This window comes from Notamacropus eugenii, chromosome 5 (assembly GCF_028372415.1).
Source record: "Notamacropus eugenii isolate mMacEug1 chromosome 5, mMacEug1.pri_v2, whole genome shotgun sequence".
NCBI lineage: Eukaryota > Metazoa > Chordata > Mammalia > Diprotodontia > Macropodidae > Notamacropus > Notamacropus eugenii.
Window position 1 is genome coordinate 103,017,188 of NC_092876.1, and position 144,179 is coordinate 103,161,366.

The 144,179-nt window shown below is 39.0% G+C and overlaps 1 protein-coding gene across 1 annotated transcript; it reads right to left on the reverse strand.

Annotated features, from left to right (window-relative positions):
• Positions 1-2,838: 2,838 nt before the first annotated feature.
• On the reverse strand, positions 2,839-118,785 carry FOXO1 (forkhead box O1). The gene is made up of 3 exons (XM_072610442.1): positions 117,728-118,785; positions 7,185-8,530; positions 2,839-6,685 (listed from the first exon to the last, which is right to left on the reverse strand). Exons 1-2 carry the CDS (start codon positions 118,379-118,381, stop codon positions 7,199-7,201), a joined length of 1,986 nt encoding a protein of 661 aa, XP_072466543.1. The 5' UTR covers positions 118,382-118,785; the 3' UTR covers positions 2,839-6,685; positions 7,185-7,198.
• Positions 118,786-144,179: the final 25,394 nt, after the last annotated feature.

Consider the following 144,179-nt stretch of genomic DNA (forward strand, 5'->3'; position numbering starts at 1 on the left):
ATCTCACAGTTGCCAATGCTGTTTTACAATAAGATGCCTTCCTTCACAATGGCAGAGTCATGCCTTCCAAAGGTTCTTGACTTCTCCTTAAGTGTGTGGCTAACACGTATTACGTTACTTTTATGTATTATTTATAATATTGTCTCCTTAACAGAAGCTAGTCAAGCCTTACTGTTTTCAAACTAATAATAAGGTTTTCTGTTTTATGAACATATATGTAGGAACAGGGACTAGATCTGTGATTTCACTGAAGAGAATTCCTATGGAAAAAACTCCCTTTCTCAAATGCAGGATAGCAACTTCTCTCCAGCCTCAAATCTTAGAAACTAGCTTACAACAGTCTCAGGTAAAATGACTTACCAAGGGTCACATATCCTGTACGTCTCACCTAAGGCCAGCTTTGTCCTGCCTTATGCATGTGTAGTGAGAAGACAGGAAACATTGTCAGGGATGCTGTTGGAAAGGGAAATATCCCTTAAGGACATCTTACCACAGGATGACATTGGCTTGTAGCAGAAGGAAGAAGGTTGAGTTCTAACTCATTAAGCTCACTCCTACCGCAACAATTAGAAATGCCAAGTCTCTTTTTGCCTCATCTCTACCTGAGGAAGGCTTACTCTCCTCAACCCATCTGTAATACACAGATCTTTTCAGCATGGTAGAATGGATAGAACTCTGGATGTGGTGGAAGACTTGGGTTTGAATCTGACCTCAGAAATTCAACCCTGGGCAGATCCCTTAAATCCTCTGGGCTTGTTTCATCACCTCTGGACTCAAAGACTTCAGAGGTCCCCATACATCCAACTGTAAATCTATAGTTCTATGAACTTCTAGTTCACACTAGATGCTGGATGCTGACCATCCCCACCCCCTTCCTCACCTCTTCTGCTTAACCAAAAGCCTCATTACCATACAACCCTTGGTGTGTGTGTGGGGGGGGGGGGGGGGGAAGGAGATGACAGAAGACACACACACATGCTATTGTTATTCCCAAGGGACATTACCAATTGCCCTCTGGACCCACCTGGTCTTTCCATCTGCCATAAAGCTGACCTTCCTTTGTGTAGTTTCCTCTCATTAGAATGTAAGCTCCTCAAGAGTAGGAGGAACTGTCTAGTTTCTCTTTTCTATCCTTACTGCTCGGCATGGAACTTGGTACATAGTAGATGTACCTAAGTGGTTGTTTTCCATTCTGTTAAGATATACTGGTAAGCTATGTACTAGTGTGTGCATGAATACTGTACAAGCTGACCTTGTCATTACATGTCTCTCACTAACTTTGAGAGGCTCAATTCATCCCACAGCATTCTTTTTCCCAGAGAGGCATCCAGAAACCCTGAGCCAACACTTCAGCTCTGCCCCAAACTCTCCTCCATTCCACATCTGGTTTTTTTGTTTATACCCTATCAACTGCTATGTCCCAGGAACACAAACCTCTTACCTTCTTCCCAAGGCTCTCCTCCCTTAGTATCTTTTCTTATTCATCTGAATCTTGATAAGCAACTATCCTTCAAGGCGATTATACTCTACTCATATAGACATAAATCACCTAAGTGCTTTTAAAATTTTCATTCTTTTGACCTCACCTATTCAGAAAACAATGGAAATCATGCCAGGTGAGCACACACTTAAGATTACTCTTCCTTATCTGTCAACCCCAGACCTCTGCATGGAGGTGGTAGGCTCTCACCGACTTCATTCAGTGACATCCACTCCCCCACTCCCCACATCCGCCCATCCACCTTTGCATAATTGACCATTAGTATAAGTTAAACTACTAAGATCACTGCTGCAAATATCTAAACCACGTGAAAAACAATAGCCACAGCAGAGTTCAGTGCTTTCCCCTAAGGCACCCACCAATGTCCTCCTCCAGGTCTGGCTGGTCTTATGTGCCAATGAAATAAGCCTGAAGTCAAGATCCTATTTTACATCCCATCCCCAATCAGGAGGAGAAAGTGTTTGGGAGGACTCAAAGTACCTTCCAAAATTAGAAGTCTATCTCTCTGCCACTAGGTCCCCACTAGAGGAATAAGTAAATCCACCATGTCTGACAATTAGGCAAAATCAAAGGTTGTGTAGTACTATCTGAACTTCTAATGGCAATACTTAGTATTTTTTAAGAACTTCCAAGAAATTAGATTGTGTTTTTATGTATGCACATAGATAGAACTCAGCTATTTGCCTGGCACCTTAATTCATTAAGCTAATAAAAAGGTTAGAGATAATTTAATAAATGAAGATAGGGCTTTATTTTGGTTTTAAAATCCAATTAAATTATAATTGAACCACCAAAACTAACTGGTTCCTCAGGTATCTTCTGTAAAGTGCATACTTACAAATCATACTTGAACAAATCTTTAAGAAAGACTGAAATCCTCCACTGTAGGCTTCAATGCATGAGCATTTCCAATGCACAATGACCTTCTAAGGCCATTGTTCCATAGACCCTGCTGCTAAAAGGCATTTCTGACTCATGAGCACCTCGAGCCCCTGAGGACTTCTCAACCTGCCTTTAGCACATCAGTAAACTTGAACAAGTTGAGTAATTAAAGTACCAGACACAGTTTGAGACACTCATCCCAAGTCATCTCTGGAATGTGGCACTCCAAAGGTAGTTGGCTGATAGGGGGTTTTATTTGGTCTCTCCTTGGGGCTCAAATTTGGCCCCAGTAAAAATGTTTCTCAACAGAACAGCTTATGGAAATAGTCAAGGAATTTCCAAACTTGAGTGGACTGTACAATTGCGGCCATCGGAGCCCAACTGCAGTCACTACTAATTGTAAAAATCCTACTTCATCCTTCACAATAGGGGTTAAAAAAAAAAAGACACCAAACTATTTTAACACAATTTATATACATTTATGGCTTTGTACAATAATAGCAAAGATTGTTCTTGTGTCTGTAAGTACATCATCATCAGGCACTTCTCAGAAAATAGCTAAGTATGAACTTGAAGTCTGCAATGTTACTGAACCAGAGTGGTGAGACAGAGGCTGTGACCGCTGCCATGAGCCAATGAGTTTCCATGCCTACCCCTGGTGATATTGCTGGTCTGTGGAACACCCTCAAGTAGGAGGCTAGTTTTAATGCCAAGTTGTGTTCTGTTTGCATAAACCATGCTGCATTTAAACATAATGATTACCAAAATGAAAACAAAACAACAAAACACAAGGGTAACCTTATTTAAAATTAATTATAAATTAAGAAACCAAAGAGTTGAAAGGAAGAATTTCAAATAAAGGGATGATGGAGGGGAAAGGGAAGGGAGAAAGTATTGATAACATACATCCAGTGGTTTAACAAGTGCAAATTTTATACTGTTTGAAAATTGGTCCAATTTTAGATTTCCCATCCTCTTCTTAGGGATGCTCTGTTCATTACCAGTTTTGGGGTTACAACTTTTGCTTATAAACTTAAGCATTTTGTCAGTTTGCTAAAGCATAGCTTCCCAATTAATGCATTTACTACCTAAATATATTCCATACATCTATTACGGAAACAATACATCTTTATATTTAAAATATCTGAATAGTTCTATAATACAATATACTTTTAATAACAGTACAAACCAGAGAAAATAAATCAAACATGGCTGCATAGGTAAGATCATTTGCACATTTCACAAGCAATCATTTACAGTAATTGACAAAACTAAATTATTCCAGAAACTCAGTATTCTTAACTGAAAAAAAATTACTAGAGGTCACATAATGTTTGCTATCAAAACAGACACAATGCCCTTCATCGGACTTAACGGTGTCCCAGAGTTGTATGGGATTGATATCAGAAATTTGACACAAAGAGATTGTGAGAGAAAAAGAAATTCAAAAACATAGGCCCAAGAAAATAGGGGAAAAAAAAAAAAGTAAGCCTATCAGTCTACCTAGTAGTCAAAAGTTCACAAGGTAATTTTAGTTGCCTCTCTAATTAAAGGAATGGATGCAGGGATGGAGGGGGCCTCATGCTATGGTAAGGGGAAAGTATGTATTGTGGTAAAACAGTAATATGATGGTGCAAGGAATTTTAAAATTTAAGAGATACTTTGGCACCATGACTTGACAGGTTATACTTGATAGAGTAAGACTACCAATTAGGGAAGCTAAGATTTAAAATAATCAAACAGGCACAGTGCAAATATTGTAGTACTCAGGAGATGGGGAGACCACTTTTTGGAGTGGCCACCAATGGAGATAGCTATGTATGTGGTGGCTGGAAGGATTTTCCACGTCCTGAGATCATCAGCAACTCAGATGATGAATGCCACGGTGGGAGGCCTACAATAGAGCTGGCCTATAGACTGTCTGTCATCTACAGTGGCTGCATTTTTGTTAAGCATAGTTGAAAGGCTGAGAAAAGCCAAGAGAGATGTAATTAACATGCAAGACAAAGCAAGTGTGATGTGGGGTAAGTACACAGACAAATGCAAAGAAATCAGTGTTCCTAACAAGCCAAAATGAACACTGTTGTGCACCTGGTCTTTTATTTTGTTGTCTTGGAACATTCAAAGAATGACTTGAAAATACTGATTGATTAAATGGGACTTGAGCTCCAATTAACTTAGCCCGCAAGTACAGGTGACTGGAAAGTGTTAAAAGTGATGGGAATGATAAATTAAGTTAGTGAAAGCTGAAGAAATCTTCAAATTTTTGACTTGTACTAAGACTTTTTTTCCTTTAAGAGGCATGAATTGAGATTCTGAAACAACTTCTTTTAGTGTTGGTGTGGTAATTAAAACCCACCTGTATTATGAATAGCAAGTCTTCCATAATCAGCACTGTTCCATTTAAAAATCCTCACCCTCAAATTAATGTGCTTTGTGCACTAAGTGATCTGAGGAAAACAAAAGAAGGAGGGAGGAGAGGGAGGGGGGGAGAGGGAGAGAGAGGGAGGGAGAGAGAGAAAGAGAGAGAGAATGTGTGTATGTGTGTGTGTGTGTCTGTGTGCGTGTGTGTGTGTGTGTGTGTGTGTAAACAAAACTTCAAGGAAGGACAATAGTCCCAAACTTTTGGAATATAGCAAACATGATGCAGGGGGTCATGACCAAAACATGATAGACTTTTTGCTAATGCTAAACTGAACATTAACTTTTTTTGTAAACTCCAGTTTGTAAAAATAACAAGATTGCAATGTGGTACTGCAGAAAGAGTGTTGGTTCTGGAGTCAAAGATCTGGGTCAAGATTCCACCTCTAACATTCATCAGCTGTGTGACCTTGATCACATCACTTTGTTTCCCTAGGCCTTGAGTTCCTCATTCCTCAAATTAAGAAAGGAATTCCACTGGACCCTCAGGGGTCCCTTCCTACTCTAGATCTATGATTCTATGGCCTTTCAGATGAAGGTTCTGCATCCCCCCTTTCCTAGTCTAAAACATGATGAGACCTCTAGGAAATAAAGGTGACGAAGCATCATACAAGCATCTATCAAAGAATACTTAACACTTTGTGGTACTCACTGTTATTATGGAAAGAGAAGCAGATGAAGTTTCTAAAAATGTATATATAAAAGCATATTAGATCCTCCTAAACATGAAATACCAAGTGTCTATATCTATACATCACTTCTCTATACCCCAAATGGGACAGAAATGCTTAGTATTCAAGATCCTAATTATGACTTCATTTCTTTTTAGATTAGTCATGGAAATATCACCAAGTAGCATCTCAAAGTGTACAAACCAGTTAAGCATGTATAAAATTAGTACTAATCCAGTCAAAAATACAAAATGAACATTATGAATGCTGCCCAATACCTGTGATTCCATAAATTTACAAGCTGACTATGTAACAAAGTAGACTCTTAATTTGAAGAAAACATTACAGTTCAGTATCTACTCCCCCCCTGCCCCCCCAAAAAAATTATCACAAGTCTTAACAGCAATAAAAATCATTCATCTGGAAATCAGAACCATTTAAATGTTTGCACCATGTGCTTTCCACTCCACTTCCAATTAAAAAAAAAAAACAATAGAAAAGACCTGTGTGAGCTGGTATTTAATCTACTGTTTCAAAACCATTGATAAGTCAATTAACTCAGATGATTCCTAACAGGCTCTTTCGTTCTCATGCGAATTATGTGGCAATACGAATAAAGTCCGAAGCCATCCTGGAGCTGCTGAATGGAGATCTTGGGTCACTGTGAGTCATCAGTTCAGTTCAGAGGAACACAGGTAGTACAAATAAAAAAAGCGTAACTTACTTAGGACATGAGACCATCACGGCATTACAAAAAGTATAAACGGTTCCTTGGACCAAATGGATATTCTTAAAAACAAAAACATACAAACACGCACACACACACACGCACGCACGCACACATACACACAATTCTTTATCTACTGCTTATATACAAAACTCCAAAGCTCTACATGATCTGAAAAGTCTATTATGTGATTATATGGTGTAGTGAGTTTGGCACTTCATTGTAATGAATGAAATCTCCAATGGCACAGTCCTTATCTACAGCAGCACATAACCTGCAAACATTGGGCAAACATCCTGTACAGGAAAAGTATCTTTGCTGCCAAGTCTGACGAAAGGAAAAAAGGAACAGAGGTTTTTGCTTTTTGTTGCGTTGTGTTTTGTTTTTTTCTACCAAGAAAACTAAAACGAGGGTGAAGGACATCTTTGGACTGCTCTTCTCAGTTCCTGCTGTCAGACAAATCTGAAGTATTTTAAGCGTAGCCTGGGAAAATCAAAAAGAAACAATGAAAATACAGCCAAATTAGGACAGACTTTGCTTAACAGCAACAGACGTACTTTAAAAAACCCACCACCTTAAAGATGATAAAGCCAAAATTACCCAAAATGGCTCAAACATCTTTGAAACCATTCAATGGGGAAAATTCCACTTTTAAAAAAATCAGCATTTGATGTGTATCAAATGCACACATTTATTGAAGAGCTACTAAAGAGAGGCAGCCATTTAACTGTCAAAGGAAAATCTTGAAAGCAGTTAAAGGAATCCTCTTTACACTTAAGCTTGACGTGGAACACAAACAAGCTGCAAAGAGGGCAGAGAATGAGAAGGCATCGACTGGCTGCCCCTTACAGAGCAGCATCAAACATTTCCGAACCAGTGCAGAGTTACAGCAGTCACTGCCTTTCCTTTCTCCCCCTCCAGTCTTGTTTTCAGAGGGTAGGGTTTTGTTTTGGTTTTTTTTTTTAATATTTGGGAAACTTACCTGCTCACTAAGTCTTAGCCCGACACCCAGCTATGTGTAGTTGTCTTTACACTGTGCGGAAAACTTTGGTTAGGCAACACATTGTCAAAGTTAAAATCTAATGTGTCTCCGTCCATGAGGTCATTACGGATGATAGACTCCATGTCACAGTCCAAGCCTTCAATAAACATGCCATCTAAGTCACTAGGGAGCTTCTCCTGGTGGAGAATCCTTCCATAACCATTGCAACTGTTCACAGTAGGGTACGGGCCCACAGCATTCATCTGCATGGGATGAGTCAGAGGCACTTGCAATAATGGTTTCACTGGGTTCAAGCGGTTTAAGCCTGAAGTGTGAGACATGGTATTCACTGTGTGGGGCAAGGCACGCCCATTGACAGCAGATGTCTGTGGAGAATGTCCCGGGTGTGGGTGGGGATTAGGACTCATCATTTTGTTATGGGATGCTTGGTTACCATAGGCTGGCATCACTGAGTTAGGGGCCATCAACACATTCTGACTCATTACCCGACTGCTGGGCTGAGCCACACCAGTGTCTACAGGTGTCAAGATGTCATTGTGAGGAGGCGAGTCAGAAGTTAGCAATTCCTTCAGGAGACCCGCAGGACAGTTATATTGGTTCATACTTCCATAACTTGATTTATTATCTTGAAGTGTTTGCATAGGCATCTGGGGTAATGGGTTCATAGTGGATTGACCGTAAGTATATTTTTGGTAATTGGGGCTCGGTGAATTCATGCTCGTATTAGGTGGTGCAAATGAGTAGCAGGGTGTCTGTTGCATCATTGTAGCAGGAGAAGACTGAGTTGATACAGTTAATGATGTAGGTGACGGCAAAAGGTTGAGATTATCCAAGAGGTTTTCCATGTTTTCAGGATTGCTTATCTCTGATAGACTAGGCAAAGTAGAAGCCATCTTAGTGGTTGATGAAGGGTAGACCATTGAGTGTACCTCCCCATCACCAAGATCATCCTGTTCGGTCATGATGGGAGAAAGTCTCCCACTAATAGTACTAGCATTTGAGCTAGTTCGAGGGCGAAATGTACTCCAGTTATCAAAGTCATCGTTGCTGTGAGAGCCAGGACTTGCAGGCCACTTTGAAAACTGTGGTCCAGGGCTATCACCACTACCCTCCTGGCCAGACTGTAGAGATGCTTTTTTCTTTGCGGCTCGGCCTCGGCTTTTAGCAAATTTGCTGTTGTTATCCATGGAGGCAGCTCTTCTCCTAGGAGATTTCCCACTCTTTCCTCCCTCTGGATTAAGCATCCACCAGGAGCTTTTCCCAGTTCCTTCATTCTGCACTCGGATAAACTTGCTATGCAGAGACAAATTGTGACGAATCGAATTCTGCAAAATGAAACAAAACATGTTAGAAACAATGTACTTTCTCCATTTGCAAAACCTTTCGTACAACATAGAAATATAGGTATTTATATTATGTAGGTACAATTTTAAAAGACATTACAGTACAATTTCCAAGGACCCCATAACACAGGTACCTATTCTCAATTGTCAGAAATAATTATCCAGGACCAGTAATTAATTTGGCTTCTGAAAGGATTACAAACTAACAATGCAGACAAAACGGTAAGCAAGCACTATTTACCAATCTACTCTAAGCACAGAAAGATCATGGGATATTTTAATGTGGAAAAATACATGAACTGGTACAAGTGCCAGTTAATTCATTTTTTCCCTTAGTTCTACTTAAATAGAAGGCTTATAAGACCAATAATAACGCAAATAGCATGTAGATGTGAAATTCCAAAACCTGTTTTCATGCCACTCATAATTTTATTTTTGGTTTTATTTTCAGTTTTGCTGAAAAGTTATCTCTGATATCTAATTTACAACTTGAAAAAAAAGTGGATGGCTTATGTCATTGGGTATGTGGGAGGGAAATGAATAGGTGACTGGGGAAGGGTACCTTTGATAATAACAAAAGATGCCTAAAATTATATGATATATAGGGTTCATGAATGATTGTGTGTGGATTCGTATATATGATAAAGCCTTAAAAAACATCAGGAAAATACATCAATGTAAAAAAAAATTTCCACTATCAAATAATCCTGTTATCTAGGAAAAATCACTAAAGAAAGCTGTAATCCTCCTCCTCAGGAGGTCTCTAAAATTGCTACATATAACTGGAATCACCAACTACACTAACTGCCTTTTATAGCTTTAGTGAAATCTTGGATGGAAGTAAGGGGAGAAACCAGCCCACTTCTTGATTTTCCCTTTCCTATCTCTACAAGTCTATGATTTGGGAACTGGAAAGCTGAATTTCAAAAGAAAATACTGTGAGAACAAAATATATTCAAGAGAAAATGTTAGAAGACAAAATAACAGAGAACCTTATTCGATCTCAATAGATTACTGGATACGTTTTGTCTTTTGAAGGAAAGAAGGAATGGGGAGGAATACTTGACAAGGCACAGGATAGATCTAAGAGAACTCATTCACTAAGGCAACAACCCTAATGTGGTCTATATGTCTCTTTTGGGAAAGCCTAAGGTGACTTTGGCCAGAACAAGATTAAGACCAATTATGATGTCCCCAGAGTATATAGGAAGGACTTACTACAGGGATGGGGGAGGAGGAGTGTGGTCAAACCCACAACCCCTCAAGAAACAGAGGGATAGAAATATTTTCAAGCTTCGATTGTGTTTTTGCCTTTCTCTGTGGGATATATCAGGCAGCCCCAGCTAGATTCTGCTACTAACCAAGCCTCTAGACACAGAGAAGCAAAAAAAAACCCTGACATTTCACAGCACTGTGCTAGAGGTAGGAAGGAGAAAACATTGTCACAACTACCCAAATTCAAACTGTCCTAATAGCTTGGCCTGCAGCCTCCCGAGGACCCTGCTAGTTTCTGTTAGTCCGGGAGTAAAGTGGCCAAATTTGCTGACAACCAGAACAGATTGTGGGTTTACAGAAATGCATTGGGACTTCCCTTAGCCCCCTCTGTCTGAAGAGGGCTCATGGCTCAACTGACCTTGTACCTTAGCTCCCTTTCTCCTCTTTCTAGCCACAAAGAGGTTCTGGTTCAGTTTGTGGTGACTCAGGGATGCAGCCACAGTGCACACATCCTCATGTCATCAACTTGGGACAAACTTTAATTTTTCTGAAGGGAAATAATTATATTGGGGTCATCACAGAACAGGGTAATTTTAAATATTTCACTTCAAATTATGAACTGAATACTCTTTTCTCTTAATGTAGAAAAAAACAAGGAGAAAAACCATTTGCTTTCTCTCTCTCTCTCTCTCACACACACACACACACACACACACACACACACACAGAGCTTTGCTTTAACTGAACTAAACCTAAGAAATTTAAAATCTGAAATGTTCCCTAATTCACAGTATCATATCTAAATATTACGACATGGAACTATGTGAAAATGAGCTCCAGAGTAACCACATAGGGACTTTGGGTCACAGTTACAATCCTAAATATGGGTTTATTTGAAGTATGGCAATGTCAACATGCTGAGGGGTAGAGGAGGGCAGGAGAGTTGCAGTGAAGATAGATTCTGAAAATTACTGATTCTTCTTCCTCCCTTTTTAATCTCCTCCTCTTCATATTTACCAGGTTCTCATTGAAAAATGACAGAAAAAAGTGCTTTGTGGAATGGAATCAGTGCTTCAAGTCACTATTACTCTGTGATGATTTATCGAGGGTACTATGTTTTACACTGTTTACAATGTTTTACACTGACATTAACCTACTGCTTTAAAATGTGCAGAAAGCACTTCACGTGTGTAGAGACTCACTGAAGGTATCAATGCACAGTCCCTCAGCCCTCAGGACCTCCCTTCTGCTTCTATGAAAACCCAAATCTCTGCTGTCCTTTCCCATGGCATCCTGGGATTGAAAGGTATACCAACAACCCACATACCAAATTTTAAATCTTGCCTTAAAGGCAGAAGCCAGACATTCTGATGTTTGGAACACTTGGAATGTAAGTGGATTAACTATACAAATGTGGGGAACTTGCAGCCTCTAGGCCACATGTGGCCTCCTAGGTCTTTAGGTGCAGCCTTCTGACTGAATTCAAGTTTTACAGAACAAATCCTTTTATTAAAGGGACCTGTTCCATGAAGTTTGGATTCAAAGGCTGCACTTGAGGACCTAGAGAGTCACGTGTGGCCTTGAAGCCACAGGTTCCCCACCCCTGTGACCTAGAATATTATCCTGAAACACTTTAAAGATTTTGAACTTTACTGGCCCAACCACATAGCAAGATAAACTAATATGAAATGTATAAAGGAAAGCAATTTCTGTACTCCTGGTTACAATTAGTTTAATAGTAAAGAGGAAGCAAGATTTTCCTAGATAGTAGCTTCCTGGTTTCTTATGTTAAATTAGGAAGGCAGGAAAGGGAGGGTTTGCCTCTCCTCAGCACAAATGCTGAAGCAGAGCACTGAATCCCTCCCCTAACACTTCTGGGTTTTACGTGTGTGTGTGTGTGTGTATTTGTGTGCACGCACATCACCTACCAAACTATTTGTCTCTCCTATAGCACAGAGGCAACACTGAGTAGTGGTTATAGAATTGTCTACAGAGTAAGGAGATCTAGGGTTTGAGTTCAATCCTCCTCCAGACACAAACTGGTTGTATGACCCTGGGCAAATTACTTTACCTCTCAGTGCCCATAGGCAACTGTCTAAGACTATAAATTGCAGAGCAGGTACCAATGTGCACTGGTGAAAGGAATTTATTACAAGATAAAATTACAGGTCCGGTTAAGGGGGGAGGCGGGGAGAGAGAAATGCCTCATAGTAATCTCCTCAAAGCATAGGATTAAGCAATAGTTTTGAATTGAATTACAGAAACCACCTGGGTCACATCATTGTCCAAACTGCATTTTAAAAGTATTCTCAATGCTGGATGAAGAATCTTAAAAGGGTGACTATTAAAAAGGCCCCCAAAAAACTGCCCACATGTCAAGCAGCCCATACACCATTAACCTACATTTCCCCTCTCTAAAAATGCTGCCTTCAGAACATACAGCAATCCCTTAGTCATCAAAAATATTACAATCTAATATTATTGTAAGAGGACATTTGAGGTCGCTCTTTGAGTAACAGAGCTGTCTCTTAACTTTGCCAACAGTTAAAAAAAATTTTCCGAACAGGAAAAGGTTTGCAGCCCTGAGTTTGTTACATAAATTCCTGTTTTTCACACAGCCAGCAGGACATTAAAGAAGCTAGGATTTACTAACTAGGGGAGGGGGTGCGTGGAGTGTGGAAGAAGTAAATCTTGTGAAAATACGCACTGTTATGAATAACGTCGTGTCTGCAAATCTTCGCCAAACACAGACATGACATGACAAAAGTAGAGTTGCACCGGTGGGACTCCGCAGCGGCAAATCATGATTTTCAAGGTTCTGAGAGAGTCATTTTTAAAACTACCAACTAGCATCCTATTAAATGAGAAACTGGAAGGGGAAGTAGAACCTTATTCAAATCCTGAATATTCTGCACTGTCTAATTTGAAAGAAACCAAGTCAGCAAATCCCTTTCTTCATTTCACTAAAGTTCAATTCTTCCCCAACATGTGCTCATCTAAGCCAAGGTTATCGACAGCTTCACCCCACAACTATGTACAAGTTTTTCATTTCTCCCTATTGATCTTTCATGAAACCACGTGGCTTCCTTTCCAGAGGCAGTTCTTCAATTCGTCTGAAAGAAGCTTAGCTAACTCATTAACCCTACCAGAGTAAAAGTCCCCTCCCTATTCCATAGTATAAAAAGTTTTTTTGCACATTGCTCTGTTGAATCCATAGGTGATAATGACAACAACTAGCATTTTTACAATGTTTTATTTACAAAGCATTTTACATGCTATCTCATTTGACTCACAACAATCCTGGGAGGTGTTATTATCATCTCCATTTTACAAATGAGAAAATTGAGGCAGAAAGCTTATTTAAGTGATTTGCCCAGGATCACATGGTTAGTATTTCAGATGGAATTAGAACTGTGGTTTTTCTGACTCCAAATCCTGGTCTTTATCTTCTGTACTTCCTAGCTATGCAATACTATGAAAGACTGTTTTTGTAGATGATGGAGAGTAGTTATTTTGCATGTGTTTTGCATAATTTATATGCAAATGTTTCCCTGATAGAATGTAAGCTCCTTGAGGGAAGGAAATGTTTCCTTTGTGTCAGGGAGTCTCTAGTACCTAATTAGGTGCTTACTTGTTGAACTGAATTATAGAATACTTTGGATCACTGATTTTAAAAACTGCATTTTGGAAGTATCCTTGGTGCTGGATGAAGCTTCTTTAAAGCAATACAAACATTAAAACAAGTAGCCCATATGCTAACCTATAGTTCCCTGATCTCCAAGACACTCACTTTGCTGTCGCACTCCTCACCTCTGCCACCAGCACACACAGCGTGCACTCAACTCACTGACTGACTTCAGCAAGCCATTCAGAAGGAAATGACACACAACGTTCCAACTCACTTTTTCAGAAAGCACAAATGTTCAAAGTTAGCTGTTGTATGGAGTAGGGGAAGGGGTAGGCTGAGAATGATGGTCTTAGATAATACTCCCGCTATTTCTGAGAGACTCCCCAACTTTTCTTTTTATTCTCTCTCTCTCTCCCTCTCTCACACACACACACACACACACCCCTATACCTACACAAACCAACAAAAAACCTAAGGAGACTGATTTTGTGTGGCTTATGGAAATTTGTTTCATTACTTACTGTAGTCATACTTCACTGCTTTTGTTTTGTTTTTTTTAATTTTCCACAGTACTGAGCACAGGAGTGGAAAAATATCTGTTGATTGACTGTGGTCAGTGAAAATAAAGTAAGACAAGTACTCCAAGAACTAGTTTTGACTCTTTGGGTGCTATACAGAAAGAAATTACCAAGTCCCCCAAAACATATGTTTAGTTTGAAAAAATGGAAAGTGCATTGAAAAATTATAAGTGTTCTCAAATCACCACTGCCAAGTTTTGTGTTTCCACTGTAATACTATGGGTTCTGAAGGTTCTAACTGTAGCCAGTATTTAAAAAAAAAAAATGGAATGCTGGACAATGTATATCACAGTAATGGGTTAATGAGGCTAGTGATGGGCCTTCAGAGGTATAGCTATGCTCTATTTCAAGACAACCCACTGTCAAGGACACTAGAAATAAGGAGAAAATGGAGGACGTAGCACTGTATCTGAAAGCCCTTTCAATCCTAAGAATCGTACCCATATACTCCTGAATTCTCTGCCCTCAAATAATTCAAAGCACCTCCTAGCCCTGGTCCAGTCTTCTAAAGAATCCTGTAAGTACCTGGTGTTCCTAACATCAAGTGAAAGTAGTTTGCCTCAGGTCTATTCTAGGCTAGTGCTGAGGCAACATCCAGCCTAGGCCGCAGTCACTCTGATCTTTCAACTTCCAAGATTCTGATTCTGTTCTCCTGCCCAGCCCCCAGAGCTCTGAAACCTTGGCATCCCTGTGTCTTAGATCTCCTACACCTAAGCCTTCTGAATGGAATCCTCCACCCTATGGCTCTACGTTAATCAATCCCTCACCAGTCAACTGCCTGCTGCTTGTCTGCTGTACTCTGCCCAGTGACAAGTGATGTGGCCAGTGGTTCAGTGCCTCTTCCAAGAATGAGACGCTCATTGCATCCCAAACATGCTTTTGATAACAGAAAGCATGTGGAGAGAGAGGCACAAATTCCCCCTCTCTAGTGACTTAGTCAGTAAACATTAAGTGTCTACTATCTGCCAGGCATTGTGATAAGGGCAGAGGTTTCAAAAAGAGACAACACGATGCAGAGAGCATATCCCAATGACAGGTCAGAAACACCTTCATACACGATAGCTAATTGCACTTGCAAAACTCAGATTAAAATGTAATTGGGAAATGTTTAATGAATACAAATATAACACAAATAATGTTAATTTGAAGTTTTCTGAGTCAACATGTGGTCAACGGATCCACTTCTATTTGAGTTTGACACCACTGTTCTAGATAACAGATATTTATTTTCAAAAACTGACTTGACCCAGAAATTCACTTTCAAAACAATGTATATTTTTGTGTGATGATACAAAATCATTTTTTTGTATAATGGCTGTTTTTTATTGTATGTTTGTGTATTAGTATACAAACATAGGGCATGTGTTTTGGGTCACAAGAATCCTGGTTTTCCTTCATTCCATTTAATATCTGGCTATTAAAACAGTATGAAGTAAGATGGTTAGTGTGCTTTAAAAAAACCAAAACTTATTTCTGAATATCTTCAAAATGTCCCCACTAATTTAGGAATATAAAGTTCCCTCCCAAGATGATGCTTTTTTATAACTGAGTGACCATCGAGACAGCTTTAAATATTAAGGCTGGGATGGAATTTATTAATTCATTTATTTACTTAGTAGGGGTGGAGAGTAATGTTTTCTATGAGTTTACAAAAAGCTCATTTCCTGCCTTCTAACAAAGTTTTTTAATGGACTGTCTTAAGTATTCTAAACTTGTCACCAGTCATATATCATGGTATTCCAAAATGAAGATGCTTATTATAAAATATGGTGTTCTTATTTTGGGAAAAGGACACTCCAATGCCAGGTTCTGTTTGGCTATCCAATCATCAGAGGCATTAGCAGCTGCCAAAGTTTGGATTTATGATGTGTGTTACTTCCAGAAAGGCAATGTAAAGAGGCTTTGGGAACTAACCAGAGAAACATCAGATTCCTCAAGGGGCCAGCAGCCTAGAACTCCCATCAGTATTTATCAGGGTGGGGGCAATAGTACCATTGAGTCATCTACAAGTGAACTCCAAATTAGAGACTAGGACACAGAACTAAAAGAGCTTGCTGTTCTAGAAATTCTAGAAATTCTTTCAAAATGCTGGACAAACTAGATTCTTCCAATAGCATTTTATTGAATTTCTGTGAACTTTCTCAATAGATGTGATTGTTACACAGTCTCCAAGTGACCTTTACTCCCTCCTCCTGCTTCCTCTCTTTTACACAATTCCCTTCCTGCCTTTGCCTCTGTACATGAAAATGTAAGCTAGCTCAAAAAAAAAAAAGTAGGAATAATCTTTATTTAATAGGTTTTTTTTTCCCCTTAAGCTCTTAATAGAACAATGTTATACAAGGAGGGGGAAAACACATTTTGATTGCTAAGAAAAACACAGGACTTCCCTTGCAGAACAGTCCTTCTACTGGTTAGTTACACATATGCCATTTCATAGCAGAAGACATGCTAAATAATAGACCTTAAAGTCCAGTCTGCTGTTGTCATTAAACTCTAGAGCTGTATCATATCAAACCCACCAGTGTGCCTAGACAACCATATCCCTACTTCACCACATTTTACTTTTCTCAACCTTTTCCAATCACTTCTTTCCGAGGCTGTTTCCCTTTCAAAACCTTCTCCCCCAATTTATGCTGGAGAATTAAGGTGACAAAAATGGAACTCCTAACAACTGAAGATGTTAATGAAAAATGAAAATTGTGCAGCTAAAGCAAAGTCAGCAACAAGGACAAGCCCTTCTCATCCTCTCTCCCGATTCCCCCCACCCCCAGTGTATATATGAGCAATACCCTAACTGTGGAACACTAAAGACATTTTTCAGCTTTGCACCTCTAGAGATCTGCATCCACCTTTAAACAACTTGTCTCTTCAAGTCAGGCCATTCAACATATAAAAAGCCTTTAAATCTATCCCTTGCCAATCATTAATTACAAAAGAACATATGAAATTATGTTCTTTATGATCACAAAATCATGAAAAAGTAGAAAGGCAAGACAAAGCTATCTTCAGAAGTCCACAGAAAAGTGGTGCTTCATCTAGTTTACTAGATGACCAACGCAATACACATATGGGACTGGCTACATTCCCAGGAGAGGCTATGACCAAGAGATACTTATCACAATCTTCCTATTTTGAGGTCCATTCCCTTCACTTTTGTTTCTCTCACAGACAAAATCAATCTCAGTCACAAACGAATCACTAAGAGCTGTAATCTATGTAAGAGCCCCAAAACAAAATGATCCCCCTCTAAATATTTTTAATGTAAAAATTTTTTTAATTCCTAAGACAGAATGGTACACCTTCCCTGTAGAATTTTTAAAAGGTCAAAAGGGAATCTAAAATATAAAGGCAGCTTTTAAAGAGGCAATTGGGGAAAATCTGTAGAGATAACTTGCAAAGCAGGAGTTAATGTGTGGTATGAAGGAACAAATAAGAAAGAAAGATGTTCCCTCCTTGGTGTGGAAGCTAAGATAAAGAGTAAGTGGGGAAACTCACAAAGGAAAAAAAATGCCGTATGAGACTGCCTGATTTTTAGTAAAATTTCTCCCTTACGAAAAGCATAAATATTTCATAAGATCAGATCTTATTTACAAGGGGTTCAAAGAAACAAAGCCCATAAGTTCATACCCTTAGGATAAAAAGAAAAAATGTTAAAAACCACATCATGGACAGATAGAAAATTTACTTAAAGATATCAAAACGGCACAGACATTGTGTTTTTCAAGAGCAAGTCATTACAAGAGAAGCAGCAAGCTTCCTTTACTGTAGTTTAACTATGTCCCACAGGAAATTCCTATATCAGAGGAAGCTAGTTATGTGAGAGGAAGGGCAAAACCCTCGATTTTTTGACTAGGAAAACCTAAGTTTGTTCTCTATCATTCCAGGTCATGTATTCTACTGACTGTTAGAAATGGGGTACTCGCACACATAGAAAAGTTCAAATCGACAGAGCTAGAACTGAACCCAAATCTATCAGTGAATGTGCATTTATCAGGAGCCAGGCATCAATGACATATCCATTTCAAGTTGAGAAGGACAGATAAGACTGGCCCCTCAATTGTAAGAAATATGGCTCAGCTGTAGTTTCCTTAGGACATGGTCTGGATTTTGAGGGTCTTCTGCTCGTTCCCAGGAGCGCTGTATAAGCACTGTAACTGTGATCCTACCAAGTCTATAAAAGTTACTGATATGGGGCAAGACTGATCTATATACAAGAACCATGAAAAAAAATGTTTAAGCTTCACACATATTTGGGGGCAGATAGATGGCACAGTGGATAAAGTACTGGAATGGGAATCACGAAGACTCCTCTTCCTGAGTTCAAATCTGACTTCAGACAATTACTACCTGTATGACCTTGGGCAAGTCACTTAACCTTGTTTGCCTCAGTTTCCTCATCTATAAAACAAGTTGGAGAAGCAAATGGCAAACCCCTTCAGAACCTTTGCCAAGAAAACCCCAAGTGGGGTCCATGAAAGAGTCGGATGTGACTGAAAAACAATTGAGTAAGAACAAAACACATATATTCAAGTCAAATAGTAACATACAAGTTCCCTAAAAACAAGGATGATGCTCAAACCAAAGCCTTTACAAGGCTGTGCAATCCTAGCCTCATAATTCCTTCTCGTTTTTTGAGTAATGGCTTTTTAGCACATTCTACAAAGATTTATCAAGAGATATAAGAAGAGAAGCTGAATTCATTCCAGTGGTCCTTTTTTATTTTTTAAAGATTTTCTGACCTTTAGTTACTTACTTTTTATTGGTTTAGTTGTGTAAAAGCCTAAAATAGGCTGGCCAGTTTCTACCCATAAACTCCCCCAATTCAAGTCCAGATACAGACCTTGATCAGATGGTGACCCCTTCATTCACCATTGAGTATCTAATGAAAAGAAAGAGGTTCTATCTTCCAATTCCACTCTACCTCTCCATCATCCACTACCACCACCACCTCTTTGTCCTGGCTACTCATCTGTTTTATATTTATTATTAATAAATTAATATTAATAAATATTATTAATTTCTTCCTGAGATTTTAACTTGAGGGCCAGAACTTAAACTTGCACCACTTACGGTTGGTTTTCTCAGATACTACATAGGGGGGGAAGAATGAGATGAGAATATTAAAAGCAATCTGCTGCTGCATTGTTTCCAAATACTAATATTGTGGTCTATTTTATAGGCCTCACCTCTTCTGCTATGGCTTTATAAACACATACCATTACAATGCAATTAACTCTCATCTGTTTTTTAAATAGTGAAAAGAAGCAAAACCTAAAAGGACTAGTTTGCATGTTCCCTTACATAAAGAAGTAAAATATTTCCACTCAAGGCCTGGTATTAGGCACAAAATCTAGCTGAACATAGGGGTTTTGATTTTCTAATTACAAAAGGAGATTTTATTATATTTTGTCTCAGATTTGGTGATGAGCCCATTAAATTTGTTCAAGTTAGGTAAATGTTTATCCAAGTTGTGTGCACAGAATTGTTTGCAAAAGCCAATGAAGGTTTATGCACACCCAAATTTATAGGCACAAGTTCAGAGGTGAGATAAGGACACTGAAAATTCGGCCCATAAAATCAGCGGTCATCTTCACCTCCACATACGCAGCTCTAAGATTACTTTTATCCTTAACTTGTTTGTATTGCCAGAAGAATTCAGCACATTAAATACACAATCCATTTCTGTAAAATGCTTATAACAATATAAACGAGGTCTACGATGGTCAAACTAAAACAACACTAAAAAGCAGCCAAACGTTGGTGAATTATATGACCCATTTTCGTCCAGGAGCCCAGATGATGAAAACACAACTTCCTCCTCTCTGCGGGGGGTGGGGGGTGGGGGCTGCTATAGGCACAGGGTGTTCAACTTCATTTCAGAAGTTCTCAGAGTGCTTGGGTTTGCTTAGCTTCTTTTCTTTGTTATAAGGGGAGGGTTGATGGAGGGGGAAGGGGAGAGCAGGGAGCTTCGTATCAGAAAATGACTGATGAAAAACAAGAAGATATCAATAAAGATTTTAAAAATTGCTTACAGCAAATACCATTATCTGAGGTACAAAGAGTGCTACAAAGTACACATATTTTTCTACTTCTGTAGACCTGTATGATTATAACACAACTAAAAACAGTATTTAAAATGCAGCAGAATGTAGCACCTTAAATTCTACCTATCTGTAAGATAAACACTCCATGGGAAAGTACTTAGATTTTTTTGCACTATGAACATTTTCCCAACTTGGCCTGTTCAGTGTGACAAATGTAACATAAGCAATCCTTATGAGTGGTGAAAACACATGGTGTGGGACTACCCTAAAGAAAGTCACAGATAAACACCTCCCCTCTTCCTCCCTCCACACACCTTCCACTCCAGATATTAGATGCCCTATCCTAAGAAAAAGAAGCACTCTGTTAAATGGAACTTGTCACACATACTCTCTCTTTTGTTGTTATAAAGCTACTTTGCAGTGTAGCAAGAATCAACTCTGAAACTCCTACCTCCTCAGTACCCCCCCCCCCCTCAGTACCTGGCCCCCTCCCTACTTCTCTCTGACTGGAGAGCGTAGAAGGTGAATAATAGACAGCTCCTCCTAGATCCTCCATTTAAGAAGGGGTCCAGGGCAGTCCCTCATTATCTCCTACACAGGGACTTCATCATGCCTTTGGGCTGAGTACCCTCCCCTCCAACACACACCCCTTTGCAGCTTCTTTTTAAGTGTTATCTCTCCAATTACATGGCTAAACTCCTTCGATGCAGGGACTATCTTGTCTTTATTGGTACCCCCCATGCTTCGCCCAGTTCTTGGCACATAGTAGTAGCTGCTAAATAAATGTATACTGATTACTTGATTGACAGCAGAAGTAATATGGTACTGTACTGATTTTGTAAAACCAAGTTCCATCCCCATTTTAAGCAATCACATCCCAAGTGTGCCCTTATTTGCAAATGAACTCTCCACCCTCAAACCTCATGGAGCATTTTGTATGGAACCCCTTTGTACAAGCTGTCCCAAAGATCTTAGTACACTTTTCTGCTGTAAGTTTTTTTATGTCTCACATACTACAATGTTAAGTGCCATGAGAGAGAGAAACACTGAAATATATATCTCTCCAAAATCCTAGCATAATACTTTTATACATGGAAAGTACTCAATAAATACTTGAAATAAATTCGTTATCAAATTTCCACAACTGGGAAGTCTTGCTTGTATTTAACTTCATTCACTCAAACTGCAGTTGAGGACATCTCCTCTTCAGAAATATCAACAGTGGACAACTTAGATCTGGGATGATGGACATGACTTAGTGAAAAGCAGTCAGTGACAGGGCCAACTTGAATATCCTCATATACAAACATTTAACCACCTCCTTTGGAAACATATTATTATCACTTTTTGAAGGAATCTGACCTTCATTTAAAAAAAATAAATAAATGCACTAGTGAGTCAATTTTGTACCACTTTCTTACACATGGTCTCTGAAAAGTCAAAACCTTGGAAAAGTAAAACGTAAAAGTTCTGGGAGTAAGCCAGTAGTGAATGACAATCCAACTTTAATGACTCTTTAATATTAACTTTTTGGGGTATCAACTTTTTGAATTACACCTTCCAGAGTCAACTATGAATAGTAAACTTCACAATGGAATCTCATATCTCATCTCGATTGCCTCATTTAGGGAAATTACTAAAATTATGGCTCACAGCTATAGTTCCACAGTACCTTTAAGTAGCAACACCATAGGAATTCTTTTGGATGAGCATAAATTTTCCAGTATAACACAGAACGGGAAAAACATTTTACTAGAAATTAAAAGACCAGGTCTCATTCTTACCAGGAGCTGTGGAGTACTGGGCCAGTCAAATATGGAAACTAAAAGAGAGAGATTATCTGTAATAAAAGTTCTTTCTACCTCGCTGGGTTCTATAAAAATTAAATGAGATGCCAGATAGAAAAGCAATTTTTAAAAATATACACATATGATATAGATCTGAGGTGTCTCTTCCTCTAATTACCTTAAGTGTCATATGATGGGAAGCGCAAAGAGAAAGCACAGGTGGGGACCCAGGTGGGTTCTACTCATTACTTCCTCTAAGACCTTAAGGAAATTCCTTCTAAGACCTCTAGGTCTCAGTTTTCTCAGCTGTAAAATAAGAAGACGAACTACAGCACTAGTATCAAATCAAACAGAAAGGAGGGAGGACACTTATACTATCGCTCTACCTGCCTCCCTCCCTCTATCTAAAAGGGAGGCTGTATATGGACTTAGAAAACCACATATTAACATTATCTATGTTTTTTCATATTTTTATTTATTTTGTTCAGTATTTCCCAATTCCATTTTATTCTGGTTCAGACAACACGCAGGAGTACTGTCGGCATGCTGGACACCTCTGTGGTCCTCTCCTGCTCTGTTTCCAATCATCCTTCCTACTGGGTAAACATAAATGTTTAAAATAGAAAGATTCAAGGACTCACTGACAGATACTGCTGCCAATAATAGACTTGAATAGAAGACACAATCTCTTAAATCATTGGTTTCAGTGTTGCAGGTGAACTGATGCTTACTTAGTTCAGAAAGAAGCTGTGAAACTTGTATAGGCGACATTATATGTGACCCAATGAGTGGTCCTTAGAAGGCATTCACTTGATAGGAGGGAAAAAGAATAGACTGCACAGCACTGAGAGGGTGTTGAAAAAAATGAAGAGTAAGCAAATTTTGACAATTAATCTGGAATTCCATTTTGTTGTTGGCTTAGCTTTGATTTTATTGGCCTATCTCCATTAATGGCAAAAAAAGAAATCCTCCAGGGGGTCTTTAACCAAAAGGCCTGGGACTAGAAAAGCTGCATTATGACAATTTTTTAAAATTATCTTAAATTTCAATGAAATAATTGATTGAGAAAGATAATACCTAGTGTAATCATTCTATATTTCCCATAGCTGCAAATTAAGTTGGATAAGCAGTAACTTTAGGCCAAAACACAACAGAGTTCTCTCCAAAGTATTTCTGGGCTATAATAGCACATAGTGAATCATCCTCAAATGTCAAGTTTAACTTGAGAGAGAGCTAGAGAGTGTCTTCAGGGCTGTGTGTGTGTGTGTGTGTGTGTGTGTGTGTGTGTCTGTCTGTCTGTCCTTTTTGTTTAATTCCAGTAGAAAAGAAGCTCCTTGAGGACAGGGGCTCCTTTTTATTCTTAAATTTCATATCCCCAGAACCCAGCCCAGGGCAGGTGGGTGGTGCAATGGATACAGTGCTGGCCCTGGAGTCAGGAGGACTCAAGTTCAAACACAGCCTCTGATAGTTACTCACTGTGTAACCCTGGGCAGGTAACTTAACCCCAACTGCCTCCCCTCTACCACCAAAAAAAAAAAAAAAAGAAAGATGCCAAACAGTGCCTATCCCATTTTAAAAAATGCTTTTGAACAAATGAAAGAAGTACAGTAAATTAAAATTAGCAAAGTAGGATTTGAGCCTAGGTCCTCTGTCTTCAAATTCAGAGCTCCTTCTCTCTTCAAAACCCATCCTGGCAAGCAGCAGCAAAGCATTTCAGGTTAACCGAGAAAACATCTCAACATAAAGGCTAAACTGCCAAATTTCTGGAAAGAAACAGGCAGAATCTTTATTTTCTGACTGTGTTCCACCCCCCAACCCCAAAAAGTCCTTTTTCATAGCTGCCTTCTAAGCACAGAAGGAGGGCTGCTGCTGCCCCACCACAGGGCTGGCCAGGGGCTCTGCTGACACATGCGTGCCCACCACCTTCCTGGGTTCTCGGGCTTCTTTCTGTGACCCTCAGGCTGCTGTTTGGCTGAATGATACTCTGCTTGTTTTTACACTTGCAGTCTTGTCGGGCTCTTAGAAGTTGGGTTTTAAGAGGTCAAAAGGGGTAAGCCAAGGGAAAGTTTGTTTTTAAAAGAAAACAAGATCTTCCCCTCCCCCCCTTTACCCGGAGTGTGTTTTCACACATTTATCCATCAATTATTCCAATACTTGGCTGACAAACTTAGTTAAGTTTTAAAAGTTTATTTTTGTTTCTTGAAGTCATTGTCTGGGCCTGACCATAACACCTTTAAGGTTGTTTGGAACAGCTAAGAGGAAATTGAAGGAAACAGTGTTTGACAACGTGATAGTGCTTTTGTGTAAGCTGAATAAGAAGGAACAACAAGAATGAAGTACGGATCATAGATTAGAGCTGGAAAAGACCCGGAGGGACACATTCCAACGCCTTCATTTTACAAAAGGGGGAAACTGAGGCCCAGAAGAGTGCCGTGACCAAGATCACATAAGTAGTAAGTGAACCAACTACATGCCAGGCATTGTGCCAGGCTCTGGGGATACGGGCATGAAAGTGAGATTTCCCTGTCCTCAAGAATTTTACATTCTAATAGGGAATATAATGAGTACAGGGGAGAGTTAGTCAAGTCAAGGAAGGAAGTTTTGGAAGAGTCAAAGTTCAAAATATTTAAAGAGAGGTTGGTTTGGAGAAGAAAACAGAGGAAATCACCACCAGGGGATAAAATAGTACATATAAATGACTACACAGGCATAAAATTAGCATTACACAATCAGATCAGGGATGGAAAACCTAAAAAGCATGAAATCAAGATGGTGTACCAGAAAGCCTCAGCCCTTCTTGTTCTCCCTCTTCCGTCACTGGCCCATTGTCAGTGGCCCTTTACATTTCTCCTTCCCTCCTCAACAAATAGAGTCCCTAGTACATGCTGCAACCCGACAATGAAAGTCAGAGATAAAGGGGAGGGGACAATGGCATACCACTTTTGAAAGACCTTGGAAATTGTTATTTCTCTCCATTCTACATGACCCATTCAATTTTGTGTCTAGCTTCCTCTGCTTCAATCTCTGTCATCTCCTTCCTAATCCTATAAGAAAATGGCATCTGATTCTAATCACTAGGTTTAAAATGAACAGTACAAAGCCTAATAAAACCAAATAGGAAAAAAGAACTATCTACTAATATTTCAAGTATTTTTTAAAGTTGTCCCACAATTAAACACTCATTTTATGGATTATATATTACTTTCTAAAATGTTTAAATTTTCATATAAAGATCAAATTTTGAAAGAGAAAATAGATTTAATCTCCACTGATAGTGAATTACTGGCAAAGGTTTATTTAGAAGATCTTACTTCAGAGAAGGTGGAGAACTGGCCTTTTCTTTCTCAAACAAAAAAGGAAAAAAAATGCAACATTGGGATCTTGGGATCAATTCTAAGAAGTGCACTTTTGCTTACTTATCTTGAGATTTCAAGGAACAGTTATTTGTTCTCTCAGCCTGGCTGAAACAATTTATGTTATAGCATAGACAGCTCTGTAAAGGAATTTCACTCCTTCATATAGGAAATGGGTGGCTGATTAAAATGAGATGAATATGGAATCTGCCACCTGGAGCCATAACCACATAGTTCTATGAATAGCCATGAATATAGCCTGGCTGCATATTAAATAAATTGGAAAGAGAGTCAGATGGCATCACTCAAGGAATTTGCCTTGTCAATCCTGATGCCAAGTCAGAGCAGTACCCTACTTTAGTTCCAGCTTTCCAAAGTTCACAATGGGCAAGCAGTGGCGCTTTCATGATCCACAAAACACACATCTCCCGTTAACCCAGCAAAAGGAAACTTCATGCATCGTGACTGAAATACTGAGTGACAAAAAAAGGCCAGTGGCATGCTGAGAAGTCCTGTAGGAGGCAATAGGGTCACTGGGGCACCTCTGTATCTCTAGTCCCACTAAAACATCCCAAATATTCCTTTCCACTAACACATCAAAGTAGTATAGCAGTTCCTCCTTGACAGATTCTCTGCCACCAAAAAGGAAGCAGAGGAGCAGATAGCTGGGAGGGGAATAGCTTCTCCTGTATCATTAGGGTGGTCCTTTGCAGTCCTTGCAGCTGCAGAAGCTTGAGAACACAGTGGAGGAGGCAACAGTGGCAGAGTACACCGCTAAGAATCAACTGATGGTCAGAAGAGTTGTGTTGTTGCCTTATACATGGCTCCATGGGACCTTGGGAGGTGTTTCACTTTCTTCATCTTTATGTAAACTTGGTATAAAAATATCTATTCTATCTCAACTAGTTTGTTAGAAGGTTCAAATAAGAAAGCTTGAAAACCGCAAAATAATAACCACAATAATAACTAAAATTCCTATAGTATCTACCATGTCCTGGGCACTGTGCTAAGTGCTTTACAAATATACCTGATCCCCAAAACAACACAGGATGTCAGGTGGCACTATCATACAGTAGAGGAAACTGAGGCAAACAGAGGCTCAGTGACGAGACCAAGGTCACACAGCTAGTAAATGTCTAAGGCTGAATTTGAATTTGAGTCTTCCTGATTTCAAGCCCAGCACTGTGCCACCTAGCTCCCTATAAAAGCCTGTGATTTATGAGAACTCCTTATGATAAAACTTCCTGACCCTGAGCCTAATGCTTGATAGGTGCACAGTATTATAACAAGTAATATGTGTATATAATATATATATAGAATATTATATATAGCAAGTAGCATAGAACAAATAATACCTACCTTATCTGTGTAATCTCAGAGGCTAATTGGCAAGAATTATCATAAGTTTCCCATTTCAGAATAAACCTGCTCTGGAATTTCAGAATGTCCAGATTCACTAATGGATTCTACCAATGGAAATAATTTCCACTATGATTTTTATTCCACAAATTTTAGTATGAAAGCACAGAGGGTTAACTGACAAAGCTCTATATAAGTCAACAAATGTACTCAATCTAGCAATAGACAAATTCTACATATATTTTATATATGTAGACATATATAGGTATAGATGTATAATTGTATTCAATATAGAAAGAATTTCAGATCTCACAATAGTCTGTGTGAGAACAAATACACACCTACAACTCCATCACCACAACATTCAACATTAGATTCTTTCAAGGAATATAAACTGGAATTAAAGATCAGGGGGAGGGGGGGAGGGGGGAAGAAAAGGGACCAATTTAAATAAGCTACTAAACTTCAATCATCTCCCTTCCATTTTCTCCTCTTCATTCTGTTTAAGGAAGAGAAAGAGAAAAATAAAGGCAAAAGTAGAAGAGAGTATAGGGAATACCAACTAGAAAAGAAGAAAGGGCAGCAGGGGCATTAAGAGAGAAAAAACCTTTAAAACTTGCCTTTTCTCCTTAAATTTGAAGCTTACTTATAAGTAGACATGATGTAAATCCAAAATCTGAAAATTTACACATAGCCAGGTGTGTTGGCACATACCCATAATCCTGTTGCTGGGAAGCTGAGATTGGTAGGTTCAGGAAATTCAAGCAGCAAGAGGCTAAGCTAACTATATGGGTGACAGAACTGGGGTACAAATATGTTGGGGGGACTCACCAGGGTGCTTAAGAGCGGGGAAACTGGTGGGGGTCAGACTTGGTCAAAGCTTCTGTGCCAACGAGTAGAGTGCTAGAGCATGTCCAGCCTGGGTGAGATAAGGACACCTGGTCTCCTTTTAAAAAACCAATAGAAGTCCACACATACCACCATTTGGTTAGAGGGACTTCTGGTCAATGAATATAATTCAATATTTAAGGCCAACTGAGTCCTCAAAATCATAAAGGAGAAACAGAGCTCTTTGTTACCACAAATGTATCAACTCTATAGAGTAATTTCTTTTGTCTTATATGGTATATCAAAATTAAACTTCACAGCTTTTTCTCTCAAAGCCTTGAAGTTTTAAAAGCCAAATTTCCCATTATATCCCAAGATTTCAATTTCAGAAATAACACAACATAAAAGATGAAGAGTTGAGTTTGTCCTAAGGACCCTCTAACTATTCACATCTCTTACCACACCAATAAACTATACTTTCCCAGTGTTCAGCTGGAAAGCGCCCTTTCAGAGGTCTCATTAATATTTATGCAACCTTTATTATCAACAAAAATAAGTGGCATTACCATCTAAGGGTGAGAATCTGTTAACATACATGTAAGAATGTATGCCAATAAATAATAGGTAAATAAATTTACTCTCCTATGATATTTTCCAAAGAATAAAGCTATTTCAGAACAAGTTACATTTCCATGCAATTAGATAAATATGTGAGAAGGAAACAGGCAGATTATCATAAATTATATTACAAAGGAAACCATTTTTTATAATCACACAACTGACTAAAAGGTTCAGAGAATTAACATTGTACTATGCTTATGCCTTTTTTGTTTTGTTTTTCCACTAGAAAAAGTTGATTCTCTAGAGTAAAATGTTGCTTTAAAGGCTCTCATGCAACATAATGTCTCCTCTTCATATGTTAAGATCATACAAGACTATCTGGTAGACGCAATGGAGAATGATCTTCTGATTATTAATGTCAAGTGACATATTTAAAACAGGGAGACCATTCACTCCGAAAACATAGGCACCTCTCTCCCCCTGCTCCCATCTCTCTTTCCCTGCCCCCCCCCCCCTTTCCACCTTCCCTCTCTCTCTGTCTCCTGTCACACACACACAAATCCAAAGTAGTACGTTAGGGACAAAAATTGAACACTGACATTGCAGAGTCCCTTTATCCACAATATCAACCCCCCCCCCCTTCATATGGCAAATATTATAAACACTTTGAAACCCATGGATGTAATAAATTGGAGCAAATACAGGGCATCTCAAAAATCTTAATGCCATTTTAAGTTTTAATAGCTTTAAACAGCACGAAGACTTTTGGGACACATTATAGCTATGGGACACAGAGTGAATTACAAAAACATCAAATGAAATTCAGGCACTTTTCCCACCCATCTGATAGAGTTATATGAACACGTGGCTCGTATATAACACCTCAGTCCTGTTGTTTTCTGGAAGTAGTCTTAGATCTCAGAAGAGCCCTGAAGACATACTGCTTGAAATTCTAGAAGGGAAAAGAAGAGCAAAGATCATAAAAAAAAAAAAAAAAAGCGACGGTCTTTACTTGTTACTGAAACATACCTACTTCAACTTCAAAATATAATAATGAGGATACACAGATGACTATCCTCCTTATTAAAAAAAAAAGTACAAAATGTGTTTAAATTAGTAAAACAGCTGCTCCTAGATCAGTCGCCCTTTTATCATCAACATGACTTTAATTAGTACCCATCTGCTTCCTGTTTCATGCTAAAAAAAAAAAAATCTAACTTTCACCTGTTTCAGGCAAAACTACAGTAACTATACCCATAGTAAATAAAAATACTTTCTTTCACTTATTGCAGAAGTCCTCCTCTGATACCTCATGGTGCCAAGGAAGCAACTCTGGACTCTTGGGTGGTGAACCTGCAGCCTCAATGCCACATGTGACACTCTTAGGTCCTCAAGTGTGGCCCTATTCAGTCAAGGACCTGAGGACCTAGAGAGCCACATGTGGCTTCGAGGCTGCAGGATTCCCACCCAATCTAGAATATGCCATTAGCACAAACATTCTGGAAGGTTCTGCCATTTGGAAAAAATAAGCACAATCCTAGTCTGCCCTAAACTGAGTGTAGCAAGGAGCTTCACTAAAAGGCAACTCCTAAAACAAACAAAAGAAAAATGCATATGGCCCTCAATTTCTGTTTCACTTAAGCAGTGAAGCTGCCAGAATGGTGGCAAGGAGGCCAGAGAGAGCCTAGACTCACACAACCTTCATTAATTTGTGAGAGAAAGGACAAAACTCAATGCCAAATCAGAAGAAAATCAAAATAAAACAGCAAAGAGAGGCAGAGTCAGAGACAGATGCAAAGCATCCAGGATGAGGAAGGAAACAGTTCCCCTGTCCTATGCCTTTATCATAGCACACTCTAGAGCACTCTGTTCAGTTCTGGATAACCTGCTAAGAAGCCAACAAGAGTAGTAAAGGGCCTTGCTTTCACGGAAGAAACTGAAGAAGTTCAGCCTGAAGAAGAGAAGAGTCACTGGGGGGGAGGGGGTGCCACAGCTGGCTGGCGTCAGTGATCTCAAGGACTAACACATGCAATTTCACTTGTTCTGCTTAGCCCCAGAGGCCAGAAGTAGGAAAAGTGGGTGGAAGGTGGGGGAAAAAAGGCAAATTTAAGCTTTATGTAAGGAAAACCTTCCTAACAATGAGTGCTAACCAAAGGTGGAATGGGGCTTGTCACATGAAATAATCAGTTCCTGCTTACCTGAAGTCTCCAAACAATGGTGGGATGACCACCTGCTTGGCTACCTTGTACAGCAGGGGTATCAAAGTCAAATAGAAACGGATCCCTGAAGCTACATATTAACGTAGAAAACCACAAACTAACATTATGTTGTACTGTATTTTTATTTATTTTGTTAAACATTTTACAGTTACATTTTAATCCGGTTGGCACCCAAGTTTTGCAGCCTGTGAGTTTGACACCTCTGTTGTCTTTGAGTTAAAGCTTTAGCTAACCTCTGATGTCTCATCTAAGTCTATTTGGATGTATAAGAAGATATGGCCTACAATCAGAACTCCTCCAATTTGGCCTACTTAAGTTATCAAGACAGAAAAATGAATAATGGACAAAGAAACAAAAACTGACATAGACTACCAACAATTAACACACGAGTTTAAACTGATACAAAAAAATCACCACAAGGGGCAAAACGTTTGAGAAACAGGCTGCGCAGGCTAACAATCTCCTTGTCAACAGAGAGAGACAGAGAGGGAGAGAGACAGAGAGACAGAGAGAGAGAGAGACAGAGACAGAGACAGAGAGAGAGACAGAGAGAGAGAGAGAGAGAGAGAGAGAGAGAGAGAGAGAGACAGAGAGAGAGAGAGACAGAGAGAGACAGAGAGAGAGAGACAGAGAGACAGAGAGAGACAGAGAGAGACAGAGAGACAGAGAGAGACAGACAGAGAGAGAGACAGAGAGAGAGAGAGACAGAGACAGAGAGAGAGAGAGAGAGAGAGAGAGAGCATCCAAGGCAATTTAGACTATGAACTCATTTGTAAAAATCTTTTGCAAAAGAACAAGGAAAGATTCGAAGCAGCATCACTTCATAAAACTATGAGAAATGATGGATAGAAAACATTGACAGAAAGCATAGACCCAATTTTACCAGGTCATACTCTGAATATTTAAGGATGAAAACTGGAAGGATAATAAACAGATTAAAAAATGGGAAAGGTCTCCTGAGAGTTCTGTAGCAAATTTTTTTTTCTCCACCAAAGAGAATGGGAAATACCATATTTGGACTGTAACACCACAATCCCCAACGTACTCCAAGAGTTTGCTGAAACAGCACCAAGGAAAAGAAAGAAGAGCAGCTGGAACAGGGCAAGTATCTAGGAGAGGAGGGTTGTGCAGGAAGTGGCACCATTTTGAGGGCAATGAAGGACTGATTCTTAAGATCTCCGAAAGGAAAGGAAAAACTAAGACACTAGGGGGAAAAACACAGATATTACCATACATAGTAAAGGGGGAGGAATCAAGAAGAGATCTGTAATAACTCAATCATACATTTCTTTAATGTTTCTTATAAAAATCAATCAATTAGTATTTATCAAACCCCTACTATTCCCAAGTCATGGGGCATACAAAGACAAATATGAAGTCATCTCTACTCTTATGAAACAACCCATAGTAAACTTCCATTCCACTTCAGCATATATATACTTCCACAAAAGGTTTGTGATAATTTATACAGCAAACTGGATGAATTATAAGAGAATGAAACACGCAGGCTTTCACAAATAATACTGACAACGTAAAACTTATTTTTATAGTCATATGCCTGACTGAAGGGTGAAGAGAATACATCATTTCACTATGGGGTATTTCTTTTTTTACTTGAAATAAATTATTCGGTAGCATAATATACTGTTTTAAATGTGTTGGTCCAACATGATTTCTCCCCTGTATATGTTCAGATCATACAAGCTTACCTTGAAGATGCAATGAAAAGTAGCTTTGTCCTGATTATTAATGTCAAATAAAGCGTAAAATAGAAAGACATGTGCTCTTCAAATTGGTCTGCCATAATCATATACAATGTCTAGGGGAGAATACAAATTAAAAAAGAATTCCCTAAAGATTGTGAGATTCTCCAGGTGGTCAGGTTTACAGATGACACTGTGGTGACTGCACTGAATCCTAGAACAATGCAGAGTTTCCTAAATATGATGCAAAGTAACTTAAAAATGTTTGACCTCCCTATCTACATTACAAAAAACAAGTAGGTAAAGTACGTCTATTCTCCAGACTATAAGCCCTCAAACGGACACCTCGTACAGCTAATCTATTAGTAGATGTATTTTAAACAGATTTAAACTTAAAACTGACAAAATATGCCACAACTAGATAATGAACTGTGTCCAGAAGTAAGGAGAGAGAAAGAGAGAGAGACAGAGAATGGGGGTGGGGAGTGCACTAGATTGCATTTGGAAGACCACACACCGATTTCAATGACCCTCAACCTCTTTAATTCCAATTCACCTTCTTAATACCCCACGTTCTGTCAGGAATGCTATGTAATGGTGAATTATGAAATATAATAATCTCTCAAGAATCGAAATAGCAAATCACCCAAAAAGCAATGGAAAGAAGTGCGGTAGAATAGTAAATTGGCTAGAGTAAACCAAGTGAAACCAAGTGATTAATTGCATGCACAAAGTAACGTAAAAAATAATATCAAAGTGATGTGTTGTGGAAAAAAAGGTGAACCAGTCCCAAAAAGAAGGCCTCCAGAACATGAAGCATACCACCCCCTGCGGAGAATTTATGGGCCCACATGGCTAAGCGTCACACTGAACAAGAAGGTGTGAGTAGGCTGCAATCTGCACCACTGGAAAGAGTATTCAACCATGAGAGAAAGGATCCAGCAACATACATATTGAGGCACGTAAGAAATTTCTTACAAGACAGTAAAAAAAAAAAATTCATTAGATAATGCTACTTTACTCCAAATAAGGCATAATTTAAAAATGCAAGCGTGCCCACACATAACATTATTAATTGGCTTTATGTAAACATAATGTTAGGCAAAACAACATCAAAGGAGGTAGTTACATATCATAAGAACAGTATCATAAATGGCAATCGGCCAAATAATGTTATCACCAAGATTTAACAATAATGTGTTATGGTATGGTTATTATATGTTAACATTGTTTATTTATTGTGTAACATTGGGGCAAAATCACATGCGTATTTTTGAACTGCTTTCCCTGGATAACAAATGTCCTATAATAAAAATATCAGATAATCTGAATATGCATCAATTCAGTGTTATGTGCAAAGAATATAATGAACTTTCTCCACTTTCTTCCATTTTAAATCAATATTGCAACACCAGAAGGACCAGGTGCATCAGCTGATAGGATTTTTTTTTAAAAAAATGAACTGCATCAATTGATGTATCACAATTCTTTGAAGTATTAAAGTTCCAGTTCTTCTCCTTCAAGATATCTGGATTTTCTGATGCTTAATCTACTTGTTAAATATAAGAAAGAGGTAGTTCTTAAAAACAATAGGCCTACCATAAAGAGCCACTGGGAGTGCTTAACATTATTTACACATACATATAAAGGTGTAATGGATACCTAGTAAATATTCACAAAAGAATTAAAATTCAAAAAGGGATGTTTGAAAACATGATGATAAAGCTTACAGATAAAATCCAGTTAGGCTTGAAATTCATGATTTTTACTTAAGACCCACTGGGTTGTTTTCCAGAAGGAAAGAAATTGGAGCAGTATCAGAAAATGGGGAAATGTCAACTTCACTTGTCTATTTCCTAGAACTTTCCTCCCTAACTATCTCTTGCAAAATACACACACACACACACACACACACACACACACACACACAATTTCCTTTGGTGTAAGCAGAGTTAGTTTTACAACAAAATGCTAGCTATATTAGTGCTTTGTGTATTCAATACAGAAGACTACTTGAGAAAGAAGCTTAATCAAACTAGAGCGAACAATTGGTCAATTCCTTAAGACAGCATTTAAGCGCAACTAAACTAAATAGCTCTTTCCCATTTGCAGAGAACCTGTCTTTACCTGTCTTTTTTTTTCTATCACTGGTTCCATTTAGAATTTCTTTCTTTGACAAGCCATCTAATCTTGGATTTGGAGATGGACTTTTTATTTGTTTTCAAAAAGAAAAGTTAAGTGTACTTTTCATGAGATCAGAACTTTGGTAGTTGTAGACAGATGATTATGAGAAAAGTCAGGTCAACTTGACTCAGGTAATCTCAAAGGAAAGAATATAAAACCTTACCCCAAGGGAAATGAATTCAAGCAGCTGCCAGAGTTTCCAGGGCCTGAAAATAAAACCTAAACTGACAAAATATGCCAAGACTGGCACAGAAAATCATCTTAACTATTTTGTCAAATCAGGATTTAAGCGGCAAGTCCTTTCTGTTGAGATGTTTAATTTGGTGCTTGATTTTAAGATCAATGCCTGAAACCAATTTAGAACAGCTGTTTCTTGAATATTATTACTTAACACGCTCTTTCAGCAAGCTCCCCTCCTGATTTTACCTTGTGAGCCAATTTTCCATATATAGATGAACTTACTGCTCTCTCCCTACCTCAAGGCTGTTGCCATGATCATGAAGCCCACGGCAATACAATATAACACTCTATTCATAAGGAGAGACATGCCACCTTCTTTCTGGAAAGCTTACTCTCTCTAAGTAAGGTTTTGATGACCAGAGAGGGGTAGATCTCAATATACTAAGGCTGTGGGGAAGCAGAGAAGGGGCACTTATGTATTATGGACACTCGGAGAGTGTAGTGAGTGTCTGACCACCGTGGAGAAGGCATCACTGATACACTGAAGGACTTAGTAGCCTACCTGGAGGATTAGCAACTGATAAGACTAGAGAAAGGGTTTGGGTGGGGAGGTGGGATACAGAGAGATTGGCATAGAATCAGGCCTAGATTCACATTCTGCCTCTGACACAGTGCCTGGCACACAGTAAGCAATTAATAAATGCTTGTTGACTTGCTGACACCTATTCAGTTACAGGACAAATCACTTAACCTCACGGAGGCTCAGTTGCCTCATCTATAAACAGATATAATACCTATAGGACCTAACATCCCAGGATTGTCACCAGGCTCACAGGAGATAATGTATGTTAAAGCACTTTGCAAACCACAATTGTCAACTGTCATTATCTCTCATTTGTCTTTTTCAACAGAGTTCAGATAGAAATGGTTCTGAGGAAAGTTATGTAATTATCATTCTTTTATGTTGTTTTGGAAGCTGTCTGGCACAGGGGTTAAGAACTACACACTTGGTTGGATTCAGGAAGAACAAGTTCCAGTCCTGCCTTGGACACTTAATATCTGAATGGCCCTAGGCAAGACACTACCTTTTCTTAGCCTCAGTTTTCAGAGGTAAAATGGGAATAATAATGGCACCTACCTCACAGGACTGTGGTGAGGCTCAAAGAAGATAACGTGTACAGGGTTTTATAAACTTTAAAGGACTATAAAATGATGATGATAAGTTTCTGTATACTACCCCACAGGGAGATAAAATGACTTTTTTTTTTAAATCTAGTAAAAGTATTGTGATATAAGCTAATCTTATCAAAGTATCTTAAGGACAATTACAGTCATCACCATCATCATCATCATCTCATTCTCGTCTTTTCAACAGAACACAGTTAAAAAACAGTATTAGGATAAGCTGCTCCCCTGTTATTCTTTTATATTGGATATTAAATAACTAACTCTTCTAGTTTAATACAAGTATTAAAATGTCTCTAGCCTATCTTCTTCAGGCTCACTGAACATATCCTTGGTATGATGCCAGTAGCAAACAGGGCAAAGGGAATGATATGAACCTCATCCTCAGCCTATTCCCATGTGACTGATCTCTTGTGCTGGATTCTCTCAATTATGAAATCTTTTCGTTCCACACAGCTTGGAGATTATGACTATTTGGTATGTCAACATCTACTAAAAACATCCTTCTTAAGTTTTGTGGGATCAGTGTTATGTCCAGGCAATTGTGGCTGACAGTTTAGTCTGTACTAATGCTCCTGTACCAATACAGTTTGTCGGTTAAGTTCTCAAGGACATTTTGAGGTGTGTGCATGTAATATGGGGATTTGCCAACTCTCACTCCAAGGAAGATCACACACCTCTGCTCTATAATTCCAGGCACCAGGACATGTCTTGCTAAGGAGCAGATGCTAAGGCTTTGCAAGCAGCAGCGATGCACTGCTACCATTTCCTTGCATAATTTTCATTGATCACATTAAAGGTCAAGCTCCTTTATCATCATCATCATCATCATCATCATCATCATCATCATCATCATCATCATCATCATCATCACCACCACCACCACCACCACCACTTCATTCTTCTTATCCTTTTGCCAAGGGATTCAAATAGAAAAGGTTCTGGGACAAGTTCCTATTCTACTACTCGTCTTCTATATTTAATATTCCACGGACAAGAGTGCTTTTTAAAGTAATCAATAAATAGTAACTAAGCACTTACTACGTGCCAAGCATTGTGCTTATCACTGAATAAAAAGCATTCATTCTCATAGATGAATAAAAGGGTAACGTCTGTAAGCCCGTGCCATTTGGTTCACTGAAAGCATAATCGGTACAATCCCAGCGGCAGACAGGACAAAGGGGATGATGTGTGCCTCTCATCCCATTCCTACAGGATGGTTATGTCCTCTGCTGGGTCTCAATACTTTGAACAGTTTCTATTCCAAGAAGTTTTGAGAAAAATGAGCTTTGGCTGTGGTGATATTAAAAACATTGTTCTTCAACTTTTATGAATCAGTGAGTGATTGTGGTTAACAGCTCTGTCCATGATAACGATCCAATTCCAGTAGTTTATTGGTTGTGTTCTCTAGGAAATCTGCATTTGTAGTTTGGGGATTTGTCAGCTGTCAATTCACAAAAGACAGCAAGCTTCTAGGGCATCTATCACTCTAGCCAGCAGGCTGGATCTCTTGAGTGCTCAACCTTTGCAGTCTGCAGTGAGGTGCTACAGTATCTTGTTTACTTGCACGATCTACACTGAACACTGAGTTTGGGCTCTTTAAGGATAACCCTTCTGTAATTTTTGGTGTCAATGAATTACTTATCAAAAGCTCCTTATTTCCACAAACAAATCTGCCCAAATCAGCCATTTGCTTAATTAATGCTTCTCTGCTGATGCATTTGCTGGCTGACTTCACGCAGATGTCACCCATGGAGAGCTAATTCCGTGTACCTTCAATTCTTGGTTCAATGAGACCTCCAGATTTAAGCTCAGATCCTTCAGTATTATTGTTGTTGTTGACTGCTGGAAAAATGAAAGCAAAAAAAAACAAGACTCCCATTTCTTCAGCAGTAAAATGCAGATGATGCCCTTATCTCACAGGGTTCTGGTGGGAAACAAGTCAGAAAGTCATAATCAGCTCTATAAAGACAGTCCGTTTAACTGTAAAAAATCTGCTTTGCTAACAGTTATGGAAGCAGATTCGAATTCAATGCTTTTAAAGGAGAAACCTTGCCACGACACAGGGCACTGATGGGAAGGGGGAAAGCACATGTGACATTGGTCAAGTCCCAACCTCTCTAGAGAGGTCTCAGCTTCTCCATCTGTAAAATGAAGGGGCTGGGTTAGATGGTGTCTACAATTCTTTCCAGCTCTAACTCTATGATCCTTGTGAATTTTACTTCACCTGCCTTTTTGGTGGGTGCAGAAGTTAAGGGTGCACAGACACTCACACAAGGGAAGCACAGCTCAGTCAAGCGGGAGAAAAAAAGTGTTTAGAATGTGTTTGCTGCCAGAGCAGTGAAGGAGACACATTGAACAATCTTCTACTGGAAACACTGCTTAAGTGTTTTTAAACTGAAGATTATACTACCACTTAAGATATATTTTTCCCTGCTATTTTGCCCAGCATATTACAAAACTGTATCCAGGACTGAAATAGCAGATTGCCTCAAGAGCAAATGACAATATTTGTACCAGAAATGTTGGCAACCAGCTGCACAGATGGATTTCTGCACAGCAATCTTCAAACTGGGGCTCTGAGAATAACTCCACCCACAGTTCCAAAGCCGAACTGTTGAAGCCAAAGTCAAAAGAGCACATTATTACATATTTTTATTTCACACCTCCTCCCAACTGAACACGTACCTGTCTGACCTCTGTAAGCGAAGGCAGAGCAAAGAGTAAAGAAAGAAAGAGAAAAGGGCTGGGGATGGGAATCCCTGAAAATACATAAATAGCTGATAAATGTATACCTAATTTGTAAGCATCCATGGCAATAGGAAGCAGGTAAAATACAAATTACTTTGGCCATCTAAGCTATCAGCAAGGACCAAAATAGACTGATGCAGATATCAGCCCTTCCCATACACCTTTGAGATGAAGATGCAAGTAGGAAATAATACCACCCAAAGCAAAGAGAAGGCTGCACAAAAGGAGAGAAGAGAGGAAGTAGCCTACACCTGTTGCTTAGTCAACACTCAGTCATTAAAGTGACCTTCTTTTCAAGCAGGGTTGAGAGTAAGAATCACCTTCCATTTACTCTGTATCTTGTACAGACTAATGTATATACATATTGTCTCTCCCATGAGACTTTAAGGTCAACAACTGTCCTGACCTATGTCTTACCACTAGACTCCAACGATTTGGAAGGACAGAGTGAGGATGATAACCTTCCACAGTCTTGCCTCATTTAAATCCAATTCACTGGCAAGACATCACCCTCCTGATGTCCTTGGTCCTCTCTGAGAATGAAAGACAAACAAGATTACTGAGGACAGGAAACGTTTTCAATTTTTCTTTTAACATGGTGCCTGGCATACAGTAAGAGCTTAATAAGTGCTTGTTAACTGATAGTTGATTGTTCCCGTAACACAATACTCTGGACAAAACCTGACTTACAATCCCTTTCCAATATTTTCTTCAAATTTTGAGGAAAATGTCCATGAACAGAAAAACTGCATTCACTCATGCAGCCCTTGAGTTTACCCACCAAAATTCCTATTCCTCTGTAATGTCAACCAAAGTAGGCTGGAAAAGCAGATAGAAAAGAGAAGTCTTTCACTAAAAGAGACAGTGGTTGAGAAAGGTGTCTAATTAGATCACTTCTGAGATTCCTAAGGCTTATGGGTGTTCTGTGTATGTTTTTGATGACAAGAAGAATGAGGCAAGGAGAAGAGAAAGGAATAAGCATTTATACAATGCCTATATATCAGGCACTGAGCAAAGTGCCCTATCCTATTACACACAAAGGAACTTCCAACATAGTTTTCTGTTTATTCTTAACACTCATTGCATCCTGGACATCGCTCATCCCAATTCAACTCAACACACATTTATTACTAAGCACCTACTTCAAAGCCCAAAAGGTGCTGAGAACATGAAAACAGAACCTCCCTGAAGGAGCTCAGAGTGTTTGCAATAGAAGCAAAGACAATGGGAATATAAATCCATATCATCCTTTCTCAAATAAGTAACACAAAATAAAACAAATTCTCAATACATTCTTAATCTTTTCTAGGAAACCCATACCAAAAAATTAAAGCATAGTCTAACTTTTTAGGAATAGCTGTCATTTTAAAATTTGAATTCATTAGAAACACAAAACTTGAAATTCAGGATTTGAAACGGATCTTGAAAAACTGAAGCTACCACAAAACCACTTTCCCTCCCTCACTACTCCACCCTCCCCCCCCAAAAAAATTCTGAAATATTTCAATAACAAACACAAAAACTAAAGTATCATTGTGATGAAATGCTGTCTTTGGTCGTGGCATCACTTTGAAGGAACGGAACGCTCTTCCAGCTTGGTTAATTAAACGCTAACAAGAAAAATGAAAAAAAATGCTGTTTGCTAAACGCATCAGTGTGGACTAAAAGGAAGCCTTTCAAGGTCTGTATTATTTCAAAACAAACTGCAAAGTCATCACCATAGCTGTCTTTCTGGAAGTGAAGAAATCAGCCCATGTGCTTCTGTATGTCAACAGGGAAACAGTCTTTCAGGAATCTCATTGTTCATTTCTTGCTGTGGGAGGTGACAGCTGCCCTAGAACGGCATGAGTTGAGGCATGAAAAGTCGTCAGATTTCTGGGGTTTGGTCACTAGAGCAGGATTGGACAAGACCAGGAGCAGCAGCTGTTTAAGAGATGCTAATAAATAGCAACATACAGAATCAAATGCGATTAACTCAAAACTGGGAGAAGGTTGGAGCCACAACTGTACAGGGTAAACCAGGGATTTTCATGAGACTTTTTTTTTCTTAAAGGTTAGATACAGACACACACAGAGATATAAACTGGACTGCTTCTAATTTTCTTATTCAAAAGTAATTTTTAAACAGCTAATTTTCATTTTCTGAAAGAGGACATGTGATATATTAGGAAGACTACTGTACCAGGAGTCATGAGGTCTGGTTCCAGTCTCTACGTCTAACACTTATTAGCTGTAGGACCTTGGGCAAATGATTTAACCACCTTCTTGACTTCAGTTTCCTCATCTCTGGAGGCAATTTGACTAATGATCTCTCAGGTAACATATACCTGTCAAAATTAATATTCTATAAACAAAGGCCAGAAACCAAGTACTTGCTGAAGAGAGAAGAAATTATATCTAGCATACCCTATATATACCTTTGTTCCCAGATATTTACTCTAACTAAAAAAGTAAATGTTAGATCTCCTATATCTGAGAAGAAATAAGGCACAGTGAACAGAGTGCTGGACTTGATGTCAGAAAAACCTGGATTAAAATCCTTCCTCACCAGCATACCTGCTGAGTGACAATAGGCAAGTCACTAAATCTTTTAGTGCCTCAGTGAGAAGGAAGGGGGGGAAAGCATTTATTAAATACTTCTGTACTAGAAACTGTGCTAAATGTTTTACAAACATCTTGCTTGATCCTCACAACAGCGCTGTGAGGTAGCTGCTAGTGTCATCTCTGCTTTATACTTGAGGATACTGAGGCAGAAAGAGGTTAAGTGACTTGCCCAAGATCACACAGCTACTAAGGGAGACAGCATTCAAACTCAAGTCTTCCTGACCCTAATCCCAGTTCTCTAACCACAGTAGCACTAGCTGCTCATTGGGATATTATCACCTACTTCAAAGGACAGAGTACAATGAAGACAGACAGATAGACAGACAGATACCTCCACCTTTAAATCTATAATTCTGTGATCTTACCTGAAGAACCAATTTCAAAGATTACTTTTTTCATGCCCTAGGGAAGACCTTTCTGTTCCTTACAATGCTGCCAGCCTCACACTGAAGTTCACTCCTACAGAGTTTTAGAGCCCAGAGCTTGAACCACAGACGTTAGCTACTACCAATCTACTTTAGCCCCCTCTGTGTCCCATTCCCTCCCATCCTTACCTCCACTGTACAGGTAAGTAAATAGGTTCCTTCTATATCCCTTTTTTTCTTTTGAAGGGACAGTTGGGACTGTGAATTCACTTTTCTAACAAGCTAATAATAATACTGTAGCTAATATTTATATATCATTTACTCTTTTTTTAAGGAAGGGCAGCTAGGTGGATAGAACATCCCATGACTTCAGACACTTACTAGCTGTGTGACCCTGGGCAAGTCAGTTAAATCTGTTTGCCTCAGTTCCTCCTCTATAAAATGAGCTATCGAAGGAACTGGCAAACCCCTCCAGTATCTTTGCTAAGAAGATCCCATTACATAGAGGAGGAAACTGAGAAGAGGTTTCTTCACTTGCCTCAGGTCACTGAGGGCAGGATTTGAATTCAGGTCCTCCTGACTCCAAATCTGATTGTCTAAGCACCGCACCACTTAGCTACCTCCCCTACTTGCACTTCTTAATGAAATTCTTGGCAGGTTTTGGAGGGAAACTTTTAATAAGTACTCTGACAGAATTTTCATTCTATTAAGAGTCACAATTAGCTGATTGTGCACTGCCCATTAGGCAAGGATGCCTGGATGACATGTTTAACATTAAGTGGCCCCAGATTTTTCCCCCAATAATTTTCAATATTTTCTGCCCTGAAATGGTATTCAAGGAAACCTGTAATTCCAAATATACTTCAAAGACCCATGATTTCACTGGCACCCTTCCACCCACACCAATCCAGGCACAAAAAAAAAATAGTCACCTTTCTAATTGATGGTCTTTAAAAAGAGGGATCTCTTAGATGAGTAATTTACTGTTTTAAATAGTGAATAATGAGGCCTTTATTGACACCCTCCTCCCTCTATTAAGACTCTGGCCCTCCAGAAGGTTTTTTTGTATAACTCTGTATAAATTCATGTATTTTTCTCCATGAAGCAAAATGAAAGAAAGAATCATTCTTTCATTTTTTTTTTTCCTGGATCAACAGAATAATGACTTGCACACAGTAGGCACTTAATAAGTATCTGCTGAATCTGAATTGAATAATACAAATAAATATAGTACAGCACTTCCAGTGCCTTCAAAATAAAAGGCTCCTCCCTAAACCCATATAACTATATTATGTACAAAAAAGAAAGACCTAAGTGTGATATCTGCTTTCTAAGCAAGAACTGACTGTGCCACCAACAAGAAAAAATAGCTGAGGAGTTAAGGTGACAATCAATAAGCTGGTGACAAACTACAGTATGCAGAAGCAGCAGCCACTTTTGGTGAGAGCTTCGGAAAAACTAGCTTACACAGCCTATTGTTGTTTGGTTATTTTCAGTCATATCTGACTCTTCATGACCCCATTTGGGGTTTTCTTGACAAAGATACTTCAGTGGTTTGCTATTTCCTCCTCCAGCTCATTTTACAGGTGAGGAGACTGAGGTAAACACAGTGAAGTGACTTGCCAGGGTCACACAGCTAGTACATATCTGAGGCTGGATTTGAACTCAGGTCTTAGGCCTGGTGCTCTATGCCACCCACCTGCCCCTTTACACAGCTAGATAATGATAACTAGCATTTATATAGTGCTTTCAAGTTTGCAAAATGTGTGCCATCTCATTTGATATTCACAACAACCCTATGAAGTGCTATATTCTCCCTATTTTATAGATTATGAAACTGAGGCAAAAGTTAAGAAGAAACCTACTGAGGCTGACACAACTAGTAAGTGTCTGGGGCTCAGGGGGGGCTGGAGATTTGAACTCGAGTCTTCCTGATTCCAGGGTCCAGCACTCACCCATTGTGCTACTGAGCAAAAGGCAATATATGGAGCTCATAAGGGAAATAAGGGTGAAATCTGGAGCCTTAAAGAATATTTCTCTCTGTGTCCCACTCTACTCAGAAACAGAATGCAGAATGAAGGCCAGGGGAAGGGAGAAGGGAGGGAAGAATGATTTGGAAAACAACCCAATCCTTGATGATATCTGCATAAAAAATGTTACCTTTACAGTGCTGTGCTTTTAATAATACTAAGCAACTGAGATTCACCAGAACAACCACCTGGCTACATTGCTATTTTACAAATGGAGAAAACAATATACCCAGGAAGCCTTGTATTCTAGGAGATAGGGAAGGGGAAAAGGGAGAAAAGGAAATAAGCATTTATATAGCACCTACTATATGCCAGGAACTAGGTTAAGTACCTTACAAACTTTATCTCATCTGATCCTCACAATCAATCCTGAGGTAGATGGTCTAAGATGCAATCTCTCTCCCTCTCTCTCTCTCTCTCTCTGTCTCTGTCTCTCTGTTTCTCTCTCTGTCTCTGTCTCTCTGTCTCTCTCTCTGTCTCTGTCTCTCTGTTTCTCTCTCTGTCTCTCTGTCTCTCTCTGTCTCTGTCTCTCTGTCTCTCTCTCTGCCTCTCTCTCTGTCTCTCTGTCTCTCTCTCTGTCTCTCTCTCTCTCTCTCTCTCTCTCCCTGTCTCTCTCTCCCTGTCTCTCTCTCTCTCTCTCTCTCTCTCTCTCTCTCCCTGTCTCTCTCTCTCTCTCTCTCTCTCTCTCTCTCTCTCTCTCTCCCTGTCTCTCTCTCTCTCTCTCTCTCTCTCTCTCTCCCTGTCTCTCTCTCTCTCTCTCTCTCTCTCTCTCTCTCTCTCTCTCTCTCTCTCTCTCTCTCTCCCCCCCCCATCCCCCACCCCAACCTGGAGAAGACCCTGTACAAAGAAAAGGAGATACCATTCAAATGGCTTACATCTTTAAGCAATGAAAAAATGTGAAGCCTATACATATATATACACACCCTTCTAAAGCAGTACCAACTACCTCCTTGATAGTTGTTTAACAGTCTCAACGTCCACCATAAAAGATCAAAATTGCTGACTCAATCCAATTGGCAAGGCCTGACCAACACTAGAAATACTAAAATAATTTTTTCTGCCTCCACATCCATCAAGTAGACACAATGTTAATGGTCTTCACAGTTCTTCCTTACTGCCATTTAACACAATGAAATCAAGTTTTTGTAAAGGGTAATTTTTTTAAATTGATTTTTGTTAGTCTATTAATCTCCAAATTTTTAGCCTCCCCCTCTTCATTCCCACCGTAGACTCCTTATTCCAATCATATGTGAAAAAGCTCTCATCTGCCCCAATTTTCCCATAAATTGCCACAGACTAGCCTGCACACAGAGTGCCATATTCTAAAGAAAGCTATGCTTCTACATAGCCCGGCAGTGTGTTGTATATAGGTATGATGCCAACTTTCCCCATGTATATATAGGGGAGAGTAGAGGGCGGGGGGGGGGGGGGGTCCCTACATCTCATACCCACCTCCTCAAAACAGGTTTGAAGAGTCACAGATCAGAACAATTACTGTGGATGGCCATATTCATTTTAGTGTGCTCTGAGATTCTCTGAATTAGGTATGAAAGAATGACATCCCACAAGAATGACTCATAGTCAACCCATCAGAAAGACTTTTGGCCTATGAACTTTGAGAAAGTAAAACCAGTTATGCCACTAAATTCCACAAAAGTTTCTGATATCCAAAATAAGAAGGATATGGTTAGGTACTGTGAGCTTCTCCAGGAGAAAAGTATTAGACAGTATGAACACAAGGTCTTTACAAGTCCATTCCAAAGAACAGGTTTAAGGACCAGAATTTAAAGGGTTCCTTATGTCCAGGTACAGTTTATTGCCAGGCTGTCTCCCAGACCAAAATTTTCATTTTTTTCCCTCTTTAGATGAAGGGTGCCGCTCCTAGGAAGAGCTTTATCCAGAACCTGAGCAAGTCTCTTCTGCTGATTCAGGGTAAAAAGTAAACAGCAGAGGGCCATGGAAGGCTCCCTCCAAACACAAGCCACTATCTAAGAGGCTCTGTTCATAGGCGTGAAAAAGCTCCTCTCTCTCCCAGCCCACAGAGACTTCCTCAGCTGAAAGGGCCTTTTCAAAGACATTAGGTGTGTTAGAAAATCTTCATTAAGTAATTTAATCATCTAAGCGTCTAGTACTTCAGTCCTCAAACAGAAAGGAACGTAGGGAGATGCCTGCCTGCTGAGGAGGAACATGCTTCCCAGTAGTTCATAGCTGTGAGACCATTGGGCCTGGCTTGCAGCTCTGGGGCCTCCCTTTGTTTTCTTATAATATGGATTTATTCCCCAACCCCATCCCCTTCCATTTACACTGCATATACCTTATAGTGGCTACCTGTCTGCATGGTGTGTCCCCTGGAATGGAGGTTCCTTGAGGATGGGGATGTGGTTTCTTGGTATCCCAAGCCCTTAACACAGGGCCTGGTACATAGTAAATGATTAATAAAGCCTTGTTAACTGACTAGGTGGCAAGTCAGTTGATGGTAAAAAGACAAGTCAACCCTTAACCAGGGAAAAAGCATTAGATAGACAGACAAATAGATATATCTAGCTATATACGCACACATACATAATGGATAATATAATGTAATAATGATATATGTAAAACAGTGCATGGGTATATATGTACACACACATGTGTATATATTAAAATATCTAGTGCATGAATACATATATAATATGTGTGTATGTGGCTCAAAGGGGAACAATGAACTAAAATAAAACAAATAACAATAATAATCTCCAGTTCCAAAGAAAGGAGGTTAGGGATGGAGATGGAACCTATAATTTTAGTGATACAAGCAGTTCAAAGAAAAAGAATCTCCTCCTGTCAATCCAGGTCAAGGCCTTCTCTGCAATTTACAATCTTAAGAAAGTTGTCTAGAACCTCAAGTGGTGAGATTACTTGTTCGGGGTCACACAAGCCCGTAAGGGTCAGCTGAAAAATCTGAACCTGCCTCTCTCTAAAATGAAGGGAGGGAGGAAAGGAGGGTGAGAGAAGACAAATAGACCCCCTAGCAAACCATTTTGCCTTCACCTCACCCCGAGTGTAAAAATCATCTGTATCACCAGTGCTTACAAAGAAGAGATGATACTGAGTGGAATTCTTGTGTGATTTTTATTTCCATACTAAGGAGCCATGATTTTTGTGGGTGTGAATATTGCCTTAAACAATGCAGGTAGTAAACCCTCTTTCACCTTGAAAGGAAATCTTCTTAAGTTGCTGTGTAGCCTAAAGATGTCCACCTGAGTGATAAAACTCCCCAGCTCAGTTGGGTTGGCACTTAGGTGACACAGGGACCACCTCAGTCCCACACTTGGAAGTCTGTCCTACTTGGCTGGGCCTGCTAAAGCTTTTAAGTCAGAGCAATAAAGCATCCAAGGAGGGCATCCGGAATGAGCAGATTAAATCTGGAAGTTTCTCCCAAGGTGGATAAGCTTCAAACACACACAGCAATGGAGAGTGTGTGTGTGTGTGTGTGTGTGTGTGTGTCTGTGTCTGTGTCTGTGTCTGTGTGTGTCTGTCTGTCTGTCTGCCTGCTTGCCCTACAAGGACCAGACTAGCTCATTTCAGAGGAGGCTCATCTAGAAGGACAACATTCTGTTGACCACAAATAATATGTGAAAATGCCTATTAAATTAAGGTATGGAGAAGTTGCCTACAAGAATAAAAGCACAGAGGAATGGAGTAGACTCACAATGTATAATTAGAAAAATGGCCTTATAGAGAGCAAGACAAGAGAACCTCATTTCATCAGATTAAGTGGTTTTATTGCCTTGTGAGACTTTACAAAGTCTTGGAAAGAAATCTGTGTGTGTAATTTGCAAATTCACATAATTCATTTTGGTATTGGCATGGTATTTTAAATTGTACAACACTTCTTTTAAAACATTTTTTTCAAGAAAGTGTCAACTAAGCAGTTAATCTAGCATTTATAGATAATACAGCAGTCTTAATATTCTATATTCTATATGCAAATCATCTTCTAAAATTTCTAACATCCTTAAAAGTTCAAGAAAGAGGTTTGTTAGAAGAATGTTTATGAATGCTCAATAATCAAGAATTAGAATCTATTCCTTTACACAAAATATGTTTATCAGTTTTCATCTTAAATTGACTGATAGAAACACACACATGTGCACACACAAATACATACACATTCATATATACATATATATATGTATACATATATCTTCAAAAGACCAAAAAGTCCTTAACTAGTATGTTGCTTATTTTTTCTACAGGAATTTATTTTGAGAACAATTACAAGTTGGCTGGGACTCTGTCTATATCATCATTAGCAACAATCAAATTTCTTGAAAAAGGACCCCAAACCTTAAGTGCCACCCAAACAAATCAATAAATCAACACAATTACCTACTACATGCCAGGAACTATGTTAGCTGACATAATGAAGTATAAAAACATCATTCCTGGCTTCGAGGACCTGAGTGTTTTGGAGACTAGTCTATACAGGGAGAAATAAGACATACACATTAAAGTTTATATCATAAAAGATGTATTCAAAAGGGGAGCTAAAGAGATGCTACATAGCATTGCATTATTTTTCAACATCAAGTGAACTTTATAGACAATAACTGCCATAGAATTTGGGAAGAGGAAAAAGTCTAGGTGGTTGGGGAGGAATTTAAAAGTACTATGGTATCAAGAGTTGCTTCTTGAAGGACGGGTAAAATTTGGCTAGAACAAAATGAGTAAAATAAATGAGTAAAATAAAATGTGGAGACATGGAAATTTGCAAAGAAAGAAAGGATGAGATTCAGTGACTAATTACATATGGGAGCCCAAGAGAAAATGAGGAACCAGAGGTAACTATAAGGTTTCAGGACTTAGCATCCACAGAAAAAGGGAAATCAAGAGAGAGGAAGAGAAATTCAGCTTTAGACACATTTTAAGTTTAAAGTGAACAGGGCATCCAAAAAAGATACCCAGCAACTATGACACTGGGGAAGTAAAGGTCAGAACTGCAAATATAGTTTGGGGAGACATCTACATAGATAAAACAGCAGAAGCCATGAGATTAGGTGAAATTAGATGAGATCTCCATGGAAGAAAAAATTAGGAAAGAAAATCAGAGAACCAATTGGGCTGAAACATGGGAGTCAAGAAAAGGAAGAAGAAATCATAAAAGAGACAAAGAAGGAAGGGGCAGAGAGGCAGGAGGAAAACCACTATGGTATAAAGATAGAAACAATCCTTATTGGACATGGCCTGTAAACAGCTGATCGTTTTGGTCCAATAATTGCAAATGCTGATTCAGATTGTCCCAGGAAATGTAGGGCACTCCAGAAGTGCCATTAACTCTTTCCAGCTCCTTCAAGGTACCACTTAAGAAATTATTGCTTCAGTACACTAAACTTTGTAAATGAATGTTTGGGTACACTAAATAGTACCCTAGCATCCTCTAAGAATTAATGCTGCTACCAAACTATGTAATTTATTCCCAGCAAATAGCTTATAAAATGGGAGAATCTAACTATTTGCATATCACAAATACAGATTTAAAGGAAAAGCACTGGATTAGGAGTTAGAACTCCTACATTGGAAGCCCAGCTTTACAATTTATTATCATTATGACTCTGAGCTAGTCACTTGAGTTTTTCAGGTATCAATTTTCTACACCCCAAAATGACTCTCGCTCTAAAGGCTGTATCTCCTTCATTTATTCAAAATTCTGCTCCATCTCCTGTCAGAAGCTTCCCTACATCTTGCGATGGCAATGGTCCTTCCACTATTACATCTACCAGTGTGATGATGATGATAACGCAGCAGACAATAAGAGCTGAAGCCTATAAACCTCTGATATAGTAACATATCTGAATAGTGTTGATATGTGCACAAGCATTTTGAGCTATGTACAAGATGTATAATAATATATCAGACAGTTTCAGGTTATTATTGTTGTTATTGGATGGCTTTATCATCTGGTGGCCAACAGTGGTGATGAGCTTCTCCATCTTTTGCTGGGTTGGTTTCCTGATAGGTGGACCTATAGTCAAAGCCCTTCCAAGATGGTCCAATTTGCTCAGACTTATTCTCTGCTAGCATACATAGCCTTCAACAATGTACTTCCATGCCTTGATAAATAACAACAAATAATATCTAGATCACCCTTTAAAGTTAGGATCATCAAGTTCAGAAGACCAGGGACAGTGATTAACTAATTTTTCCTATAAAGCATATAGTAACTTTGGGGGTATTTAACAAAATTTAAAATAAAAATTTCATGTTTCTACAATGCCTCTAAATTGTGGGCAAATGCAACAAAATGGATCTAACGTTAGTTGTTTTGATTATAACATCGATAACAGTTTTTATGTTATCATGACTGGCACGGTATATTTGAGTGCTAGACCTGGAGTCAGGAAACACTGAGTTCAAATCCAGGCTCAGACACTTACTAGATGTATCACAGTAGGAAAGGCATTTGGCCTCTTTTTGCCTCAGTTTCTTCATCTGTAAAATGGAGATGAAATAGCACCTACCTCCCAGAATTACTGTAAAGATTAAAATGAGATATTTTTAAAATACTATATAAATGTTACCTACTATTATCATTATGGTTATTAATAAGTTGATATAAATTTCCCTGACAAAAATGAACACTTACTCTTATTTGTCCAAATACAAATCTGAACATGTCAATATGTCTCTTTCAGTATGGTACAATGGAAAGGGGAATGGATTTGTAGTGAGTAAGATGGAGATTCAGGTGACAACTTGGAACACACACATTTACTACTTCTGAGACTTGATACACATCAGTTAACATCTCAGAACCTTGATTTCCTCATCTACAAAACAGAGAGGTCCGTCTATTCAGACTCAAAGGTCCCTTCCAGTTCTGTCTCAGACTGTCAGTATGGACCAAAGCAAGCACAGCACAGCTGGATTTGAGCATTTAATTCTATCCTCATGGACAAGATGAAAAGGGAGTAGGCCAGATGATCATCCAGTTAGCTGGCAATGAGAAGTGGTTCAATGTGTGGTGATGTCAACCATGAAGGAGCTCTCTGGTGTTGGACCCATGCTGTCCAGTGCTGGTGTCTGGTAAGAACCCACAGAAGGAAGACCTGTAAAACCTGTAGGCAACAGATGGGAGAGCTCACCATCATGGTGGACAGCAGAGCCTGCATCCAAAAGGATCTTTACAGGCTAGAATTAAGGAATAAAATGAATTAAAACTAAGACTAGGATTAAAACTAGGTTGACTTCTTTTTAAAAGGCAGATTGCTAGAGCCCTATACTTGGGGTCCAAAAAACCAACTATCCAAGTATAGAATTGGGGAGGCATGGCTAGAGTCCATATGAAAAAAAAAATCTAGGTTTTAGTGGACCAGAAGTTTAATATGAATCAATAGTATCATGAGGCACCTGAAAGACCTACTGCAGTCTTAGACTACATTAACAGACATAATATACTGGGGGAGCTGAGAGTCACATTGTACGCCATCTGTTCAGCTCTGAATGCCACATTTTCAGGACACTGACAAACTGAGGCATGTGACACTTAGTAGCTGTGTGGCCTTGAGGGAGCTGTTTACCCTCTCTGGGCTACCCTCATCAGCAAAATGAGGGTGATGGACTAGAGGGCCTCATGATGCTACAGTGTGTGTACTAGAATCCAAGACACTTGTCTTCAAATCTTTGAAGGGCTGCCATGGAGAAAGAGGATAGCACATATTCTCAGCTCCAGAGACAGAACCAGGAGCACTAGGCAGAAGTTGCCGGAAGATGCAAAACCTCCCTCTCACAATGAGAGCTATCCAAACGTGGACTGGACTGCCTTGGATGATAAAAATAATGATGATAATGATTAATAATAGTAACAGCTAGCATTTATATAGTGTTTGATAGAGCTCTGGCCCTGGGGTCTAGGGCACCTAAGCTCCAATCTGATCTCAGACACTAGCTATGTGACCCTGGGCAAGTCACTGAACTTTGTTTGCCTCAGTTTCTTCATCTGTAAAATGACCTAGAGAAGGAAATGGCAAACTATTCCAGTGTATCTGTCAAGAAAACTGCAAACAGGGTCACAGAGAGTTGGACCCGACTGAAACAACTCAACAACAACAAATTACAAATATTATCTCATTTCGTTACCACAACAATACTGCGAGGTAGGTACCATCATTATTCCCTTTTTCAGATGACAAAACTGAGGCAGACAGTGGTTAAATGACTTGCCCAAGGTAACACAGCAAATAAGGATCTGAAGCAGGATTTGAACTCGTGTCTTCCTGACTCAAGGTCTAGCATTCTATCCACTGAGCCTTCTTCTACACCTGGGATGACTATTTGTCAAAGATTTTGCAAAGGAGATTACAAATTGGAACTGATTACCACTGAGGTCTTTTCCAAACTCTGAGGATCTGTGACAAGGAGCTATATTCCAAAGCAAGTTAAAATGCTGTAACTGTCAAATAAAAAATTGAAGCTATATGAAGTTCAATCGTATTTCTGAAGCAATCAAACCCGTTCATTGATGCTAGGGCATACCTTCTTTACACAGATGTCATTTAGTCAATACAGTTAGTACTTACTTAGGTAATTGTTGTTGTTCAGTCCTTTTCAGTCCTATCTAACTCTTCCTGACCTCATTTGGAGTTTTCTTGGCAGGAATACTGAAACAGTTTGCCAATTCCTTCTCCATCTCATTTTCCAGATGAAGAAACTGAGGCAAGGCCACACAATTCGTAAGTCTGAGGCTAGATCTGAATTCACCAAGAGGGGTCTTCTCAACTCCACTCCCAGCACGTATCTCCTGAGCCAGTTAGGCAGCTGCCCCAAATAGGTACTAGCAGGGGCTAACGGGATGAGAAGCAGGGAATTCGGTTCTAAGGAGTTAGAGGGTAAGGAACAACCTGGGACTAGAGCTTCCCATGAGAAGAAAGTCCTCATGTCACTTCTTGTCAGCTTCCTCCCCAGTCACTCTTTCTTCCTTAGCTCCAGAAGATGAGTCCATCTGCTTCCCTTTCCAAGACTACAATCTATTGCTTCTTCTGTTTCCTGATTTATCTCACAAAAACCCTACCAAAAGTCCTGCAGTTTTTCTACTTCTACTTAATTGAGAAACAAGTAGTGAAAAAGGATCCCTCCTACACACCTGCCCAACCTATATTTTCAACTTGGAATCTGCAGAGAAAGATGAAGGTATATTTCAATAGAGAAAAGCACTGAACCTGGAGTCAGAGAGGGAGTCAGTGTATTGTGGTACAAATACCAGCTCAGTGAGGTACTGACTAGGTAAATCACTTAAGCAGAAGGAGAGGGAAATCCAGAGTATTCTAAGAGAAAGGAAAGTATCCCATCACTCCAGACCTATTAAATGAATGATAATTTGACTACTTATAGAAAATTCATTTGAGTTTTCAAATATCAGCAATTGTCTTAAACAGAATAACACAGTGCCATATAATTATAATAATGGTGGCATGGCCCAGTGTGATTCAAGGGTTAGCCTGGGAAACGCCTGTACAAATGGTCCTACCTCAGACACATTAGCCGTGTGACCATAGGCAAGCCTCTGAAGCTTTCAGAGCTCTAGGCAATTCTCTAAAACCACACACTGCAGGAGGGCTGCTGAACTGTACCAGCAGTAGAGAGAGTCTCCACACTAGGCTAAGCCTACATGACAGTACTAGGATCAGTTCCACCCCTTTATACATGCAAGCCCTTCTCCAGTGACATACTTATTATCATTTCATTCTTAATGTAAATGATGTGTGGCTTTCAGAGATGAGATACCACACAAAGTAATGCCTCCAAGCTGTATGTAAGAAACAAAGTTTAAGTGCTACAATTTCCCTTTTCATTTATTTCCTTTCAATCATCTGACCACTGTAGAGTCAAATTAACTTTCAAATAAAATGCAAGGCACTGGAAACTAAAACAAAATTTATCATTAGTTCCCTACAACTTTAAAGACAGGTTAGGTTCTTGCCCTAATTTAGTAAACCTCCTTTTGAAGGCAAGTATGACTGTAGAAACTGGGACATGTATAGCCAAGAGACAGCGTGAACAAGGACATATTTTGCTATCAAACAGTGCTTTAGACAAAATGATAGTAATAACTCCACTGTGAATGCCAAGGAGCTGTTAGAAGATACAGGAGATAAAGAAGAGCTTAAAGGAAAAGTGTAAGGGTCTTCTCTCTCAAGTGTCAAACCCTTCCCAGAATGAGCAATACAAAAGTTCAAAGCAACAAGCCTATTAACACATACCCCTGGGGTGGGGGGAGAAAGATGGCATAATCAGAGCATCTGTTCAATCAAAACTAAAATGAAAATGGAATTACAGAAAGAGAGAGAGACAGAGACAGAGATTGTGCCAAACAGCCACGACAGAAAGAGACGTTTATCCTTAATGGCCACCACAGTCGCATAAAATTCCAGAGTCTCCCAGTCCAGGATCCTTCAGAGAATTCTTTCTGGTTGAGGCCATAGTCCTCATCTCAACCCAACATAATGCCACTACTGTAAGCCTGGCATATTATCCATTCCTGCTTTGGTCACAGATGACCAGCCATTTTACAGCTCTCTTAGCGAGGAGCTCCACCAGAACCCATGAGAGAGGCTTTCACCCCAGGCTCACACTATCAATGCCCTTTTCAGTTGATATGTGTGATTGAGGCCAAAATCTCAAACCCATATGAACTCGCTAGCTCAGTTACTTGAAATAACGAAAAAGCCATGGCATGCTAACCCATATTTCTCCATAATTTATACGCGAGACTGCTTACTTATGGCATTTAGCAGTCTGACATCAACTGCTGACAGTTCTAATTCTAGCCACTATTCAACCTCTGTGTGTGTTGGGAGGGAGGGGAAGGGGAGTTAATTTACATATTTACATACATTTAGACACAGAAGAATACAGTACTCCTACTATTTTAAGGAAGAAGACCCTCTTAAATGATATCACTTCCATGTTTTAGTCCCTATCCCTAATTAGCTATATGACTAGGGCAGGACACTTATTATGAGTTTCTTCAAGTTTGAACTAAGGGAAATGCATGGAAGCATTTGACAGAGGAATCTCTAAAGTTTTTCACGCCAGTGTCCTTCATTTGCATTTAAGACTCCTATCTGCATGTAGATGGAACAGCCATCATCTCACTGACATCCCTCCGCTCCCCTTCCCCCACTTGCAAAAAAAGAAACACAGAAGAGCTGAAATAGACAGAGGCTTCGATCATCTGGAAAGTGGCCATTCATTTCACAAGGGCTGAGACTAGGATATGAATGCTGCCACTTTCCATTTTTCCTCCCATTTCTTGGTTATAAGGCAAAGTGAGAAGACATAAAGGATTTTAAAAAAACACACACACCCCACCAAACTTTTGTTTAAAAAGATGAAACAAAAGTATTTATCTTGATAGTAGGGATTACAAAACTGTTCTAGGAAGGAAAATACTACCGATTTTTGATGGCGATAACAGACCTCCTGACCTGGGTGAACAAGTTATTCTCACTGCCTCTGCCCCACTTGCTACACATGGCCTTTTCTAACATCACCCTTTCCACCCCACCAAAGCACAGTTAGCACTCCTATTTCTCTTTCCTGAAATTACTTTGTATGCAGTTTACACTAATTGTTATTTGAAACAATGCCTTGCATATAGCAGGTGTTTAATAAATGCATAAGGAATTAAATAACAAAACAAATCCACAAAGGGACCCTTAACATCAAATTTTAGATTTGGATGCAAACTTCTTCAGTCAAGTGAACTAACTGACAAATCTGAATGATTCAATTAATATCAATTATAATTTGTTGCTTAGTTGGTTCAGTTGAGTCCTTCTCTTTGTGATCCTATTTGGGCTTTTCTTTTCAAAGAAACTAGAGTGGTTTGCCATTTCCTAATCCAGCTCTTTTTTCAAAAGAGTAAACAGAGGCAAAGAGAGTTAAGTGACTTGGCCAGAGGTGCACAGCTGGTAAGTATCTGAGGCCACATCTGAACTCAGATCTTCCTCACCCCAGGCCCAGCACTCCATCCACTGAACCAAAACAATAACAGCTACCATTTTAGTACTTTAAAGTTTGCAAAGCACTTTGCAAAATGATTTACGTCATTTGATTCTCACAAAGACCCTGGGAGGTAGGTGCTATTACAATCCCATTACAGACAAAGAAATGAAACAAACTGAGGTTAAGTGACTTGCCCAGAGTCAGCCAGCTTGTGTGCATTCATCCTTCGTTGCCTGAGAAAACCATGCCATCAGAGAAATAATGACATGACTTGCACTTGACTTTGTTTTGAGTGAGGGAGGGCTGTGCAGGTCACCCAGCCTCACTTCTCCTCCAGAGCCATCTGAATCCAGTGACCAGATATTCATCAGAATGACTGGAGATGAGCTAGGATGAGGCAGTTGGGGTTATGTGACTTGCCCAAGGTCACACAGCTAGTGAGTGTTAAGTGTCTGAGGTGAGATTTGAACTCAGGTCCACCTGAGTTCTGCACTGGTGCTCTATCCACTTGCACCACCTAGCAGCCAGCTTGTAAGTGTTTGGAGGCAGGATTCAAATTCAGGCCCTCCTGACTCAAAGTCCAGTACGCTACCCAGCATGCCACCTGCTACTTGTAATGTTGCTGCTTGTGTGCAGTGCTCAAATATTTATACAGGAACTCACTTATTTATATACTCACATATTTCTACATATCTGCTTCTCCACTATCTCACTAATGATAGGGCAACTGTAACACTGATAACCCAAGACTCATTTCTATTGGGCTATGAAATGTGTTTGTAGCACATTTGTCTTCCTAATTATATTTTGCTAATAATACTAATATAAAAGTGAGATTCATAGGATCAGAGATATAAAGTTTGAAAGGACCTCAGAAGCCACCTAATTCCATCCCTCTCATTTTAAGAGAAGAAATTGGGCCCAGAAAATGAAATTACTTGCTCACTCAAGTCATAAAGATCAAAGGCAGGACGTGAACCCAGATTTTCGGAGCTAGGGTTCTTATTCTGTACATGCCCACAGTACACATCTTATCGGTATTAAACCACAATAAAATGTTCATGGTCTTGATGTGTAAAGCTGTGGATCGGGAGCAATCTCAGACTTAGCCATGAAGGATCCACAAAGCCTGTAATCAATAGCTGACTCTACTATAGTCATGAGCTTTTCCTGAAGTAATTGGAACAACCAAAAACCTGGAAGTTCTCCTTGAAATATAAGCTCCTGGGAGATTGAGAACTGTAAGGAACCTTAGACATATATGGCCCAGTCCTCTTATCTTAAAGGTAAATAAACGGAGGCCTGGAAAAGTTAGGTAGCTTGCAAAAGTTCATCCAAATAATATAAAATACAGAACCATCCTACAAACCCAGGTCAGGTCCTCTGATTTCAAATCAGCACGGCGCTTTTCCAAAGACACTGTACCCCTGGCTTCAGCAACGCCATAAACACAGAATCTGGTTTAAGAACAGGACACATGGAACTCTATATTCATTCATGTTTTCATAAAAATTACTCTCATTCCTAATCAGTTCTACTTAAAATAACCAACTGTACACATGTTATCCTCTTAGAAAGTACTAATTTTTCAAGCAGACCAAAGCTGGTATCTATGCGGGGAGTAAAATAGCTATTCTAGAATCACGTGTTAACTCCCTATTCTAAAAACTGATAAGTTCCTATATGACAAAATTAACCCTTTCTTATATCCTAGGCCACCTCAGGCACAAAAATTTTGCTACTAATTTTCTCATTTGGTGCTACGAAAAACTGAAATCTGTGTTCTCAAAATTTAAGAGAGGCATGCATTACTTGGTTTACTTTTTATTCAAAAAGAGTTTATCTATATTTTAATACTTATGTCCTCATTTTCTTACAAACAGGCATTCCCAGAAAGTAATTTTTGCTAATTATATCAAAATTAGAAAATGTTGAACAATATAATTTACCCTATGTTTAAAGGGAGACTACATTAATAACGCAAATACTTTAAACATATGCATCTGCAATGTGAAAAAATAAGCAAATTAAAAAACTCATTAGCCCTCAATCAGACACTTCTAATAGTGAAACTCAAGCACATTTTGAGTAGAAAGAAATATTATATTCAAGTTAAAAGTGAGTACTTATAGAATCAAATAATTAGATAGAAAAATAAAACTCCAAAGAATCCCTCAGGGAAAAAATACCATTAAATAAATAATTCTACCCTGATCAGTTATAGGAATATACTTCTATATTGTAGCTAAGTTACAGAAACCATTCACATAGATGTAGAGATGAAAGAGACCCAAAGATAGGAGTCATGTCTGATATGGAGCTTCCCCAGATCACTGGAGGAGGGGATTTAGAGCTGGACGGGACTTCAGATACCAAATGGTCCAATCTCATCTCAGAGATGAAGTAACTGAGACCTTGAGAAGTCAAGTGACTTTCCCAAAGTCATAAAGCCAGTAAAAATAGCAGAACCAAGAAAAATCCAGACTCCTGACTCCAAATCCAGTATTTTTTTCACTACTCCATGCTATTTGTTGCATACAGGACATCACCACCACCATCATCATTATGAATAACTATTAAGAGCTGGTCCATTAAAAAGCTGAATATAATTGGTGACAGGTGTAGAAACTATGGCCAGCAAACCAAGAGAATACATCCCAGAGGACACATTACCCTCCTTGATGTGTTTTATGTGAAGGCAGAACAAAAATACAACTACTTCACATGTCTATACATACATATATATGTACTGTTTGTGTATATATACACATGTGTGTATAACACCTTTACCTATACACACAACTTTGAGGTGTTTTCTTCGCAACAACCCTGTATAGTAGTTAACACAAGAACTATTACTCCCAAGTAAGAAAATGAGAGTCTGTGGGAGACTGTGACTTGGCACCAGTTGTGGTGGAATGTAGAAAGCAGAAGAGTTGGGACTGGCCCTTCAGGTCTTCTTACTCTAGGTCTGGTATTCTCCGTACAATCACAATCAGCTTTCCCATGTCCGTTGATAAGTTAGCATAATAATAAAAGTATAGACCTAAGAATATGCTTAGGTATGTTACTATAAAACTATGATAAAAAGGATAATTCAAATAATTGGCATTATTTAAATACCACTACTTTGGAAAATAACCACTGTACTAAGGTAGTCATAATAATACCTAATTGAATCCTGGCCAACAAACCATATGCTCTGAGTTCTAATAAAACTAATAACACTGAGAAACTTACTGTTACCTGTCCCATTTAGTCAAAATCCTAGAAAAACTTACACAGAAAAAAAAGTAAGGTTCATGACTGATAAAGAAAGGGACCAAAAGTAAATGGTGAAAATGGAAGTAAAAGCCAAGGCAACTTCTTTCAGAGTGACTAAGATGGTTTCATTCACTAGTGTGTGTTAAGCTTTTACTTTACAGAAATGGAGCTCTATCGCACTTTGACATTAATTCAAGGATTAGATATCAATCACACAAACTACATGTGGGCAAGACCATGCCTTAGTTATCTTGGCTTCCTACCCATCACCTAGCTTGGTGCTTTGCACATTATGTCAAGGACCTATGATGACAGTGACATGTGATTGTGCATGGTTTCACAATGATTGGAATAAAGGGAGTATAGGAAAGGCTCTAGATCCTCTGGAAACCGATCTGGGTGCCATCTTTGCCACTCACAATGTAGGGTCTCTAGATAACTGTAACTGTATGATCAAGATCAAAGTAATGATAGAAGCCCAGTCATAAGAATTACTCAGAGCAAATTATAAAATAAAAGGGATTTTAATACTCTTTTCCTGGAGTTATTTACACCATTTGAGAGCCTTCCCAGTTGGCTTTTTTCCCCTCTCCTTCACAAAGACTCATTTCATGGCACTGTTCCCACCATAACACTCATTATCCCAAGTTAAATAATTTTAAAGTAGACTAAAGTCCCATACCCTGTTTTCATATTTCAAAATAGCTATGCCTGCATTTATGTGGGTACTCTCTCCAATAATGAAGATCACAATCCTTCTGGACCTTAGTAGATGCCTTCATGAGTTATGGAAGCAACAAAAATCATCTCTCAGGGATCAGTCTTTAAGAGAAGCACAGCTCCAAACTTCTTTGGTTAATCCTCCAATGAGATTCTGTTGCCATGATCATACTAAAAACATTTCCAGTTTGGAAATAAGCTCTGCACTCCCCTAAGCATGGCAAGTTAACACATTCAATGTTTTTATTCTTTTCTAGGATCCCTATTTCCACTTAAATTACTTTGGTTCATTTCATTTTTCCAGTCTGCCTTTCCCTCATAATATAAAACAAGACTAAGTTATAAATATACAGACAGAATTGTTCAGGAGGCACATTAGTGATCACCTAAGGCAAGTCCCTCATTTTAAAAGATGAGTAAACTGAGACCTAGAGAAGATGGCCAATTTGCCTAGGGGTGATATGGCTATTAATGGGAAGCCAGGTCTCCTGACTCCCAATCCATGCTCTTTCCACTGTGCTGCCTTCTACGATCTTATTCAGTCTTGAGGGATGTGTTCCCTTGCAGTGTGATAACTCAACAAAATTAGTCCACATCTGGATACACAGGACACCGGGAGTGAAACTGTTAAAGCCAGGGGCCTTTTCCCAGTCTTCATCCTCTTTGACCTTCTAACTTTTGATACTGTTGACCACTATTCCTTCCTCCCAAATGTGTGTGTGCATGTGTGTGTGTACTCTGTCCCTGAATGAGGATCAGTTCACATGGGTTCATGGATCACTTCACATCGGTTCATGTTACATCTTTGCAGATGCCTCCCAAATCTACGTATCCACTTCCAATCTCTCTCCTGCACTTCCTAAATATCTTCCCCGGATGTGCCCTACTATGTATTTCAAACCCAACATGTCCAAAGTGGAAGCTACTCATTATTCCCTCTCCCTCCAAAACAGTCCCCTCTAAAAGTTGCCTCTCTTAAAGGCATCACCATACAGACTATGATTCAGATTCATAACCTCAGCATCATCCCTCTTTACCTCCACCATCTCTCTCACATCCATCTCCTTTCCACTCATACAGCTACAGGTAAGGGCCTTATCCTCTCTTGCCTGGACTACAGTAACGACTTCCCAATTTATCTCCTCATTTCCAGGCTCATGCTCCTCTCCAATCCACCGTACATAGCAGCCAAAATAATCTTCCTAAGGTACACCTCTGACCATGTCACTCTCCTACTCAAAAACCCTTCCATGGCTCTGAGGGAATCTAGGACAAAAGCCAAGCTCCTTAGCCTGGCATGTAAGGCCTGCCGCAGCATGTCTCCCACCTAACTTTCCAAATGATTTCATAATAGTCCCTTTCACAAACTATGTTCCAGGCAAACTGGACTACTAGCCATTCTGTGAACTTAATGTTCTGTCTTCCTCCTTCACGCATCCTCATTATGTCTAAAACACACTCCATCCTCATCAACACCTCATTTCTTCAGGGACTAATGCAGAGGCCAACTTCATGAAAGGGGGTTTCCTCAGTTGCTGGTACTCTCTCCAACCTCAAGTTTCCCTGTTTTATCCTTTACTTGTGTTATCCCTGCCTTAATCCCCTACTCCCCCTTCCCCACAAGGGAATGGCAGCTTAAGGCAGGACCTATCTCCATTTGTCTCAGCTTTGGGACCATCTATAACCCCTCTTTGTTGAATTGACAAAAATATTACTAAGGAGAAAGCACTGTAATATTTCAAAGTTAATGAAAGACCACAGGGGGCAGGAGGGAGGAACAAGCATTAATTAAGTGCCTACTATGTGCCAGGCACTAAGCTAAACACTTTACTAATATTACTTCATTTGATCTTTGGGGTAGCTAGGTGGTACAGTGGATACAGCACCAGTACAGGAGTCAGGAGGACCTGAGTTCAAATCTCACCTCAGACACTTGACACTCACTAGCAGTGTGACCTTGAGCAAGTCACTTAACCCCAATTGCCTTATCCTGGGTCATCTCCAGTCATCCTGATGAATATCTGGTCACTGGATTCAGACAGCTCTGGAGAAGAAGTGAGGCTAGTGACCTGTACAGCCCTCCTTCACTCAAAACAAAGTCAAGTGCAAGTCATGTCATTATTTCTTTGATGGCATGGTCTTCTCAGGCAACGAAGGACGAACACACACAGGAGGAAGGTACTAGTACTATCCTCATTTTAGAAATGAGGAAACCAAGGCAGACAGAAAAGCCACTTGCCCAGAACCACAAGGCTAATAAAAGTTTCTGGGGGCAGATCTGAACTCAGGTCTTCCTTACTCCAGGCCTAGTGCTAGAGTACTAGGATAGCCACTGCACCACTTAGTTATATATGTTATATGAAGGACTATTTGAATCACAATTTTTAGGACGTCCTCCTTCTAAATAAAAAGATGTCCTCTCCAATGATCTCCCTGCTCACTTTCCCAGTTGCATTCGTTCACTTTGTTTTTAACTCCGGTATTCCTGAGCACTGTAGGTCATGTTTTAGTCAAAGTTCCTTTATATAGTAGCAACACTTCCCCAACTTAGAGTATCATCTTTCAACACCTTCTAGATCATTAAGGTGGCTGGTACATGAGAATATAGATGGTGGGAGAAGGATTGATCCAGCAGCTCAAAAGCAAACTTCCTCTTCACTTCCAGGTCGGCTAACTTTTCACAATATTCAGTTAATCGACAGATCCAATTAAAAAATTAATAAATGGTAAATGTGGCAGGTAGGACCTACATGGTAAATGTTACTCTCTCATACTACAGATACCAGAGTTGAAAACTGCCACTAGTTGTTTAGAAGTTCACAAACTTCCAAACAGAGGAAACTAGTAGATTTTCAATTTTTTTAACTTTCAAGAGTATGCTAATCCCATAGCAATTTTAAAGTACTAAGACTCATCTATAACTTTAGCCAAATTTATCACCATTTTGTGATTTTTCTTCTTCTAGTATGCAGTTCAGTGTTGCCTCAAACCGCTTATAATTAATTAACCGTGATTTCTTTTTAATAAAACTTAAGTCTTTCTACCTCAGGAGACCTGAAATCAAATTACACTGGAATAATAAAACGTTTCATGCTGTGCAGTCATCTGGAGGAGGAGGAATCCTGAGCAGATGGCTGTGTCAAGGCCACCTAGAACACTGGCTAGTGAGAAACTTGGAAGTCAGAAACACTTGGGTTTATAGCATACCTCAGAGACTAACTAGCTGAGTGATCCTGGGTGAGTTAATTAATTTCTTTCAGCCTCAATCTCCTTATCTTTAAAATGGGGATGATAATAATAGCACCTACTTTATAAAGTTCTTCAGACGGTCAAATGAGATCACACAGCACACTGCAAATCTCGGAACACTCCTCAAGTGATGTCTCTTACTAGTAGGAGTAATAATAATAAAATAGAGATTATCATAGCACTTCCATCACAGCATTACATGAGAATCAGATGAGAGAAAAGTGATTTGTGATTAAAAAAATAACAATTACTAGCATTTATATAGCATTTTAAGGTTTTTAAAGTATGTTACAAGCATTATATCATTTGATCCTCACAACAACCCTGGGAGGTAGGAGTTATTATTGTATCTAGAAACATAGGTAAACAGACTTGTCCAGGGTCATTCAAACTAGTAATTGTCTGAGGCAGGATCTGAACTCAGGTCTTCCCAATTACAGGTCCAGAACTCTCTCTATTAAACTACCTATGAAACCCGCTGTCTGTCTTTCATACCTGTGTATTTGTCCCATGGGGAATACATGTTGTTTTTCTACCTCTTGTAGAGTTTTTATGGTTCTGAACAGTTGTGAATGTTAAAAAAGGCAGGGGACTATTAACCTCTGGTGAGTCTGTATATTTTGCTACTAAATATCAAATACAAATACCATATTATACATATATATGTAACATTGTACAGTATTACCATGAAGGCATACACACATATGTATACATACATACTGCATTACTCAGACCCACAGAAAATACAAGATTGGTACAAATAACTTGTAAGAATGTCCAAAGAGTTGGAGTTTTCCTAAGAAAAAAAGAAGCCAACTCCTCCACTGGTCACTGAGGATAGCCAGGGGGGTAATTATTCAATTAGAGCTTGGCTGCAATGCTGAGTTAACACCTATGATATTGCACAGTGCAATTTCATTACCTTCCAGGAGTCATGGGATTTTTTATATTTCCATCTGCATTCTCCCCAAATCTAAAAAGGGGACACCATGCTTCTAATTAAGACACACGTAACATCTACCATAGCGATCATTCTTCAGTTTTCTCATCTAAAATTTGTCCTAGAACCAGTCATAACTACTGATGATACATCCAAGCGTCTCCGTCTTTCTCTTTCTCACTGAGTTTCTGTCTTTGTCTCTCTCTCTCTGTGTCTCTCTCTGCTTCTCTGTCTCTCTTTGGTGGGGACAAAGAATGATGAGTTGAAGAAGGAGAGGGAAAAGGAGATAACAACCTTTTTTTTTCTTATACGTCTGTAACAGTGAAATTAAGAAATGATAATTATGATGAGGCATCTGTCTATGGCACCACCTAAAACCTGCAAGCAGCAATTGTACAACAAGGTAGTGTTTAGTGTGTGAGGTTTAGGACTTTCTGCCAGAAAACCTAAAGCATCCAAGTTGTAAAACATTGTAATAAGCAGGTAATCCTCAGCCCAGCATCCAAGTTTCTGCCCTAACCTGTTCCTTATGATTATGATTTTAAAACATCCCAGTGTCAGCAGGTTCACTGTGAGTCAGAACTGAAATAATAAATGGCTTATTTTCCATCCTGATGGAGGAAATACATCATGGCTCATTGTGGCTCACTTAACTGAGACTGTTTTTACAGGAAAATGTAAAAATAACCAGGTCATTCTGCTTTACTGTTCATATTTTTTAATTAACAAAGTTTCTTACTACAATCAATTTCTAAGAGAAAAAAAAAACACATTTTTAACACAGGCAACAAAAACAATACCCCAATAACACTTGGGAGAGAAAAGTCATGTAAACACTCAAAGAAAATTGGGTTTATGAACAATAAATATCCTGGCAAGTCATTATATTCTACTGGTCATACACTTCAGTTTGCCAAGATAACCAATTAAGTCTACTCTATCTATTGAGATAAGCAGAATTCTGTCCAGGTTTATTGCTTGCCAGTTGGTAACATGTTTAAAAGACAATCAAAACATCTCATCATGATTTACTGATTTGAGTTTGACAAAGTTGTGTGTGTGTGTGTGTGGAATTTTGATCTTTAGACAATAAGTCTCAGCTTCTTCTCAATTGCGACTAAGTACTATGCAGAAGACACATAAAGTCGTACCTTTCTAAAATGAAAGAACCTTCAGACACCTTAATATGTTTAACTTACCACCCCAGGTCCTGTCTTTAGAAACAATCTAATAAACATATATGTTATGTGAGAATTCAATAGTTACAAACAATTAAAAATGACTAATGCTATCAGATATTTTTCCTCTCTCCGTTGAACACAGATTTCTGTCACATCAACTTCAAGATCATGGACAAGACTACAACTTATAACTAGGCTAAAGGATAGTTTGCCTACACAGAAACATGGGATGTAGATAGCAAACAGTATTCAAAATAGCCACTAAAAGAAGTGAGAGTCTTCTTATACCTTATTCCCTGTCATGTACTCATTGATTTGGTGACACTGGCCTCCTCCCTGTTCCAATCCATCAATCAACATTTATTAAGCACCTACTATGTGTGTCAGGCACTGTGCTTATTGCTGGGAATACAAAAACAGTTAGGCAAAACTTGCCTTCAAGGAGCTTATTATGAACAAGACATTCCATCTCTCAGCTCCGGACATTTTCTCTGGCTGTCCCCTCAGTTTGAACTGTCTCCCTCCACAACTCCAACTACTGCCCTCCCTAGTTTCCTTCAAGGCCCAACTAAAATCCCATCTTTTACAGAAACCCTTTCCCAACTCTTCTTAATTCTAGTGCCTTATCTCAGTAAATAACTTCATATTTATTCCATATATATCTTACTTTGCATATATTTATTTGCATGAAGTCTCCCCCGTTAGACCACAAGCTTCTTGAGGGTAGGGACTGGCATTTGCCTCTTTTTGTATCCTGGGTGTTTAGCATAATGTCTGGCACGTAGGAGGCATTTTTTAAAAATCATAGCCAACACTATTTCCAAAAGGGATACAAAATATAAGTAATATATGGCATCCATTTACTTCAAGTTTTCCTTAAAGACTACTAATCAACTTATAAGCTATCTTTGATGTTCTAGGCGTGTAATACCATTTATTTATTGATTTATATGCCTACTAGGTGCCAGAAACTACGCTAGTACCAGGAATCTTCCTCTTTACCTGGCTCTTTTTCTATGCCCCGAAACAGAGCCAATGGAGGATGGCAGTTCTAAAAAGACAGATATGGGATTTTCTCAGCGTTCCTGAAAAATTACCAAGACAGCAAGAATGACTTTGAAAATCAAAGGCCACCATTAGTAGGTGATAGAAAAAGGAAAGGGCCCAACAACAGTCAAAGAGTGTTGAGACTTTAATAGTCTGGTTAAAGATGTAACACATCTACAGGACCTTTCTTTCGATTCTTCTTCTCTTTTATTAATAATGCCAAGATAGGAACTGGCTAAGGATCTTATCACTCATAAAGCAAAAGGATATAAAAAGTGTACATGGGGTTCTTATGCTCTATCCTAGCCCCTTGAGATTAGCCAAACAATAAGTTTTCCAGCTTAAAGTTGAAAATTATAGGATGCCACTAGAGCTGTCTGCAAAAAAAAAAAAAAAAAAAAAAAATCCAATCCTAGAAACAAGGCACTTTAAAGCTCCAAACACAACTGTTTTTTTAAGTCAAATAACTTTAGCCCATTTACTGACCCTGGTTTAATTCTAAGGACAAACTCCCTTTAAGAAGAAACATCCTAAGTTTGGCTTTCCAGGAACTTTCTCCTGTTGGTTATCAGTGAAGCACACTAAGGCATGTGAGAATTTCCCACTTGGGAAGGATTATGTTATAAGAAATGCACAATCATCTGCCATTTTTTGGGAAAGAACTGTTATTTCTTTCAAGTGTTCAAGTGTTGAGGCCTTCCTAAAAAAGACAGCTAACAAGAAAGTCATTCTCCATCACATAGAAACATTCAAAGAGCCATAAAATTCCAAGTTTCCTTTTTCTCTTGAGGGCGGGCTTGCACTAAAGGAAGGAAAGAACATGTAAAAGAAGTCAATGGTCAGCTCCATTCTTCCCTTTGCCTAGATGCAATAGAAAGCCATTCAGAGTCTGCTAGAAATGGGGTGTTTCCCTCTCTCTTACCACCATCCCCCAGTCACCTTGAAATCTTAATTTTTATTTTGAGCTTGGAAGAAAACACACACACACACACACACACACACGCACACACACACAGGGACTTGAGGGTTGAAACTTGAATCACATGAAAGTCTGGAACTTCAAAGTTGCAGTTTCCACAGCAACAGCCATTGAGAGCTCCCATCTGCAAATTTTAATGCTACTGTATATGGTATTTTCTCAGATTTGAGGCCTTGATATGTGGGCAGTGCGGCCAAGTTAGAGGCCCTATGAATTTGAACTTCCTGACTCCTCTGGTTAAGAGCACTCCCATTACCAGAGAATTAGCAGCAACATCTAAGACAAGGTCTCCCAAGAGGAAGCACATTCAGGTCATTTAAATGTACATGAACTTGGGCTGGTATTAACTACACACAGTAAGCTACTGATTTTCCTTTATTCTGCCCTTCAGTTACAGTGAGCTGTAAGTATAATATGCCAGAGGGATGCCAAATGCCAGGGACTGAGTACGTGGAATCTATCCAATTGTCATTTCAGTGGCTTACTTTTTTTTTGGTTAGTACTAGAGAGATAATGATGAATCAATTATCTTTTCTTCTAAAAAAATTACAATACAAAGTGGTATAATAATAATAGCTAACATTCAGATAGCGCCTACTATGTACTAGGTCTTGTTCTAAGCATTATATCTTGTTCATCCTTTCTAATTTTCTTTTTAAAAAAGTTACAATACAAAGTAATATCATTATTCTCATCATCATCATAGCTAACACTTATATAGAGCCTACTATGTGTCAGGTATTGTTATAATTTTTTATCTCATTCTATCCTCATAGATATCCTCATGGGAGATGGGTACTTATTATCCCAATTTTACAGATGAGGAAACTAAAGCAAACAGGTTAAATGACTTGCCCAGGCTGACTCAGCTAGTAAGTGTCTGAGGCTACATATCTGAGCTCAAGGGCCCAACACTCTATCCACTGAGTCACTTAGCTGTCGCTACAGAGTGCTGGTTCTTAGCAGAGACACTGGGTCTATGTCCGGAACCCCCAGGCAAACCATTTAACCTCAGCCTCAGTTTACTCATTTGCAAAATAGGAATAATAACAGCACTTAACTCACAAGGTTGTTGTGAGGATCAAATGAGATGACTTCTCCAAAGCACCCTCCAAACCTTGAAAGTGCTTCACCAATGCTAATCATGATTACTAGTCATATCTAACCACAGCCATGTTCCCTTCAGTGATTTCCAAAGGTATTTCCCAGCCACTCTAGTTCCTGCTTTCAGTGGCTACATTGGTTCAAAAATATATGTAAATTTAACCCCAGGACCAAAACCCTGAAAAGTCCCAGGCAACTAGCACAGGGCTACTCCTCACAACTATCATTTTTAATAAGAGCTCTTCCTTTGCCAATCCCCTAGTGCTTCTCAAATTCTCTCTGTTCTGGACTCTTAATTCTTGTCTCTATGTTTCCTACATGGCTCTGCAGAACTCAGTCTGGGAAAGTCTATGGAACCCTTCTCAGAAAAAAATATTTTTAAAGACATAAAATAAAATACATAGAATTATAAAGGAAATACAATTATCAAAATATTTTTCAAAAACAAAGCCCCAACTCCTGGTTAAGAATCTGTGCTCTACAAACTGGAAGTTAGACATGCTTCAGAGTCTGGGTTTGTACTGATTGCAATCTGAGAAGTCCAAGGACCTCTAAAGCATTTAGGACAGCAAGAGATATCCAGTGATGAGGTCAAGGGGAATGAGCATTAAGGGAAAAAAAGCCACTGGACTTGCTGGACTGGAAGTCAGTCATGTCCTTTGAGAAAAAAAGTTTGTCAAAGATCTGAAGGATTTATCTAATTGTGTAAAGTTAAGTAAGAATAACTCTTCCTCTGAAACAAGAAGGCAAAGGGAATGAATACTGGGAAAAGTTCTTGATCACTTTTGAGAGAGAGAACTTGAGGAAAGTGGTCCCATGGCTTCCATCTTCTGAGTGCATTAGGTGGTTAAGCCATTTTCTAGGTCATAGGGTATGGTTGAGGGCTTAAGGAATGAGGAAATAAGATAAAAAGACAAGGATAGAATAGAAAAGCTGCTAAAACAGCTGGTTCAGATCATTTATGTGCACCAAATTTAGAGGGTGAAACCTGACTGATTTTATGATATGCTCTAGTAAAAGTCCCACATCACTCCCTTATATGACAGGGTCTAACTTCCTTTGAATTAAGGAAGCAAAATGCACCTGGCTTTCAGTCATTCAAGCCATTTCATTCCAACCAATGCTCTAACACCACCCTCCTTCCATGGACCAACTCATTCTTTCATTCAATCACCCAACATCAAGCAAAAGGCAGGCGATTGCTGTGGATACAGTACTGAGGTAGGCACTGGGATGAACCCAGTTCCACCTTCCCATACAAATAGCTGGCAGCGTGTGGTTCTTTGGAATTAATAGGGATGTGAGCCTTAAAAACAAAAATAAAATAAAACCAATAATAATTTTACATTTAAACTTTGAACAACAAAATCAAATAAATATGTACTTATGACTATATATAGTCATAACTTCCTATATATGGTATACATACTATATATAGGAAGTATATGTATATATAGTACATATATACACTATGTATGAGTACATACTTTTGTCCCCCAGTTTTGTGTGTGTGTGTGTGTGTGTATATGTACATATGTATATATATGAGTATATGCTGAAAGAGATTATCTAGTCTTCATTTTACAGAAAACTGGAGGACAAAAGTATATACTCATTCACATAAATATATATATTATATATATAGTATATACAAAAGTATATACAACATATACAGTATGTATAACTTCCTAGCTTCCCTCTGCATCTCACCTCCTACTCAGCCACTTCTTATCTGCGTATGCGTTTTTCTTTTTCTGCTGCTGCAGTCAGTGTGTACGCTATCTAGCACCAGACCCTCTCAAAGTTAGCCAGTTTGACTCTGCCTCTCTCATGTGCTCTACAAGACAAGTTTCTGACTTCCCCATATTCTGTTATCTACAAGATTAGAATCCAAGTGAAAGGTTAGGAGACAACAATACATAAAATAAAGTTGAAAAGTTGGGGAGGGGACTGGGACGACCACAAGATGAAGTTCAACCAGGTGGGAGGTAATGGAAATGTCTGCTTGCCCCTACTCCTTAAAGAGCGGATCTGCGGACTCCCTGAGGCAGGGACTGTCTTTAACCTTTCTTTACAAAGTGTATCTTAAGATCTTAAGATTACTATCTAGCACTTAGTAGGTGCTTAGTAACGTGTACTAGCTATTGATGACTGACTGTGATTATATAATTATAGCAATAATAGTTCATTTTAGATGAAAGAGAGAAATGTGTCCTCAGTTTCAACTGAGTTGAGGGGAAAGCTCAGGAAGGAGACAATATATGGAATCAGAAAATATAATTAAAAGGTATTTGGAATGTAGAAGTTAAATCCAAATAACAGAACTTAAGATAATTAATAAAGGAGGAGTATCGAGGAACAGAGGTGTTCAGACTTTTCGTGAGCAGGTAGACTATAGCGCACCAACACTGTCCATGAGGCTTTCTTGGCAAAGATACTGGAGTAGTTTGCCATTTCCTTCTCCAGTAGATTAACACAAACAGAGGGTGACCTGTCCAAGGTCACACAGCTTGTGAGTGTCTGAGGCTGGATTTGAACTTAGGTTTTTCTGATTTCAGACCCCATGCTCTATTCAGTGAGCCACTTGCTTCCTTACAGAAGACAAATACATAATTAACTTTCCATTACAAATCGAGTTTATCGTTTTCTAATCTACATATTGTTAAATGTTCTATACTATAACAGTGTTCTCCAAACATTTTTGGACCATCTATCTCCATCAGTAAAATACGTATACACACATGTATACTATAACACTGGACAAGTCACATACATAGCCACTCCATGCCAAGCTTCATCAACAGAAAAAAAAAAGCCACACTTGACAATGATTTCTGTGAAGCATTTTGTTTGTTTTTATAGTAATATTTCCCCAATTCTACGCATAAACAAATTTTAACATTTTTTTTTAAAGTTGAGTTCCAAATTCTATCCCTCCCTCCTCTCTCACTTCCTCCCTGAGATGATAAAACAATCTGATACAGGCTATACATCTGCAGTCATGTGAAGTATGTTATTAATCATTCTGCGTAAGAAGAAGGAAGAAAGGAGAAAGGGAGGGAGGAAGGAAGAGAGGGAGGAAGGAAGGAAGAGAGGGAGGGAGGGAGGAGAAAGCAGTATGCTTCACTCTACTCAGACAACATCAGTTCTCTCTCTGGTGGATAGCATCTTTCATCATGGATCCTTTGGGACCCATGTTGTCTTGGATCACTGCACTGCTAAGAATAGCTAAGTCATTCACAGTTTTTCATTGTACAATGTTCCTGTTACTTTGTATGAAGTTCTCCTGGTGCCGCTGACTTCACTTCTTATCAGTTCGTGTAAATTCTTCCAGATTTTTCTGAAATCATCCTGTTTGTCATGTTTATAGCACAATAATATTCCATTATAATCATACCACAACTTTTTTCAGTCATTCCCCAATTGATGGTATCCCTTCAATTTCCAATTCTTTGCCTCTGTGAAGCACTCTGATATAATATTACATATTAAATAATATTTTCATCCTCTTCCAGGTCACTGTCCACTATTACAAAATTTTGCATAATGATTTATCTTTTAGTTAATATTCAGTTTTTTTCTATAATATCAATTTATTCCATAAAAGACTTTTACATTTCATTCCAAACTTTTTTTAAAAATTCTCCAAACTGCTGACTGTGAGAATGATTAGACTTAATAAGATAAGAACCAAAACTGTCGGGGCAGGGGGGGAGTTCTTATGGGTTTGAATATAAATTGATTCTACATATTTTGAGAGCTGAAAGAGATTATCTAGTCTCCATTTTACAGGAAACTAGGAGACAAAAGAGTGAAATGTCTTGGACACAAGATCAGCCAGAATTAATGGGACTTAGATCCTGATCTACAACCTTAAAGTACAATGTTCTTTCCATTACAATACACTGCCTCTCAAAATACCATCTTCATTTGAGCTGGGCTGTGTTCAATATGACTGTTTTTGGTGAAGATTTTACTTCAATAAAAAAGAAAGATGGACTTGGGAGTATGGAGAGAAACAAACTTAAATCCCATCTCCTCTGTTTGCTACTGGTGTAAGGCCAATCGACTTATTTGGGGGCCTCCATTTCATATATAAATTTCACCAATTTTTTTAATACAAAAATAATGGTTTATAAAACTGCTTTACACATATTGTTTTATGTAAATATAGAAATGTGTTACCATCATATAAATGTATCATCAACATTTCCATCAATATTTTTATATTAAAAAAAACAACTACGTGAAGTAGAAGATGGTGGGAACTTATTGGTAATTTAATTGAACCCTCCCTCTCAATACAGGAATTCTTTCTATAGTTTCCCTGACAGATAGCTGTTTAAATTCAAATTTCCATTTGAATACTTTTGCTGACAAAGAATTTGCTACCTAATGAAGCAATCTCTTGTAATATCATATAACTCCAGCTGCTAGAAATTTCTTATGGTGAGATCACACTGACTTCCTTTCCACCTTTATAAGTTGGTTCTAGTTCTTTCTTAGGAAGCAGCACAGATCAAAGTGTGCTGTTAATTACAATAAATAGTCCTTAAAATGTGCATTTTTCTATTTGTGCTGCTTTTGTGTGTTTTTCTTAGCCTTTTTTAGGCCAGCAAGTACCATTTCCGCTCGTCATTCTTTATAAAATAGCTTCCAGAATCCTTCCCATCCTAATTTCTTACCTGGAGGCACTTAGTTTTTTATCAACCCTTCTTGTTAAATGTGGCAACTAGAACTGGACACAACATGCTAGGCGTGATGTGACTAATGAAGTGTTCTCTAGAAGCAGTCTTCCATGCTTTAGACTGCCTGTCATTCAAATAAATACACACACATACATATAATGTATGTATGAAAAGTATATATGTGTGTATATGCACACACACACCTGTGTCAAATTCTGAAAACTAAAAAGTAATCTTTTTTTTCTTAGGAAAGAAGGGAGAGAGGAAGGAAAGAAGGAAAGCTTTAATAATAAGTATGTACTAAACACTGTGCTAGGCACTTTATACATATTTCTCAACTGATCCTCACAATTACTCTGGGAAGCAGGTACTATTATCATCCCCATTTTACAGCTGTGGATACTGAGACAAAAAAGGTTAAGTGACTTTCCCAGAGCCACACAACTAGTACGGTAATTGTCTGAGTCTGCATTTGAACTCAGGTCTTCCTGATTACAGGCCCAACACATGATTTTCCCCTGCAAATAACTGGTAGCACTTAATAGAAACTAGTGGAAGATAAACACTACTGTTGGTATTGGAGCACTTTTGACTTCTGAAAGGCTGATTTGGTTTTTTGCTGGACAGAATTATCACTAAGGTCCTTCCATGCTCAAAGATCCTTTGAATTAATATTATTTATTCATTTTAGCACAGCCTACACAGTAGGCAAATAAATTTCTGTTGAAATTACTGAATGCCTTAGGGCACAATAATATAGTTTTATATTATTAGATAAAATTAAATGTCATAAATGCTAATAAATATGAAGCAATATTAAGCAACAACTATATTACTTGTACAGTCTAGGTAATTAACAACTGGAAAACACTAGTTAGGTTCCTATGCTGACTTGCTGTAGAATTTTTTAAAACAGAACATACATAATGGCACTACAAGGGTTTTACTCCAACATTATTACCTTCCAGCGAACTGGGCTGTACGTACAATTGAAGTCATGTCTATTGTTTATAACACCAAAAATGGCATTCCTTGGCCAAGAACAAGAACAGTAATAGTAATGCTAACAGTAGTAGTGACAGCAGTTTAAATATTAAAATATTAACCTATTTAGCACCTAAAAAAAAAGAAAAAAGTCTGTCATTTTGGTAGAGAAGACACTAGCAGTACGATCCTGAGCAAGTCATTTAACCTGTATGCCTAAGTTGCCTCATCTGTAAAATGAAGATAATAATGGCATATACCTTACATGGTTGTTGTGAAGACCAAATAAAAAAAAATAACTGCAAAACACTGCGAATCCTAGAGTACAATATTTATTAATATTATTATTTTTAGAGGGACTAACCACATAGGAGAGAAATGCTGATTTTAAAACATTGAGTTTAGATATAAGTACAGATTCTCTTAAAAAACTGAATGTAACAAGAATAAATCACTCCTAATGCCTTCCTTCGGCATTAATACTTTCATTAAAGCAGCTAATAATGACAGAGAAATCAAGCCCTGTGCTCTCAGTGGAAAGGACATAGCAGAACAATCCGTGTCCTCCACGCCCTCTCATTAAAAGGCTCTTTTTCCCTCATGAAGAAAGTGAAAGGCAAGAATGAACATCCACAACTAGCTTCACTCTCAGTTCAAGTATTTAAGAAATTAAACAAATATTTAATAAGGATTTCCTACCTTCAAGGTGCTCTGAGATAAAGATGACAAAACTACCAAGTGCCTGCAAAAACTTTCCCAGATCACAATATGAACAAGTTACCTTCCTGGACAGGCTGGTTGGGAGCTGCTAAAAACAGTCCCTAAGAAAATGAAGGGCACAGCATGGCCCAAAAGCCTTAGTGCAGTTTTAAGAGAAGGCTTTGAGGACATTCTGTATAAGAAACCAGGATAAAAGCTAGCAAACAGCAAATTTAGATGCAAGGGGGGGGGGGGGGGGGTGGAGAAGCGGGGAGAGAAGACTTTAAAATGTCAGGGAAGGAGAAAGAGTGCTGGACTTTGGAATAAGGTGACAAAGAGCCATAATAATGTTGCTGTGTAAGATTCCACAGTAGCAGCTAACCCCTAAATGTAAAAAGATCACCAGAGAGGAATAAATCCAAACAAACCCATATAAAACCAAGAATATTTTAGGGGGCAAAGGGAAGCGCTCTAAGATACAAAGTACAGGGGGAAAGGTGTAACAACAGAGAAACACACCCAGGACAAGCTGGTAAAACAAAGAGAGATGAAGTCTCAGGATTGTACCACTTTACCGAAGCATTCTCATAGGATTTAGAGCTGGCAAAGCCTCTGAGTCAGTGAGTCTAACTCCTCCTTTTGACAAATGAGGAAACTATGACCCAAAGAGATTTAGTGACCTGCCCAAGGTCACATAAGTGCTAAGAAGCCGAGCCAGAATTTGAACCCTGCAGCTTTGACTTGGAATCCATTTCTCTTCCTCTCATGTCATGCTTTTTTTTCCTTTGTAAAACCATGGAAAGAAAAAATAAACAAGTTCCTCTGGCAAGAGGACTGAGCAACTGAGGAAAGGAAGGAATTACATAAAGTCAATTCAGCAATCACGGTAGTTGAATGTATGCTCACTAGACATTTTCCAGAAGTGGAGGCCAGTTTTATCTAGGCCAAAAAACAATAGATAGTAAAGCTGGCTCCCCCCACTTCGCATGATGTGGTCCCATGTATTCAAATTTACGCTATCCAAAGATGTAATTATGTAAAATGTGGTACGTATCTTATCACCAGGAGATTTCAATCTAGACCAACACAACTGCAAAGTTCTTGGCTAATAAAGTCAACAATTTTAAAACGAATTTGTAACCAGACTTCCCTGAATCTTTAAAAATTGAATAATAAGAATGATCCTAATAAGTTAACTTACTGGGGTCTACTGTAAGAAGCTCCCAATATCCCAATATCCCAATGTCTATTTGAAGTGCAGAAATAACAACAATGTGGGTTATTTACTATATTCTGATTGTTCGGTAAAGTTTTAATTCTGTTGAGTTGTCTCCCTTTATTCACTTGGCCGCCTAAAGGTTAAATGGCTAATGATGTCTATTTGCACAGGCTCACACACACGCGCACACGCATGCACGCACACACACACACTTCAGTGAACTCCCACACTGTACTCTCTATATTACATCAGTACTTAACCCACTGTAGCCAGAGAACAGAATTTTCACAATACAGACTTAAAAGGTCACCAGCTACCAGCAGGGCTGTGAACATGTGACATGGGGGCACTTTGAACAGCTCACAACTGGCCTCTGGACCTGAAACATCTGACATTTCTAACTGTGCATTTCTTCTAAATGGTGTGACCATCAAATTTGGCAGACTCCTGACTCAGTGCACTCTGCCCGAAAGGAGACAGAAAGCATGCAAATGTGACTTTCCCAGGACTCTAAATGAGAAAAAGGGCTGAACTTTATTCAATTAAAAACAGATAGTGGAGCAGTCACATTTTTAGCTGCCATATGGGAAGGGAAGGGAATAAGTAGGCATTCACCTCCCACCCACACTGTACTAGGCACTGTGCTAAGAGATTTACCAATATGATCTCATTTCATCCTCAAAACCTCCCTCTGAGGTAGATGCTATTATTATGCCCATTTTGCAATGGAAGAAACTGTCACAAAGAAGTTAGGAGACTTGCCCAGGGGTACACAGCTAGTGAGTATCTGGGGCTGAATCTGAACTTGAATCTTCCTTATACCAGACCCAGAACTTTAACCATCTGCCCCATATAGAGTTCAGTAGTCAGAAAGGAATTCATAAAAATAGAAAATGTTTAAATTGGTAGAGTCGGCAAAAAAAATTACCGAATCCTAATCCTTTAATTTTAAGGATGAAGAAACAGGGCCTAAAGAGATCAAATGGTTTGCCCAAGATCTAAGCCATCTCAAACACAACTTTTTCTAGACCAAAGATTTTTGTTTTTCTACTGTCCCCTCAGGTTTGGGGCTCTCTCTGTGTCTGTCTGTCTCTGTCTCTCTCTTCTCTCTGAGTCTCTCTTTCCTGCCTCCCCACTTCAGATGGAGTTGGGACTGAATGGTATGAGCCTGCTCTCTGGCCCCCATCTACTAGGCCATGGGTACTCTTGGTTCCCTTGCAAAAAGGCATGCTCTAGGGACCTGAGCATAAGTCGATCACAGGACAGGCTGGCCCTTGCTACGTAGAGAATCTCGTTAATGATGGTAGAACATTGGAAGTTTAAACCACTAAGTAACAGCAAACCTACATCTGAATAGGGACAGTATGACTTCAATTCCCCCAAGAACAGCCTGTATACGTAGCCTGTGCAAGCATATTCAAAGTATATATAAAAGTATGTGGCACACTCCTTTATGGTCTTCCTACTTCACAAAGTTGAAGGCAATCCTAGAGGAAGCCCTAAGTGGGACTGCTCTACATGAATTCTTTAGCTGAGGCTGCCCTCACTCCTACTGGTGACACCAGATCTGGAGGAAAGAAGGTGAGCTTGAGGGGTGGAGCTACAGAAAGAATAAATGAGCAAAGGTAGATCAGACCAAACTTTCTAAACCGGAGCACCCACAAGAGTGCTCTCCACAGTCAGAAAGGCTAGGGAGGGAGGAAACCAAATCCGGAAAGACGAAGTGACTAGGGATAAAAGAAGGGACAGTGGGATGAGGGTGTGGAGAAAGAAAAGACACTACCTGTTAACTCCAAGGTGGAAAAAAGAAAGCCTTATTCACCAAACCAAGGCGCTGGTAGTTAGCCGGACAAGCTGGGTGGTCTGCCCTATGCTTTCCTCATCCTGAGAGCTTGGGCTGCTCAAATAGTGGCACAAGGATAGATCGTTCTGTGGAAAACCCCAACTACTCAGCGACTTTAGGTTTTCATGTTTTATAGCTTAAACACTGAGCATCATTTGCAAGTATCGGAACAGTTTATGTAGATGGAAGAAGGGGAATACACAGTCCTGTCAAAATGTACCCAAAGTTAAAGAAACAGTACTACTTATTTAGAACAAGAGAAAATGAAAAGCTAAAGAAACTAATAATGTAATCAATACCAAAAAAAGGAAAAGAGAGTAGTTAATAGATGGAAAATAAAAGCATCCATTCTCATCATTTCAAAAGACTGAGGATGAAGTATATAGCCTGATTTCTTGGCAATGAAGTGCTAGGCTAGAAGTGAGGAACAAGACATACCTTTTCAGACATGGCCAAAGGATCGCTATGTTCTACTCAACTATACGTATTTATCATGTGAGGTCTTTATTAGGGGAAAGGAAAAATCAGTCTGTACAACACAGAGATGAATAAAAGGAAAAAAAGTCAACAAAATATTCTTAAAATACACAGAAAAAAAAAAGAAGTGCAAGAAGAACCTAAATAAGGCATTTCTTTTTTTTTTTTTACTAACAAGTTAAATTTAACATATGCTTTAAAAAAACCTAAAGGAAAAACCAAGTGGCAGTTGATGGTTGCATAAACAATTCTCTTTTTTGTTCTTTCTAAGCTGAAATGTTCAGGTTTGTTGACTATTGCTAAGTTCGTTTTAAAAAAAGAAAGGAAAAATTAAAGGTCTGAAACATAGATGAAAAGAGTACTGGACTTGGCAGGAGGCCTGGGTTCAAATCCCACCTCTGACATTTACTGACCATGTGACTAGAGCAAGTTACTTACCCACAGGTAAGTCTCAGTGTCCTCATCACTATAATGGGATAATAATATCTGTAGAACTAAATTCAGAGTTGCTGTGGCTCAAATGAAAAAAAATACACATATACATAATAAATAAAGTATTCTAAGTGTTTTGCAAACCTTACAAAGTGCTATACAAACGTCAGCTATTATTAGTAGCATTGCTATTATTAGATAGGGGAGGCAACATACAAACAAACATATGCAAAGCAAACTATATCACGGGATAAATAGGAGATAATTAACAGCGGGAAGGTACTCAAAGTAAGCAGATTTGGGGAGGGCTTCCTGGAGAAGGTAGGATTTTCGTTGCTACTTTATTATCATTCCAGGAAGCCAGGCAGGTCAGTAGTCAGAGCAAAGAAGGGAGAGCACTCCAAGCATGAGAGAGCGCCAGAGAAAGTGCCTGGAGCCAAGAGACAAAGTGTGTCGTTCAGTGGGACAGCCAGGCCAGGGTCACCGACTGAAGTTTGGGGCGGGGAGTAAGGTGTAAGAGAACTGAAAAGGTAGGAGGGGCCTAGGTTATAAAGAACTCTGAATGCTAACCAAAGATTTTTTGTATTTGCTCCTGGAGGCAATAGGGAGGCAGTGGTGCTTGAGGAGGGGAAAGAGGGGCCCAACAAATAGGATAAGGGAGTAAGAGACAGGGAAGAATCCAGGATGACTCCCAGGTTACTAGCCTGAGGGATGAGGAGGATGGTGTAGTCCTCTACAGCAACAGGGAACATTGGGAGAGAGGGAAGGAAAGGGGGAAAGATAATGAGTTCCATTTTGGATATAATGAGTATAAGGTGTCTTATTGCAATTCAGTTTGAGATGTCTGAAAAGCAACTGGAGAGGTGAGATAGGAGGTTGAGAGTTAGGGACTCTAAGAGAGAGCCAGGACTGTACAGGTAGGTGGTATAAACATTCAAAAAGTTGTTTTTTTTCTTTCTGAGAATTTAAACCAACAAAATTAGTTTTTAATCAGGTTACAAGGAGAGAACTGTGAATCCAAGTTGGCATTTAATAAATATTCAAATAAATATTCAAACAATGAAATGAACACAAGTATGTACTTCAGTGATTCTGTTTTGCACTGTGGGGTTCCCCCCCCCCCACCTTGGAGGCTTTTGTTTTGTTTTGCTTTGTCTTGTTTTGTTTTAAGGGAGGTTAAAATCCTTTGAGGAACAATACTGTATTTATTACTGGGACATCTACTCAATGCAAGCTCCCTTGATATGTAAAGGAGTAGTGCATAAGTGAAAATCTTGACCTGAAAGAAAATAATCCCTCCTTAGCAGGTGTGGCAACTGATTCCAAACTAAGCCTATATGAGATACTGTGATATGGGGGATAGGAGACAGTCTGCCAAAGAATGTCTGACATCTGGGTATAGAGAGGTGAGGAAGTGTGCACCACTGAGAGTACAGGAATGACTCCAAAGTCAACCAAAATACCCAGGGCATCACAGCGAATGCCAAGCTCTTTGTGGGCCTCAGGGGACTTCTCCTCCAAAAATAAATGAAGCATCAACTCTGAAGTCTAACCAAGAGGACTAACTAGGGCTCTGGAAAGTGGCCCAGAGCATGGTGCATGACAATGTCCTGGGGGCCTATCCATTTTAAGCAAAGAAACACTGCCAATCAAGCCACTGCCCAATGAGAGCAATTCTGTGAGCAGTGACTATGGCTAAGTTCAGATGTACTCTGAGAAAACATACACTGAATAACCTCCTAAAAGTGAAATCAAAGAACTGAGGGTTTTTTTCAAGCAATAATAGTCATTTAGGTGTCTCTAAAGCCCATTTGGTCACTGCTGGTGCAGACATCACCTTTATCATAACCACATCAGGGAGAAGGAACGCGGGACTGGAAGCACTTTCATTGATACTTGGAACGTCCCCAACCAACCCAGATGAGCACCTCTTCTGCAACTGAGGATGGTCTTTAGAGTTGCCTACAACTCAGGGTCACAGAGTACACAGACATCAAGTGACAGGCTGAACCCAGGTCTTCCTAGCTTTGAGACCAGTTCTCTATCCATTACACCAGCAGTTCTCAGAGTGTGGCCCGTAGACCCTTGGAGATCCCCAGGACCCATTATACATAACTGGAACCTTTGGTCCCAGTCAAAAGCTGGGACTCCCTGGTCTGATATCCTCACGTAGGACTGGGTTAGCTGTGTCCTCTCTCCACTCTGAGGAATGGGAGCTAAACCAGAGATAGGAAAAGTGAGGTTTTTCTCCTCCACAATATTCAGCTGTTTATCCTACTAAAATATAAATGGGACCTGAATATGAGGAAGAAAAGACAAGGTCAAAGCTATTTTCATAATAATACTAAGATGTTATTTGCCTATTAAAATATTTTTCCTTCTCCCAACTACATAACTCTATGAGGCCAGATTTTTTTCATATACTTCAAAAACAAAATACTGCAACAAAATGAATATTGAAGCCAATACAAGGATCCAAATGTCTTCTATTAAGCTAGATATTAAAGAAATTTGCAAAAGTAAGTAAAACATTGCCACTCTTCTCATTATTTTTTTGGTTTGAACAAGTCATTTTAAATTAAAAATATCACTGATCAACATGAAATGGGTTTATTTTTAAATGAATTAATTATTTTAGCAATTTATTGGTTTTCATTTCTAATACAGTAAATACTGATAGATATAACTCACATAAAAGCTTCTTGAGCAGGATCCTCAATAATTTTTTAATAGTGTAGGGTGTTCCCTTCAGTCAAATAGCCCTTTAAAGTTTATAAAATGATTTCCTCACAACAACCTCTTGAAGATTTAAATAGTTCAAGCATTATTCTTACATTTTACAGGTGAGGAAAACAAGGCTCACAAGGTCACAGAGCTAATACATGTTCCAGGTATGATTTGAATCCAGGTTTTTAGTCTAAAAACTAAAGGTCTTTCCATCATGTATTGCTGCCACTCAAAACAAAATCATAAATCTAAGCTTAGAAGGAACTGCAGGAAGTTATTTAGTCCAACTCATAGCTGAGCATAAGTGTCCTCTATAATATCGCCCAAGTGGTCAGTCACCAAGTCTCTGCTTGAAACCACCAATGATGAGGAATTAACTCAATGAACTTAACTGAAAATTAGCAATTTTTTCTTACTATTGAGCTAAGTGCTGCTTTTCCACAACATCTACCTACTGCTTTTTTTGTCTGCTCTGTAGGACCATGTTATACTTATTTTAGCAGGCTACTCAGGGACATAAAAAAGGAAGTTTTATAAAAGTAGAATATTCTTTAAAACCTTAGAGCTACATCAAAGCTGGAAACTCCCAAAGAGAGATAACTCATAACTAATTCACAGGCACCACCCCTCTTAATAAGCAGCTTTACAATCTAGGACTCATGTACCAAACCACTCTGCCCACATAACAGACATGTGTATAAGATAATACATGAATTTCAGATTTCATCTCTTATACAATGATACAGAGGAAGTTGAAAAGAAGGCACATACTACTAACAAAACTCTCTGCCATTTCCAAAACTTTCTCCTCCTTTCCATATTGTTTTTATAAATTACAGGGCTATTTAGAACTCCTTGATTAGAGTTCCAACACATACATCCTCCTTTCCTAATAAAACTACTGTATAAATCAACAGACGAAGGGAATTGTGAAACAAAATCTCATTTAGAAAATGGCAAAATAATGCCATAACATGCTCAGGAAACGGACCAAAGTTAGATAAACTGAACACAAATAGGGCACAATGTTAAGAAATTACGGGTAAAGGAGACAACAGATATTTTCAATCTCCCAAGCTTACTAATATAGAAGCCTGACTCTGGTTATTTTGAAAACACCCAATGAATCCTCTTTTCTCAGAGTCCTCTAAAATTAAGGCATTTTACAAGCATTTTTCAATGGAATTTAAATTGACAATCAAAGCCTAATCTACAATACTAAATGCGCTCCAACTGTCCTCTGACATTTTATATGAAACATCTGTTTGTACAACACTAAGCATGGTTTTACAGTATAGTATTATACAAAACTGATGACCATCAGAACTTATATGGAGGGAATCTTTAAAAGAAAAACATCACAGACCTTAATGCTATTTAATACTGGTATACTGCCTGAAAATGAGAGGGAAAAAATGGGGGGATGGGAAGAGAGATAAAGAGATACTTTTTTGAAAGCGAGTAATTTTCTAGCACTCATTTACTGGCCCATGAGGCAAACTTCTCTCTACTGAGGACAAAGTATGAAAACATAATTGTTTAAAGTATCCAATACTATTATGATCATTTAAAACATGAAATAGCAAGTTTTTAAAGGTTCACTTTCCATATTAATACTTCAGAGGTGGAAAGGAAGTGTCCCTTTTATATTTCTGGGACAGTAAAAAAAAATCAGCGTGGTAAGTTTCATTTTTATCCTGTTTCATTTTCTACTTATTCCATATTACTGCAATACTAATTCAGATTTGTACCTACTGGCATACCCACCTACCAAAGTCCCTACAGCAATGCTATCGTTAATCACTAATGCCTCTGAGGAGGGCCATCTCCCCTCCCATTTTGCCATCCCTCTTCCAGAGCTATGCAGTGCAGTGGGTAGAATGCGGCCAGTCAGGAAGACCTGAATTCTGCTTGTAAGTATCTGAAGCCTCAGACACACATGGTACATGTAAACTTAGGGAGGGACCAGGAAGAGAGCAGGTACTGAATAAGTGATGAACCACTGTGACGGAACTTACTAGCCCTTGTAAATACTGTTTTATCTGACCACAGCTATGGAATGCCTGCACTTAAGCCCATTTCCCAGCATTTAAAAAACAAACCAAAAAAACCCTACTATAACGAAGTTTTTCATTTATTTAGAACAGTGTTTGCATATTTATATAATTTTTAGGATTATGTGAAATCTATGAAAATTATTATCCAAGTCAACAACCATTCACTGATTACTTACCTCTATGGATTACAGTTCAAGTCCCTTGTTTAAATACACAAATGACACTACTGACTCACTATTTGCTTTGTAAAGTGGTGGTTCTTCTCTCAGGATCCCCTCCATTCTCTTTCCCACTTTACCTAGTGACCAATTCAATACCCATTTGAAAGTCTGTAAGGAGTCTGTGACCATGATGTAAGAGGGTTTAGTAACTAGTCAATAATGAGTTTATCTTTGATACTGGCCTCATTAGCACCATTCTATAAATAAATCTCTTAATGAAGTCAGTGAACAAATATTTATGTACCAGTGTGCTTAGTACCAGGAGGGGTAAAATGATTCAAGACTTCAACTATCATCTTTACATGGACGACTCCTAAATCAATCCCAACCTCCTACTCCTGCTCCAGTCCCATTTCCACAAGTCTAATGGACACTTCCAAATGGGATATCCCACCATCACATTAAACAGATTAAGCCAAAATCAAATTCACTATCCCCTTCACCAAACTAGTTCCCCCTTCTAACCTCCGTAGTAATAAATCCATGGCACCCACATTCCCCAGTACCCTAAGCTCCAAACTCATTGTTATTTGACTTCTCTCATTCACTTTCTCAAGCAAATCAGTCAGCAAGAAAAATCACTTGAATCTTAGAAATGGCTTCCCACCTTGACCCTTCATTTTCATTGCCAAAGCTGCCACCAGGGGTGTTCTGCTAGGTAAAGAGTTAATAATCAGCTTGCCAAAAAAAATACACTTTTAAATGTAATCTGGCATCATGAACATTTTCTCTATCATCTCCTTCAATCCAGACCACAGTATGTGTCTGCCTGCAACACTCCCAAATGCTATCCAAACCAGGTTAAAATGTAGCTGGGTAATAGTTTACAAAAATTAATTAAAATACAACAAAACACTTATTACATTTTGAGAAGAAATCAATACATGGGCCATAGGGACCCTCATGTACAGATTAGTGTCTCCTATTTGAGTTTTGACATGATGATCTACAACTATCAATAAAACAATAAATCAAACTCCAATTTGAAGCTCCCAGACAATTTTCACCAAAACACACACTCCCTGCATGTGTGCTGTTGGTTTATTCCAGAAAAACTGCCTTAAAACTAACTATGCCACCTCTATCTTTTACTCGGGAAGTTATATTTTTGACTGTTCTCCCTCCATCCTACACCCTGCCACCAAAATGATCTTCCCTAAAGGACTCTTTGAACAAGCCCTGTCCATCCCCCCAAACCTTCAATAATTCTTGAGATGGTATAAGCTGGACGACTTGGACTCAGAAAGCGATGAGTGCAAATCCTGCTTCAAACATTTATCATGTGACAACTGAGCAAGTCACTAGGATGTTCCACAGTTCCGGTTTCCTCAGGTCTATTATGAGAATAATAATAGCACCTGCCTCACAGAGTTGTTATGAGAATCAAAGCAGGTAACACATGTAAAGAACTCTGCAAACCTTAAAGAACTGTACATGCATGTATAACTATTACTTAATGCTGAGCATATGGCATGTGTTCAAAGAGTAGCTAAATGAATTAAAGTTGAAAATGAGGGGCTGCCTTAAAATTAAGTACAATTCTTAAGGTAAACAAAAAAAATATATTAACAGTAGGATCCCAAAACTCATACCACTAAATGAAAAATACAGAAGAGCTGAAATCCCCAATCTCCTTCCCCAACCCATACTACACAAAATACCTCCCACTGCGCTGATCCTAAATTTCCTGTGCATTTTTCATGTGTTACTTTGTATCATGATTATTCTCAGGATATATCCCAATTCCAGTTCCAAGGGAGAGATCCAGTTTTATCTAAGCTTTGTATCTCCACTAGAGTCTAGCACAGGACTCTGCACACAGCAGGCATTTAACAATTCTTTTTAATCCAATATGCTATATATACACACACCGACATTTTTCATGAAGTTCCAGTGTGGCCACTGCAGCTGCATGACTGAAGTCATGGCAGGCAGGCTCAGCTGATGGCTCGTGCCCTGAAACCTTAGTACACCAGGAGACCGCTTCAACACCTACAAGATAAATGAACTCCAAGGGCTACATTTGTCCGAGGTCACACTGGCCAACCACAGCAATAATCTCCAATACAATCCTGGTTAATGAAGTCCAGTTAACAGTCCTTATAAAGTACCTACTCTATACCCAGAACGCCATTAGGTTCTATGGAGGGTACAAGTCCTTACCTTCTAGACAGCTATAAGTAAATTCATTTAGCCAACAAACATTCACTGAATATCTGCTACCTATGTTAATTACACCATGTTACATGATCCCAAAGAAAAAAACAATGCTTTACTGGATTCATAATCAAAATGAGAACGCATGGCTCAGATTATCAAAGCCACAGCAATTTGAAATTAATATTTACCTATGGTTTACATATTATTTACATATCAGCCTAGCTGTGCAATCATTGATTCTTGGATCATTTTCAAGTTAAAACATCATTATCACTAATCAAGGTCTCTGAGTGTGATGTTCATATATGTTTTAGATACATCTGTATAGGAACATGTCATGCCTTACAACTATTTATATTTTTGTGATTTTAAAAATATTTGAAATTTCTTGATTTCTGAAATAAGGCTGCCCAAGGAAACAAATACCTAGATGACTGGCCGTTTGTATTGCTTTCACTAATATGGAAAGGTAGGGTTTAGTTTAATGCTGTATAAAGCACAACAATAATAACTATTGTTTAAGGTACTAGTGATCTAAAATTTAGGAAAAGATGAAATCTAAGCAAATACTTCTTGCAAAAGGGTGGAGGACCACGACACAGGGAAGGGATCAAAACTACAGAAAAATATTAAACAGTTAATGATAACAAAAGAAGGCAAATCCTAAGAACCTCTTTTCTCTGTCCCTTCATCAGACAAAGGCAAGGGTTTGGACAACTGCTCTTCCAAAACAAAAAAAGGAAATACTTTACTCAAGATTTGGAACTTTCCTATCCAAAGATTATTATGGAGGCAAAAAGGCCTATCAAGTGAGGATTAAACACAAATGTAAGACTATTATCTGTGGTTAAGCTAGCAGACTCTGATAAGAAGAATTACTCCTCTATCAACCCTTCTCCTTCAATGCACAACGTGATAAGCAAATCTCCCCATCCATCTAGGAGGATTGCACAACAGCCCTTTAGAAGGCTGTGCTTTCTTTAGGGTCATCAATCATCACTCACTGTCGGAAACAGAGCATGGGATAAGAGGAATCTTGCTCTATTCTGACATAATTCCTGGGTTTCTCATAAACTAGCCATTATCCCAAATTCTAACCGTTATTGTACAAAAAGGCTGTTCCCTCAGATACTAGAATCAACAAGCATTTATTCAAAATCTAGTAGAGCTACAACAAGGCATCTCAAGATTACAAATGAGACTAAAAGTACCTATATTTCTTTGTCATTTTGACAACTAGAGACAAAGAATCAATTGACCCTGTTGGTCCATGTGCCTATCAACTTGGTGCCGGTCTGCTTTTTCTGACCATATTTGTGATTCTATCAGTAGAAGGAGCTCCCTCCAGTAAAAAAAATTCCAGGTACCAACAGAGATCAGAATTGCTTGAGGCACTCACCAAGAGGCTGAATGACTTTCCCAGGGTCATACTGCCAGTACTGTCTTAGAAATGGGACTTGTCTTCCTACCTCTGGGCACTACTCTCTCTCTCTTTTTTCACCATACTATGCTGTTTCCATCCATGACAAAATTCTACTCATAAACATTTTTAGCTATAAGCCAGTGAATTTTAAATGTTTCGTTCCACCCATCTATCCACCTACTCCCAGTCCTAGAGACCCCACAATTCCTCATCTGTGTGCCATACTTCTCTATCCTTCTCCCCTCCCCCAGACTAAATTCAAGAAATAGTAATAAGGCATTTTATTATTTTGAAGTATACTGTCTTTCACCTCACTCAGGACTTCTGGAAAAATACTAGGGTGCCATTATTAATAGGTAACTTGAGCCCTAAAGCCTATTGGTGGAGCCTACCTCTTATGTAAGTGCAAGGTACTGGGAACTGATCGCCAAAGAGGAGAGTCCTACACAATGAGTTTGGGGACATGAGTTATAAGTACTTGGAAGTTGGGCAGACTTAAATGCTATTAGAAAATTAAAATGACCAAGCTTGACCCCAAAGAAGAAAAATGAAAAGGTACCTCCCCTGCTCCTTTGAAGATATATAAGACTATGGGTATGCATATGCCACCAAATTATTTTAACATGTTGGTTAGTTTTCCTTAATTTTTTTTAACATCCTTTTATTCATAATTATAAGGGGTAGCTCTCTGGAGGTAGGGGTATAGAAAGGGATACACTAGGAAATCTAAGTGATGTCAAGACAAAAGATGGCAATAAAAGTGTTAAAAATAAACAGATTTTATAGGATGGCAACTAGAGAGCAAAAAAATTTTTTTTCTCAATAAAGTTACATGTAATTGATTCACATCCACTAATTTTGGGGGTGATACAAGTACAAATGCCTAAAGAAAATAAGGAGTAACAGCTAACCAAGAATGTCGGCAAGAGATCCTTTCATCCAAATCTGTTCAGGCTCAAGAGAGTCGGCCACAGGGGTGGGGGGTGGGGGGGGAAGAGTCCACAAGGGGGTGGTGGCGATACAAATGGCCCAGAGATAAAAGGTTATCACGGAAAGGCCAAGAGCTCATTACAGAAGAAAAGAAATTTTTTAAAGAGTATTATAAATAAAGTTAAAGTTTATTCTGAATATAAAGAAACCATAAAATAAATAAAAGAATATAAAAAGAGTAAAATAAAGTTTAAGTTTAGTCTGAGGAACTAAAGCCCACCTTTAGAACAGGTCTTGTTATCAGTTCCAGCCTAGGACTTTGAAGGGTTTTCAAATGCTCCCTTAAATGCATATTCAAACCCCTAGGAGAGCCCAGTCTTTTCTGGAATGCCTTTCAAGGGCTTGAACTGTTCTATTCAGGTTCCTGTTGCCTGAAAATTGAATCACAAGATCAGAGAACTAGCTGGAGGGACCCTCAAAGGTAAAGTGAATCTAGTCCAATCTTCTCCTTTCATGGATAAGAAATCTAAAGCCCAGAGAAGGGAGCATCTAGTCCAAGAGCCTCTGACTTTATAAAGTTGTTTCCACTGTACGTGGGTTGGACAGAGTATAAATACCTTCTGTTCAATACTTCAATCACAAAATGTATTAATGGGTATCAAAAACTGAAATTTCAAAGTTGTCAAAAAACAAGCTTAACTGAAAGAATTAAATCTTTTGATAGCTGGGAATTAAGAACATAAAAACGCTCATACAAAACACTAATTATGGGTGTATATCTCCAGGCCACATATAATAGCAGATGTTAACATTTAGACTGAGTTACTTTTTTAAAAGGTAAAAATAAAGGGAAGGTGACTGCTTTCACTTCAAAATGCTGATACCTATGTCTAATTGGCAAAGGAAAATATAAAATTTTAAACAATTCAGACATTATCTCAAATGATTTCTTACTATGAGCAGATGACATCCTATTTTTCCATCTGCTTTTATAGTCAATAAAAAACTCTGAGAGCAATCAAAACCTCCAAGAAAATGTTTATGAGTCAAAAGAAATAGAATAAGGGGCTATGAAAATAAGGGCCTGAAGTCCTAAAATTAAGGGTCTAAATTTAGCTCCCAAGTTACACACACTTACTTGCAGCTCCTACTAATTGTTATCAGCTTAGGAGCCATTAGCTGGGTTAGCAAGAACAGTCAGTTCCTTCAAGTTCCTTTTTTTTTCTTCTATCTTCAGCCAAAGGTGTTAGCAAATCTGCTCAAATGTTTTCCCCTTTACACTCTACTCTCTACCATCCTCAATTTTGAGGAGACAGTGTGGTGGTGGGTTTCTTGTTTGTTTTTTCCAACGCATAATTTTCTCCTTGGCCTACTATTCTGTCTGCAGTAGCAAAAGAAAAGCCATATGAATTTTCTAGGAGACAGGAGCCATACTATTTGCTACAAGTAAAAGCAAAAGTGCCAAAGTCTTCTTAACACCTTCGAATCTGCTCTTAACAAATTGGGGGGTGGAGTGGGGGAGGGAGAGTAGTCCTAAAATAATTGCCATATAATTGCCCCCTTTCCCCTTAGTTTTTGTTTATTTTTGTAAAGTAAAATATCTGCTTAAAAAAAGGTGAGGGGGAAGGGAAAAGAATTAGAAGCAGAGACACTTGCATTAGTTATAAATGTGAATGAAATAACTAGCTTATTGAAAATGAAAAGAGTACTTCACTTGTAGTCAGAAGACCTGTGTTCTATTGCTTGGGTGTGTCTGTCAACTCTGGGTTTCAGGGTCTTGATCTGCAAAAGGATATTTAAGGCAGAGCAGAGGTAAGAGTCACTGACCTCAAGAGTCAGGAAATCTGAGTGTGAATACTGCTTCAGATATCTAGTAGTCATGTGACCATAGGCAACAACCTCTCAGAGATTTGGCTTCCTCATCTATAAAATCCAGTGATTCAATTCAACAAGCATTTATCTTAATTAATAATTAAGATATTCTGTCCTATCTATGTGTTAGGCATTGGAGTTCCCAAAACAACAAACAAAACAGACAGTACCATCAAGTGTTCTCACTGCACTGGGAAGGTCACCATTGCTGCCTCCAGGAGTTATAGTGGTTTAATTAGTCCTATTTTACCTACCTCACAGAAGTGCCAATTATCAAATGAGATTAGGGGAGAAAATGCTCTGAAAACTGTCAAAGGCCATATCCAAAATAAAGGTGGAAACGATTACTAAAAAGTAGAATTAGTGAAAATCACTGTTCACTAACACTGGGTGCTAATTTGGCTAAATTGCAAGTAGGTGGAGTTGTAACCTTACTTCCAAGTTACTTCAAATATTTGTGTCTTTGGTATGCCCAGTATAACGGAAATATCTATATCTATATCTATCTTTCTTTCTCTCTCTCTCTCTCTCTCTCTCTCTCACACACACACACACACACACACACACACACACACACAATACACATACACATATATGAGGTACAGTTCTTGCCTTCAAGAATATTACACTCTCTTTAGAATGATACTGATTCAACGTAATTAGTGCAGACCAGCCTTAAAATAAGTCACAACACAATAAAAAGGATTCAATCCAAAGGTCTACAATTTAATCTGCTCTGAGAGTCCCAAAGAATAGTTCTAGTGTAGCTTTCTGGAAATACAAATCCCTCTAAATGGTGCTAGAACTTAAGGTGTAAGAACAACAAGAATAAAGTTAAGAATTACCTGACATGTTTGCTCCAACTACTGCCAAGAGTGTAGAGGCAAATTGAGATCTATTCCTGAAAGTATCAAGAATAGATATGACTGAACCCATTCCTTCCCTGCCCCCCCCTTTCTGGTGCAGCTCCACAAATCAAGTGCATACCTACCTATCTAGCTGCCACTCTCTAAGGAAGGAGTAGTGGAAGGAGTAGTAGGAGTAGTAGGAGTAGTAGGAGTAGTAGTAGCAGTAGTAGCAGTAGTAGCAGTAGTAGTAGTAGTAGTAATAGTAGTAGTAGAAGTAGTAGTGGTAGCTGTTGAAGGGGTGGTAGGGGTGGTAGGGGTGGTGGTGGTGATGGTGGTACTGGCAGCAGCAGCAGCAGCAGCAGCTACCATTTCTATAGTGTTTTATGGTTTGCAAAGTTCATGATAAGTTTTTGTCTCATTTGATCCTCATAACAACCCTGGGAATGCCATTATTATCCCCATATTGTAGTTGAAAATACTAAGGCAGATAGATTTTGTGGCTTGCTCAGGATCAGACAGCTAGTAAGTGTCTTCAACAAATATGAATTCAGGTCTTTCCCACTCCAGGTCCAATACTCTATCCATTGTGCCCCTTATCTGCCAGGTCAATTCCATAATTTATAGTCAATCCACTTAAAATTCAAAAAGGTTTAAAAATACTACTGGGTGCCTGGCACTGTGCTAGGGATCCAGCAGTAAATGGCACAAATCCTTGCCCTGTATAAATTTTCAATCTAGCTGGGGAAGCCTTCTAACCAAACACTCAGGAAAATAACAGAAGGACAAGATGGCATTTAACTGAGTGCCAAAAGAAATGGCACAGAGAATGCTACGCAATTCTGAAGAGAGATCAATGAAGGCTGGAACAATCCATAAAGGAGAAGTATTTGAGTGGGGAACTTCAAAGAAAGGTAGGGATTTTGAGCAAAGGCCCAGAGAGTCTGCATGACTGGTGGGGGAAGGGAAGAGAGGGAGAGGACAATGAGAAGACCAGTCAGTGCTGGGGCAGGCTGTCTTCATCGGGTAGCCAGTGAGATAAGGCTGGCAATGGAGGCTGGAATCAGATTAGAGCCAGTAGGAGCAGCAGCAGCAAGTACTCCCAGCTACAGTTTCAGAAGAGGAAAGCACACAATGTGAAGTTGGCTCACCTGGATTACCTGCAAGTCATACACACTCTTCAGGTAGCCAGATAAGTTTCTCTTTAAGTTCTCTATGTAAAGGTTCAGGAAAAGCCTCCTTCAACCTGGGTATAAGAATGGATCACGGTAGAGGAGCCATCCCTTGCCAATACCTAGGGCTGCTGGGATAGCAGCTATACCTAAGTTTTCCAGTCCCAGTTCATTTCTTAGCTTCTGAATTGACCTTCATTGGCATATGGCAAGGTATTTACCCCTACTTAGTAGAAATGCAGTTGAGATAGAGATTTATTAGGAGTTTGATTTCCACCAAAGCCTTGACAAGTTGAGTGGCACTAAGCCCTAACAACATTACCTTTCTCTCCAACTGGATGAGTTCTCATGGTTCCTCTACCAATACCAGAAGAGACACATCCACTCCTATTTTAAGCATCTTCCCTGTCCATTTTGTTTTGCTTTGAGGTTGATGAGTTTGGAATTTTGTTTTTGTTTTTGTTTGGGGGTGCTGTTTGTGGGGCTTTTTGCTAAGGAGTTAACTGAGGGAGTTTTTGAGTGATTTATCTAAGGTCACAAGTGACAGAGATGGGAGGGTAGTAGTCACGTACCCATCCATGAGAGCACATCCTGGACCACACTTCCTCTGTATTCTACAGTAGTGGCCTAAGGCTGTGTTTCTCCCAGCCATTCATTAACCATCCTCATAAATGCACTCTATTTCTCCACAAGGTACTTAAGGAAAACTCACTAAACCAAATATTTATCATCCTCTGAATTTGTCACCTTCCTGAAGCTAGTTAACCAACTGGCCAAGCCAGTAAGACTACAATTAAAATGGATGCAATAGGACATGTGTATGCTAGCACTTTAATTTCCATTGAATAAGTATTACTGTGCTTTTAGGATCATGCAGGATGTTCTAATAGCTAATTTGTTTATGTGAGTCCCTTATAGTCAGCTTCTCAAAAAAGAAAATTAAGTCCTAATTACAAGTGATTCAAGATCCCAAAGATCGTTCTTTTTCTGATATAGTCAAGTCACCAATGTTCTAAGTGGTTTGAAAAGAGGTATGGGGGTGGATTGTGTTCATCCTTCGTTGCAGAAGACGACCATGCCATCAGAGAAATGATGGCATGACTTGCACTTGACTTTGTTAGTCATTATCAATGGGGGTAGAAATGTCCAATGAACTCTCCATGTTTCTCATATACCTGAGAACTGCTGGGATGTGTAGGAAAACCTCACAGATAGACTCATATTCAACATCATCTATAAATGACCTATTAATCTTCTGTCTGCCTTAGTTCCAAACCTCCAAACCCGCCAGCCCTTTCTCCTCTGCCTCTGTAGCTTTACTCTTGCGACCTTCCAGAAAACCTCAGCAATGCCTTCTAATCTCTATCCCTAAATATCTCTTCAGTTTCACAAATCCAAACTAAAGTCCTACCATTGTCTCATTACTTAATGCTCCAATAAGACTCATTCTGGAATTCACGTGAGAAGTAATGTCAGTTTCAAATGAATTTGTAGCCAGTACACCAGGAGTTTCCAGAGGTGTTGTCCAAACTTTCCAAGTGAGTACAGCACCAAAACTACAACAGATGCTCTGTTCTGGTGTGTCTGCCAGATTCTTTTCCCCTGTTCTTCTCATAGGATGTCACAGTATGTCCTAATAGAACATAAGCTCTTTGAGGGCAGGAACTGTTTTTGTAGTACAGTATTTAGCACACAGAAGGTGATTTTAAAATGCCAGATGAATGCACTAGTGCCCCTTTAAACATTATGAAAGCCACAAACTCTTAGCTTTCCTAAACTATAGATTGCAAGGTATTTTATGTTAAAATGCATAATTTCATTTAAAGTTAAAATTTATTTTATTATATAATTTTATAATATATTTTTATTGTTTTATTATTATATATTATATTTCTATTGTATAAAATATATAATTCTTCATAATTACATGGAGATTCTCAATCTGGAGAATCTCCCCATCTTTCTGAAGTACTTTTTGGTAGTATTATTATCATCCACATGCTGCTGACACCACCTCCCTCTCCTCTCCTGTCTGTGTGGAAAGGCTGAAGTGTGGAGTATCAAATTCTTCCCAAGGCCTTCCTTTAGAGAGGGCAGAAACTGGGCTTTCTGGCCCACTCAACTCTTCCATCTGCCACTCTGCCTGGCTTCAGCTCCACAGACTAAAATGCTCTCATGTCAAGTACCACCCCCCAGTTTCTCACCCCACTGTCCATCACCCCTTTCCCGTCTCCTTTTGTGTATTTTCTATCTCTAGATTATAGTCTCCTTAGAGGGCAGAGACTGTCTTTCTTTTCATTAATTGTATCCCCAGCACTTAACAATACCTGGCACACAGTCAGTGCTTAATAAATACTTATTGGCTTGGATTGAATTATTATCTCGATATTACTTGTAGTGAAGCTAATGCACTGTAGTGAATGGATAACTTGCCTAGATAATACAAAACCAGAAAGAAAATTCAGATCTCTTGACAATAAATCTGGAGTTGAGACAATTCACCTACATTTTCTTGAAGACTCCTTGATGTGAACATTCCAGAGGGAAGACAGCTTCTCAACGATACTAGCTTTAGTTTTGGAACATCCTTGTGACACAGTACCAGGGTGTCAAACCTTGGCATTCTGCCCTCCCAGGATGATTTAATGATGGGTATTTTGTAAAGTACCTTTCATCAAAGACTTTCCAAGCATGTTTTGTAAACATGGACCTACCATTGTTGTCTAATTATCATTACCCATACACAGAAGAGAAACTTGGGGCACAAATAAGTGGAGAAAAATTTCTTTCCCACAACCAGTGACCTCAGAGACTTCTCTTTCACAAATGCATTTTATTGAGCAAAGAAAGATGAAAAAATTTTCCTGGTGTTATAAAAGCTGGGTGGTAGGGGGGGAGAGGAAACAATAACTATGCTGGAGGCAGAGGACAGAGAAGTGAGATTCATAAAGAAAAGGACAGGAATTAATAGGCACCTATAGGAAAAATGTTGAACCTGAAGAGTTTGGACACCAACAGGGAGATCCCTCCCTGTTGAATATGCAAATAGTATGAGATAGAGATATACAGATATAGATATAGATATATACATACATATATATGTATATATATATATATATATATATATATATATATATATATATATGATGGCATTTCAGAAATCATTCTGGTTTTTTAGGTGTAGTCAAATTTCTGGGGTATCTTATAATGTAAACTGCCCATACATAGGATTAGACTGGAAGACATTTTATATTCTACATACACACTCACAAACACACTCATTCTCTCTCTTTCTCTCTCTCTCTCTCTCTCTTTCTGTAATGTCCTTTAAAATATTCTACTATAATATAGTCATGGGGATACAGATTAGGCCTCAAAGCTAAGGCAACTTGGGATCAAGTCTGATACACACCAGCTCTGTGATCCTGGGTAAGTCACTTATTTCCAGAGTGTTTTAAGTTGTGGAGAAAGTGACAATTCTGCACTATTCCAAGCTGCTGAAGGAGTTTTCCTCATCAGGAAATATTCTTTTGCTAGTAAAATCACAGGTCCCATTCCTATCTCTATAAATAAAGGCAGGTAGTACAGTAGACTTCAGCACCAAGCCTGGAGTCAGAAACGCTTGAGTTCAAATCCAGCTTCAGACATTTAGGAGCTATGGAAATCATTTAACCTCTGCCAGCCTCAGTTTCTTCAACTATAAAAACACTGTAACTTGACTCTAACACAGTGCCATTTTGGTGCTCTTTGAAGAACAAAGGATAGCAAACCAACCAACTATTGGGAACTCCCATGAAGGAAACCCCCTCTACCAGTGCAACCAAGAACCTTCTTTGCAAATTAATACCATTAAGAAATGGTCCTTTGGACTTTTAGTTTAAAAAGTAACTGTACTAAATTACTTGAGAAAAACCTCACTATTAGACAAGAACTTCTGGGAAGGGAAAACTAGGAAATAGTAAGGCAGAAATCAAGTTAAGACCTATCACTTAAACCACATGCCATAATAAATTCAAGATGGATTATGAAACCTAAATATTCAAGGTTACCCTATATAAAAAGTGAGAAGAGAACCAGATCAAGTACATTTCACACTGTATAAAGGTGAGTTCTCAACAACAAAATCAGGCAATCACAAAAGATAATATAGATAATTTTGATTACATGAAATTGAGAAGCTTTTGCATGAATAAAATTAATGTAGTACAGATAGGAAGGAAAAATGTGGACTAGAGAAAAAACTTTGCATAAAATATCTTGGATAAGGGTTTAATCTTCAAGATATATATATAGAACTAATACAAATGTCTAAGACTGGAGTCATTCCTCAGAAGTCAAAGGATATGAACAATTAGTTCTCAAAAGAAGTGCTGACTATTAATAAACTTAGGAAAGATTGCTCTAAATAACTTATAATTAGAGAAATACTCTAAAGTTGCCCAGAAATTTGGCAAAGATAACGAAAGACATGACTAGTAATGATGGAGGTTAAAAAAAAAAACAAAAAAACCCTCACCACTGTGTAATAATAATGGCCAAACTTGGCCTTGGGAAGAATTGAGATGCACCCCCCTCCCTGGATGAGCTGGGAAACAATGCATATACACTGTCAGATTAAGCTGATATGTTAGTTAGCTTTACTAAACTGATTGCTCTTTCTTTTTTATTTTTTATTAGAAATGATGGCTCTCTTGATAGATAGGAGACAGAATATACTTTATCCAGTATAAAGCTTGCTTGTATATATTTACTTGCATGTTTTCTCTCCCATTAGAGGGTAAACCCCCTGAGAGCAGGGACTGTCTTTTGCCTCCTTTGTATCCCCAATGCTTAGCACAGTGAAGGACACACAGTAGAAGTTTAATAAATGTTGAAATGAAGGTGACGGAGATAAGGAGAAAAACGATGTCAATAAAAATTTACACCCTCCCCCAAAATGTCCAACACTCCAAAATAAAGTAACGGTGAATGGTATTTGTAAGCTTATTTTAGTATCACCCTTATCTATTCTCTTATCATTCCTCTCTAAGAAATTTGTTTTTATTGATAAAGATCCCTTATCTACCTATCCCCTCTTTATGTTCTCCGGAAAAGCTACCAATACACATTTGTTGACATGATCTTTTGAACATGACTCAAAAGCAGAATAAGATAGATTTTTCCATTCCTGAGACTCCAAGTTACATGTAACAATAGCGAACAAATACAACAGTCCAATGACTGTTCACACTCTTGGAAGAAACGCTGCCGTTCATCACTCTATTACTACAAAACTTAATTCGTTTGAAAAAGACCTGTGACCAAAACCCAGACTTCCAAATATAATACTTCATTCTGTAAAACGCCTTTCTTCGTTTGTCTATTTCAAGAGATGGCTCTAGTGTTCCCAGAATGTGGAGGACTATCGAGGTCATGGGATCCCAGATTTACAGCCGGAAGAGACGTCTATTAGACGTTATCAAAGTCAACCTCCAGGCCTCGGAAGTGAAGTGATTTTCCCTGGGTCACCAAGCTAGTAGTATCTGGGGGAGGGTCTGAACTTAGCCTTGCTGAATCTGTCACTTTATCCCTGGCATCACACACTGTCCACTGCTAACTCTAGTTTGATTTCCAAAATCAATATCTAACAGTATAAAAACATAAAAATACTAACAGCTAATACAATTAATAAGGAATAGAGAAGTAGGGGATAGTGTAGCTTATGACAGACCAACATAAATATGCATGTGTGAAAGTATATGTTTTTCATCCTAAATCCTCTATTATATTAATACTCTTTTTTAAAAAAACAACAGCCCATTCAGTTAACTGCTATCTACAGAACCACCACTCAGTTCCTGAGCTTCATGACCAAAATAGCAAGATGAATTTAACTAAACAATACACAGCCAAATCACATGTATGGTGAAGGAGGTCCAAAGCACTACCCCCCAAAAAAGATCTCACCCTAGTGATCCCAGCCAAGTCCTCACTGCCATTTTAGAATTATTCCTCCATTCTGAAGCACATCAAAATCACAGCAACTTTTTATCATTATTATCAATCAATTCCCTACAATTTAAGCCAGAAACAAATGGAAATGTTAGCAAAATCTAAGAAAACTCTAGCACCTGTATTTTGTTCTATAGGACCCTTTCCGTTAACAAATGATCCTTCATTTGTGAATGGAATCGATTCATATTTATTTTATTAACCACTATCAGCCTAGGGACACTGTATTAATCGTTCTGTCCCAACCTTTCACTAGCAAAGATAACACTTAAGAAATTTACAATCTGAAGACCGGAGGAGGAGGAGGGGAAGCAGCAGGGTTGGAGAGATACATAATGCTCAAATCATAACTATTTCAAGTAAAGGAATGGAAAGAAAGGAATTACAGGAGGAAAACAGAGTATGGAGTTTGAATGGAGAAAAAAATGTTTTAAGTATCTCTTTAACAGAAGTCACTTGTTTAAATAAAAATTGTAACTTTAAGCAGCTTCTGAGGCTGTATTGTAGCATTTTTTATTTAGCGGTTCACTTGCTACCTACCTGAGAACTAAAGAAATTTCTTGTACCCTCTAAGTACAACTGGTCTGTCCTAAGCATCAGACTTAAGATCCAAATAAGAAATTAATCAATGAAAAGCCCACAAAATAGGCTGATTTCCTTTATTTTAAACCCACTGGTTTTCTTTCTAAAATATTTAAGCAAAGTTTAAGCAAACTTTCTGATTTGTCAAATTTTGGGTTTTTAAAACAAATTCTGTAACAAATTAAACAGTGAGAATTATCAATGATGGCGCTTATTACAACTGGCCAACAGTCATGAACAGAAGCCAAACACTGCAGGTGATATAGAAATACACATCAATTCAGCAGCTCCTTTTGTTTATTTCTTTTCTTTTCCTGGGGAAAGGGAGGGAAGGGGAGAGGTGGAGAAGGAAAGGTGAGAGGGAGTCATTTTTTATATAGCACTCAGTACTAGAAAAGTCATCCCAAAAGATTTGAAAGAAATACTAAATTATTCCAGCTTTGCACACCAAAAACAAAACAAAACAAAAAAAAAATCAAAAGCCCCCCCCCCCCGAGGAAACTAGTACAAATACACACATACTTAAATCCAGATGCAAGAATATGAATTAAAGCAATGCATTACAATATTTTCAACACTGATTTTTTTCTTAACTCACTAAACACTTTCTGAGAATCAAGTCTTTTTGAAAAGAAGCATGCCCGTTTGACCACATCTAGCAGAAATCCAAGAATTAAAACCTCCTTTGTATATCCTAATCTCCCATTCCAATTTGACTTTTTCCTGTCTTCCTTCAACACTGGTTGAATGAGCCAAAATTCGAATTCCATGATATCACAGGAAGAAAATCACAGGGAATTCCAAATTGAAGGATGTCAAATCCCCTGGTGGGGCCTGCTGGATAGCAAAGGGCAAGCCTCACATTTGGCAGTGCTAGCTCTGTTTGGGGGACAGAAATACTATTCACATACTTATAGACAGGATGGGTACTCATAAATCTAAGGACTTCACTTCATTATCGGGGAGAGAGGCTATTAAAATTCAATGATGCTAAGTCTAAACATTTCTGCAGTTCTTTCAGGATGCAAGCTCATTTGCACAATAAATGTGGTCTAACAACTCACTACAGTCTTATCTGTTGGCAGAGCTGAAACTGTCAGTGATGGGCTAATGAAATTCTACCCACCTCAGTCAGCTCAGAGACTATGGCATGGGGGCATTTGGTAAACTGTTTCTGTTACATGGAACAATTTAACAGTGCTTGCTGATACTCATTGTCAATGATGGCATTTTATGTTAAAAATGTTTTTGGAAGAATACACACACATATATGCATATGTATATATACATTCGAAAAGTTTACTTGATAAAAGTCAATGCAGTTTTTTCAACAATTGTAGTCTGAAAGGCAGCCCTCAGAAACCATCCAGTAATTAAAAACCTGAGGACAAATGAGAGTAAAAAAAACCACACTTCTCAATTCCAAAATCCCAAGGTGCTTTCTAAGCAGTTAAGTATCGCAATTGAGCTTTATGAAAATAATAAGTCTAATACATTCCCAAAGGGCCAGAAAATTTTTTCATTTTTTTTTTTTTTTAGGAAAAGTGCAGTCTGAAACACAAATGGAAATGCAAATAAGAAACTTAAATGCAGCATTTTAAGACCTCAAAATCAGCCAATCAAGACTAAGAGAATCAGCACTCGTGCATTTGCATGACTAAACACAGTTTTATCCTTTTCTCATGTTTTACACAAACGCATGCAGCAGTTACAGTTAATCTGGGAACCATGACTTTCAAATGCGTTTTTCAATTGTGTGCATATTTTGACTACAAAGGAAATTAAGGATTTGTTGTTTGTATGAATATACTCAGTGTGCATTAATTCCTAAGACTGAAACCACTTTTACTGGTACAAAGTGTCCCTTCCCAACCACTGTATGCATTTAACGAAAGGCCTCTTAGAAATGGAAGTATGAAGTCCTCAAATTTATCCATATTTATTCCAATAATTGTCATTAATGATTCCAAACCTGCATCAATCCAAGTGTAGTTTAAGAAAATTTGGAGATAAGGAAGGGGACAGAGAATGAGAATAACTACATCACAACTATGTTTCTACGCTGACTGTTATATTCTTTCCACTATATTATAAATTACCCTATTTTCATCCCCATGGCAAAGAGAGCAAAGTCACCTTAAGGAATGCACTGGTATCAAGTGTAACCTTTAATATTCAAACCACTTCTTATTAAGCAATTTAAAACTCAACCAGGCTGAACAGATGATCTCCTGGAATATTTACTTTTGATTTGGGAGCAAAATTAGAGCTCTAGCTTGGAAAGAGAAGGTCAAGGCATTGGAGGATCATGGCGCCATCTTGAATATGACAAAAATAGGCTACATGAAACCAAACACCCAAGGTTAGAGATCATATCATTGTAATTATAATCATAGCTGATTTCTGTAAGAGTTTTAAAAAGCTTTATATACATCTCCTCATTTGATCAGATCAACTACTTATTAAATTTGGCTCCACAAGATCAGAGATTGTCTTAGTTAATATCTTTGTATCCACCCTTTCCCTTCCCCTTCTCCCTCATCAAGCACTACATTTTGTGCATAGTAGATACTTAATGTTTGTTGAATAAATGAATGAATGAGCTTTGATGATATTAGCACCAATCTGGTGTCAAAATATACTTGCTGCAGATGGTGGCTGTCATGCTTTTATAATTCCTTTTCATCTAAATTCAGCTGTAATTTAAAAAAAAGAAAAAGGAAACACAGCTTTTTGATGGAACTAAGAGCTAACATCACAGGGCCTAACTGGGCTCTTCAAAAAATACAAATAAAAGATCTTAAAGAGTTGGAAACAATACCTAAAAAAGTGCAGTATTGCTCTTTGTCTGGTGATAAATGTCAACTGTCAAGGTGAATAATGAGTTGAAGAAATTATATATAAATTGCTACATTTTGTGTATATCCTAAAAATTTAAGGGAGTTATTTTAACCCTGTATAGAATAAAGGAGAATTCTAAATGATGGTCTCAAATACTAGTTTGCTGTATTTTAGAAAAAGGGACTTAAATCAAAAGATCATCCATTAAAAATAGCACAACAGTTCTTATAAAACAAACCCCACTTTACTAAGTACTCATGGTCTGTTTTACACAACGACATGATGAGACAAGTGAACACCCTAAAAATGCTTCAATTTTAATTCAACTAACACTTCCTCAGCACCTTCCCAATAATCAACGTGGTGTAAGAGTCACAAGAAATACAAAGACAGTATGGAATAGCCCTTGGCTTCATAGATCCCACATTTTACTTGGGAGATACAACAACAAACAACAGGAACATAGGCTTAGAGCTGGAAAGCTGTCTCCCCCATTATGGGGGACACCATAAGCGCCTCAAAGGCAGTGTCTACTGTCTTTTGCCTTTCTTACTTATTCCCCAGCCCTTAATATCCCAGAAACCCTTTAGGTCTGGCATGAAGTAGTTGCTTAATAAATCCTAATTAAATCAAAAGAAGTGCAAGCCCCTTTGTACAGATCAGGAGACTGGGTTCCCCAGATATTCAATGATTTGTCCATGATCATACAGCTATTAACTGGAAAGCCAGGATTTGAACCCAAGAACTCTGATTCTACATATAGTGCTCCTTCCACTAAATCATACTATCTCACATACACAGGCAAGTAAATTCAAAGTAGTAAAAGTAATTTAAAGAGCAGTAACAACTGGGAGATCAGTAAAGACCACTGTATCAAATAAACATCCAAGACATGAAGGGGAATAAGGTTCCTCAATTCATAAATGGTGAAAGAATTTAAACGAGCAGCTCCAAAAAAATAGCAGACTACTAACAACCATAGGGAAAATTGTTCTCAATTACTTATAATAAAAAAATAAGTCAAAATGATAACTGGAGCTTCACCTCCCATCCAATAACTTGGCAAAGATGACTGAAGATGGAAATAGTGTTAGCAGGGCTGTAGAAAAACAGATTCATTCTTATACTAATGGTGGAACTATAAACTGGACCAATCATTCTGAAAAAAAATTTGGAATTATGTTCAAAAAATGACTGAAATCTCCATACATTTACAACTTTAACCTAACCACTACTAGGTATGTGCCCCCAAGAAAGTAAAAGAAGGAAAAGTCCCATATACATCAAACTATTCATCATACTTTTTATGGCACCAAAGACATGGAAACAATTCAGGAGTAGCTAGGCAAACTGATATATAAATGTGATAAAAATATTATTATACAATAGCAACAATGAATAGAAAGAATTCAGAGAAACATGAGAAGAACTATATTGGCATCACAGCTTTAGAACCGTAAGGGACCTCAGAGGTCAATCTTGTCCAACCCCTTCTCAGCAACTGAGACCCAAGTAGGTTAAATAATTTGCCCAAGACCACACTGGCACAAATATCAGGTCATCTGACTAAGGGGCAGGTGCTCTTTCCACTCTATTATGCTTCAGAGTGAAGTAAGCAAAACCAGGGAAACAATATACACAATGACTACAACAACGTAGGACAAAAAACCCACAACTGAACACTGTGTAAGAACGAAGAAAATGTGCCTCTCTTCCTTCTTCACAGAAAGGAGAGACTGTGTATGGAATATTTTATATACCGTGTCATGGTTAGTTAGTGTGTTGGCTGTTGCTTTTCCCCCTTTTTTAATTCTTTTTTAGAATGATTTCTTTTGGGGGGAAACAGAAATAAAGATGATGTAAAAACAAAAGACATCAATCTTTGACAGAATGACAGGAATTGCAAACATACTTCACCACACACAATCATCGCACATAAACTCTACAGCCACGCCACAAATACAACCCAAAGTGGTGCAGAAAAGTCCCAGGATAATAATCATCATCATTAATGATAATAAGTAGCATTAATTTATCACTTCAAGGCCTGCAAATAGCTCTATATATGTTAACTCATTTGATTCTCACAGCACCACTGAAGAGGTAGATCTCTTTATTACAGATGACGAAAGGTTCAGGGACTTGCACAGGGTTACATAGCCTTTAAGTATTTGAGGCAGAATTGGAACCCAGATATTCCTGACTAAATCCTTCACTCAACTCAGACTCCATAAGTAATGGTATCTTTGTACAATCCCGGCCAACATTTATGTGTAAATATATGAGTCATATATTTTATTCTTGTCATATAAATCTTCGGTGATTGCTCTACTTCTTACAATCATATCGCCTACTCACATTGGTGGAATCATAATAAATTGTTGATTTTTACCAAATTAAAGGAAACTAAGAACATCATTATATCATCATTGGCACAAAATTATGACTGCCAAAAAGATATTGAATGTGTGTTAATTTTCGTGTTATCTAACATGGGTACCACACCTGTACACAATACTATTGCTATTCAACAACGGCTAAAGTGTTTCAAAACAACCCAAACCAAATCAGAAATATGCAACTACCTCAAGAAGCTACCAAAGTATGAGCCTCTAGCTAAACCATATGCAAATTATTTCCTTTGACCCTGCTTCTAAGTAGTCAAATTATCAAAAATTCTTGACATTTACTTGCATAGATTATTCCCAAATAGTTACAGAGTTATTCTGTTTTCAAGCTTTGAAAAGTCATACTGGAGGGCTATTTAAAAGTTCCACAATCATGTGATACAGTACTGCTTTAAACTGCTTCCTTAAACTGGGTGAAAGGAAATCCAAATGAACTTTCTTTCAGAGAGGCAGAATGAGCTACAACATTCTCTTGACTACCCATCCTCAGTGAGCTACCAAATTATTCAGCACTTTTCAGCACTTGTGTTCTTTCCCTTTTCAAAAGATCATAGGTTTAGAGATGAAAAGGGGACCTACATTTCCTTTAAGAAGAGTCTACCCCACACACACACCCATTTTACAGATAGATAAACTGAGGCCCAGAGAAGTACCTTCCTCAAGGTTACACAGAGAGCAAATTATAGAATTAAAATCTGAACCAGGTCCTTTGATTCCAAATCCAGAGGTGTTTAGGACAGTGGCAGCTTTAGGGAAAAAAGGAAAAATCACAAGGATTCTCAGAGCCTAGCAAAGCTACATCTAGAGGGAAGCTCATGAGGATACTAGGAAGGAAGAAAAAGATCTCAAAAGCTAGGAGTCAGAAGTACCCCTACATGTTCTCTGCAACTGTGTCTGACCACCTCTGCACTCACCCCAAGGAAATGGGTATACAAAGAGAAAATGTTCCCTTAACATGGGAGGAGGGAGGTATGGTTTTTATTAAACACTGTTCTTGCTATACCTTCTTAGTAAATCCATTTTCTAAAAGCTAATGGAGTTGAACTGATTCTGATTAATAGAGGAGCATATCACATGGGGCTCACAGACTCCTGAAGGGAGTAGTACTCAGTCCCACTCTGACAACTCGGACCTCCAATGCAAATGAGAACTAGGAGAGAGTATGCCCAAAGAGGGCAAAACAAGGAAAAGGGGCAAAATTGAGGCCACCTGGGATGAGAGTAAGCTACTTATGTCTTTGCAAGGTACTATGCCACTGGGATTTTTTTTTCCATTTCAAATAAGGTGACTTTTATTTCCTCTTGCTCTTACAAATGACAAACTTTAGTCTCTTATTAAGTTTACAGATGAGAAAAATGATGCCCAGAGAGGGGGAAAAGAAGTGACTTCCTCAAAGTCACAGAGTGAGGCAGTGAAGAATCAAGAGCAGAAGCTGGGGCTTGTGCTCTTCAGTCCAGTGTCTCTCCCCTCTCCAATACCAGGCTGCCTGTTGCCTAAGCATCACCTGTATGGGCACAGCTTCTCATAATGTAATGATGGTAACAGCTCACATTTATGGGGCATCTGCCTAGTTTGTCTCTCAAAGTACTCTCACTGTCATCCCTGGGTTGGGATCACTCTTTTCAGTTTCCCTCAGCTATAGCTAAAATGTTATTTTGCTCCCAGGTGGACAAGTGGATTAAACCAACAATGTGATGTTCTCAATGACACAAAAGCAACAGAGAAACAATATGCTTCAAGGTTAACAAGTTAAAAAGAGAAAGCAGATAGGATGCATTTTAACCTTGATGTTCATCAAATATCTACTACACATTCAATTCCATTAAAAACATTACAAAATTAGAACCTATTTAACAGATATGTCAGCAATAAAGAAAACTCTGTTTATGTAAGAAATTATTTACAGTCAAATCACAAAAAATAAAGACTTTCCTTCTACCCTCTTCCCCCATCACAGATTTTCTCTAATCTGATTAACCAGAATAGCATCTTTGCAGCTGTTAAGGTCTTGTGTATATCATTAGGATCAGACCTGCAACTAAAGCTACAACTAGTACCACTGTAATTAAGACAAACATCATCTAGCAAAAAATCAAGTCAGAAACAGTAAGATTTCCTTAAAAAACAAAAAGCTGAAGACTTAAAGATGTACAGAAATAAGTCATACTGATGAAGAAGGCAGCATTGGAATTTCCATGAACAAATGAGATGTGTCAAAAAGGTAGGGCTTGCCAGAGATAATCACCACTTCCTGTGCAGACTGGTGAGCCACACCAGCTGTGCTCAGACATCCTGGGAGGCAGAAAAGGACTTGGCATCTCCTCTGAGAAGGTCTGAATGAAGTACAGGAGAGTCCTGAGAAGTTAAGGAACCTGAGGCAACACTGAGTGGCAGCCTGACTGCGCATCCACCTAGGCTCACACAGGGCCCTCCCTCAGGAAGATGGCGCAACTTCCCGATTGATTTCAAAATGTGAAGGTTAATGAGAGGAACTGAAAAAAGTCTCACTCCCAGATTGTGATTTCTTTCACTAAGGATAGCACAGGAAAATCTGAGAAGCTGATGTTATCAGTTGAACTGTAATCTTAGACTGCGTTCAACATTTAAGCAACACCTATATCCACATATGACATTCTCCCAAAAATGTAATTTGTCCAAAAGAAGAAATAGGAATGGAGTGGGGGAGAGGAGCCACAGAGCTAGAATTGCAATCCACAAACCGTGAAAAATGGGGAAAATTGAAGATTGGTTGCTTTCAGATTGAACATACTTTACTGGTTGGCTTGACTAGTCTGAGCTGGTATCAACCACAGTCATGCAGGTGTGATATTTTGGTTCAAAAGCTATTTTCTTCATGTAGAAGTTAATTACACGTTTGATAAAAACCTCAAGTAGTGAGCTATTCAGCCTATTTTTAATTTTTTTTTCAGGAGGGTTTATTTTTATGAAATAATGGTCTGTTACTACAGGTATTGAACATACCAGTAGCAAAGCTTTACTTACCAATTATAATACACACTTCACTCCATGTTACTTCTAAATGGCTCCACGCTATTTAAGAATCTGTGTTTGTGGCTTCTGAAAAACCACACCCTAGAATTTTCTTTGTATGCAGTCTTATAGTATATGATGAGTTAGTCATGGCTACTCCAATTATTCCCCAAGTAATCACTTGTATTTGGTATCAACTTTGGGTTCAGATCTTTCAAATTTAGTTTCTTCTGGTTAGTTGAAACTTACTATTAATGCATCTTATTCCTGCACTAAAAGGTATAGACTACTAAAGCAAGGATCCTTAATTTTTGCAGTGGTCCCCTATGGTAGTCTGGTGAACCCTTTTCAGGGAATTTTTTAAAATAATAAAATACATAGTATTACAAAGGCAACCAATTATATTGAAATGTTAACAGTTCATAGACCCCAGGATAAGAACTCCTGTCCTAAAGAGACTAAATAACCACAAAGTGTAACATTTAATAATAACCATAGAAGGCTCTTCAGAACCACATAAAAATGTCAGTTTATAATGATTTATTTCATAATGATGCTTTTGACCCAGCATAATTTTCCTATGATTACTTTAATATTTTTAATATTCAAATTTTGAATTTATTTTCTTTTCAAAGCAAAGTACATTTATAAGATCCTTTACAAAAGGAAGACACTGGTCTGGGATCAGGTACAAATACTGTTTCTGATACTGGCTTCAATATTCTAGAACTAACAAAGCAAGAATGAATTTTGTGATTACAAGTCTACAGGTAACATAAATTAAATCTGTACTGTTTTATCAAGTTCTACACATCAAGTTAGCACATGTTTTTTGAAATATTTGGCTTTGGGATGCATTTGTAAACACCTCTTAATTTAATAAATGTGTTTCTGAAAAACTAAGGACAACATACGTGTCAAATCTTATTTTCTCATTGATGTATTATAAAAATGTGTTTTTGTAGAAATATTTGTTTATGAAATGGAAGAATTAAAGAATATAAAACTTAGCACATTTTTAATCACATGAAGAAAAATATTACATTTCTGATGAAATTTTTAGGGCTGCTACTAAAATAATTTTCAAATTAAGAATCCTATTAAGGCTGAACATGTCTTACAAAGAAAGAAAACGATGCAGTACAGAAGACTTCATCCATGAAATAACAAATACTGCCTAAAATATATAGCTAGCTACTTCTGGTGATATATCTTATTCTCCTGCTTTACCTTCTTGAGAAGAAGAAGTAGGTCTTATTTAAATTTTTCATCTTCCTCCAGAACCTAGGAGGGTGCTCTCTATACACAGCAAATGCTTATGTCTGCTGTTTAATATGTGTAGGACATTTTTATTAGTCAAGTAAATTCTAACAAAATTTAATCCTGGTGACTTTAAAAACACTGTTCACTTTAACTTCTTCCCCATAAAAGACATTATCCAGGCACATTTCAGCATGGTATCCCGCTGACAACAAATGTTTTTGTACATACAGTTTGAGAGTTTACAAAGAGCTTTTCCTCATAACAACTCCATGAGGCAGGTAGGGTAAACATTATTATCTTCATTTTACCAGTGAGGAAATTAAGGTTCAGAAAACTGAGGTGACATGCCTATGATTACATAATGTTGTTGTGCTTCAGTCGTTTTTCAGTCATGTCCAACTCTTCGTGACCCCCCTTTGGGATTTTCCTGGCAAAGACACTGGAGTGGTCTGCCATTTCCTTCTCCAGCTCATTTTACAGATGAGGAACCAAGGCAAATAGGATTAAGTGACTTGCCCAGGGTCACACAGCTTGGAAGTGTCCAAGGCCAGATTTGAACTCAGGTCTTCCTGACACCAGACCCAGCACTTTATCCATCATACCACCTACTAAATGGGAGAACCAAGACCAACAGGTAGGTCTCCTGACTCCTACGGTAGAGATTTTCTTCTACAATGCTCAGCACTATTCCTGCCTTCAAAATACTTGCAATCTAGCTAAGACAAGACATGTATACGTGAGAAGTTAAAATAAACTGTAAGATGACAGGCCCCAAATAAAAGGGTCTGTAGGACTTCAAATAAGAGAGAGATCATTGTGAACTGGCATCATGAGGGGTCTTGAGTTGGGCAATGAGGAATAGAGGAAGAGGAGATTACTAAAAAGAAGCAGAGAGACAAGAGGTGGGGGAAGGAAAAGATGAGCATGGTATAACTAGGGGAAACTGAGGCTACAGTGATGATAATGGAAAATGGATAAAAGAAACATTATGAACGAAGAATCAGCAGAATCAGATCTCTTGAACATAGTGAGGAGAAAAGAAGAAATTGAAGTCAATTCCAAAGAATAAATATTTATCACATGGTTATGTCTCCAACGTGACTGGAAGATGATGGGGAACACTGACAGAAATGGGGAAGTTGGGAATTGGAGCCAGTTTTGAAAGGTGAATTCCAAGGTAAAACCAGAAGAGAAGGACAGGGATAAGGCCCAGAACTGTAATTTCATTAATACAGGGAACTCTCAGCTGAGGTAACTACCTCTACCAATGTAAGTCTGCACCTTTTCTGCAACTTAAGGTCTTAGAGACTTGCCTAATGTTCTAAGACGTCAAATGACTTAAGCTGGGTGACAAAGCCAGTATATGTCAAGAGATAGTAACTGAACTGAGGTCTTGTTGGCTTCAACGCCAGCTTTAACCACCACTACTACTATGTGATGCATCTATTTACACATAACATCCTAATGTAAAACTAAAGCAGGACTGAGAAGTGAGAGAGAGAGATTTGGGATTTATCTGTATAGAGGAGATAATCAAAGTCATTAGAAAGAATGAATTTTTTGAAGAAGGAAAATTTAGAAAAAGAAAAAAAAAAAGAGCCAAGCAATAGAGTCCCAGGGAATGAACACTGTTAAATGATAAAAGGAAGAAAAGAGGCCCAGAAATACATGAAAGAAAACCTGGATGGTGGCATAACACTGAGGGGCTACTTTAAGAATAAAAAGATGGTTAACAGTGGCAAATCCTGCAGAGAATCCAAGAAGGGATCACAGGAGTATTAGCTCGAGAAGACTAGTGCCTTCTAGGGTATAATTTCAGTAGAAAGGCTCAAAGTCAAACCAGAGGATTAAGTATTAAACTCCCTATCACCATCACAAATTCTGACTCTCAGACACCCTCATGATTTTTCTGAGTAATAAAATGCTTGAAACAGAGAACACCTGTTGAATATTTCTAATTTTTGAAATGTTAAGTGAAAATTTACTAAATGAACATGATGAAAACAAGAAACACTGGTATGTGATATTTTTGGTAACAGATTTCAATTCTTAATTATAGGCAGGCCTTAATTTATGTATATACAATTTATGTACATTCCTTCCTTGTAAGTGGCCAGCCAGGAATTTTCTTCAGCCAAATAGCTTATTGATGGCCACCCAGGAACGTAGCATCCTTGGATTGGCCACCCTGCATACCTCACTGCTGCCTCAGCTCCTCACCTATAATCTACACTCAAATCCTATTACTTACCTTGGTCCAGGGTCCAGGATGGGGTCTTTAGTGGTTGGAAGAGGAAAGAGAAGAGAGGTAAAGGTAAATCTCTAAGTCTACTCCCTTCAGTCTGATTCCTGAGCTCCAGCATCAGTTCCTTAGCAGATCCTAAACCAGGGGTGGGAAACCTGCGGCCCTAAGGCCACACATGGTCCTTAAATGCAACCCTCTGACTGAATCCAAAATTCACAGAACACCTGTCCTAAACCCTGCTCAACCCCCAAAAAAACACCTATATCCAGAGTATCTTTCTTAGAAGAAACTGAAAATCCTGTATTCTCTCAAAAGCCTTTACAATAGGAGGCTGGGCACAAGTAAAATCAACACTATGGATTAATTTGTGGATTAATTATGCACTACTAATTTTAAATTAACACCCACACACACCCACACACACACCCCCTTAAGCTCCTTGTCCTGTAAGGCTAGCCTATACCTGGGCTTTCCTCTGAAGTAGAGATGAATCTAACCCTGTCCTTCTCTATAGCAAGGTTTCTTATCCTTTCCTGGCAATCTAATGAAGCCAAAAGACTCTTTCTCAGAATAATGATTTTTTGCCTACATTCATAAGAAAGGCTAAACTTCAATTAGAGGTTGGTGGAAATAGAGATATAATTTTTTTCCTCATCTAAATTCAAAGGTTTATACATCCTTGAATCCTAGGTTAAGAACCCTAGCTATATGTCTAAAGGGGAGGGGGGAAGAGAAGGAGAGTAGGGGAAGCTTAGAAATTAGACTGAACCTCTTAGTATCTTTATTGTACCCAGGTACTAGCAAAAAGTCTTAGAAAAAAACTTGAAAAGAAGCTTCCTTCCAGGACACTAGAGTTTAGACAAGCTACACGTAATGGTGCTTTTTTTGTTGTTACTGCAGCGATCCAGGGAAGGAAGCAAATCCTCCTTAAAAACAATAAGCAATAGTAATAGAAATCCCTAATGCTAAGGATCGATCAGTTCAGTATCAGGCCATGTCTCCACAGGTTTACCCAGCAGGAAGACCTGGTCCTTCACAGCTCCTCACTGTCCAAACTGTGAAGCTCTTCTCCCTGTCCCTCACTCCTCCAAAACCCTGGCCTCATCTCATCTAAGGCCTTTAACTCCAGAGTTACCACCAGTGGTTCAGACCCAAGACAGCCCTCATCCCCTTTCCCTAGCAAGTGCTCCACATCCCAGAAAGCACTGCTGAGGCAAGGGAGGAGTAAGCCATCACAAGGGAAATTTGATTCAATTCAGGGAATAGCTGACATTTGATGTGTTCCTAGTTTCCCAAGTTAGAATTATGAACACTTTCCCACAGAAACATTGTTTAATGTCATGCTTAGGTTCTAGAATACTACATTTCAAGTACATTACAAGCTAAGTGTTTGCATGCCAACCTGGAAACTTAACATTGTTGCTATGAAAAAATGGAGGACAGAAAAGCTAGAGCATTTGAATGTCTGGGAAATTGAAAATCCCTAATGGATGCAACATGACTAATGTAACAATGTATTTGTAGAACCCATACAAGACTGCACACCATCTTGGGAAGGGAAAGGGGAGGAATGGAGAGAAAATCTAAGACTTATGGAAGTGATTGTAGAAAACTGAAAACAAATAAATTAATAATTTAAAAAAAAAAAAACAAAGAAAATCCCTAATGGGTAGTGGGTATTGACTATTGGTAAATCTGACTCCAGATTTTAAGGTACTTGATTCAACATCTCCAATCTTCTAAATATGCCTATTATAATGGAAAGAGCACAAGATTTGGAGCCAGGAGACCAGAGCTGTAATCTCCGTGTGACCTTAAACAAGTCACTTAACTACCTTGGCTTTCACTTTCCTAATTTGTAAAATGAGAAGGTTGGACTAGACATGATCTTTAAAGTAACTTCCAGATCCAAATACTATGGCTTTACAAGCCATGACAGAGAAGATTGGTATTGCCAGTAGAGGTGATTTAATCCTAAACATTCCCTGACCACGAAGGAGGTATTCTGGTGGCAGCTGTTAAGTCAGCCTAGAATGTACAACCAGGAGCGTATCACAATTAACCACAAAGAAAGAGTCCACATGAAGATAACAATGAGCCAAAGCTTGACCATCCTTACCACCTCTGCCCCCTACACTGGAGAAATGACAAGGACTGCTAAGAGAATTCAGCATTTTGAGTTCCTCAGGAGAAAAGCACTCTGAATATAATGTAAAGCAACAGTAGATCTTTTTCTATTATTCACAAACGAATGGTTTAAAGCTTGATTATCCTTGCTGCTACTTCCTCCTACAATGTTCGATAAACTAAGCAAATCCCACCTTCTGAGTTCCTGAGGAGAAAAGCATTCTGAAACTGCTAAAAGTAAAATACTAGAGCTTTTCCTTTTATCCACAAATGAACAGCTCAAAGCTTAACTGTCCTTGCTACCCCTGACTCCTACATTGAATAAATTATAAAAGCTGCTAAAAGAATCCAACACTGGCAGTTTCTTAGGAGAAAAGGCTTCTGAAAATAAAGTAATATTTATCTGCAAGGAGCTATCTGCCACTGAAAACTGTCAGACTGTTCAAGAAAGTTGAAGGTTGAACTTGAAGGGAGGAAACATAAAAAATAATAAATCATTTTTATAGAGCTTTAGGGCTTATTTAAAGTCCTTTCCTTACATCAAAGCTATGCAATAACAAATGTATATGATCCCTGTTTTATAGATGAGAAAACTGAGGCACATAAGAAGGTGAAATAACTTGCTTATGGGTTAGTTACACAGATTGTAAAGTAGTGGAATAAGGAACCCTAACAGTAGTACTGTTTCCAGTAAGACTGGTGTTTTTTTCCCTTATCAAGTATCCCCAAGAGAATCTGTTGGTCCTACAATTGCCTTTGATCCTTTAAAAAGGGAAGAAAAGAAGGGAGGGAGGAAGAGAGGAAGGAAGGAAGGAAGGAAGAAAGATAGAGAAAGAATTTTCTCATTTTCTTCTTCCCTTATCCTTGCCTAGGGACAGCAACAAGAGAAAGGAGAAAGGCTGCTGAACTGATGGATTTTGGATGAAAGCAGTCCATAAGATCTAAAGGAGGTCCCTCTGGTGGTGCAGTCAAGTCCCTGCAGGTTGCTTTGGTAAAGCAGAAAACAACATGATCAGCATCTCAGCCCGATTACCATGGCAGGAATTTCCTGATCCTCCACTATATCGTGACTGTCAGCCCCAACACCAGTGTGTGCCCTGGAAAACATCCAATATACCAAACTAGATCTCCACATTGCCTGCGCTTTCCCACCTGCAAACCCCTCTGGGAGGGATACCACCGTCCAATCTTGGTCAAAATCAGACCCATTCAAGGTAAAGTCCTGATCAAAGGCTACCTCCTCCAAGAAGCCTTTCTTGATTTTACGCAGACAGACAGACAGACACACACACACACACACATACACACGTAATTTCTGTGCACTGTTTACATTTCCCTCGTGGACTTTCTCTATAAATTGTTTTAAGAGTTATTTGTGCACATGTCTCCTGTACCCTAATATAAACTCCTTAAAGGTCTATTCATTCATACCACCAAACACAGTATAATACATATATCCAACAACTGTTTGTTGCACTGAAACAAATTAAAACCATCCTTGACACTATAAAATCATAGGGTACTCTCCAAAAAGTAGGCCAGGAAAATTACCATGATGCAAGTTTCTAGGCAGTTTCCAGAAACATGCAGACCTTTTCCTGCTGCATATTTCACTCTGAAAGTGCTAAAACTACAGATGGACCAACAAATCAGTGGGCAGATGCCTGGCTGCATTCTAGGGTAATTTAACATTTGGCAGAGCTTACAGTTAGGCAGGAATAAGGAAACCATAAGGATACAAAAAGAATTACAAAGCTCTCAACTTACTATAATAGGATCTATAGACCCCACCACTGCTTAGTCAACCTCTCTCACCCCCAACCAAACCCCTGGAATTTTCTATACCCTAATCTTAAATACAGAGCTAAGTCAAAGTCCATCAATGCTTAATCCTATTATACAGCCACCAAAGAAACATTAGTTCCTAATAGCTATACAATGGGTCTCAATTTTTTGAAGTGCTATTGAAAGAGAAATTGTGCTATATATTTATTGTCCCAAAGTTTTATTTTTTAAAAAGGATCTGTTAAAAATTCTAAGCATCACTGAAATCAAATCACATTTCTTGATAAGAAGTTGGCACAACTACACGCATGGAAAATATAATGGCTTGAACTAGTTCACTACGTACATAATTTTCAATCCATTCATTCATATTGAATTCCCTGTTGCCTACAACAACCCAACACATTTATCACTCCAGAGTCCCATCAAATGAATTTCCAAACTCAGGCAAATGTCAGGATGCATTATCCTGGCCTCCCAACCGAAATGAAGACAAAAATTTTTGAAGGTTGATTAATACTGCAAAACTCATTCCTTATTTTGTTAAAAAATAATTATATCTCTACACAAACTATAGATAGGGAAAGCTCCTCAAATCATCCAAATCGTTCTCATCAGAATTAACATTACAAGTCAAATATAGTGTCCCATCTTACATCTGCACTGAGACTTTTGGGACAGCATGTATACTGTGTAGCAAGCAGTTCCATCCTTCTATTCCTCCACTTGAGATCTACTAAATTAGCTCAATCTTCACAATCTCAGTGGCAAAAAGTGAATTTTCAAATGCAAATAAATAAAAATGGAAAATGCTTTTTTGATCAACACATCAAAGCTTTCAGACCTAATATCAGAAAGTCCATCTATCACAAAACAAATGCAATTCTTCCTGAAGGCATTAATTTTAACTTTTTAACACATTAAAAAAACACACCCTAGCTCTCAACATCACCTCTTGTTTCAAACTCACATCCATGAGTATAATAATTCTAGAATGCTTTCTTAAAATCACATGTGAGAAGGAAAATAAAGTTGTCACTGTTTACAAATACTGTACTCAGCTTAAAGGATCCATTAAGGATTAGCCTCTATGTCAGGTGTGACTTTATACCACCAATCCTGTGTGCGGTAGGGTAGGGTAAAGTAAGTTAAAAAGTAGTCTCTAAACTAATACACACAAAATGCCTACTTTCTCACACATATGATCACTACTTGAACTGCTGCAAATATGGGTGGCATCATTTTGGCAAGTGATGAGGTCAAAGTATAATTATTCACCAACATTATTAATAATACTTAACAGCTTTCCAACTAATGGAAATGATTTACATGGGATTTAACTTGGGGTTCAGGAGAAGCTTTGTGCACAAAAGTCAAGAAATTATAGCGACACACAAATTAATGCCAGTGATGAACATTAAATTATATAAAATATTTATTTCCAACATATTATCAGCAATTCTAAAGCATCTTAATAAGTCTGGAGTTGCTTGTCTTTTTTGGAGCAAGTCTATAATCTAAAGGGAACAAAATGACTTCACTTTATAGACCTTGAGAACAGGGGAGTCTTTCAGATCTGAGGGAAGCTTGGTTTTAACAAGTAACACATTTATGAAAGAGAGGGAGAAAACTTGTTTCTCTGCTGCTAAAATACCCTTTTACTCAAACTGAAAATGCACTAGATGTAATCTTACTTCTACCAACTGACTTTGATGACACCTGAAAGGTTTAGTCATTTGAAAATGATGGCCTATCTTGAACCAACCAAAAGAACCAGTTTCTTAAAACCTATATTTCATAAATGATTTCCTTAATGAAAGCATCTATATATCTTCTAGCTCTAGTAAAAGATTAAAATACACATTTTATACTCGTTTTAATAAATGCTTTGTGACATTAAGAAAATTTAAATCCCAAATAAAGTCCTACTCTACCTTTATAGAATGATACTGTAACAGTTTTAAACAAGTTGTTGCCATTCTCAAGGTCCAAAAAGAGTGGATTAAGTACACACTGTATTTTGAATGTCAACATAATGGGCTTTTGTTTCTTTTTAATAATTGCAAATATTCTCAACGACCACAGTGTATGATATTCAAGTAGGATTGTTAAATGAACACAAAAAAATGTTATTAAATCAAATTGTTTTTGAGGATAACCTAGATTATTTTAATGTAAAAGAACAGACGCCTTTCATAACTTTCTCATGAAAGGAAGGGTTATATATGAGGTGGTAAAATGATACAGAACACACCTTAAAGTAGCGTTTAAGGCATGTGATTATTTTCAAATCCAACACAATGAAAATTGTTAAGGAAACAAAACGAGTTACTTGAGGAAGAGCTTCCAAATAATGTTAAGTAGTTCGACCTTTTGGTCACACGTTAATTAACTACGTGTATGACCTTTATGTAAAACAACTTTGTTATAACAATTGCCCAACAAGTCTCAGCTCTGGTTATGCTGTGAACCTCAAAATGGGGGAGGGGGGGAGGGAAGGAGACTCAAGAGAAAGACTTTTGGTCACACTAGTGAACAACTGCTATGGTTTTCAACCCTTATGATACCATTAGAACTGGCTGTGAAGAAAGGACCGGCAGGACCACTGAGGGATGGTCCTCCCAGGTTTCTGCTTCCTCAAAAGTTGCTACCGCTTATCTCAGAAGCCTGATGCAGTAAGTGAATAAGTCCCATATTGAGTCTAAAGGACAGAATGGTCTAAAACACTGTTACACCCAATCCTCTTTTAAGGAAAACTTCAGAGCATTCTTTCATGCTACTCAATTTATTTCTACCTGGTCCCCACACTGTCCTGTAACAGAAAGGTCCCTGACACCGTACTTCAATGATGTATGGCCCAAGGTGAATTAAATTAAAACCTCAGTTCTTAATTAGAAGATTTATACATGAGGCCAGCCTAAGTCGGGAAGCGCTTCCATCTTTTCCTACCAACGCAATCACAGGCCCGGAGATTGCATTTATAACCCAAAAGGGTTTGTCAGATCTCGGGAAAAGGAACTGGCCCTTTAAAAATGCTGGCTTTCTTAGCTCAGTCCCTCTCCAGGCAACCACCCCTGAGGTCCCCTCCCTCTCACCCCACCCCCTCCAAAGTGTCACACTTGAACTTTAACTCAGCTAAAGCAGCTCAGCGCCCGTAAACCCCGCCAGCTGTGGCCGCCCCTTTGCACGTGTCGGATGAGCTATCCCGGGTTCTTTTAGCTGGTGCCCAGCCCCCTGAACCCGGGGTCACTTCTGATAAATCAAAACAAAACGAGTCCTGGGTCTTCCAAGAAAACTATAAGGCCCGGACCAAAACAGCTTCCTCAAGCTTCTTTTCCTCCACCTGCCTGTTCCACACTCCCCGAAGTCCAGCGCACGCACCTATACATACACATACACTCACCCTACACTACTCTCTCTGTCACATCACCCCTGTTTTGCTGCCCCTCTAGGTTTCAGGGGAAATGGCATCACGGCTCCGCACCAATTTATGGATTACACACTGCAGAGACTCCCGGGGCTTCCAGACCCTCCCCCTGCACTTCCCTAACAATATTAAAGAAGGAATCGTTGAATTTGGACTTGGAGGACGTGGGTTCAACTCCCGGCTCTTTCCCTTTAATATCTGCTCGACTTTGAGTTTCCTAGTCAGTAAAACGAAGGAGTTGGACTAAATGACCTCTAGGTCCCTTCCAGGTCTGAGTCTAAGATCGGATGACAAGGAAATGGGCCTGCTGCGTCAAGCCTTCTCTCGCTTTCCTGGTCCCGACCCCAGCATCCACTCCACATGTATCATCACTGCATATGTACCCGTCTTTATTCCCAAAGGATCCACTTGAAAGAGCCCCCCCAGCCAAAACACACACTCACAGACACGCACAGACACACACTTCCTGCAAATCTCAGAGTTAGCCCTATACGTACACTACTATAGAGTTCCCTGCAAACAAGGACCGGACACTGGTGGGGGGCAGCTAGCTCTACAGCTGCCCCTCCTCGTGGGTACAAACCCGCACGCCTAGCTCCCCGTAGCCTCCTCCTTCTTCCCACATCCCGGAGCTGGTGGTGACCACCGCGCACCACCGCATCACCCTCGTGGCTTCCCTTGGGCACCCTCCCCCCCACTCCAGGGGTGCGGGCTCGGACGGCCTCACCTTCCAGCCGGCAGAGCTGTTGCTGTCCCCCTTATCCTTGAAGTAGGGGACGCTCTTCACCATCCACTCGTAGATCTGGGACAGGGTGAGCCGCTTCTCGGCGGAGCTCTCGATGGCCTTGGTGATCAGGTCGGCGTAGGACAAGTTGCCCCAGGCGTTGCGGCGGGACGAGCTGCTCTTGCGGGGCTGGCCGGCCAGGGGCCCCGCCGAGGCCGGGGGCACGGGGGGGTGCTGCTGGAGGGGCCCGGGCTGCGGCTGCTGCTGCTGCTGCTGCTGCAGGCAGGTGGTCTCCGGACACTGGAAGTCCGCACAGAGTCCTCCCGCGGCCGCCGCCGCCGCCGCTGCCGCCGCCGCCGCCGCAGCAGCAGCCACGGCCGCGGCCGCCGCCGCCACGGGACCCGAGGGCTGCTCGAAGTCCTCGCTCTCCTCCAGAAGGCTCAGATTGCTGATGAAGTCCGAGCTGACAGCGGCCGAGGCGGCGGACGCGGCATCCCCGGGATTCCCTGCCCCGCCGCCGCCGGAGGGGGCCGGACTGGAGGTGGCCGAAGTCGACTGGTTAAACTCCGGTCTGGGAAGGGGCCAAGTGCACGACCGAGGCCGCGGCAGAGGCTCGAAGTCCGGGTCGATCTCCACCACCTGAGGCGCTTCGGCCATGGTGACCCCCTCCCCTCCCCCCGGCCACAAGAGAGCGAAAAGGAGAGAAACCAGAGGAAGGGGTGGGGGAGGGGACTTCTCCGGAGTTAAATGCTGGGCTGGGGGTGGGGGAGGGGAAAGCGGGGGTGGGAAGGGGGGCGTAGAGAGAAGCAGGGGAGCTGGGCAGGGGGAGAGAAACCAGAACTTAACTTCGTGGGCTTATGAATTAATGCCTGCGCTTCCCCCGAGCTGCTGCTGCCGCGGCTCCGGCGGCCGCAGTGGCAATGGCAGTGGCAGTGGCCGCCGGACAGCAGGTTCGATTCGGCCCGGAGCTAAAAAGGGGCAGAATCCGCCGCCGAGGCGTCCAGCGGGCGAGCGCGGACGGCGGCGGCTGGGCGGGGGCCGCGGCCGTGCCTCCACGGCTCGCGCGGGTCAGCGGAGGCGGCCGCTGCGGCTGCTGCTCGGGCTCCTGCTGCCTGTTGAATGTGGCGGCGGCTGGCTGAGGGAGCAGCAGCAACTCGCCGGCCCACACCAGACTTACGGGATCTACTACCACCACCCAGCCGCGGGGCGGAGTCCCGGCGAGCTCCCGCCCCCCCGGCTGAGTGGCTGCTGCGCCGCAGCCAATGGGAGCGCGCGCGCTGCTCGGCAAACGCCTGGCTTGTCAATTTCGCGGGGCTCCTGTTCCAAGGGGAGGAGGAGGCAGTGGCTCAGTTTGGGGGGTGGGGGAGGTGGGGAGGAGGAGGTTTTCGTGGTTTCTCTTTTTTTTTTTGGATCCTTATTTTTCTGGTAATTCTCGAGTGTGTTTCTGTGAGACTGTGTTTTGATTTCGGCGAGGTAAATCCGCGTGGAGGCGGCGACCGCCGTTTGTTTACTACGGAGCCGAGGAGAAGCCTGGGAGGGACCCGAAGTCGCGGAGATGTGGAGCCTCTGGGGCGGATCGTGCAGCCGCCGCGGGGGTCCTCCCCAAACCTCGCCCTGCCTCTTCGTTCTTGGGGTGCTCAGAGGATGGGGAACCCCCGGGGGCAGGCGGCGGCGTGTGCGTGCAAGGTCTACAGGAATTCTAAGCGCTTTAGAAAAACTAGCGTGGAGAGAAAAGAAATGTCGTGAATTTTTGTGCAATCACCTATTTCGAGCCCCACGCGGAATTACTTCGGTGGGATGCTGAAGTCAGGCGTTCTCTCTCTCTCTCTCTCTCTCTCTCTCTCTCTCTCTCTCTCTCTCTCTCTCTCTCTCTCTCTCTCTCTCTCTCGCTGCTTCTACAACCTCCCCCATACCTACCCCGGCCACGTGCAGAACTCCGAGACTTAGCCTTGATGCCGAGGACTGACTGACAGCTCCATTAAGCAGGGCCAGCCTCCCCTCCTCCCCCTTTCTGCTTCCCTCCCTCTCCGTGAATCCTTTCCATTTCCTCCAGGAACCTAACCACCCACCTGGCAGCTGCAGCCTAAGCAGAAACTGGAGGACTGACGGAGTCCTGTCAGACCTAGGGTCAGGTCGGCTCAGCCCAGTCCTCACTGCCCCTTTCACCCACCAGTCAGGAACGGACTGAACAGAGTGACACGCTAGATGGACCTCGATCCACTCACCTAAAAATCTGAGATTGGTCGAAGAAAAGGGAAACAAGAGATCCTTGTTCCACATACCCAGGGAGGCAGAATTCATTCTTAACATGAAGTGGAACCTTTCTCTCCCCCTGTTTCATTAGCAGTTGGCTGAAAGGATTTCCAGCCTTAGTCTGGGAGGACACCTTTCCCTGGGAGGTCAGGAAATGCCTAACGGGGGTGGGAGTTGGAAGGAGGGGTGGTAAAGAGACCATATTGTTATCAGCACAAACAGTCCGGGAGGACTGGCTCTAGTATTCAATGTTTAACCTTTTGTGGAGACAGCTGATGGTAAGAAGAGTCTGAAGACCTGGGTTCTTAGTCCTGGGTCTGCTACTCTGTAACCTTGGGCAAATCACTTAACTTCTCTGAGCTATTTCCCCATCTGCAAAATGAGAGTATCGGATTCGATGACCTACAAGGCCCCCAGGTCTCACAGTCTAATATGCTGCTAATGCCATTTGTCTCCCAGTTAAAAGGGCTAAAAAGGTTTGGGTTTGGGTTTTGTTTTTGTTTTTTTAAGATGGGTAATATGCCCAAATCTCTGTGCTACATACTATCCAGCCCTACTCCCACCCCTAAAGGACCCCCAGGCTGTAATAAGATTTTTTGTCTTCTGGGCCAATCAAACCTTGACTCTTCTCCTTCCCCCTCTCCCCAAGCAGGGCAACAGGTCCAGGAAGTCCTGTAGAGGGTGAATGGGGCCAGAAGTAGAAAGACAATGGACCTTGTGTCTCAGAAAGCAGGAGAAATAGATTTCTATTTAAGTTTTTTTTTTTTTAAAGGAGGGGGTGTGGAAGACATTTCCTTCCAGAGAGACAGAATCACTTAACATAGAAGATGAACAACTGGGTTGTTTTTTTTTTAATATCTTGTCTAAATTGACAGCTGCCAGTTCTAGACAATCTCCTTTCTTCCCACCAACAATTATAAAACTGGTAAAGGGTTAGAATGTTATGGCTCTTTCTGCAAAAAAGAAGCAAGAAAGAAAGACAAATAAAAATCTCATATCCATCCCTTCATTTCCATTTCAATTGCCTTCACTCTAGTAGAGAACCGCCCCCCCCCCCCTCCATCACCTCACACCTATGTTATTTGCAATAGGCCCCTATTGATTTGGATTATCCTGATTCCTTCCTATTCCAAGCCATTCTCTTGATGTTTGTCAGACTAAGAAACCACCTTCATGTTTCGATCATTCTACAAGAACTGCCTCATTCCAAACTTCACATCTAAATTTCCCTGCTTGGCTTTCAAGTCCATCTACAATCTGGGTCTATCCTACCTGTCCCATTTTATTTTCATCTACTCCTTAACATAAACTCTTCACTTTAGAATGACTGCACTACTTTGAATAGTACTAATTCTTGCTTCCTTGTTGCTTTGTGTTTGGTTTCTTGCCCCTACCTAAAATGAACTTTTCTTTCTTTGCACCTTTCCAATTAGTACCTGTTCTTTGAGGCCTAGAGCAAGACTCAGGAAGACTTCCTGAAAACTCTAGCCCACGATGACCTCTCTTCCCTTTGAACTCATGGCCCTGATTTCCTGTTCCACTGCCTGTCGTTTAGCATGTAATTATAAATAGTACTGCCTTGTGACATCACTTATACTGTTGTTTGGTTTTTGCCATTTAACTCATATATATTACATTTTCATACTGGTATACCTTATTTCCCCAACTGCTCAGTAGATTCCTTAAATGCAGATACTGAGTATGGTACTTCTTTGTAGCATCCCACAGTGCATTATATAGAATTTGTACTCAATTAGTGTTGTTAGTAGAAAATAAGGAGGGTACAAGGAAGAATTATAGTAAAATATTTGTCACTTCTATGGGGGTGAGTTGGCAGGCAGTGTTAATGGTACAAAAAATGTTTCAATGAAACATTTAAAATATACAGAATGAAACATAAGGAAGTTCAAGGGAACACAATCAGTGAAGTTTTGTTATTCAGGTTGAATCTAATATACACCTAAAATACTAGGTAATAATTAACAATTTTGTACACAATACTGTTTTTCATTTGTTGTACACTGAAATGCTCATGTTTGTCATTTGTTAATAATAAAATATAAAAATGGAAACAATTATAGTCAAACACCAGTTCTCCAAATTCTTATGGTAGGGTTGCTGCAACCCCTGACAGGCATGTGAAAACCCTTCAGTATTTAATTACATTTCACATTTTATCGCCTTCAAATTTTTATCCTTACTCCACTACCCCTTATAAGGTGGCGTATAGAAAGTTCGAAGAATCAGAAGCCAGAAGATCCAGGGAATAGTCTCCGTTCTATCACTTACTAATTTTATTTGTTGTTGTTCAATTGTGTCCAACTTTTTGTGACTCTGGGGTTATCTTGGCAAAGATGCTAAATGGTTTACCATTTCCTTCTCTAGCTCATTTTATAGATGAGGAAACTAAGGCAAACAAGATTAAGTGACTTCCCCAGAGTCACACAGCTAGTAAATGTCTGAGGTCACACTTGAACTCAGGTCTTCCTCACTGCAGGACTGGCACTCTTTCCACTTAGCCATCTCGTGCCCCTACTAGTGGTATAGGGCCAACCACATAACCTCTACATAATAAAATAAGACTAACTTGCTTTAATTTTTAAAATATTGCCAGATCTTTTTCCCCCTAATCTGTTCAAGGAGGAGACTGAAGACAGTGTCTAGGTTCTAATATATCTCTGAATCTATGATACAACTGAAGAAACCTTTCAAATCAATAAATATTGACCATGCCCCTACTATAGCCAGGATATTGTACTAGGCACCGTGAAAAATGCAAAGCTTATATAAAACATAAATAGATATTCATCTCACTCAAGTTGTTAATTGAACATTTCCTGTAATTCCCCACCCACTGCCTCCAAGGGGGCCCTGACTTTGCTTTTCTTGAATATTGGAAGGGTTTCTGTCACTTCTCTTCAGAATCATAGGGTGCTGAGTTCCCCTACCTTGGTTACCAATGCTTAAAACAAAAAAACTTCTGAAATTCTCCAGGAGGACAAAAATCACAATCCATTTGTCTCTCTCTCTCTCACACACACACACACACACACACACACACACACACACACACACACACACACCCTCATTGTCATCATTATCATCATCATCATCCTCTTCCTCCCTCAGTAGGGGAGTAGCGTACCTTTGAATACACACCCATAGTGCCACCAGAGGGCACCCAGTAACCCAGGACTTGCACCTGGAGTTGACACAGTAAATCCAAGTCCCAATTGTCTTCATAACTAGCCATACAGATGAACAAACAAAGTTTTTAAGGAAAAATTACCTCCAAGTGCTCCAAGGCCTCTGTCTTGATAGAAAGGTAACTTCGTGAAGTAGATGGTACTCTACATTTGAAGTCAAGGAGTTCCTGGGTTTGAATCTTGCCTCTGACATTAACTGCAGTGTGACCTCAATAGGCAAATCATGAGCATTCCACTTAATTATCAATAAAGTGGGGAAACATTAAACCAGTAGTACGTAGCTCACAGGACTGTTGTAAATCAGCTCAAATGAGAATGTGTGCAAAATGACTTACAACCCTTTGAAGAAGTTGTTGGGTTAAGTGGAAAGTCTCCTGCTCTTGACTCTGAAATCAATTCACTGTGAGGTTGAGCAAATCACTTATCCACATTGGTTCTCATTGTCTGCAGCTATCAATTGGAGTTAAAATTAAAATCCCACTTCTTCACAACCCCACATTCTGAGTGTGAGATCAGCTAGGCAATCTCATTTTGGTCAAGGCTGTCTCTGCACCTTCCCCTCTTGAACATCTCTAGGGAGTTTTGCTAGTTTTCCTCAAATATATAAGTTTGATTTGGGTTGATCTTTTAAAAGGGCCTGGCACAGACAACCTCTGACCCCTTTGTCACCCCATTATGTCTAAGAGACAATTTCTCCGAGTTCTCTACCTCTTACATCATGTCTCAAGTAAAAGGCTTTCTTCTTTTTCCTTCCTTCTACATGAGGATTGGCCTTAGGCAAAAGTGTGAAATGAGGAAAGCTTGTTTTATTTGTGTTCCCATAAGCCCCATCCTGGGCCAGGTGCCCAGTACCTTCCTCTGACTCTCATCATTCAGTCATTCAACAAACATTTTTAAAGCTACTCTTATGGAGAATGTACTCTTCCAGGTACTGAGGCAAACTAAAAAATAAACAAGACATAGATAGGCTCTATTCAAGTTTACCATCTAGTGGGGTGGATAACTCCCTTCAATGGATTAGTTCCTACATAACAAGAAACCATTTCTGAGTTATACATATAGAGTTATTTATAACAGTTATTATTTTGTCAAAGAACCTACTAATAAAAGTAGATCTTGTTTTAATTGTTTAAACTGTTGCCAAATCTTTTCCCCACTTTTTCTAGAACTCCGCACAAAGAGTTTTGACTTAAAAATCTAACTTCCCGAATTTCCATTTCAAGGAATTTAATCAGAAGAGCTAAGTAACTTCATTGCCAATAAGATACACTAAAAATAAAGTAAGTAGGCCGAAGGAGAAGAAATTATCATAGATTTAGAGCTGGAAATAATGACAGATTATCTAATCTAACTCCATTTTTTTTAGATGAGGAAAGTAAGGCCCAAAGATATCAAATGATTTTGTCCAAGATCAGAGAGCCAGGATTTGAACCAAGTTCCTCTGATTCAAGTTCCAAAGATCCATTTTATTGCACTAGAGCCTCTGTAGAGAGTAGATGTGGGGAAGAAAAAAAGCAAAACGTAAAGAATTATCTGCTTGTTGAAGACAAAAAAAAAATATTGAAATGTTTTATTTCTTGGATACTAAAACATTTAAAACAGTATCAACCAGTTTTTTAGAGGGGTTTATTGCCAATATGTCTCTTACATATTATTTAGAATGTCTTTTAAAGCTCATAAATTCTTTTCACTTTTTAGTCAGCTCGTATTAGCCAGTATATGTGGCCAAACTAGAATATAGAGAAGAAAAAGTTTCAATCAGGTATAGGCAAGAAAAAGATCCTAGATGATCCCACTTCCACACCACATTTGCATCTTTTTCAAGCCTACTTTTCCATATGACAACTGTGTTATGAAAGGCAGAAAGACCAAGGTGTCATTTTAATTGATCACTTAGAAGAAACTCTTCTGTGATTACCCCTAAGCTAGGGGTGGGGAAATTGCAGCCTCAAGGCCACACATGGCCTTCTAGGTCCTTGGGTGCTGCCTTTTGACTAAGTCCAGGTTTTACAGAACAAATTTTTTTATTATGGGAATTTTTTTTGTGAAGTTTGGAGTCAGTCAAAGGGCCACACTTGAGAACCTTGAGGCCCCACGTTCCCCACCACCACTAGGCACTAGCACATTGAACTCTAGATCAAATTTTCATAAGGAAGTTGCCAAATAATTTTTACTTTATAATATATAGCCCAAATAGGTGGTTTTAAAATCCAAATCACTACATTAAAAAAAAGTTTTAATGTTTCTTGTTCCATTGTAGCACAATTATCCCAAATTTCAATGCTTCTTCCCCAGTGGTCCCCAATAGAGTTGACTAGCCATTTCTTTGGAGATACCCAAAACAACTTTTGTTTGGATCCCCAATTTAAATATAAGTTATCTCGTTGATCCTCCCAGTAGCCCAGTAAGGTAGGTGATATTTTCATCTCCATTTTGTGGATGAGAAAACTAGGAGTGAAAAATGTTAAGTTGACTTACCTGAGGTATGAGGCAGGATTCCGGCTCAGTTCTAGCCACCAGGTGAGAAATGGAGAGCCAAGAGATCCAGGAACAGCCAGTACCTTGAAACTCAGGGCGAGTGAATGAATGGGAACAATGGGAAGGAAGGCTGGAAAGGTCATAATAACAATTCATAATTTCATAGCATATTAAAGTTTGAAAAGCCCTTAACTTGGTCATCCTCTGAAACGAAAGTGTTATCATTCACACTTTATAGAAGAGAAAATTGGAATTTACTGACCATTACATGAGTATTCAAAGTAATATATGAGAACCAGGTCCGCTAACTCAAAGTCCAGCACTCTGTCCAGTCCAGTTTTGTAGACTGGTGGTACACTGGATAGAACACTGGCATTGGAGTCAGGAAGATCTAAATTCAAATCCAGTCTCCAATACTAGCTGCATAATCCTGGGCAAGTTACTTAATCCCTATTCTCTTCAGTTTCTTTATCTATAAAACAGAGATAATAATAGCACCTACCTACTGAGGTTGTTGTGAGGATCAGATGAGCTAACAATTGTAAAGAGTTTAGCACAGTCCCTACCACGCGTCAGCTATTATTTTGTTAGTGACAAATTATGAGCAACTTTTGCTTCCAGGCTAAATAGTTTGTCTTTTATCCTAGTAGCAGAAACTCTGAGGGTCTGTTCCTCACAGACTGATTCTTTTGTGAAGTCAAACTAAGCCATCTTTTGCCTCAGTTCTTACCTAGCCTTTAACTACTGAATGGGTGTTGCCTCAGACAAAGTGGGACCTATTTCTCATGAGGAAAGACCTTAGTTTAAAAAAGGCCAAAGTCTTCCACTGCATCTGGGATCATCTCTAGTTGTCCTGACCTATGTCTTGACACTGGACTCGATGACGGCAGGAGAGAGTGAGAGTGATGACTTTGCACAGCTTCGCCTTACTTAAATCCAATCACTTGCAAGTCAAGACATCACCCTCCTGGTATCATTGGTCCTCATGGAGATTGAAGAACAAACAACAGTAAGGAGACTCTGAAGATGTTTGAGCACGGAATAAAATGGTAAGACTTGTTCCTGAGCACATTTTTGTGGGCCAGCTAGAGAAGCCTGTGAGCCTGAGAAGAGCTGTCACCACATCAAGCTTATGTGCTATCTGGCCCAGCAGAGTTTTGCTCCTGGCTATCTTACTGTAAGACTTGTAATATATTCCTGTGGAAGAAAGAGATGCCTTTAATAGTGGCAAGGATAGCTGAGATATGGAACTTGAGGGATGAATTAGCACAGGCAAGCTGCATGTGGGCAGGAGATGAACCAACACTACTCCAACTTGAAGCAAAGAAGTAGAGCCCAATGGGAAAGAGAAATGAGTAGGGTTCCCAGACTCAGGGAGTATAGGGAAGGCCAGAATCTATGAGCAACAAGGTCCAAAGCAGTCTTCACTGGTCCTGAAAGTTAGGTGGACTCTGTAGGTCCAGGGAAGTGGAAATCAACTCTAATTGCATTGAGTTCTTTCCCCACTTGGGTTCATCTGTAGAGGCTCCTGAGGGAAACAAGGCCCATCATAAGAGAAAGTATTCTTTACTGTCTGTAGGTTCTAGGCTCAGCCTTTTCTGTAATTCTTGTTGCATGTTCCAGGTCTTGTTAGCCCAGAATGCTTCTGAAATTGAATACTTCCTCACCAGAGCTAGAAATGAGTCAAATTCAGATGTTCCTAGGGCCAAGGCCTCAATCCTTGAAAAATTTCCCATCCCCATCATTTTCAACAGAATACTCTCAAGGTTAAGTTCTGATCTCCATCTGTCATAAAAGAGGGGTCCAGGAGCCTGAACTAACATACAGGTAACAGTAGTTACCCACTTTGGGAGGGTGTGATGACCACTTTTTAACATTTAAAAATTCTTAGATTTCCCCCCCAAGAGTAAATTGATATCAATTGATTGAGAAAATAGATGATAACAAAAGTTACTATAAACAAAGTAATATTTTAAAGTTAATTTGTATTTATTAATTCTGAGAGTGAATAGAAACATCATGGAATAGTATGATAATTATCCATGGAGTTGGGAAAATCTAGGTTCAGGTGCTAGTTAGGATACAAAATAAAACAGTCCTGGTCAAATCATTGAATTTCTTAATGCCTGAGGTGGCTCTTTAAGTCTAAGTACAGAAGAGTTGCAGATCTATATTACTGGAAGGAGTTTCCATAATGATGAAATCACAGATGTGTACTTACACATACACATACACATACACATACATGCATGCATGTACATGTGGGGAAAAAGTAGCATATACATGTATGAAGTTTTTTTTCAGTCAGTCTACAGAAGATATGTTTTCTTATCTCTTATGGTTAGTTATATTACATATTTTGAGTTAGGTAATGATAAAAAATATTTGCCGTACAATTGAAATCATGCACTGGTTCCAATAACTGCATGGTCTCCCAAGGTTTGCTGGGCCCACAGGTTGGGAAAGGCCTATTCTTCAGGTATCTTTGTGGCCAAAAAATCCTTATTTCGACCCAAATAACCCCCTTCAAAGGCAATTAGGCTGTCCTGAGATCACTAATGCTAGATTTATATGAGGACCAGGCAGCATCTGAGTTCTGCTGACAAACTCATCAAGAAGTCATAATCAACATTGCCCCACGTGATACATCAGAGTCAGCCTTAAGTAGAAAGCCATCTTAAAAAATTCTCCTAGGACCCAAATGACTGTTAGAACTTTTATTTTCATTCCCACACTACTCCTATGGAGATTTCTACTCCCCACTCTATGTGTAACACAGGGCACACGAAATCCGCTTGGTGCTACCTACAGACCAGAGTCTTGTATTCATGTCAGAAACACAATGTGTTTTTAGCATTTTATTTCTGTTCCATGTCACATTAAAAAACTCTTAACATGCTTCCCAAAGGGAGGACATATGTATTCTCCAAGAAAACGCAGTATACAGATGGCAGCCCATTTTTGGCAGCAGGGAAGTTCGGCAAGACCTTTCAGTTATTTACTTGGAAAATGAATATGTAAGTTAGGCAGAGAGGATTAATTGCTACTTTATAGTATTGGAGAAGGATCTTCCCATAAGAGAGAGGTTCTTTACCTGGGGTCCATGAAATTTTGTTTTTTAATATATTGATCACTATATTTCAATATAATTGGTTCCTTTTGTAATTCTCTGTGTTTCATTTAATTCATGGTTCTGAAAAAGGGTCCATGGGCTTCCCCAAACTGTCAAAGGGATCCAAACAAAGGCAGGTTAAGAACACCTGCTATGGGATATTTTAGTGCTATTATTGGGAATTAGGAGTTCTAAGTGATTATTAAAAAAAAAAAAAAAACACAAAACGCCACAAAGGCCAATGGCAGAAAGGAACTAAAAAGGCATAGTGAGGAAGCATCTAAAAATTCACATCATCCTCACCAAGTATGTTGCTTGTCATTGGTTGATAGAAATCAATAGTGAGAGGCAGTAAGTGTGTACTTACATCTGCTTTTAATACAACATGTGTCGCCTCTGACTGTTTCATGGACGGGGTAAAGGCAGGAGGTAAGAGTTTATCAAATTTCAGATTTGGCTGACTCAGACAGCCCACCCATATGCAAAGTCTGCAGGCCAGAGAGGAAACGGAGAATGAAAAGAAAGTATATTTTTCCAGAAGATCATATTTCTCTATTTTATTGTAAATATAGTGATTAAAGTACCCTGTAATATTCCATATTCTAAGTTTCAACCTTAAAAAAAAGAGGGGGATTTCACATTTGTTTATTACTGATATGTTGCTTGAGGGGAAATTAGCTTGCCTCACATGCTGCCATATGTACGTTAAGTTAAGTTTATGTTTGGACAACAAACTGAAAGCAGAGTATTTGACAGTAATATTGCATTTCAGGAGCAGATTTAAACAAGACAGTCTCTTTATCACTGACCAAGACTAAGCCTGATGACAATTTTTCCCTCTCTGTTTTGTTGCTGAGATTTTTTTTTAGTTTTAAAGGGGGAATTATTCTCTCCCCAACATCAAAATAAGTGTACAAAAGTGCTATATTTATATGTGTATTTTTCACTGTACCAGGACATTTTCTAAAAACCTAGAACTCTCTCGCAAGGGACCCTTTGGGTAATAATAGCTAGTATTTTATATACCTTGCATATAGAGTCAGCAAGTTACTTTATAAGTATTATGTCATTTTATCCTTATAAGAACCCTGGGAGGTGAGTGTTGTTATTAATCCCATTTTTCAGATGAGGAAGCAAAGGCCAAGGAAAGGGTTGGGGAACCTGTGGCCTTGAGGCTACATGTGACCTTCTAGGTCCTCAAGTGTAGCCCTTTGCTAGGAGGGGGGGAACCTGTGACCTGGAATTCATCTTGAAGCCAAGGGACACACTTGAGGATCCAGAGAGCCACAGGTTCCCCATCCCTGGCTGAGGAGAAGTCCCATGACTTGTCTTTTGTCACACTGCTATTAAATGTCTGAGGACAGCAATGAATTCAGGTCTCCTGGACTTCAGGTCCTGGGTAATTTTAAGATTCACAATTTATTCCAGAAAATGGATTTCCAGATGTTGATCACCGGTCAGAACCAAAGCACAGTGGATAAGAGTGCTGGGCCTGAAGGAAGGAAATCTCACCTTCCTGAATTCAAATCTGGCTAGCTGTGTGACCCTAAGCAAGTCATTTAACCCTGTTGGCCTCAGTTTCTTCATCTGTAAAATGAGCTGGAGAAGGAAACAGAAAAATACACCAGTATCTTTGCCAAGAAAATCCCAGATGGGGTCTATAAGAGTAGGACACAACTGAAACAACCAAATGACAACCACAACGGATCTATCAGTTTCTGTGCATGGAAAGAATCCTAGAGAGAGAAAAACAAATAATAAGAGACTTAGAAATGCTTTGCCTTTCAATAACACTGCTGGTATAGAGGATTTCAAAACATTCATATCTGCTCCCCCAAAACAGGCAGGCCACTTGGACAAGATACACAAAAACCTCTGCATGTATAACAAAAGAAACCAACCTTTCAAAAATGTAGGTGTGGCTGCAACTGTTTCCAAACCCCAGGCTATCTATCAGTTGAGTTTCAAAAAGAGGGTTATCCAGCCTAGCTCAGCAGCACCCATCTAGAACCAACATCCCACTCAAGAGAGAGATTGGTCTGAAATTTGTTGCTAAATTTTTTTCTTGCTTTCAATTTCAAAGGCTTGGGGGTTAGGATTAGATGGGAACCACTGAATGTTCATTGACAATTTAAATGGTCAGATTTATTCCAAGAAAACTTAATCCCAGCACTTGTAGGATCACAAAATCTGAGTGCCGAAAGGGAATCTTAAAGGGAATCTGGTTCTATCTCTCACTCAGATCTAGACTCCTTTCTACAAAATGCCATGAAAACTATTAATTCTCCTTAATGAAGGATGGTCCAAGTTATACCCCTGACCTCATTCCAGGAACGAGTGAAATAACAATGCTTAATGTTCCCTTCTCTTTCAAATTCTAAATCTGAGAGAAATGATAAATTTCATGATGAAAAAATAAATACAAAACCATACTAAAAATCTTTTAAAGAAATCTTTGAAAAGTTATTTGAAGCAGGTATTTTAGTTGTTTTTTATAGAAGTTTACTTTAGTCAAGTTAGGAACTTCATGAAATGAGAGGAGGATAACTATGTTTTTATATTTCCAGACTTGTGGCAGAATTTTTAAAACTGTAAGACAACTTATTCCCTTCTGCTTCTGTATTTCTCAAACTAATCTGGACTTGGTGACCTTTTAGGGGTGCTGAAATGTTATTTTAGGAGGCTGGTGCCTGGACTGGAAGCATGAAATACCCCCTAAGATAAAGGAGTGGGGAGTATGGAGTGGTCTTGCAGCAATGTTAAGGAAATTTAGTCTCTTTTCATACTGAAAAATTACCACATATAATGAATATTTTTGATACATACATAATTCCATATTTAATGTTTTAGAGTAGAAAATAATCACTATTAATCTTAAAAGAACCCCAGTGTTATACAGAACAAGTTGCTAAATGTTGATTTAATCAAGCATCATTTTACAGTTAAGGGAAACTGAGACCCAAAGAGGTTCAATATCTTGCCAAGGTCAAATATTTATTTAGTGACTGGCAGAACTAGAACCCAATATTCCTTTCAGTACAAGTGAAGTTTTTTAAATCACTTTTCATGTTATAAAGCATTTTATGTACATTCTCTGATCTTAGATCAACCTGTCTCTCAGGGTAACATAAATAGCCCAGCATTGCTCCATCAAGCTGTTGAAATGTATCTCATTTTCTTCAGACTGATATCCAACCTTAGGCTAAGAGCTGGTTAATGTTCAGTGGAGGTTAATTCCATGGAGGCTGATAAAGGTGGAAACAAGTTCTGAGAGTTGACAGCATATGAATGAATCCACCACAAATTAAGGTTGCACAATGAAAAATTCCTCAGCTGATGGTTAGACTTCAAGCTCCCATGCATGCATTCAGCCTTGAATGGGACAAATTATATAACCTGTCTATCTGGACATCCTCTCCTTTGTCTTTGGGCACCTAACTCTTATAGCCTAAAAATCTGGTCCTTGCCTTTCTGCCAGTTCCCTCTCATATCTTTTCATGAAACTCTATCTTGACCCTGAAACCATTTTCCATCTCTGTCCTATTCCAGTTAATCATCCAGTGAGCCAAAGGCCATACATACCCTCAAACATATAAGATAAAATTTGCCACTTTTGTTCCCCTCCCTTCTCATTCCTGAGAAAAGAAAGAGTTCTACCCATACCATACACCCTGCCCAGACATGCTCCTCATCCCACTCCAGGGGCCAGGCTACATGAGGCAAGATAATTATTCAATGTAATCCGAACATCTAAATATCTGCCTACCTTTCCCCTTTAGTTGTATAAACCACCTTGTGGGTGACAAAAACTAAAACAATGAAATTGAAGGTGTTTTCTTGGAGTAGTGACAAAAATGCTGAATTAGAAAGCAGCGAACCTGGGTTCAAATCTCACCTTTGTGAGTTACTACCTCAGGGAAATTACTTAACCTCTCCCCGGCTACCTCCTCTGTAAAATGAGGGGATTAGATTAGTTGATCTCTAGGGTCTCTTAGGGGCAGTGAATAGTGTGCTCTAGGTCTGGAATCAGGACAACCTGAATTTAAATCCTGCCTCCTACACTTACATGCTATGTGAGCCTGGGGAAGTCATTTAGACTTGTTTGCCTCAGTTTCCTCATCTGTAAAATGATCTGGAGAAGGAAATGGCAAATCACTCCAGCATCTCTACAAAGAAGACCCCAAATGGGGTCACAAGAGTTGGACACAACTGAAATGATGGGGAAAAAAGGGTCCCTTCAAGCTCTAAATGCATTGAATATTAACAAAAAACGTCAGATAAAGTTGGCTATTAGTACAACCTTAATAATAATAATTGACATTTATACTGCTGTAAGGGTTTGCAAAGATTTTACATGTAACACTTCATTATAACTTTATAATAACTCTGTCAGATAAGTAGTACAGTAATTATTATCACCCTTATTTTAGTAATGAAAAATTGGACCTCAACAAGGTTAAGTGATTTATTTGTCCATGGTCACTCAGTGTCAAAGGCAAGGATTTGAAATCTAGTCTCCCTGACTCCAAATCTGGTACTTTTTTTACCCAACCACATTGCCCATCAAATAGAAGTATTTAAAAAAAAAAAACCTACACGTTTACAAAACTTTAAAAATGAAATTCAACCAAACATGTTGATATTTGATTTTATAGCCACAGTCATGACAGATGCTTCACCAAAGGCTTGGGTAAACACATTGAATGCTATGCGAGCCACCTAAAAGTTATGCCTCTTTCCTGTCCTTAGGAAACAACATTGAGTACATGAGCTACCTTTAGCTTCAAAGCACAGGAGAGCTAAATGCTCATGTAAGCAAAATGTTTAGCATAATGGTTTTCTTACCAAAGCTAGGGATTGTAAGTAACACTGTTTTATCAAATATACAGTAATATCTGTCCTATGTAACATGACAAGTTGAAATCCCCAAAAGATCACTTTTGAAAGGCCTTGCAGGCAAGAGTCAATCTTCTGTGCATTCTGGAGTGTTATCTTAGTTATAAGATACCACCTACGAACATCCATGAGGTGTTATGAGGATTAAGGTAATGTTTGCAAAGTACTTTGAGACTAGGATGAAAGGTTTGTACTTTGACATCAGTACAATTTCATGGGTTGGTGTTTGCTGCTGTTTGAGTTCTAACTTGGGTGAATGCATTATTTCCAAATCACAGGTATTTGTTTCTAATCAGTTTATAGGTGACTCATTTTCAGGCTATAGAATAGTTTCCCACCTTAGGTAACCGTCTTAGTTACCTAAACTCTTAATACTTCCATGTGTATTTGAGGGTAATCTATGTACTACTAATAGAATTTCAGATTAATTGGGTTAGCTCCTTTTGGTGAAGTTTTTGTAGCATTTTATGACCAGACCATGCCATTTAGCCAAGAGTATAGAAGAAGAAATAAAATGAACTGACCTAAAATAATTAAACTCTCTACTGTACTTTAAAAAACAAAAGTCACATAGAATGTTATAATGCTAGAAGTAGGAAACACTTAGAACTCATTTAAAACACTTGCCTGATAAATCAATTACTCTGTTATAAAAGCTTATATGTATCTCATCCATATTCCTACCTTCCTATCACATTATCCTTAACAATCTCCATGAATAGTTTAAAAAAACAATTAAAAGTAAAGTTAGCTGACTCATTTCAGGGAAATAGATGATAATAGTTCTCTTAGCACCTGCAGTTAATAGATAATGTTATTGTCAAAGACATAAAAACTGTTTTAAACAACTAAAGGCCTTTGAAAACTTTTAAACACCTACAATATATTTTAAATGTGTTACAATGAAAATATAATTTAAAAATACATTTATTTGGAATGCTGTTGTTGCTGTTTGACCTTCGTTCTCAATGAGGACCATGGCATCGGGAAGGTGATGCCATGACTTGCAAGTGAATTGGATTTAAGTGAGGCAGGACTGTGCAAAGTCACCAGTCTCACTTTCTCCTCTAGAGCTACCTGGATCTGGTGGCAAGATATAGCTCAGGACAACTAGAAATGACATTTATTTGGAATAGAAGCACACTGGATGGAGAAATAAGCCTAGAGTCGGGAAGACCTGAGTTCAAATCCAGCCTCAGATATTCCTGACCTGTATGACCTTGGGCAGGTCATTTAACTTCTGTCTACCTCAGTTTCTTCAGTTGTAAGATTGGGATAATAATAGCTCTCCTCTCTGCGAGGATCCAATGAGATAAGCTTTGGCACTAAGTGCTTGTTGTCTGTCCTCTCCCCCTTTGTGTTTCAAAGTTTTGTCCTAAAACAAGTACTATATTCACCTACGGCCATTTGTTTTCAAGATGGGCATTAGTGAATATTTAGCATTTTGGAAAAAAAACTAAATATTTGAGGTAACTGAGCCCTGACTTATCTTTTTTTATTTTCTCGTGATCTGGTAAAAAGTAACACAAAAGCTTTTCCACCATTAATGTCTCCAAAGAAAAGGATCACTATTACTTAAGGGGGAGGTGGGCATGAATATGATGTCTTCACCCCCACACACACACAAGATTGGAATTCCTAAAAGAATGTTTGTTTAAGGCAAGAAGGTAATAGATTAATTTTAATGTTCAGGTCTCATTAAGAGGAATTCATGTCTCCTCATGTAGACAAATTATTTCTAACAAGGCATAGCACCTGTATTATCAGATACTGTAGTTATTCCTAGATTTGTTATTCTTGGCATGTACACTATAGAATCACATGTCAATGTGTGTATGTACAAAGACGAGGGTTCTATTAAAAGAGAGAGCGAAATGCCACATAGTACTTTTTTCACAGCCCAATTAAAATATGCAGTCAATGTAGTCATTAATGGACAAGAATTGATGATCGCCGTGGAAAGTACTTATACAAACAAATTCATTCTAGACATACGTTATCTTTCTCTTCATAAACACACACACACACACATATACATATGAAGAGGGAGAGAAAGAATGTTCCCTCAATCCCCTTCAAATATGACATTCCTGCTGAGATTTATTAACTATAAGGAAATTAACAAATTGTACCCATTTTATATCTGCTTTCAGTCTAATGGGGTTTTTATTTAACTACTAGCAGATGCCTTCCTCCAAATCATTTCAGTTCAATTAAACAATCCTTCATTTAACACTTTCAGTGCAAGGCACTTACTATGCACCAACAAAACCTGGTCAAAAATGATAAACAATATTATATTTTTGTTCCCAAAGCTAATGATGAGTATTTTTTTAAATCATCAATATCCTGAAACTTTAATGAAAATGGTTAATTCAACAAAGTATTGATCTGAGATTTTATAGGAACCTGTGGTCTAGAGACCACATGTGACCCTCTAGGTCCTCAAGTGTGGCCCTTCTACTAAATCTGAACTTCACAGAACAAATTCCCTTAATAAAAGGATTTGTTCTGTAAAATTTGAATTCAGTGAAAAGATTTTATCTGAGGACCTAGGAAGCCACATGTGGCCTCTGGGCCACAGGTCCCCCATCCCTCTGGGCTCAGAAGTGTAAATACAGTCACAACCTACTAAACACTATATCTATTCCCAATCATTATCTTTTAACTTCCCAAACACATGTATCCCTCAGGTGGGATTTTTTGGCCATGGAGCATATAAACCTACCTGTTGGTTTTCTTCAATATGTGGGGTCTGGGGGAGTTCTTTTCATAATGTAGATATGTTCTGTTTCCTCCCCTCACCCCCCTCTCTGGTCTAACCTTATGTTTGTAATGCTTTATTGTCAGCCATATCAATTCTCAAAGATCACATAAGGACCCTAAATCTAGAGCTAGAAAAGACCTCAGAGGCCATATGGTCCAACTTCATTATTTTACAGTTGAAGGAACTGAGGCCTAGAGAATTTAGGTGGCTTGTCCAAAGTCACCCAGATCCTAAACAGAAGAGTCAGGAACTGAACTCAGGTCATCTGACTCCAGCACTTTTCATCCCACACCACACTGTCCATGGGCTCCAGAATTAATCAAATTGTGGGGATTCAAGATTTAAGAAGTCATGGATGGAAATTGCACAGTCAGGTGTTGGGTAGTTGGTGGTGTATATACACTTGTGATATTTCTTAAATGAATAAATATAAAGTCTATAATAATAATATATCCATCATGTATCTTAAGAAGCTACTATACCAGAAGAAGCTGAGCCTGAGATTTTAATGGGTCAAAGTGACTATATCTTTCAGTCAAATCTCTCGGTAAGAGTTAGTATCCATCTAATCCAGAAAAACATAGCATTTTATTGATTTTACTTTTTTCTTCAAAATCAGTTTTTTTAATTTACAAGGATTTATTTTCTCTCCTTCCCACCTTCCCCCAAACTGATATTTAAGTAAAATTCTTGGGTCACCAGTTGTAGTCCCATTCACTTCCCATCATCATAGGTAGCCCAAGAAGATAATGATGCGGGCTTCACTCTTCGCCTTTTCTCCCCAGCCATCAAGTCTGGATTATTAGTCATACAACCAAGATAGCTCAGGACAGGACAGACTAGCAGGGATGTGGACACAGACCAAATTGCACTGCCAATCTCACACAATCACACGAACCACCCCTCACCCAAAAAAAATTCAACCAAATTCCTCAGGGACACCTAGAGCCACAGAATATTGTACTTCACTTCTATGAGAAACAGTACTAGATCAATCCAAGGTCTTTGAAGTCCCTATGGGATAATCTTAACCATGGAAGAAAAGCTTGTTCTAGACCAGTTCTGATTCAAACACAAAGGAGTTAGTAATCTAGAGCTACCTTGGCCTAAGTTTACAAATGTGCTGGCCCATATCACCCTTCAGCTGAATTAATTCAAGTTGCTTTCAATATGGCTCCCTAATGGTGTGAACCGACTCATAAGAAACATGGTCCCCTCCTACCATTCCAGGCTTCAAACAACTTGCTCTCCTTCACATACTTTAAGATCCAGTGACATCGGCCTTCTTGCTGTTCTTTGCACAAGACACTCAATCTCCTATCTCCATGCATTTTTCACTGGCTGACTCCCATGCCTGGAATGCTTTCCCTCCTTGTCGCCATTTCCTGGATTCCCTGGCTTCTTTCAAATCTCAGTTAAAATTCTACTTTTTGTCTTCCTTCTAAGCTTATCTCTAATTTATCTCGTGTGTGTGTGAGTGTATGAACACATACATATATATGTATCTACTGATATCTACATGTCAATATTTCTCTCTATATGTATGTATGTATCTACCTGTCTTATCTCTTCTTTTTATATACCTGCTTACATGGTTTCTTCCTGTTTAGACTGTGAACTCCTTGAGAACAGGGACTGTTCTTAACCTTTCTTTGTATCTCCAGTGCTTAGCATATGCAATAAATAAATGCTTATTAACGTTTAAAAAATGGCACTGGAAGAGTGCTTCCAAACCTTCATGTTCCACTGCTCCGTCAGCCCACTACGCAACAGCTGCTCTGGCATCCTAATTTTATCCCTTCTCATCTTATGTTCAGCACAGCTGAGCTGCCCTTTGGAGCTCTTTCATCACCTCTTGAGTGACAGAGTTCTGAAACTTACTTACCAAAGACTAGGACCTGCCATCTGATATAAGACACAAGCTGAATTCAAAAGGCTCAAGGTAGGAACTTTAATTCTACAATTGCTGTCTCCAGCAACTTTTAAACAAAATTAAAAGACAAAGGTTCATAATGGCATGGGATCATGTTGTCTCTTTGTTTTTTTAAGGAGAACAAGGTAGATAGGGAAAGACTTGGGCTTGCTTTCTTCAATCACTTCTAGTGAGAAACAAAACCCAATAAAAGAGACACTCACTTTTTATAGGGGCAGACATTCATTTATTTCATAGCCCTGGATGTCCCTGCTAACAGATGAGCACTGCCCCCAAAGAGTTCGGCATCTCCAAGTAATTAAGACACCCCAAAGAACCCAGCAATGCCAAAAATGTATGCCCCTGGCGGTTCTCTCACCAACTATTTTTACAATGCCTCAAGTGGGATGGTTAGAGTAGTTCATGCCCAAACTATGATCTCTCTTAGAGCTACAATGATCCGGAATTTTTAAATGACATTTTATAGAAGAAAATCAAACTGTAAGACAGAAAATGTGCAATTAACCTTCCCCATTGGTTAGAATCTGTGGACTCTTCATATATAGCAGTTACAAACTGTCACACAAGTAGTAGTATGAAATTTTACTTCACTAAGTGGAAAACAAGGGTATTGACTTAACCACAGAATACCTGAGTTAAAGCCTCTGATTTTTTTGTGTCTCAGTTTCTTTCACTGTAAAAATGGGGTTAATACAAATACAGCCTCACAAGGTTGTTGTAAGGAAAATAGTCTATACATGTAAGTTTTTCTTATTCTCTTCTGCATAAAGACAAAACAGGGGCCATGTTTGATTAGTAATATGGTTCTTCTGCCAGAAATACATCTCACCTGGTTATCAGTATGTTTGAATACCTGAGACTTTTCCAGATCAATATGTAGAGAAAATTAATATTTCAGAAAAAAAAATCCTCCCTCCCCTTTTGAAATAAATGGAGTTTTGTTTGGCCTTTTTTTTTTTTTTTTTTTTACAAATTCAAAAGCAATGTTTGAGCTCCCCCTATTGGTAAAGACATTCAGTTTTATGATAAATGGTCAACACTACCTTATTTAGTTATTAGAGAAAAGAGGGATATCTGCTATTTCACAATTAGATATGACTCTTAAAAGACACTCCATTCTAAATAATTTTATAAATCTGAAGAGGTAATAGGTAATTCTTTAAGAACTTAACAATATTCTTTGTGTTTGGATAACTAATTCTGCCATACCTGGTGTACTCCTGCCATGTTCATCCTCATTTGTAAATGTTAACTCTTCAGTTCCTTTTGGGAAAGTCTTGAAAATGATCTTCCTTTTTTGCCTCCTGTCTTCTCTGTTTTCCTTCAAGTCTCAGCTAAAATCCCACCATCTGCAGGAAGCCTTTCCCAGTCTTCCTCAGTACTGGTGGTTTCTCCTGAAGATTATCTCCAATTCAGCCTGCATAGGTCTTATTTATACAGAAGAGTTTGCATGCTGTCTCCCTCCATTAGGCTGTGAGCTCCTGGAGGTCAGGGACTGTCTTTTACATTTCCCGTATTCTCAGGCTTAGTACAGTGCCTCCCAGACAGTAAGCATTTAATAAATAGAAGTTTGTTTATTTCAGATTAGGAGCAAAAGTAAGTTATGGGAACCAAGCAATCTGAAAAAGGCAAATCATAGCCTAGATCAGGGGTGGGGAACCATGACCTTTGAGGCCACATGTGGCCTTCTAGGTCCTTGGTGTGGCCTTTTGACTGAGTCCAAGTTTCACAGAACAAATCCTTTTATTAAAGGGATTTTCATTTTAGTATATTGTGAAAATAGATTTTTTAAAAGAGGATTCCTATGTCTAAAAAGTGAAAATTGCCCTATAAATTATAAGCAATAGCTACTGACTGCTAAATTAGATCGCTGGACCAAAGGCAGATTTAAACTGGCAGGTGTGAAGGAGAATAGTCCAGTTGGTGGGGATGGTGGCTGGGACATGGTGAGGAGGAATAGCTATGAATTAGATAGGTAGCAGTTGCCTTCATATAGGGAAACCCACGTTTCAGTAAGCTAAGTTCCACTTTAGATCGAATGTTAATTTTCCAACTTTAATTTGTACAGGAGTGTGAGAGGAAAGATACCTCTAAATTCTGGTTAAAATTTAGATACAACCAAGGGCTGAAGAGAGCAGTTCTTTGTTGATTCTCAAGACTGAGATAAAGAAACCGAGACCAAGACAAGCTTCCGAACATTCCAAACAACTGCATGCCTGCTCCACAGTGATTAGCCAGCCCCGGGGGAGAGCAAGGGAAGACACTAATTACCCAGCCATTCATGGGCTTTTAGGAGCAAAGCTCCCATTTCAGCAGAAAAGTTAGGTGTGGCTCTTATTGCATAGCTGGAGGGAAGTTGGGTATATAGGCCATTGTCAAATGGGGGCCCTGAAATTCCTTTCACTTGCAATCTGGTGCCAAATTCATATCCACAAGAATGTGAAAAAAATAGCCATACCCCTGGAAAGTACAAGGAGTATCTTATATTCATCAAACAAATTTCCAGGAAATTTACACTAGCTCTATAAAATATTTTTCTGAAAGTTCTTCAAAGGTATGCTTTTAAAAAATTGTTTTCAATCCTGCATCAAGCTTGTATTTATTTTGACAGTATATACACAGATTACACACATATATATATGGAAATATGGAGGGAAAGGTATGTTGTATGACTTTTATTGATGCAGATTTTCCCCCCCATTTGCCTATTAGGTAGGAAATAAACATTTAATAAGATACATGCTTAACATGTTCAAAGCTTGGGAGTTTTTCAGTCTGTTCTCCCAAAATGTTAATTTTAGGCATTTTAGCTTCAATTTTAATAACTGCCATTATCAGTCACACGGCAGAAAAAAGTCTCCCTCCACTGACAGCTCTTCCTTTTAAAACGAAACCTGCATATTACAATGTCACAGAAAGCAAGCGAAACTAGGATCTCTCCACAAAGTAGAGGGGCACACTGGGCTTATAAACAAAGATAACTATCAGACTTTCCAATCCCAGCATCTTGGGGGGGGGGGGGGGGGAGGGAAGAAAGGATGCTTTATTATAATTCAAGCCATTGTAATGCAAATGCTCCTTCAGTAAAAGAGCAGGGAGCCACTGCTCTGCTTAGCAGGGCCCAGGGAGAAAGAATGCTCAAGTGGAGATCATCTTAATGGAATTTCACCTATAAACACAGTTTTGTTAATCTAAATTTCTGTGAACCCAAGGCAAGGTACTCCCAGTTCTCAAAGCAAAACCACTGTCTCCTCTACACAGAAAAGTTGGAGAACTTTTGAACACAGCAGGTACATGCCCCTTCTTAGCCTCCAGGACTTATTTAGGGAAAGACAATTAGCATACACCAAAATGGGGACTCCCTCCTGCTCTGATAAACTCACCGTCCCATGCTCTCTTGACCTTTATTATTACTGACACCTGATTTCAACATTTTATACTCCTCTTATGCATTGATTACATTCTTATTTTAATTAATTAATCAATTTGTTTTCAATTTTCAACAATCACTTCCATAAGTCTTACATTTTCTCCCCCTCCCTCCTGGAGATGGCATGCAATCTTATATGGGTTCTATGCATACATCCTTATTAAACACATTTTCACATTAGTCATGTTGCATAGAAGAATTAAAATGAATGGGAGAAACCATGAAAAAACCCAACCAAAATAAAATATAACACAAGAGAAAATAATCTGCTTCATTCTGCGTTTGATACCTTAGTTCTTTCTCTGGATGTGGATGGCATTTTGCATCAAGAGTCCTTTGGGAATGATTTAGGTCCTTGCATTGCTGTGAAGGGCTAAGTCTATCAGAAATAGTCCTTGCACACTGTGGCTGTTCCTGTGTATAATGTTCTCCTGGTTCTGCTCATTTCACTTAGCCTCAGTTCATATAAGTCTTTTCTGAAGTCTGCCTGCTCATCATTTCTTATAGCACATTAGTATTCCATTACACTCTTATACCACAACTTGTTCAGCCATTCCCCAATTGATGGGCATTCCCTCGATTTCCAGTTCTTGGTCACCACAAAAAGAGCTGCTATAAATATTTTTGTACATGTGGGGCCTTTTCCCATTTTTATGATCTCTTTGGGATACTAAACCACTGATTACATTCTAATTTACATTCTATTTAGTCTCTATTCAAGTCTGTTTCCCCTTGCTAGAGCTGGAGGCAGAGTCCTCATCTTTTCCAGTCCTAATTTCTTCACCTATAAAATGGTGACAGTAATGGCACCATTTTCAGCATGTTGTTGTGGGGACCAAATGACATAATAAGCATAAGATACTTTGCAAACCTTTTAGTGCTGTGTAAATGTGATTGTTATTGCTGTTCAGTTGTTTTCAGTCACATTTGAGTCTCTGTGACTTCATCTGGGATTTTCTTGGTAAATATCCTAAAGCGGTTTCCTTCTCTTGCTCATTTTACAGATGAGGAAACTGAGGCAAACGGAGTTAAGTGACTTGTCTAGGGTCACACGGCTAGGAAGTATCTAAGAACAGATCTGAACTCAGGAAGATGTCTTCCTGACTTCAGGCCCAGCACTCTATCTATTTCACCTCCTCGCTGCACTATTACTATTATTGCAATTAATAAATAATGAATGAATGATCTAATCCAACTCTCTCTTGCCCAATGTATCCCTGCTTCATAGGATCATACATTTACAGCTGAAAGGAGTCTTAGAGGTCATCTAGACCAACCCTCTCATTTTACAGATGGGGAAAGTTAGATCCATAGTTATCCATAGTTCACAAATGGCAAAGTGTGGCAGAAAAATCCTCTGATTCTAAATCAATCTCTTTCCAATATATCACACTGCCTTCTTCAAATGACATTTAAAAATTATCTTGAAAAGACTTGTGTTTTTTGGGTGGGAGAAAAGAAAGGAATATGGGTGGTCCTTATCTATTATGCTACCAAGGTGATTTTATTGATATCTTGAAAAAAAACTTTTTATTATCCTTTATCAGTTTTTATCATCTAAATGCTAATTAAATTTCTTTACAAAGTATGAGTCTGATTGAATAGCATTACACAAATTTGAGTCTCTTGAACATCATAATGAACAAATGCTAACCAATTGTTTTCTATTACTTGATATTTCATTTTTCAAATGAACATCTTTAGCTTCAAGTTCACTTTCTCATCAGACAATTCTGTGTAAGGAGAAATGGTGTAATGGTGTATTTTATAGTCCACTACTACTTCACTTAATGCACAAATTAATTCCCCAATAGAACAGCTTTTAGACCAATAAACATTGTAATAAAGTATACACCCTTTATGAATATTCTTGATATTATAATCCATGCAGAGCACTTACAAAACAAACCCCATTTCCAATACTGGATCAAGAGTTTATAATTTGTAGTAATAATAACGGCAATTAACATTTACATAGTGTTTTAAGGTTTACAAAATGCTTTCCTTACAAGAGCCTTTTGAAGTTGGTAATATGACCGTTATTTTCTCCATTTCAAAGACAGTCTAGTTCAGGCTATCTTCACCTCTTCCTCCTGTGAGCTACTATAGCTTTCTGGTTGACCTCTCCCTACTACAATCCAGCTGCCAAAGTGATTTTCCTAAAATATAACTTTGACTGTGTCACCTTCAGGGGCAGTTAAGTGTTGAAGTGGATAGAGGGAATCAGGTCTGGATATCCTGGAGTTAGGAAGACTAATCTTCTTGAGTTCAAATCCAACCTCAGATGTTTACTAGCTGTATGGCCCTGTGCAAGTCACTTCACCCTGTTTGCCTCAGTTTCCTCATCTGTAAAATGAGCTAGAGAAGGAAATGGCCAACC

Bases quoted from the DNA above. Each gene is read 5' to 3' on its own strand.
- FOXO1 (XM_072610442.1), bottom strand. From the start codon at position 118,381: ATGGCCGAAGCGCCTCAGGTGGTGGAGATCGACCCGGACTTCGAGCCT. The intron at 8,531-117,727 runs GTGAGGCCGTCC...TTCATTTTGCAG, and splicing joins ACAGCTCTGCCGGCTGGAAG to AATTCGATTCGTCACAATTT.